Below are 132466 nucleotides of genomic sequence, written 5' to 3' on the forward strand. Positions count from 1 at the left end.
TGGCCAGGGGTATAGGGTGTATGTGGCTCAATATTAGAGTACTAGCAAGCACTCATGAGTCCTAAGTTCAATGCCAAACAAAAACAAGTCCATATGTCAGCTTAACTTCTCTAGTGACAAATTAGTTTTGTTACTTGGTCTTACCTTCCTGTATTTCACCCTTCTTAACTTTTTTTTAAAGATATATTTATTTATTTTATGTATGTGAGTACACTGTAGCTTCAGATACACCAGAAGAGGGCATCTGATCCCATTACAGATGGTTTTGAGCCACCATGTGGTTGCTGGGGATTGAACTCAGGACCTCTGGAAGAGCAGTCAGTGCTCTTAACCGCTGAGCCATCTCTCCAGCCCCTTTAGTTAACTTTTAAAAAACATACAATGTCATCATTTCCAGACAAGTGAGACTAGGGGTACTTAGAGCATTTTTTTTGTAGCAGACACGAGGCCCTGGGTTTGATTTGTACATACAGCAGCTATATTGACTCATTGCTGGGCTAATTATTTGGACCCAGCATCCTCTTAGCCACTTGTTTACTAATTCAAATTACAGATTCAGCATTTCTAGCTTATATAATAAAATATAATAAAAACACTTGCTGCTTTAGCTCTCGGCTCTACTAATTTTCATTTCACGTTACCTTTCATGAAGCGCAGCTTTTTCCTGAACTTGAAACAAATGAAATTCCTTTCTTTTTTCCTTTGTTTTTTGAGATTGCATCTCACTGTAGCCCAAGGTTGGGCTAGAGTTCCCTGGGTCCCTCCACTTGCTTCAGCCACCATGCCCAGTTAAAAGGTCCCAGTTATGTAAGGATATCTAAACTGAAGTCACTTAAGTGCTTGCTATGTACAGAATCTCTGGCCTGTAAAGATGTCACTGCTGCCTCACTGTGTATGAAGATTTTTAGCTGAGACAAGACGTCACTGGAACGGCACTGGTGTTTAAAGAAGAGCAGATGTCTTTCTCTTTCCACAGAGGAAAGGTGAAGAAATTACTGAGCAGGATTGTGGCCCTACCCTCAGCCACCAACTCCCAGGTCCTAGGAACTCAAGTTTCACATTCTGACATTTTGTGGGGAGACAATCTTTTAGTTACTGCATGACAATTCCACAGAGGTGTTTAATATAACTTGATTTTCATACATTTTAAGACTGATGGGGTTAGTTGGGCCATTCTTGCTTAATTCCATAACTGTGTTCAAACTGTGACTATGGAAGAAATAATCTAAAGCTTAACTTAGTTGGATACATGTGTGGCAGTTGAGCTGAGCAGTCGTGGTCTGGCTGAGCTTCTCCCTGTATAGCTTCTCCATGTAGTTTACTAGGAACTTCCTCAAAGCATGGTGATATCCTGTGGCCCATGCCTTTAATCCTAGCTAGGGAGAGGCAGGTGGATCTCTGAGTTTGAAGCCAGCCTAGCCTACAAAGCGACTAGGACAGCCAGGGCTTGTTACATAGAGAAACCTTGTCTTGAAAAACCAGAAGAAGAAAAAGGAATTTTTATGTGAGTTGGGTATGGTAATACATGAAGGTAATCCAAATACTTAAGCCACAGAGGGAAGAAGAACAGTATAGCTCAAGGCCATTCTCTTCTCCAGTTAGCAAGTTTGGGGCTAACCTGGTCTACAAGAGACCCAGTCTTTTTTTTTTTTTTTTTTTTTTTTTAATATTTATTTATTTTATGTATATGAGTACACTGTCTCTGTCTTCATGCACACTAGAAGAGGGCACCAGACATGATTACAGATGGTTGTGAGCCACCATGTGGTTGCTGGGATTTGAACTCAGGACCTCTGGAAGAAGAGTCAGTGCTCTTAACCACTGAGCCATCTCTCCAGCCCAAGAGACCCAGTCTTAAAAATCCAAACATAAGACTTCTTAAATAACAGATGGCATCTACAAGAGTACTCTAAGAAATAACAAGTAGGTTCCAAGTCACCTAATGGCTTAGGATTTGATATGTTTCTGTAAATTCGATAGTTCAAAAAGAAACCGAAAGGGTTCAGATTCAAGCGAAGACTATGACTTATGGCTTAAATACTGTCCCCTGGCGAGTCACCACTGAACAGATTTACCATACATTTGACATTGGTACTGGATTGCTTATACCCTACTTGGGGGACAGGTTCCCAACTCTATGATCTGTCCTGAAGCACATACTATTTGGAAGGCTTGTTGGAAAATGGTAAGAGGCCACAAAACAAGGGACCCTATGCTACAGGCCAGTGGATTTAGTTACTCTCCTAAGTCTTCTACATCTACTGTAATCAGCTGTGGTAAAGCAGCAGGCATAGCTATCTGCTGCTGAGTACTCCAGCAATCTCCAGAGAAGGAGAAAGTGACTACATGTTCTCTCATATACACAGCCAAGTAACCTGGTCACTAAAAGCAGAGCATCTGAGTGAATAGAAGAATGTGGCACATTCCATAGTATTTTATATTTATATGCATTGTATGTACAGAGTTGGAATGCAAAAACAATCCAAAGAACAGTAGACATCTCTCCAAGATCTACGAGCAAACAATTTTTCCTGAATTCTTTATTATAAGAAGGATTAATTATTGAGCCATTTTTAAGGTGAACTACTGAGCATTTACTATGTGCCAAGTACTAGGAATACAGCAGCAAAGAAAATAGAGAGCTACATGTGTTGGCACACAGGTCTGCCACCCCATCTCATCTAATTGGGGAGCAGAGGCAGGAGGATGAATCTAGAGTGGAGGTCAACAATTACCTAGCTAGTTCCAGGTCTAAGACCTTGTTTCATGCCTCCTTCCCTACCTCTTAACAATGGGAAACAGGCAAGAGACACATGCTTCAGATAGAAAACAGGATCATCACAGAAGGAATGTGATGAAAGACCCAGAAAACAGATGAGCACGTGTGCTATCACACTGTTTATACGGGGACCAAACTCAGGGCCTTCTGCATGCTAGGCAAGCACTGTACCAACTGAGCTTCACGCCCAGCCTACAGAAGGGATTCCTGTAAACTGACATCTGGCTTTACTGTGAAGGAGGAGAAGCAATTCATGTGAAGTATGGGCAGAGCACCACAGGCAGAAATATTATCGACTCTAAAGCTCCTAGAGGTAGCCTCAGCAATGAAGGGAATAAGGGGGGTGGGGAACCAGAGGGAAGGAGAGACAGCAGAGGAAGGGAAAGAAGGGGGAGAAAAAGATAATAAGGAAAGGAGACTGGCAAATGTCTGAAGGAAGTAGGACAGCCTATGCAAGGGCTTATTGACCAGGAAAAGAAGCTGAGCTTTTGTTTTAGGACGGGGTCACATATCACCCAGGCCACCCTCAGACTTACTATGTAGTTTCTTTTTTGATCCTCCTGCCTCCACCTCTTGGGGTTACGGGCGTGTGCCATGCATCACTTATAAGGATTGGATTTCCGGCCTTGTGCATGATGAGTAAGTATTCTCCAACTACATCATATCCCCAGACCAAAAAGTTGAGATTTTCCTAAAAATAAGAAGTCATTAAGAGAGATTTTACCAGGAAGGAAGCAATGTTATTTACTATTTATTCAGACAGGTTGACCTCAAACTTGGGATCTTTTGGCTTCTGCATCAAGGGTGCTGGAATACAGGCCTGAATCACCCCACAGCAGGTATAAACTGCATTTTTAAGTATGCACACTACTTGTGTGGGGTATGGACTGTGGAGGAAGAAATGGGAGAGGGACTACCTGTTGGAAGATTACAAAGAAGATTCAGGTAGTAGTAGTTTTTCAACTTCAGCAATGGAAACAGAGCTACAAACCTTGGTAACAAATGGAATTCAGGAGGTCAGTGAGGGCAAGAACTGAGGGACAGCGCTTAGGTCTTGATTTGGGCAGCTCAGTGAGTGTCACCATCACTTAACCTCCTCTGACCTTCGACACATTCAGTCCCTACAGTAGGGCTCTACACAGAAACAGAGAAATGGGATGCATGTATCAAAAGAGAATTTAAGGAACTTAGATCAAACAATTATCCAAAATCTTCAGGGCCGGCCTGCAGGGTAGAGATCCAAGGGACATCTGACCCTGTGGTCTGGAAGCCTAAGTCTTCCTTCCTATGGTCTTAATTCGGATTCATGGCTGGATCAACATATATTACAATGCTTTACTCAACTACTGATTGAAACATTAATCACACCTAACATTCACAGCAACTAGACTGGTGTTTGACTAAAAAGTACTGAATATGCATACCACAGTCTAGTCAAGCTGATACATAAAGTTAACCATTCCAATCACTAAGTTCTATTGCCTTTGACATTTAGTTTTCAGACTAGTTCCTTCCTCTCCTTTGTCTCTGGCTTAATTTGGGCTTTAATTCTTCTCACTTAATTCGTTCGAGTTGGAAATCACATAGCTCAGCGGTAATGCAAGGAATGCAGAGGCTCTTGGTTTCATCCTATTTGACTGTACTTATGTATTAGGTATTTTGCCAAATTATAAATGAATGCTATTTTTTATAGAGCGCTGCCTCTCACTTTAGTGCTGTAGAACATTTCTTGAAAGATCACATTATAAAATGTTTACTTGTAGACGAAAAACACGCAAGAAGCGGAAACTAATAAGAGAATGGCTGATCTGGGTCAATAATATCTTTTCAAGACTTTAAAAATTAAACCAGATGTGGTGGCTCATGCCTTTAATCCCAGTACTTGGGAGGCACCAGCCGGTGGATTTCTGAGTTCATAGCTAGCCTGGTCTACAGAGTGAGTTCCAGGACAGCCAATGCTACACAGAGAAACTTGTCTTAAAAAAAAAAAAAAAAACAACAAACTTTAAAAACTATGAATATATTGGAAAATTAAACAATATCTAAACTAGCTCGTCCCTTAACGTCCTTATAAGGAAGCCCAGTGTCAAGGGAGAAAGAATTATGCTCCTTTTAGGTTCTTTATTATCAGTTTACCTGTTCGATTGTACTTAGTCAGATGAGCACCACAAGACTTCTCTCTACTACAAATGCACCAGAGCACAAGTCACTTGGTTTCTCAAACTCCAACTTCATCAGTGCCTACCGCGGGCAGGAAACTGCAACCTCCGTCGTCGTTAATGCTACCTTTTTACATCTAACCTCATAATGCTTCTTTTTGTTGCAGCCATTGCACTGTGCCGAAATCTGTTTACATAACTATTTTGCTACTGTGTTGAGGACAAACTAGAATATATGCCTTGGCACGGAACTCCGAAATGTTTCCGCCAAAGAATCACCGTGCTAGGCTCCGGGTGACCACGGGAAGGGAAAACCCGGGAGACTTTGGGGTAGGCTTCGATCTCCGTGCCCAAATGCTAGGAGGCCTCGGGAGAAAAGCCCTGCCTACTTCCTTCTCACTGAGCTTCTGCTGGCTCCCAGTCTACCAGCAATAGAAGATCTGCTCGCCAAGCCAGCACCGCCCGACTCAGGCGTGCGCACTTCCTTTTCCTTCTCGCGGGGGTGGGGGAGGTGGGGAGGCCCGGGCTGGTCCGCGTCCCTAGCCCAGCGTCGCCCCGCCCCGCCCCTCCCCGCCGCGCGCGTCGCCCGGGGGGGCGGAGCTTCGGCCAGGCGCCCAGTCAGCCACAGTCCCAGCCTGCCCCGCGCGGGCCAACGAGAGCCAGCCCAGTGACTCACCTCTGCCGCGCTAACTCTTCGCAGCTCTTCCCTTCACACACGCTCACCCCCGGATCGAGATGGCGGCGGCGGCGGCGGCGGCAGCGGGGGACTCAGACTCCTGGGGTGAGCAGAAGTTCCGGCCCGAGTGCGGGCTGTGGAGGCCCTGCTCCCACGCGTGTACTAACGCGACTCGCTCTCTTCCATAGACGCGGACACGTTCTCTATGGAGGACCCGGTGCGGAAGGTCGCGGGCGGCGGCACGGCAGGCGGGGACCGCTGGGAAGGCGAGGACGAGGACGAGGACGTGAAGGTAGGTGCGGGCCAGGGCGCCAGGCTACGCGGGTGGGCGCTGGCTGCGGGCGGGGAGACTCGGGACCCCGGGGCGCCGCCCGGGCCTGCGGGCCGTGGGTCCCGCGTGAGCGTCGGCCCAAAGGTTCCCTGGTTCCTTGGTTCCCTCAGCTGGACGGCCATGTGGGTAGCAGGCGGCAGCTTGTCCGGCCTGACTCTGCGGAGGGTGGTGGCCGCCTGGGCCCCAGCTCTTCACCGAGGGTCTGCTCTCAGGCCTGGAACCTAACTGGCGACAAGAAATGACAGCAGCAGTCCGGTCGGCCCACGTGCTATCTTCGCAATCCAGAACCTGTAGCCGAAACAAGCCGAGCAGATCGGGAACTCAGTTTCAGTGTTTGTCCCATATGGAAAGTCGTGAGACCCGCCTTTCCTAGTTCGTGTCTCCCATGTGTCAGTAACTTAGGTATGATTGTGAAGGCCGGTAGCTTCGTTCGAGCGATTAGATGGAGAAAATAGATTGATTTTTCTAACCTAGAATTGGAGCAGTAAAACAACTTTTAGCTCTCCCTTCCCCCACCCTGTGGTAAGAAGGATGAACTGGGAGCACTGAGATAACCAGCGAGTTAGTGGACAGAACTGTGAACTGTGAAAAACTGAGTTAACAGGTATTCATCTACACAGGGACAGACAGGCCTAGAAAAATACCAGAGTTGGTTGTTGTGGTAAATAAACCAGGGGCCACTGGTTTTGTTTTTCTTTATCATGTAGATTCGAGTCCTATTCACCTTTATTGTTTTTAAAAACTCCTAGGGGCTCATCCTACAGCTTCAGATGTACTGTTTGGATTTTTCTTCTTCATCCTGAAGTTTGTTGTTGAAGTGTATGCCCACTTTACCAGCTGGCCTGAATTTGAGGAATGGAGCGAGCTTTGTATACATTGAAGTCAATAATGACAAGTAGCGTTAATGACTGGCCACTTGCATGCTTTGTTTCCTAGTGTATGTATACACTTGGGCATGATTTGCCACCACATCACAGCAGATTTTCAGGTTTGATTTTTCACTTTCCCTAGGAAGTAGAAGTTAGGACATCCTATAAAGTTAAAGAAGTTAAAATGAAGGGCTGGGAATAGATTCAAAATAAAACAGGAGTGGGGGGGAAACCAGAAGAAGTGGGAATAAGTTCCAGAAAGCTTAAAGTTTAAAGTTTGAAGATGTCTGTAATGATGCCGGATAGCATCTACCTGGGGTTATGGAATCTTAAGTGGTGTCGATCCTGATGTTTATAATTCTTTTTTTTTTCTTCTCTTTTCTTTTTTTTCTGGAGCTGGGGACCGAACCCAGGGCCTTGCGCTTGCTAGGCAAGTGCTCTACCACTGAGCTAAATCCCCAACCCCGATGTTTATAATTCTTAACCACATAACAGTAATTAATAGTAATTCTGGCCCTTCCTGGTGCCATGATCTTTTAACTTGTATTTGACATGTTGTTGGTGACCCCCTCCTAAGCATAAAATTATTAAATTGTTGCTACTTTATAACTGATTTTGCAGCTGTTATAAGTTGAAATGTAAATATCTGATCTCTGAAAGGGTCATTGGAGACCCACAAGTCTAAGTGTAAGAGCTAATTTTTGGGAGACTTAGAAGTAAGTTACCATAAAGACCACAGTTTTTGACTCCTGGGTTTTAGAATCAGACTGGATTATGTTACCTTGGCATTTTCTAGTTACACTTTCTCAATATGTAAATAATCATAATGAGACTTGCATTATATAGTTTGTTGTTTTTTTGACTGTTTTGAGACTGGGTCTGACTATGTAAACCAGGCAGTCTTTGAATCTCACCAATCTGCCTGGCTCTGCTCAGGAGTTCTGTGACTAAAGGAGTACACTACCATCAGAATTACTTTGTCTTTTAAATGAGCATTAAGCAGGGCTACCTAGCACTTGGTAGGTATTCAGAAAATATTAGTTTTCATTGATGTCTTCCTTCTTTTATCCTAATGGAAATAGTTTAGCTGTTAAAATCTAAATATCTGAGGTTTATTTTATGTCACATTTTATCATTTCCTAAAGCCAGGAGGATTGATTTTTTTCTATAGTGTCTATTTACTATGAATTTTGTTTTTATTGGAAGATGGATCATGGTTATCAAGTTTTTGCCCATTCAGAAGTTTGTTAGAATTGAAATTTGTCACCTTGCATAGCAATGAGTTATGTTGCCAAACTTCCGAATCCTGATACTTTAGTGTTTAATCGTTTTGTGGTGGTGTGCAAGGCTTAGTTTTCATGAAGTCAAAAATTGTAGTTCTTAAACAATTTAATATGTGATTAAAAAAAAAATAGATTGTTGGGATGGCAAGTGTAGTTCTAGCACTTTGGGGAAGTTGGAGGAGAATCAGCTGGGCCCAAGAGTTTAAGACCAACTTGGGCCATAGAGAGAGAGTTCTATGGCAAAACTGTAGAAAGTATTCTTTTTATCAAGAATCACGCGCTTGACCTTTATAAGTTACCATTTTAATATAGTGTCTGTTTTAGTTACTCGCCCTAGTTGACTGTTGTTCTTTTTAACCTTTCTGACTTTTCAGTAGCTGTCTTACAGTGGCAAAAATGGACTTAAGCTGTAGATCTCTTAATATTCATGGAGGACAGACTTTTTTCCCAGTAAAAAGGTGAAACCTACTCGATAGAGAGATGACCTAAGAGCAGTCTTCTCTTCTTGAGTGCCAGAGTCAGATTCCTAGCATTTACATCATAGCTGTCTGTGGCTTTAGCTCCAGGACATCCAGTATCTCTGTCCTTGTAGATCTACTGTCATATGCATGTCCACAGATAGGCAGACATACTTCTTTTTGAGAACTAAGGTGTGTACATCTCTATTTGTATTTAGTATTTACTTAGACTTTTTCTTACTATTCTGATACGCAGAGGTAGTGGAAGAAATTCTTACTTTGTGTATATGACTAGAGTGATGTACAGATATAGATGCAGGATTGAGTACCTACTGAAAGCAGGGACAATGCAACTTTAAAACCATTTTACTGGATTCCCTAAAATCATTTCAATTTAACAGGTTGCAAATCAGGTTTATTCAGAAGGTATACAGATTTTTAGAGGAAACTTCTGGCTGTGTTCAGCTATCTCAGGCATTTTGTTTTGTTTTTGTCTGTTTTTATGTTTAGTTATTTTAGGCAGGATATCATTTGGCCCAAGGCTGGCCTCACCATCTTTGCCAACTGAATTCTGTGACCTTGCCTACAGACATTTGAAGGCATGTACAGCTACCCTCAGTTTATGCCTCCCTGTGGATAGAACCCAGGGCAAGCCACCACCTGAACTACATCTGCAGCCCTCAGCTATGTGTCTCTATAGTTGCACTGTAGAATTTATTACACAGGTCTCCGAGAACTGACCCAGGTAAAAACTATGGAGTAAGCAGTTGTGCCTTACTCATTTACTTTAAGGATCTATCCAGATTAATATTGTAAATCTTCCAGGTTAAGGACATCTTTTTTTCACATATTAGTGCTTCTGAGGAATAGGATCTATATTTACTTTATTTTTGTTTATTTTTTATATTTTATTTGCGGGGAGGATCTCCAGTTTGGATCTTCCTGCTTCATCCTTCCAAGTTCTTTACATACATGTGTGTGTGCCACTTCAAGATCTGTATTTTAGAGAAAAATGTGGTTACATTTTCAGGTAACAATTTTGCCAGAAAATAGGCAATTGTTTGTTTTGTTTTCTTTAAAAGAGTGTATCATGTAGCTCAGGATAGTGTTTAATTCACTGTGTACTAAGGGTGGTCTTAAACTGTTTCTTGGCTTCCCAAGTGCTATGCTATGTGCTCTGTGCCTGGTTTATGCATTTCCAATGTTGGAACTCAGGATGGTTTGACTCTCTACCAAGTGAACTGTATCCCTAGTCCTGCCCTTTTTTTGGGAGGTAGGAGGAGCAGTCTGGTTGTATACACTAGGCTGGACTTGAACACTCAAGCTTCTCCTGCCTCAGCCTTCTGAGTGCTGGAATTACAAGTGTGTTGCCACCATGCTAGGCTGAAATTTTTTTTTTTTTTTTTTTTTTTTTTTTTTTCTTTCTTTTTTTTTTTTTTTTTTTTTTTCCTTTTTTAATTCTTTATTAACTTGAGTATTTCTTATTTACATTTTGATTGTTATTCCCTTTCCCGGTTTCAGGGCCAACATCCCCCAACCCCTCCCTAGGCTGAAAATGTTTATCTTGAAGAGAATATTTTTCTAATTTATAGAAAATCACAAACATACAGTGGTTTAATTAGCATTAGCTCTTCCTCTGTAAGTCCCTTCACAACTGAAGATAGTCATCATATATATATGATTTTTTTTTTTTTTTTTTTTTTTTTCTTGAGACAGTCTTACTCTGGCCCAGTCTGGCCTTACAACCCATGGCAATCCTCCTGCCTTAGCCTCCCAAGTACTAGGATTATAGGAGTGAAGGAGCTACCATGTTCGGCCTTCAACAAGATTATAGTGAGGAAAATCCAAATCATTCCAGTACTTTAATAAATTTTATAAAATAGTTTTCACTTAGAAAACTTTATTTTTGTGTGTGGACATACATGCCGCATGGTATGTATCAGTGGACAACCTGGGAATCAGTTATCTCAAGTATGCTTTTTTAAGATTTATTTTTATATATGAGTACACTGTAGCTGTCTTCAGACACACCAGAAGAAGGCGTCAGATCTCATTACAGATGGTTATGAGCCACCATGTGGTTGCTGGGATTTGAACTCAGGACATCTGGAAGAGCAGTCTGAGCATCTTTCCAGCCCTCAAGTATGTTCTTTTTATTGAAAAGTATTTACTTATTCTATGTGTTGTACTGGGCCATTGCAAATAAATTAGTTACTTATTTAGTGTTTGGCTGGAGGCTTTTAAAGATTAATTGTATATTGTCTGTCTGCAAGTGCATATGTGCACCATATGTATGCCTGGTGCTCATGAAGGTTAGAAGAGGGCATCAGATGCTATTGAACTGGAGTTAGAATTGTGAGCCAGGTCTTCTACAAGAGCAGTAAGTGCTCTAAACCACCGATCCATCTTTCCAGCCCCAGTGCTCGGCTTTTTGGCCTTGATATTGCTTAGCCAGGAATTAAAGTAAAATTGGTTGATAATCATTGAACATGAGACAGGTAAGCATTGAGCTGGAACAAAACAGGATTAAATGGAGTAGAATTTACTGAAACAATTATTTTGACTTATGGAAGACGGTAGAACATTTTTCTTTTAAAAACTGAATTTTAATGAGAAGGCTAGCCTTGTCAGTTCTGAAGCTGCTTAGAGCAGAAACTACATAATTTACATAGTACTAAATTTTTTTTTTTCCTGTGAGAAATTGTATGGTATCCTGTGGCCTGGGGATATTGCTCAGTTGGTAGAGTGCTTGCCTAAGATACATGAAACTCTGGGTTCCATTTCTAGCACTATGTAAACTTGGTATGATAGTGGTACTCCTCCTATAATTTCAGCGCTCAGGATAAGAAGAACAAGGTCTACTCATAGGGAGTGTCTTAGGTTTTTATTGCTGTGAAGAGACACTATGACCAAGGTAACTCTTATAAAAGCATACCTTTAATTGGTGCTGGCTGACAGTTTCAGAGGTTCAGTCCATTATCATGGCAGCATGCAGGCAGACCTGGTGCTGGAGAAACCAAGAGTTTTATATTTTGATCCGAAGGCAGCAAGAATCAGAGACTGTCTCTCACAGGCAGCCAGGAGGAGGCTCTTTTCCACACTGGGCAGAACTTGAGCGTAGGTGGAACCCTCAAAGCCCACTCCACAGCAAAGCCACACCTCCAAATAGTGCCACTCCCCATGGGCCAACCATTCAAAATCTGTGGAGGTCAAACCTATTCAAATCACCATAGGGAGTTTGAGGAGGCTCTGGGCTACTATGCCTTTAAAAGGGAAAAAAAAGCGCAGATGCAAATGTTCGATGTCATTTTCCAAGTATAAGCCTGCAACCCTGGCCACTCTTCCCCAGTACCCTTGACCCTGCCGAGTATGACGTGTCTCTGGAGACCCGAAAGGCGCAGGTCGAGCGCATGAGCATAAGGGCCCGGCTTAAACGGGAGTATCTGCTTCAGTACAACGAACCCAAACGCCAAACACACATCGAGGGTCCTGCCTTGATTCGTTGAACCTATGCAAGATCAGCAAATGTTTATCCTAATTTCAGACCCACTCCCAAGAACTCACTTTTAGGAGCGGTGGCAGGTTTAGGGCCTCTCATCTTCTAGTATTATGTTATCAAAACAGACAGAGACAAAAAGGAAAGACTTATCCAGGAAGGAAAAACTGGACAGAAAATTTAGCATCTCCTACTAAGTTCGCAAGGATGCCTCTGTTCTTGCATCAATAAATCTATTAATCAAAAAAAAAAAAAAAGAAAAATCAAAAAGGTTTGCTAGACCAAGTAATTTGAGAACAAAAGGAGAGAAATATATGTTAACTCCTGGGCTATTGCTATGGGTTAAAACAGCTGCTCTTTTGAAGCTCTTTCCATTTGACAATATATAAATTTGTAATGCTTCAGTTGGAAGCATTTTCAACCTTAAATGTATTTCTCTCATCGTATATGAGACTACACTTTCGTATTATGAAAATGGCAGAACCAGCCAACTGTTAGGTACATTAATAGAAAACTTTTTTTAAAATAATATTGAAATTTTTTGTTTTCCTCTTAATACTTGGTTGTGTTTGGTTAAGAAATAAATTTTGAACTTGAAAGCGGCCATCTCTTTGAGAGAAATTATTCTAATGATGTTAGGTGAATATCTGTAGGGCATGAGTACTATATACATGAGTAAATTATAAACAACTTCTCTCTAAAAAAGTTGGCCGTTTTATGAAGCCAGACTGAATGTTTTTGTTATAATCTTACAGTCCAGGCTGACCTAGAACTCCACAGGTGACAGAAGTTGACCGTGAATTCCTGATCCTCCTGTCTCCACACTCTGAGTGCTGGGATTACAGGAATAAACCACTAGCATACCTGAATCAAATTCCTGCAGTGTTTGATGTTTCTTTCAGTAATGGAGTTTGAATCCAAGACCTCATGTATTCTGTGCAAGTCCTACATCAGTCGAGCTATATTCCCCTCTTGTGGGAAAGGTATTTTTAATAGTATATTAATAGGTTGTATCTTGAACCAAATAACACTTAGGTCTTTTTTGAAGTGATAGGTAGGCTTACTGTCTCTATTTTAAGTGTCTTGCAACACTTTTGTCATTTTATCTGGAAAATGTGCCAGCATTTACAAGGTCCTCGTGTTTACAGAATAGTCTGCTCAGTTTGCCTACAGCGGTTGTGCTAGGCATTCTGTACTACATTTACTTTTCAGGACGCACATTTTTAAAAATTTCTGTGGAAAGCTACCTTTCTTGAATAGTGCCAGCTATTTTCTCTTAAGAGAAATAATATGGTAACTTAGTAGTGATGTCAAGGCAGGCTTGTCACATGTGTTTGAGGGTAATGGTAGTAGATATGGCTTGCTTTTCATGGTCCTTTGTGCACTGAGGCAGGTGCCATGACTCTGCCTAGAATTTATTTATAGGAACTGCCTTTTTTTGCTATTAAAACCTATTCTGGCCTGGCGTGATGGCACATGCCACAAATCCCAGCATTCCAGAGGTAAAAGAGGGTCATGAGTTCAAGGCCTGTCTAAACTACACAGCAAGATCCCACCACAAAACAATATCTCAAGAAATAGAATCTGTGATAAGATGGAGAATTTCTAAGTAGCCTCTTGTTTGCATGGATAGGAGCTGGCTTATCTTTTGTTGTGGGAAAACAGAGTGATAAGGATAGAGGATACAGAGTTGGTATAGATGAACTACTAAGAATGTGCTTCTCTGTGGTGATTGTATTCAGTGATAATTTTCTCATGACTTTCTGGTTCCAGACCAAAGCTTAAAACTCAGTTTCTTTAAATTTCCAAACAAAATAAAACCTACCAATGGCAGTTGCATGTATCTGGGCACATTTTACATACTAATATGTACCTTAACTGCTTTTATGGGATTCCCTGAGATCTAGGGGAGCTCGTTCTCTAACTAATAGAACAGATCTTAGCAGGAGGGACTTAGTTTTCAGTTATTTTATATTGCAACGTTCAGAGAGAGTTTGTTCTGTGTCACTTTGGTCCAGAGCAAGTCCCTATGTCTTTTCTTACTGAGATAATATGTTGGCTTCATCTGAGCCACAGTTTTCTTTTCTGAAATTGAGATGCTGCTGCCTTACTTTTAGGAGTGTTATGAGGACCAACCTTAATGTTACAACATGAAAAGGCTCCTAAGCATAATTATGGTGCAAAGTAAATGCTCAATACGTCTGTATACTGTTATTATCTGACCTTTAACTCTGCACTTCCTAGACATACAATGATCCTCCTATCCGAAGCACTGTCCAAACAGCATATTTACAGACCCCCAAACACCTGGTAGTTAACTTCTGTTTTTATCTCTTTGATTCTGTTTGTACTACAGTTTTGATGTAAGAAATAAAGTAGAATAGTAAGGTAATACAAACACTTTATTTTTAATTTTTAACTCTAGTATTGTAGTTATTCAAATAATGACTAATTGTCTATTAAAAGTCTAAATCATGGCTTAAATTGACAAGTGGTTATAAAAATATATTTACTTGGGGGCTGGAGAGTTAGCTCATTGGGTAGGAGCACTGGCTCTTGCAAAGAATCCAGATTAGATTCCTAGTACTTGTGTAGTGATTTAGAACTGTAACTCCAGTTCTAGGAAGTCTGAATCCTCTTCTGGCATCTTAGGGCAATAGGCACACACGTGTTATGCAGATATACATGAAGAAAGAATACCCAAACACAGAAAATAGGATGTTTTTTAAAAATTATACTCAGAGATATTTACTTTGTATATATAGTTATTCCTTCTCTGCTTGTTTTCCATTGCAACTTTAATCAGGTGGAGAGGTTTTTTATTTCTTTGTTGGAAATACAAAGCTTGTCCTAATTGAAGTTTAGTATACATACCTCCATTGATTTAGATCTGTGATCTGTAATGCTATAAAGCTAGAAGCGTGTCTGTGTCATAGTTGCGACATATTAGTCAGTCTTTCCTCACCTACTAGCGTCAGTGTTTCCCTCTGATGGCTCATTTTCAAGTGACATGAATACTCTGCCTGGTGGTTGCCGAGCCTGTTCTACCTATAGATTGAAGCTCAATTTAAATTGAGGGCTGTCTACATCCCTATTAAATTGGATTCTTCTAAATTCTATAGAAAATGGTGTTTGACAGTAGGTTTATATGTAACTCAGTGATTGAGTTAGACATAGAAAAAGCAGAGAATAGGTCTACCTCAGAGTGCCTTGCCCAGCTTAGGGAACCAGAGCTATAAAGGTTTAGTTAGTTCTTGACTCACCTTTTGTACTTAAAAGTATTATGTAATTTGATTCATTGACTGGATGTGTTGTAAGCAACACTGCTTGAAAAAAATGACCTATTGGCTAGAGAGTGGCCCATTTGATAAATGGAAAAACTGCTAAGTAGTGTGGTAGTACACAGATGCCTATGACCCCAGAATGAAGTAAGGGAAGACAAGAGGATCATGAGTTCACGGCCACTCTAGGCCACAGAGGTAGCCAATATCCAAAATAAAAATAAGACTGCAACTGATTTTAAGGCTTAGAAATTTTACCTTGGTTATCTTGTATTTTAATTGAGAAGCTTTTTATGGCATTAGCTAAATGGATCTGAAGAAAGAAGTGTGCTGGAAAACATTAAAAATCCTGAAATGGGGAATGACCACTAGCAGACATTAAACATACCGTAATTCTATAATGAAAGCAGTGTGATACTAAATGGGATGTTAGTTACATCTGCAATCTCTACACTCAGGAGAGAGAGGCAGGAGGATCACTGCAAGTTTTAGGCTAGCCTAGTCTATATAGCAAGTTCCAGGAGGGCCAGGGCTATGTAGTGAGACCCTGTCTTAAAATATACATTAAAAAACTCTCAATGTATTACTGATGAATGAAGACACACTCTTAATGGTAGGATTAGATAGGAAGCCAGAAATTCAATATTCAAAATTTTAGTATATGATAACAGTAGGGTAGACTTTTTCATAACTGATGCTTGGCAGCTTACTAACCATTTTGAAAATTAAGATATTAGATCTATGGTTTTTTTGATCTAGATGGATCAGGGATAGAAATTGAAAAAAAATGAAACCATATAGATTCTAGAATAAACTATGGCAAACTCTTTGATGTGAGATTTTGTAACTTAATGCAAATCCAGAGGTAGCAATGGGCAATGACTCATAGATTTTACTATGTTCAGGGATAGTTTCATTAAGAGAGAAAAAAAGATAGGGGTGCCTATTACTCTTGTTCCTGCTTACTAGTGTACTAGAAATTGAGATAGTACAATTAGAAGAATTAGTCGAGCTGCGGGTGGGAACCTTCATGTCTTAGATCCCATTACTTGGAGGCAAAGACAGGTGAATCAGTGTTGGAGGCCTGCCTAGACTGTATAGTGAAACTCTGTCTCAAAAGCCAAGAAGTAGTACACCTTTTCTGTTGTTTTCAGGTAATGTGGTACAGATTGTACAGTATATTCCTTTATCCAGAATGCTTGAGGCCAGAAGTATTTCTTTTTCCCTTCAGATTATGAGGTGTATATGTGTATGTGTAATAATATATCTTAGAGGTGGGGATTCAAGTAAACATGAAATTCTATTGTTTTAGATATATCTTATACACATAGCAGGAAGATAATTTTATTCACCAATTTTTTTTTTAATATTTGGTTTATTTTGACTAAAGATCTATCAATGGATCAGATTAGAATTTTCTGTTTGTTTGTTTGTTTGTACTGGGAATTGAACGTAGGGGCTTGTGTGTATACCAGGCAGGCATTTTACTACTGAGCCATATTCCCTAACCTTCAGGGTTTTTTTGCACTTAATTTGAAACAGGATTTCGGTAATTTGTTGCCCAGACCATCTTAAACTCACTTTGTAGAGGCAGGTCTTGAATTTGAACTCAATCTATCTCCCAAGTAGTTGGGGTAAATTTAGGCTTGAGGCACTAGGCCCAACTGAATGAAATGGAATATTCTTTTGTTTTTTAAAGATTTGTTTACTGTATATGAGTACACTGTAGGTGTCTTCAGACGCACCAGAAGAAGGCATCTGATCCCATTACAAATGGTTGTGAGTCACCATGTGGTTGCTGGGAATTGAACTCAGGACCTCTGGAAGAGCAGTTAGTGCTCCTAATCACTGAGCCATCTCTCCAGCCCAGAATGGAATATTCTTATAGTAACATGTTGGTACTTAAGAATGTTTTGAATTTTGAAACACTGCAGATTTTGGATTAGAAAGCTTTAAAGAATTGATGAATCTAACTTAAATGTTAAAATTCTGTTCAGAGACTGGGTTTGGTAGCCTGAAATTCTACCAATTGGGAAATGGAGGCAGAAAGATCAGGAGTTCAAGGCCAGCCTGGGCCACACTAGATTCTGCCTTCCTTCTAAATATTAATTTTTAAACCCTAGTAGCCTTTGCTATATATAGAAATAACTAGTTATAGGACATGACTGAGGCAAGGAAACAACAATGTTGGAATTTACAGAATACTAGGACCAAACTCAAAGAGAAACATGTAAAGCTTCTATCACTCCTGATATATAAAAGTAGACTGGAAAATTGGGAAGATAAACCTTGGCTAAGGGCTTTATTACTGTTAAAAAGCCTGTAATACCAAAAATAGCAACAAACTTGTTTCTGTAGAATTAGGTTAACCCTAGAGGTCACAGGGGAAAGAAAGCGTGTAAGAATCACTAATGGAGGGTCTTGTCTTTAGGATAACTGGGATGATGATGATGATGAAAATAAAGAAGAAGCAGAAGTCAAACCAGGTGAGCCACATGCTTATTCTTTATTTTTTCTGCTCTTCCTCTCTGGCTTCTCAACATTCAGATTATATACCTTTCTATTTGACTGCTGGGTCTCGAGGGCAGAAAAAAGAATAGAGAAAATGGTGTTATTTGATCTACCTTGTCTAAAGGAAGTATGAAGAGAGATATTTGGATCCTTGGGGGTCTGACTTGAAAAGGAAGAGTGCCAGAAATGCCCTCATTTCCAGGATATCAGTACATGACTCTGGGAAGGAAGCTAAGGAAGGTTTGGTTTCTTCAAGTGTTCAAGCATCATGTTTGGCTTGGTCATACACTAGAAAGTACTCAATATAGTTGTAAATAAAATTTTTCTTTCAGAAGTAAAAATTTCAGAAAAGAAAAAAATAGCAGAAAAGATAAAAGAGAAAGAACGGCAACAGAAAAAAAGGCAAGAAGAAATTAAAAAGAGGGTAAGTTTTTCCAGTTTCCTTAAAATGCATACAGAATTAATATTGTGTCAGTTGTGGTAAAGTATCTGAACTGGCTGCAAATAATTACCTAGCAACTTTTGAAGGGCTCTGTAAAGACTAAACAGATATATCATATCCCAGCCGGGTGTTTTGGTGCATGCCTTTAATGCCAGCACTCCGAAGGCAGGGATAGGCTAATCTCCATGAGTTTGAGGTCAGCCTGGTCTACAAAGCAAGTCCAGGACAGCCAGGGCTATTACACAGAAAAACAAAACAAAACAAAACAAAACAAAACAAAACAAAAAAACTTGTCTCGATAGATCAAACAAACAGACAAATCCCAGAAGCAGATTGATTGGTGATTTATGCAAAAAACAGAACTTAGAAGCCTTGTGTGAAAATATTTTGTTTCACATTCAGTGAATGTTTTTTGCCTGTGCCTACAGTTTTCTTCTTTCTCTTCATCTTCCTCCTCCTCTTTCGTTTTCCTTTCTTTTTTGCAGTGCTGGGATTGAATTCAGGGTCTTGTTCATATAAATGGGCCCTCCACCACTGATCTGTATCCCCAACCTATCTGTAGCTATTTCTTGTCACAGTTACTGAGCAAAACATAAAAAGTTTGTGTGTCATTTGTGGTTTTATTCTTCGTTATTTGTAGCAGGATCCAGAAATAGTATTAATTATTCTTTTTAAATAGAAGACATTTTCATAATTCAAACATAAAACAATTCCTATAAAACACTCCTAACCCCTTCCTTACTTATTCCTGTCTTGAATGTAAACACTTGAAGATATATTTATATTTCTGTATATATTCTCCCCACCCATCTTTGAGACAGGTTTAGCTGTATAAGTGAGGCTGACCTTGAATTTGATTTCCTCCTGTCTCTTCCCAAGTGCTGAGATTACAGACATGCATCACTAAGTGGCTTTCTTTTCTTGTATGGTTTTCACTTTGCTTTTATTTACTTTATTGTAGAGATGTTTCCATACATAACATGGAAATAATTTTACTCAATCTGTCTTTCTTTCTTTCCTTTCTTTTTTGATAGAGTTTCTCTGGCTATCTGACAGGTAGTCCTGGCTGTCCTAGAAGTCACTCTGTAGATCAGGCTAGCCTCAAACTTCTAAGATCCTCCTTCCTGCCTTTGCTTCCTAAGTGCTGTGATTAAAGGCATGCACCAACATTGCCTGGCCTTCTTTGCTTTTTGTTAAGAAAAAAAAAACAAAAACTATAAATATGATAAGAAAATAATCTAGCATGGTGGTGCTGTAATACCAGTACTTTGTAAGCCTGAATTAGAGGACTATAAAACTCAAGACTAGCCTAGGATATACTGTGAGATACAGTCTCATAAAGCAAATGTGATCGTTTTCATACCTGTAGTATTGGCACTTGGAAGGCAGAAGCAGAAGGATTACTAAAATTTGAGTTCTAGTCTGGTCTATGTAGCACTTCTAGACTAGTCAGGACTACATATTAATACAACTAAGAAACATTATCTTTAAGCCTCTGAATAGGGATCTTTTTCATATGATTGCATAAATATAACCTGATATTCTAAAAATCTCTAGATCTAGATTTCAATGTTAATTTGTATGCGTGCATTTAATGTGTTATACAAACACATACAAACATAGAAATGTATACTTGCAGTTATTCTAAGCAATCTTTTAAATTTGCTCTATTGAAGCAGAGCTTGTACGTGTATCACATGGTGGTTATTGTGCTGACTCCTTATAGTCTTTTGTTTTCTCCTTTTACTCCTCTTACCACCACCTCTATGCCCTTTCTCTTCCCCTTGTTTTACTGATATATGAAAGAGGCTGGACTGCTAGTTGTCTTATAGAGCCTACTCCCTTTTATCTGTATCTGGTTACTTTATAACATAACTCTAAATTGCAACTTATGAGTAAACTTTTGGTGAGATTCAAGTTAGACATTTTAAGCATGTGCGTTCTACTACCTCATATCAGGAGTCATGTTCTTGCCTGCACTGTTTGCTGATTCTGAAGAAGTAACTGGGTTGAGATGAGGACACAGCCTGGTTCCATTATAAACTTACATTTTTCATTACATCAGTTTCTTACCCACCTGTTACATTTTATTGATTATCATTTCTTAGCTATTAAGGATTACAAAATGGAGATATTTCTCATTGACTTGTTTTTTAACAAAATCTCAACCATTTTTATCAATGAAGATTTGGGAGCTAGATGCTGGGGTGGAAGCCTGCTAGAGGCAGAGAAGTACCCAATTGACCTTCCTCCTCAGCAATATCATAGAAGGAATGTCTCCCTCTCAACTGAATGTCCCTCCCTCTACTTCTGTGCATCTCTCTAGCCCTGGCTGTCCTAAAACTTGTTCTGTAGATCAGGCTGGCTTTGAACTTCCACAGATCTGCCTGCCTCTGCCTTCCAAGTGCTGGGACTAAAGTCATGTACAATCACCTGACTTGGAAACTAAAAGAAAAAACAGAAAAGAACACAAAACTTAAGCTTGTGACAAATGCTCAGAGTCAGGCAGTAGTAAGTTCAAGGACAGCCAGGGTTACACAAAGAAACTGTCTTCACAAAAAAAAAAAAAAAGGACATGGGCTGGAGAGATGGCTAAGTGGTTAAGAGCACTGTCTGCTCTTCCAGAAGTCCTGAGTTCAAATCCCAGCAACCACATGGTGGCTTACAACCATCTGTAATGAGATCCGATGCCCTCTTCTGGTGTGTCTGAAGACAGCTGCAGTGTACTTACATATAATAAATCTTTTAAAAAAAAAAAAAAAAGACATGATCAAAACATTGAAGCAGAAAAGTCAATAAGTTCCACATTAGCCTGTGCTCCATATTACAACCCTGTCTTAAAAATAGAAAACCTTAAGCTGAAAATAGACTAAAACAAACTAGCCAGGTGTGGTAGCATAGGCCTGGAATCCTAATACTAGTAGTTAAGAGACAAAGGATCAAGAGTTGTAGGTCATCCTCAGCTACACAGCAAGTTTGAACTACAAGAGAGCCTGTCTCAAGAAAAAAACCAATTAATGAAACAGACAAAATTAAGCAAATAAAAAAGCAAAATAAAATATGAACTATAGATAAAATAACACAAGAAATAATGAAATAAATCCTTCCTGGGTTCAACTCTCACCCTTGTTAGATGTTACTTCCTGTTACCTTGCTCGCCTCTTTATGTCTCCATAATTTGGGGTTGGTGGTGACTAAGACTAGGTTTTTCTGTGTGGTTGTAGCCCTGGCTATCCTGGAACTCATCTATAGACCAGACACCACCTACCTCCTGGTGCTGGGATTAAAGGTGTACACCACTCCCACCCAGCTTCTGTGTTTTAGCTGTACAACTGAAATAAGAACACCTAAAGTGTTTAAATGAGTGGTAAAATCCAGTAACCACCTTGTGTGTGCTTGCTTCTTTATATAGGCGCCGACATAAAATTCATACAGTATGAATTGTTTCCACCATAAGCTTGGCATTTGTAAGTGAAATTTCTGTTTCTTTCTAGTTAGAAGAACCTGAAGAATCTAAAGTGCTAACACCCGAAGAGCAATTAGCAGATAAACTCCGGCTAAAGAAATTACAGGAAGAGTCAGACCTTGAATTAGCAAAAGAAACTTTTGGTAAGATGATGGGTGTAGTGTTGAGCTATCCAGATGAAAAATTCTGCCCATCTTACTACCCATAAAAGATCAAAAACCATGTTTTTAAAGGACACATATATACTAATTGAAGTTTTAAGAAAACATCTTTTAAGTTCTTGTTTATATTTTTGAGATTGACAAGGTACAGAAAAGTTGTCAGATTTTGGGTAATTGCTTAGTGTATCGTAAAGGTTATTGAATTTGACATCTTTGTAACACATGGGACATTGAGACAGGAGGGTCAGAAGTGGAAGCCAGCTAAGTCTATACCAAGGCTGTGCCTCCCAACCTAGTAGATCCAGTAAAATACACTTTCCCTAAAATTTATGAGCTGGATAGATTCTGTAGTCTGTAGCTTCGAAATTAAATGCCGAACTGTCTTTGGGGTCATCCTGCTGTGGCATTTCACAGCTATAATCAGTGAACAAGATAAATGCGTGCATTCTTAGTGTCATAGTTCTATTACTGTGATAAAACATCACACCAAAGCCACTTAGGAAGGAAAGAGTTATTTTTATCTTATAGCTTATTGCCCATCATCCAGAGAAGTCAGGGCAGGAAGTGAAACAGAAGCCATGGAGGATTGCTGCTTACTAGCTTGCTCCTCTTGGCCTGCTCATTCCACTTTCTTACAGCACCCAGGACTCAGGGGTGTCACTGCCTGCAGTGAGCTGTGCTGTCTCACATAAATCAAAAATCAAGAAAATGCACCACAGGCCAATCTGGTAAGGGCATTTTCTCAATTGAAGTTCCCTGTTGTCAGAGGACTCGTAGTTTATCTAGTTGACTGCCAGCACAACTGAGGAAGAGAAATCAAGACCCTACTTTAGTTGTCTAATTTGTCATTACCAGGTATGAAAAAAAATTCTGACTCCCTAATCCCTTCTCTACAATGCAAGAGGCTTGCTTGCTGTAGTTGTTTCCCCCTTTAGAAAGTAGGACCATATTCCTCAGGTGTGACTGTGGGTGTCCTGTATTCATGACAGCCATGTTTATATGCTCAGTGCAGAAAACCTCATATGAGATACCAGATTAAGAAGTAAAAAGTGCACTAGCACAGTAATTGTTTGGTTAATAGGAATTAACTGTCAATTCTTATACTGCAGTGCTGAGTCTGTGGTATTGTTAGATCATTTGAGGCTAGATTAAGTTTTCGCTCAGATTTTAACACTGAGAGAAAACTGCTTTTGGAGTTAGCTGATTATTTTTATAGTATCCATCTATTTTTTTAAAAATAAGATTTATTTATTTTATATATGAATATACTGTAGCTGTGTTCAGACACACCAGAAGAGGGCATCAGATCTCATTACAGATGGCTGTGAGCCACCATGTGGTTGCTGGGGATTGAACTCAGGACCTCTGGAAGAGCAGTCAGTGCTCTTAACCATCTCTCCAACCCTCCATATCTGTCTTTTTTATTTTTTTCCCATCCCAAAAGTTGTTTGTGCTTGTGTACCCTAGATGCCTATGGACATCTTGTAGACTTGGTTCTCTCCTGCCACATGGGTTCAGGTGCTTGAACTTTAGGTGGTCACACTTAGTGGCAGTGAACCATTGAGCTATCTTCCACCCAGTTCGTTCTGTCTTTCTTAATCTTTGAGAGCGTTGTTTTTGGAAAGCTAGTGAATTCTGTGGGTCCCTTTTTTTTTTTTTTTTTTTTAAAAAAACTACAGCTTGTTTTTGAGATAGGGTCTCTGTGTAGCCTAAGTCAGTCTGGATTCCCTGTGTAGACCTGTTTTTCAACTATGTCTTTAAAATATGTAAGGTCTTTTATTATTTTTTTAACAAAGGAATTTGTTAAATTGAAACAAAACAAGTCTCATGACATAGAATTATGTTTTTAACTTTTAATGCAGGAGATTGAATTCAGGGCTTCATACATGTTAGGCAGGCACTACCTGTGCTACATTCCCAGCCCATATGATTTTTTTAATTTATTTGTTGGTTGTTAGTGTCAGTCTGTCTCGGTTTCTCTCTGTCTCTGCCAGGCCTTGAACTCTATTTTGAATTTAGAAGATTTAGAAGGCTCTTCTTGAATTCTGTCTGAGAACTCTAATAGGCCCAGGTTAAAAAGATTCAGAGGGCTGGAGTGGTGGCTCAGAGGGTAATAATAAACCTGATGACAACATGAGTTTGATCCCTAGGACCCTTACTGGTGGAAGGAAAGTTATACTCTTACTTTCACACGCAGTTCAAGTACACATGCACACGCACATGCACCATACCACATTATGGCGCACACTATGGCAATTCAACTTGCTTTACGAACTTTAAAATGTTTGTTGTTATGGGGTCTAAGAGCATGTGTAGAGGTCAGAGGACCGTTTTATGGAGTCAGTTCTCTCCCCATCTTTACATGAGCTCCAGATAAGCGCTTGTAACCCACTGAGCCATTTCACTAGCCTCTCACTGATGAATTTAAAATGTTTGCTTTTTTCCTAACGTTTCAGGACTTCTCTCTCTTACAGGTGTTAATAATACAGTTTATGGAATAGATGCTATGAACCCATCTTCAAGAGATGACTTCACAGAGTTTGGAAAGTTACTAAAAGATAAAATTACACAATATGAAAAATCACTATATTATGCCAGTTTTTTGGAAGCCTTAGTTCGAGATGTCTGTATTTCATGTAAGTGATTCTGATTCTAGCCCTTTTTTGATAAGTCTGTATTGTGGTTGGGTGTGATGGCTATACCTGTAATCCTAGTACTTGAGAAGCACAGGCAGATCTCTGTGAGTTCCAGGACAGCCAGGGCTACACAGAGAAACCCTGTCTTGAAAAACTAAGGGGGTAAGAGACTGTATTATGAACACTATACTTTGAAAAATAAATAGTTTTTTAAAAGTGCTTTAATGCTATGTAATAAAGAGTTGAGATTTCCTTTTTAGCAAATATTTTTGGAATACTCTCCAATGCATGGTGGCAGGCTGCTTTCATTGTTTTGTAGTAGCTTCCCAAAAGATAGTTGGTTTATGCCAAAGCAGGTCACCCCTTTATCCAGTCATCTCCTAAAGAAGCCACAAAGTATCTTTAGAAGGAATAGACTAGCAGCTTCTAGGGGTTTTGAGCTCAGTAAGACCCTCAAGAACTGCCGACTTTACAAATGTAAGCCTAAGGTGCTGTCCAAGTTGCCCAACAGAGCTGGCACGTATGTGCTGACATTGCCACGTCAAGGATATCTGGGGTAGGACTGGCTGAAGATTGAGAAAAGGGTCATTGTGAATTAGTAGTTGATTTTCTTTGAGGAACGATCACTAAGCAGGGGATTCTCAAATGTGATTGATTTACCCACGGGTTATATGTAGTGTGTTTCACTCTTGGGGGTTGGGGCTCTTTCTAAGCAAACACAAACATTTTCTGTGTCTAAGCACTGATTTTTTTTTTTTTTTTCAGTTAAGTACAGGGCAGATTGTCCACTAAATGTATTACAGTTCTTAGGCTAGAAGGCTTGTCATATGTGTTACTAGCTAATGTGAGGATGTGTTACAGGAAGGAGGCCATGGTTCTCCCCTTTTAAGCTGAGGAGAGGAGGTAAGAAGCAGTGGGAATACTAAAGAGTCCATGTTACAGTTCTTATAGCCATTGAGTTCATCATTGGGATTTTGTGAGCTCACTGAGCCTAGCCATAGACTGAACAGTTATTTATGAAGGAGAGTTACCCGACTTTATCGACATACAAATTAATTTTTATACGTTAAAAGGATGCCTATTTTGATTTTATTTTTCAAAATGCTGAAAAATTGAAGTTTAGTAGTATGTCTCTTTCTCTCCCTCTTTTAAAGTGGAAATTGATGACTTGAAAAAGATTACCAACTCATTGACTGTGCTCTGCAGTGAAAAACAGAAGCAGGAAAAGGTAAGTATTTGTATTAGAGAGCCTGTTGAAGCTGGGTTAGAAGAGAGCAGCCCCATGGCTGCCTGATGCTTCCATTCAGACATATGTGTGTTCTTTTCTGAGAAAAATCAAGATTGCTATAGGTTATGCCTTTTAGAGAGGCTTTGACCTCTTTAAATGTTTGCTATGACAGATGAAACACCCATAATAGATAAAGATTCATGACTTTAACTCTTCATTTTTAGCAAAGCAAAGCCAAAAAGAAGAAGAAAGGTGTGGTACCTGGAGGGGGATTAAAGGCCACCATGAAAGACGATCTGGCAGACTATGGTGGATATGATGGAGGATATGTACAAGACTATGAAGACTTCATGTGACATTTTATCTTCTGGTGTCTCCTTTCTGTTGCCCACAATCCCTTCAACATGTAGCACAACCTCCTTTCCTTTCAGTTCTGCCAAATGCTACAATCAGAAGTGCAGTATCTTTGTGCTGGTTATTTAACCCCTTGACACTCAGGTGCTAATGTGCAAATGAGGGAACTTGGATCTTGTTGCCAAGGGGTTAAAATTGGGAACCTCAGTTGCTACTAAATCATAGTTTAAAAACAAAACAAACCTAATAATGTTGTCATTGTTGCTATCCGATTCCATAGCAGCAGTCACTAAATTGGAAACAAAGGTTGCAACATGACAAAAAAAAAAGTGTAGTATTTACCAGCACCATTCAGTAATACAGCCTTAACCATACCTCCTTGAACTACTTCATAACTTGTCAAGAAAAGCAGTTTGCAGCAAGGGCATGTGGGATGCACCTAGTATTAAAATTGCTTTGTCTTAAAATTGAGGTGAGGATATTAAAAACTTGTTGTGAAGAAGAATGTTTATCTCAGAGTGAAGATACTGTGGCTGAAAAGTACTAGTTTGATACTTAAGATTTTAATGACCAAAACCCTCCGACTTTGAAGCTGAAGAAGGTAAACTTCTCCATTATTACAGTGCAAGTGTGGACTCACCAGTGCATTGACTGTCTAGTTACTTATCAGCCTGTTTCTTTTGATGGAGGACTTCAAATGGGGGAGGGAACTCTGTTTCTGTTTGCCTGATTCAAGTGTCTGAGAAACAAATCTTGTTCTTCTAGGCTGCAATGGAAAAACTTTTAACAGGGTTTTGGCATTTCCTTTTCTTTATAAAACATGCTCAGCAAACTGCACCAGTTAACTACAGTTTGGTAAATTGTTATGTTAACAATTATGACATCTGCAATGTTTTATAAAGCAACTAATTTAATAAAATCACTATTGTGAGGACTTAAATTTTGTGTTATATCCCAAGAGATAGTTAAGAGTACAGAATGCCACTCTTGGGTGGAGGTCTCTGTACTCACTAAAGCTAATCAATGCTTGATGTAGTCACAGCTTTGAAGCAAGAGTGTTTGGGCTTTCAATAGTTGTAGAGCAACAGAGGCTGCCTTCCTACTCTTGTTTATTTGGGAAATTATTTTGTTGTTTAGATGCTAAGGCCCAATTAAGTACCTAGGACTATTTATTAGTAGTGATGGAGCCTGTTACTTAGGTTATTGTTATACGAATAAATTGAATTACATCTTAAATAATTTACCCAAACTTGTGCTCCAGCCCCCAGTTATCAGAATCAGAACAAAAATGTTTCTAATTTCTCTTCCATAGGTCATAGTGACCTCAAAGCTCTGTAGACTACTGAGTGGAAAACAGGACCATCTAAGTGACAGTGAGTTAACAGAAGGGAGAGTACATAGCAATAACTCCAGTGAATGCTGTTGAAGGCAGACAAGGGCTACGATTTCCTCAGCAGTGATAATGACACTGAGTTAAAATCTATTTTATTACAGAAAGATCAGTTTCTAACTCATGAAAATGTATCACCCGTTCCTTAACTGTGTAAATAAGATTAAATTGCTTTGAAACTGGAACCTGCAGGCACAGGTGTTCTTTAAGCACTATTGTTTCTCTATGTAGAAGCCATTCTAACAAGACACTTTTGATCTCAATACTAATCTCTCCATTTCCTACAGACACAAACGACTGGTGCAGTGTGGTATATTTCTGGGCTTTTCAACTCAAATGGGGATAAAGGTATCCAAATACTTTATTATGATGGAACATCCCTTAGAGCCGTATAGGTACGAACAATCAAGCACCTTTCAGATCTTCTAACCTGCGAGCATATCTTTAAGACAGCATCCTGTTTGAGGATCCTTCAGAAGCATATTTACAATTTCAAAAAACTTGTGTTCATACGCCAACTTGTAATACAGGTAGATGTCTTCACAATATGAAAGTAACTTCTTCAGGTTTTCTGTGACCCTGTCAGTAGGCTGGTGTTGTTTATATCTACACAAAAAATGTATAAAGTACAAGTTAAATACTGTATTGTCATTGACGGGGATCAGCTCTACCACCACTATCTTCAAAGGTTGGAATTGTGTAGCTTAGGAAATTGTCAAACTAGTATTGGATCTTGAATTAATTTTATTAAAGATAAATATGTGAGTACCCATCTTAATTAAATTTAGTACTATGGTAAAAGGCACTTTTGCTAGGGTTTCTGGCTCATAATATTTTCCTTTTTAAAAAAGAAACAAAAAAACATCTCTTTATGTAGCCCTGACTGTCCTGGGACACACTAGGACTTCTGAGGCAAGTGCTGGGATTACAGTCAACTTTAAATACTTACTTTTTGGAAATGTCTTCAAATATATTGGGTTTTAGTAACTTCTGCTGCTTAAATTCTTCCAAGTAACTAAAGTCTCCTTTAAGAATCACTTGTTGGTAGAGTACTTCAGCCCAATCAGGAACAAAGTCATAGGCCTCAGCTACAATAGAAGCCTTTAAAGGATGAGAGGTGCCATTAGAGCCCGTGCTGTGGAAGACTGAAGGCAAAGTCTAGGAGACAGTCCTGCACACAGTGAATTATGGCCACAGTGCTAAAGACTCTGCCTCAAGTTGTTTAAAGTCATGTTGATTGGCATTTCCCTCCCATAAAACTCCTGCAGTAACTTGATTTTAGTCTTCCTGACCTGCTGAGATGTGAGGAGCAGGGAAAAGCTGATGCTGAGACATTAGTACCTTTTATTTTTTTCGAGATGGGGTTTGCTTGTCTAGCTAGAACTTAGGTTATGGACCAGACTGGCTTTGAACTCTCACAGAGCTCTGCCTGCCTCTGCCTCCATAGTACTGGGACTAAAGAAGTGTGCCACTATGCCTGGCCAGTCCCTTTATTATTTTAAAGGGCTAGAACCTATCTCTAGGAAGACTTGATTCTCAGTGTGAACCTGCATGTACAATTCCATGACACAGCCATGGATGATAAGCAAAGAATGTTTGACCCATAACTGTCAAACATCAAGATTCTCCAACCTTTGCCCAAGTCATGTGCTAGAGATGTACATCAAATAGTGCTAGGAATGCCTTCAATGGTGGAGCACTTGCCTGGCATTTGTGAAGGGCTCAGTTTGATCTGAATCACTAAAAACACATGCACATCCATCGCACATTGCCTCTTCGTGTTACTAATAGCTAAATTGGGAGAAATAGTGCCCTGGTTCTCTCCCTATCCCTGAAATGTCAGTCACTCAACCCCTGAGGCTAAGAGTGAAACACCACAGGATGATGCTGGCAGTACTGGCCAGAGTGTTTTTACCTGGTAGAACCGAGGTAGGGTCATGATACAGTCCATTAGCTTCTGATGGCCCAAGTTGATGAGCATTGTGTTCTGGCCACTGTTGAGAAAGTGAATCTGTAGTGTTATCAACTTGGTGAGCCGGTTACAATGCAGGGCCTGCCGCACACAGGAGTCCTGAGGGATGGGTGGAGGAAAGACAAGAAGGGAGAACTTTATTGTTACTCCCCCTTCTGTTCTCTGACCTTTGCTTGATTCATTACACATTCCTTCTTACTTGAAAAAGCCCAAGCCAAAGTAATTCCTAGTACTGCCAGTGCTAAGGCTGGAGGCCAGACCAGAATAACACTGGTTACCTTTGCGTAACTCTCTGCTGCGTCCAGCATCAAAGTCAGGGCTTTAAGCAGGAGCTGTTTTAGTTGGGCTCCATCCTTGAGGCTTTCCTCTGTAGAATAAAGGACAGGTGCTACAAAGCTTAGTGACTCCGGCCCACTCAGTGATGGCAGGCTAGATGGAACAAACATTCGAGGTGTATTCACAAGCAGGTGTGTTACACTTAGGTGAAGGCTGGTGAGAAATGTATGCCCTTATAGAACGTAACTAGGGTTTGATGGATGACTCCTTAGCATTTTCAGTCCTAGGGTCCAAATGCTTCTATGAACTGCCATTTTTGCCACTCTTACTCCTAAGACCTTACCCCAGGGCTGAGATTCGATCAGCTTCAGTTGGATGCAGGCTGCGGCCTCATGATTCTCTCCTATCTCCCGACACATGCTGAAGCACAGGGCAATCATATTGTGCTTTTCACTGTCTCCAGGGCGGCAGCGTTTGATGTAGTCTAGTAGGGCTGTTTTCAGGGTGCCGGTCTGCCCAGGAGAAAAGGCATATCCATGTTCTCAACCAGGGACCACAGGGGAGGATTAACTGAGTCCATTGGTTTTATAAACTGCTTAAAATACCCAACAAAAGGTAAATGAATAAAGTGAAAATGACAACAAAATCTTAAGCTGTCATGGAAACAGGAACAGGTGTGTCCTTGTTGTTGGGAACATAAACAGTTACCTGACCAACAAGGCGAGCCTCTTAAGAGCACACATCCACCTACAAGTCTGTTTGCTAGGACTCTGTCCTAGAGAAGCTGAATGTAACAGACTTAATAGTATTAATTAAAGTAACCCGGATGCCCCAAATAAAGGCAAAGAACATCTTGTAGCCATTAACTATGTCCCTCCCTCCCCCTCCCCCCAACTGAACCCAGGGCTAAACACATGCCACACAGGATTACCTTGACTTGGGAAATAGCCACAGTAGACATTGTATAAAAGGAGAACCTCAATTTTCTCTTATTTTCAAAACATGCAATTTTGCTAAAAGGTGGATTTATTTTGGGGTACATGTGCAAAGAAAGGTAATATGGCTATCTCTGGATGGTGAACACTGAGGACTTCTGTATTGATTTCTAAGTGTCTTATATGGAGTATGTATTACTTTTATAATCAGGAAAAAGCCATTAAAATAATTTTAGTTGTGAAAGTGCCTCAAAACAATTAAAATTTGAGGGATCCTTAAGATTGGCCTTCTGCCAGGTCTTGCCTGTGCTATCAGCAGGATTATCCTAAAAGGCCTAACAGATTTTTTAAAATTACTTTTTGACAGGAGAAATGAACAAAGACAATAACTCATGCCCCTCCCACCCATGCTTTAGAAACAAAGACTGAGTGATACGCCTCAGGTCACAGCACAGACTGGGAATAGAGAGCTCCAGAGCCTGAAGCCAGGCCTGTGGCCAAGGCTGCTTCCTAGTCACCAGCATTTGCTTCCTACCTTGAGGTGTGTGTGTGTTGGAGGGGGGGGCGGCGCTAAAGTTTTTTCTCATATATATATATATATATATATATATATATATATATATATTTTTTTTTTTTTTTTAAATTTAGTGTATGAGTACACTGTAGCTGTCTTCGGACACACCAGAAGAGGGCATCGGATCCCACTACAGATGGTTGTGAGCCACCATGTGGTTGCTGGGAATTGAACTCAGGACCTCTGGAAGAGCGGTCAGTGCTCTTAACCGCTGCGCCATCTCTCCAGCCCCATATAATATATTTTAATCCTATTCCTTTTCCTCCTTAACTCCTAGAACTTCCCTACCTTCCTACTTTCAGCATGTCTCTCAAGGAGGTATGTCCTTCTCAGAAGAGGCATTTTTTAAACAGATTAGGGGTAAAAGGCTGAGGTGAAGAAGGACAAATATTTTCCTCATTTTTTAGCATAAATATCATCATGACTTAGTCTGAACTCTAACTTAAGTCACTGGTGATAATATGCACCCAGGGGAAGCGACTGATCTCCCTGAAGATCCTAGAGCCCACACAGATTTATCCTTAAAGCAGGTGAGACTGCAGACCTGGAGCTCACTACTGAACACCTACTGGATCTAGCTTCTTCCTCATCAGAACTTCAAAATAATGCTTTTGATGCAGCAAGTCGAATATGTACGTCATCTCATTGTACCGTCCGATGCCAGTGAGGAGGCGTACCTGAGGAAAAGAGCATTTGAGGTGTTGACGTTAAACCACTACCTTCACTAAATATCCCAGAGGGACATGTTAGTGGCAGGCTGCCATGCTTCATCCCTTCCCACTCACCCAACTGGGGCTTCCCTGGATGATTTGGAATGATGCTTTGGGATGTTATTGGCTGTCACTCTTTCTCTGTTGTTTTCAACGGGCTTCCTGCCTACTGCTACGATGCCTTTCTGGGTGCTGCCCACTCATCATTCCTCATTGCAGTGGGCTACATTTTACTTACTGGGGTCAGCATTTGGGGAGGCATAGGAGCTTGAGCCCTTCATTTACAGGTCATGCCTGAACCTTGTTAAGGGGAGAAAGGGTTCTTTCCCTAGAAAGTTGACGTCCCCTTGTACCAAGAAGGTAAATGACAGGAACATCTTGCTTTTTGCTCTTTTGAGACACTGATTTTTAACAAATCAACCAGGAAGAGAGGGCTGGGCTCCCTGGCCAGTAATCCAGTAGATAAGGGATCCAGAGACCCTATCAGCTGGGGGGCCTTGTCTGTTTCTTTTCAAAGCTGCCTCAGGATGATGGTAGGTTTAAGGGGACTACTCACCACCAATCCATACTCCTCATTGGGAGCCAAGTGATTATCTGTAAGCATCCGGGCAGCCTGTAGGACTCTGATGATGCCCTCCATGTGACACGCAAAGGTAAAGCAGTGATGGGCCAGGATCAGGAGCTCTGTAGCTGTGGTAGGACATGAGTAAGACGGACTTGTACCTACCGTTGACCTGCTCGGCAGGGAGGTGAGGGGCCCGCCAGAGAGCGCTCATCGTAAACAAACAGCAAAAACTGGAAGCAGTCTGAAGTTACTACAACAGTACAAGAGTTTTAATTATAAGGACTTACTGCATGACAGCTCCCCATGGGGGACAGATGGAATCTTGTCCAACAACTTCATGCCTACCAATGTACGGTCTTGACACAAAGCAGTTAGCTGAAGAAGTGTCTGGCTTTCCTCTGCTAGGTTGAAAGGCTGCTTTTCTCCTGCACGGAAAGATGTGGAGACAGGCACTGAGTCTACCATGAGAGAACTGCAGAAGGCCCACTCTGCCCAGGCCTGGCAGCAGGAGGCAATCCTATACTCTTTCTAGCTGGCTTTATGGGACAGGGGCATTATTTCAGAGGAAGAACAGAACTGTTATAACTATGATCAATCTAGAACAATATTGATTGTAAAGGATTTTTTAATAATATGCAGTCTTGAAAGGGCAACCATGCAGGTAGTGTATGACTGTGACATTCAAATCTTTCACAGTGAGGACTAAGAATGCTGTCTGAGGTTGGTGAGGTCTGAAGAGCTGGGCACCTGTTCCCTCTGATGGGGTCAGTAGCTCTCGTGTCACCTCTTCAGCCACGAGTTCAGCCACAGTATCTGGTTCAAGGCCCTGGGTGTTGATGAAGACCTGGGCTTGTCTGCATCGGTCAGGCCGCTGAGAAGCCAAGATTGCTCGGAGCATGGCTTCACTGTCCCTGGTGGCAACATCTCCATAGGAACAGCCCAACTCCTAAGAGGAAGAAAACAGGAGCAGAGTCATATTTAGAAGCAAAAAGTGGGAAATGTATGGACAGGCCACTACTGCCTGATTTTAGCAATCCCAGTACCTCAGAAGTGCCTTCTAGTCCTGTTTTTCACCAAGTCAGGTTAGTCACTTGTGGAACACTGATCTTTTCGATTATACAGAGGAGAGGAATAGAATGAAATGCTTATCCTGGAGCTGAAGCCGAAGCTATGCTTCCAGACACCACAGTCGTCTTTGAGACGCACTGCTCAGCCCTGTTTCCCTCACATTCTTGCACTTTCTGTTTCTCAGTCAGCATAGGGCCACACACAAAGCCTGTCTGCTGTGGATATTTTTGGAGTAAGATGATGAAAGAGGAGACAAGGTCTCGCTACACAGCCCAGGCTGGCCGCAAACTCCTGTCTCAGTGTCCCAAGTGCTGGGATTGAAGGACTAATCCAACCACACCTGCTGCCTTGTCTTTGTGTGCATCACGTTATGTGTAATGTTCACTCAAGTTATAAAGTAAAATTGTAGGCATGAAGTCTAGAAGGAAGTCATGTTCAATCCATTATAGAGAAGAGCCAGGAACCCATAGAAGTTCACTATCTTGCCCTACCTTTCTGGGCAGACTGCACTGGAGTGGCATTTTCCCCCAACGTCCCTCCTCCCTCAGACAGTACTTCTTTGGGGATCCCCTCTGGCATATACCTTGGCAAGTTCATACAGACAGAGGACCTGCCGACAGTAATCCTTCCCATGGAGGCACCTGCTTATGAGAGTTTGGAGATTCCTGGCCACTTCATCAGTAGGTGGTACCATCGCAAATGACAGACTGTCCAAACTCGAAGCTGAAAGCAAACACATGTCTGAAGGGAGCTCTAGGGTGGCCTCTCCCCATGACTTCATCACTTTGAAAAGCTCCCTTTACTGAATTCCCATGATGCATCTGGTCCTAAGGCCACTTCTGACAGAGCCCCACTTAAAACTTTCATCACCACCCTTAAGGAAACCCATCATCTCAGGCTTGAAGCTTTCTGCATGCCATAGAGATTAGTACCAAGATGTGTCGGCTCAGTGCAGAGTGTTTGCCTAGCATTTCTAAAAGGCCTTAGGTTCAGCACCAGCACTGTAAAAATCCCAAGTAAAGCCTTAGTCTGAAATGAGAGAAATGTTTCTTTACTTCTTGGTAAAAGGTCTACCAGGAAAAAAGTAGAATGTGTAACACTTTGTTCTTCTCTTTTTGTCTCTGAGCATCTCATTCTTAGCCCTAGTGGGCCTGGAACTCATTTTGTAGCCCAGGCTGGCTTAAAGTTCAACATGATTTTCCTGCTTCAGCTTCTCAAGTACTTGTGAGCCACCATCCCAGACCTATTTGTGCAACACAGGATTTTACTATCAATAAAGCACTGTTAAACTATGGTACATCTACTCAGAATAATCTTTCCCCATTAGAGAGCCTATTGGTGCATGCTGATGGGAAACATGTATGTGCTTGCTGGGCATGCAGAAAATAACATATACCATACACCAGGCAAGCAAAAGAAAGCATTCTGGGAGTTTTGAGAAGACGGCATTGAGTTTACTTTTCACATTCTGTGTGAGTGTACTCTCATTTGTCACGCTGAGCAGATTTAGTTCACACAGCTGAGTGCTTGCTTGGTATGCATGAAGCCCTGAGCTCTAGTCCCAGCTTCACATAGGGAGGCGTGGTGGCATAAGCCTGTAACCCCAGCACTCTGTAAATTCAAAAGCACTGCCAGTCATACAGTGAATTCCAGACCAGTCTAGGATACAAATAAACAGAAAAAAACAGCTTAAGTGTAAAACCATAGACTTTAAAAGCAAAGCAGGGTATGGGAGGGCACTCTTGGAATCCCAGCACTTAGAAGTAGGAAGATCAAGTCCTCTAGTTGGGGGCCGACAAGGGCTATGTCTCAAAACACAAAGAACAAAACCAAATTAGATGGTGGTGAAGAAAGGAAAGGAAATACACAGCTCAGATCACATTGTTCCCATCCGTCCTCCCTATGAGCACAGTTCTAGTAAGATGGACTAGCTCACTCCACTCTGTTCTGCCACTCAGCTCCTGCCGTATGAAACCTAGCCATGCAGTGGCTGCATGAGGAACCTGAGAAGTAGAACCACAAGCAAACTGAAGATGACCAGAACTGGTATCTCCCTAGCTAAGAATCTAGAAACCTAGAACTGAGGTGGAGGAGAGATCCGTCAAGTGTGTGTGTACACAAGACCATTCAAGCAAACTAGTGCCAGTTTGAAGTTAGGAAGTGCCCTTCTGTGCCCACTCTCCCCTGCCCTGGCATCCGAGCCATCTCTTGGCAGTGATGGTAGAGGCTATATAGCATCGAGAGTGGGTCAGGTTGGGAGGAGGTAAATCCATATTGCTTTCTGTAGAGAGGTTTAATTTCTAATAACCCCCATGGCAGCTGGCAGCTCAGAACTGACCCTAACTCCTATTCCAGGGCCTCAACACTATCTTTTGGCCAATGAGGACACTGGATATACATGGCACACAGATATACATGTGGTCTACCTAGTGAGTTCCAGGACAGGCAGAGCTACATAGATCCTCTTGTCAAAAAGGATGCAAAGCAGAAAAACACACATAGTATGCACTCATTGATAAGTGGATATTAGCCCAAAAGCTCGAACTACCCAAGATACAATCCACAGACCACATGGAGCTCAAGAAGGAGGATGACCAAAGTGTGGGTGTGTCACTTCTTAAAAGAGGGAACAAAAATATTCATAGGAGGGGATATGGAGACAAAAGTTTGGAGCAGAGACTGAAGGAACGGCTATTCAGAGCCTGCCCCACATGTGTACCCTATATATACAGCCACCAAGACTAGATAAGATTGATGAAGCTAAAAAGTGCATGCTGAAAGGGACCGGATATAGCTGTCTCCTGAGAGACACAGCCAGAGCATATCAAATACAGAAGCAAATGCTAGCAGCAAACCACTGAACTGAAAATGGGACCTCCATTGGAGGAGTTAGAGAAAGGATTGAAAGAGCTGAAGGGACTTACAACCCCATAAGAACAATGCCAACCAACCAGAGCTCCCAGGGATTAAACCACTACCCAAAGACTATACATGCACTGACCCATGGCTCCAGCTGCATATGTAGCAGAGGATGGCCTTGTTGGGTACCAATGGAAGGAGAAGCCCTTGGTCCTGCCAAGGTTTAATCGCCAGTATAGGGGAATGTTGGGGGGGGGACACAGAAGGGAGGATGTATGGGGAGGGGAACACCCTTATAGAAGAAGGGGAGGAAGATGGGATAGGGGGCTTATGTCTGGGAAACCGAGAAAGGGAATAACATTTGAAATGTAAATAAAAAAATATCCAATTAAAAAAAAAAGGTGAAGGCTCGAAGAAATGGCTCAGCAGTTAAGAACATTGGCTGCTCTTCCAAGACCCCAGTTTAAGTCCCGGAATCCACACGGTGATTCACATCTGTCTAATCTATTTCCACTGGATCCAATACTCTCTTCTGGCATCCTCTGGGGCACCAGGCACATGTGTGGTGCACAGATATATATATATATACAGTGAAAAGCAGAAAATAAAAGGTTTCCTCTACCAAACTACCAAACTCATCCAAAAGATAACCTTTATAGTTGGGGAAAAAAGGAATTCATAATTTTAAATATTCTAAAATAAGCATCCAGATTCAGATGGCTATATTGGTAAATTCTACTAAGAATTCGAGTTAATAACATTAAGCCAGCCATGATGGCTCATGCCTCAGTCAATCCAAGCACTTGAGAGCAGGAGGACCAGGGCTCCACCATCATCAAGTACACAGAGAGTTAAAGGTCAGCCCAGGCTACATGAGATCTTGGAAGGGATTGGGGTGTGTGTGTACGTGAGAAAGATGTTTTCCAGAAATAAAAGACAGTATAATTTCCAATTCATGATACCAGTATTATCCCAATTTTTAAAAGGGAAAAACAGACAAAAACTACTTTTTTTTTTTCTATTCTTTTTTTCGGAGCTGGGCAAGCGCTCTACCACTGAGCCAAATCCCCAACCCCCAAAACTACTTTTTAAGAATTAAATTACAGCTGGGTGTGGTGGCGCATGTCTTTAATGCTATCAGGGAGGCAGAGGCAGTGGGATCTTTGAGTTCAAGGTCAACCTGGTCTACAGAGTGAGTTCTAGAGCAACCAAGGATACACAGAGAAACCCTGTTTCAAAAAAAAAAATCAATAAATTATTAAGATATTCCTTAAGAACATAAATATAAACAAAAGAGCTAAATCAATTACAGCTATATTAATCAAAAAGGATAGTGTCAAGAAGAGTTTACCCTGGAAATGCAAAATTGGGTCAATGTTTTTAAAGAATTATTAAACATGTCTAATCACGTTAATAGTTTAAAGAAGGACATGACATGATAAAACCAACAGGTGCCGAAACACACACAATGTCAAACTGCACTGTGATGATCAAAATAGGTCCCTAAATTAAGAGCAAAGTGAGCGTCTTCCCATGGGGACTCTCGGATGGAGGGAAAGGCCGAGTGCACTCCTCCCAAGCCCAGTAGCAGCGCAGCTTTAGCCCAGTCAGCATGAGAAAGCAGAGGCAAGAGCTCTCTATTGTCGATGTAGAGGACCCAGCTCGAGGAGGTCAGATGATACACTGAGCACAGAAGCCCTTGTGTGCTGGCATATCTGACTATAAGCCTTTCCACAGGTTCGACTTTAACTCTGGGTGGGGTGTGCACGAGTATGTGTGTGCGCAGGCAGAGAAGCAGCTGCTGGGTCCCTTGGAGCCACAGGTAAGGGGGTTGTGAACTACCTGATTGGACAGATGCTGGGAACCAAGCTGGTTCCCTGCAAGGTGCATGCGTTTTAGATCAACTTTTCCTTTTCTTCCTAGACCTGGCTGTGCTGGAGCTTGCTATGTAGATCAAACTGGCCTTCAATTCACAGAAATCCACCTGCCTCTGCCTCCTAAGGGTGAGATTAAAGATAGGGCTCGCATTGACTGGGTGTTTATAGTTTTGTTTTTGTTGTGAGGTAGTTTGATTATGTAGCTTTTGGCTGGCCTCAAACTAGTGCTAGCTTGTACCAGCCAGATGAGATGGACTCCTCTCCCTCACCTCTAAGCTAGTCCAGAAGCAGGTGTTACTTTGTTGGCTGCGTACGGGCTACCTGAGGAGAGGCACTGTCTCGTTAATGCAGTGTAAGTGTGACATCCCAAGGGGCCTCTGTCTTGGAGCCATCACCAGCACTATGTGGCAAAGAGGACAGTGTGGCCTCTCCTTTACTTACTGCTATGGACTTTCCGAAGAGGGACGCCAGGGCTCTCCAGGTCCTCAGGTAGTGTGGCATTTGAGAGGAGGGCACGGATCTCTAAGTGCAGATCTTCCATGCTGGCCTCTGCGGAGGCCAAGGCTCTGCAGTGCAGCAGCAGTACTAGATCCTGACTATAGACACGGAAATACCGGCACACTCTGCTCGCCTCATGCACACAGCCACCGTCCAGCAGCTGCCCAATCAAAGTGTTCAGTGACTCCTGCTCTCTGTGTTCCAGTCTGTTCTCACACATCTCCTTGGATGGAAGACCATTAAGGTCTAAGTATTTGGATGTGTTCAAAGCAGCAAGCTTGGAGAAGGAGAACTCACTGGCTGAGCTATCGGAAGAAAGTTCAGCAGCGGCCAACTTGTGTTGAGAGAGGCTGGGCTTGGACTCCTCTTCAGCCCCTCCACATGCGTGCTGGGCGATGCGGCAGAGCCAAATCTGTTTCTCCAGCTCCTCCAGTTCCTCCACGGGAACTGGCTCTTCCTGGGCAAGCCAGTGGCCCGCCAGAGTGAGCAGCAGACGGCGCTCCTCAGGGCTGCCCTGCTCAGCGGGGTGCTCACTCGCCTCCGGGGCTCGGCTGGAGAAGAAGGAAGAGGCTGCTCTGTTTGAAACAGAGTTTTTCTTAAAATTTTCATGGCATTTTTTCCAGAAGTCAAGTCTTGCTTGTTTCAGGGACCACTGCTGGGTGTGTGTTAGCATTTGCATTTCCTGCGTTAACTGAAATCGAACAGAGCAGACTTCAGCCTTGCCTGGGTCAGAAGCATCATCACAGACGTTAATGCTGCCTAAACACAAGCCGGCTGTAGGCAGATGTAATTACAGTGCAGACGAACCTGGGCTGCAGAGGGTGCTGGATGCAACTACATGAAAGCTGGTATGAAAACGACTCTCAGTACACCTGAGAGTCAGAGAGCCACCTTACAGTTACCCCATTCAAAAGCAAACAGCTGGGGCCTACTCTACAGCAGTGGCTCTCAAATGCTGGGGCCCTTTACTACAGTTCCTCCTGTTACGGCAACTGTCCCCCAACCACAAATTATTTTCCTGCTACTTCATAACTATAACTTTGCTACTGTTATGAACTGTAATGTAAATATCAGGTATGCGACCTCCAATGGGGCACGACCCACAGGCTGAGAACCACTGTTCTACCGACTATGCTTATGTCAAAATATATGCTCGTCAACATATCAAAAGCATACTCTGAAGCAGTGTGTGGAAAGGGCCCACTGCCTGTGGACTGCATCCCATTGGTTCTGTTAGGAGTCTGAGTAACTTAAAAAACATACCTGTTCAATCACCAAGCCGTCCACAGGCAGGGATGCTAATTCTGCCACTCTCCTGGCCACAGCAAACTGTCCATCTGCCTTTAGCTTCTCCAAAATAGATCTACACTCACGCTGCAAACTCTCAGTGCTGTAGCTGGAAATGACCGCAGGGCTGATGGTGATAGGTGTGTCCTTCAGTACTTGGCTGAGCTGATACAGCTTCTGCACGTCTGGCCCTGTGCAGGAGAGAGGGTGCAGTTACACAGCAGTGCTGTGGTGTGACAGAGTGGCAGGGGACACCAGTGTGCCTAAAAGAGAAACCTGGGCCTTTCTTTTCCTTCCTTCCTTTTTTTAAGACAGGGTAGCTCAGAGGCCAGGCTGGTCTTGAACTCATCATAGCTAAGGGAAGCCCTGAACTCCTGACTCTTCTGTCTCTACCTTCCAAGTGCTAAGATTATGAGTGCATGCCGTGTATCCTGTAAAAACAAATCCATTTTGACTGACCACAGAAGCCGAAAGGGAAGTTCCTTACATACTCAAAATGCTAAATGCCATTTGGACACGTATGTATGTATATAAATGTACCTGTGTATATATATGAATATATTATGGCATTTAGCATGTTCAGTATATATATATATGTGAATATGTAGTATGTGGTATGTGTGTGTAGGTATGCATATGTGTGTGAGTGAGTGTGTGTATATACTTTAGTCAAAGTTGGGCTGAACTTGCTCACCCTGCTCTAAGAACTTGTAGAGGTAAGATTAGCACATGAAATTCACCTCTACTATACACATGTGGCTTTTATTAGACAGGATCTTACTGTGTAGTCCAGACGGGCCTGCATCTCGTGACAATCTTCCTGCCTCAGCCTTCTGGGCACTGGGATTATAGGTGTGAGCTACCCTGCTGTTAAGTGTCTCAGAATGGAGCTCTTCAATATCATAGCAATCTGCTAACCTTGGAGACAATGACTCAGGCGCTCTCTCTCTCTCTCTCTCTTCCTGTGTGTGTGTGTGTGTGTGTGTGTGTGTGTGTGTGTGTGTGTGTGTGCGTGCACGTGCACGCACGTGCGCACCACGCATGTTTTGCTTCTCTCATTTGTTCTTCCGTCCATCAAGTTTGTTTGGTCATTCTCTCACTCAGTACAAGATCATCTGGATAGAGACGTGCACGCAGGCCAGTCCTCAGGCGTGGCTGCCGCACACTCCACTCAAAGTTAGTTCCATCTGATATTTACTGAACACAGGGAGACCCAGCTATACTTTCCCTGGTATCTCTTTGATGCTTAGCACTGCAAAACAGACAAACACAGCAAGGATTCTCCGCCAATCCTTTGTGTGGCTGGTTTTGCTCCTCCTTCTAATTAGTATTATGTGAGGCCCATGCATGTCTAGTTACAAGGGAAGAGCATGAGAAACATCCCATGTAGGCTTTTCTGTGTTACTAGCAGAATGGCACTCTGATTTAGGTAGTTCAGAGATTGGACACAGCACACAACAGCCACATAGCATCACAGGCCAACATGAGTGGGGGTTTTTTGGTTTGCATTTCTTTTTTGAGGCACAGTATTGCTATGGAGCCTACACTGGCCTTAGAGCTTGCTGCCTAAGCCTCTCAGGTAACAAGAATTACAGAAGTAAAACACCTACCTTAAAAAGGCATATCTGTGCTTGTAGCATTTAAGTTACAGTTTGTTTTTCTGTGCGATCCAGAGCAAGCTGGGAGAAAAAGGGTTATTTTGGCCTACACCCCCAGGTAACCTTCCAGCCCTGAAGGAGATGGGGCAGGAACTGAGGCGGAAAGCTGGAGGATACTGCTTCCTTGCTTTCTCCTTGGCCTCGGAGTCCTCTCCTGGCTCTCTTAGCCCAGGGCCGTCTGCCCACAGTGGGCTGGACCTCCCACATCAATCAACAGCCAAGACATCCTCACAGCCACGACCACAGGCCGATTTGATGCAGGCAATTGCTCTGAGACTCCTTCTTCCCAGACGGCACACTAACCAGCACACTGCCACAGCCAGTGCCATCCCATAATGCTGCTTCTTAGAAACACCCTTTTTACTTTCAGTCATAAAATGTGGAGCCTACGCTGCACTCTGTCAGTGCTCTGTGCAGATCTGAGCCCTTCAGCTGAGCGTCTGTGAGGTTCACTGTGACATTTAACTGTGGTAAGCAGAACAGCAGAACTGGATGGGGCGACAACTTCCAAGTCCTGAACAAGTACGACAGAGGAGGACGGCATCAGTTTGATATAACTGCCAACAGTCAGAGAGTGCCAGTGTCTGGGGAGCCCACGGAAAGACAGGCAGACAAACTGTTTCTAAAATGTTCACAGTTAATTATTATTTCTGAAACAGGGTTTGTGGCCATGATCAATAAGGACATATTAGAGTTACCTGCCAGACGGGATGATACTGACGTGTACAGAGGCTCACAAGTGGGTGCGTGCATGCGTGTGCCTGTGTGACCACATGTCAACTTCTTAGAAGGACTACTCAACTACTAAAAACAGTAACTTCATGAAATTCTCAGGTAAATGGATAGAACTAGAAAATATCCTGAGTGAGGTAACCCAATCACAAAAGAACACACATGGTATGCATTCACTGATAAGTGAATATTAGCTCAAAAGCTCGGAATATGCAAGATACAACTCACAGACCACATGACTCAAGAAGAAGAAAGACAAAAGTGTGGAAGCTTGAGTACTTAGAAGGGGAAACAAGATACTCACAGGAGGAAATATGGAGACAAAGTGTGGAGCAGAGGCTGAAGGACAGGCCATCCAGAGCCTGCCCCATCTGGGGATCCATCCCACATGCAGTCACCAAACCCAGTCACTACTGCAGATGCTAAGAAGTGCTTGCTGACAGGAGCCTGATAGAGCTGTCTCCTGAGAGGCTCTGCAAGAGCCTGACAAATACAGAGGCAGAGGCTCACGTCCAACCATTGACTTGAGAACAGGGTTCCCCAATGGAGGAGTTAGAGAATGGACTGAGGTAACTGAGGGACTTTGCAACCCTATAGGAAGAACAACATCAACCAATCAGACCCCACAGAGCTCCCAGGAACTAAACCACGAACCAAAGAGTGCACATGGACAGACCCATGGCTCCATCTGCATATGTAGCAGAGAATGGGCCTTGTCAGACATCAGTGGGAGGAGAGGCCCTTGGTCCTGGGAAGGCTCGATGCCCCAGTGTAGGGGATGCCGGGGCAGAGAGGACGGAGGGAGTGGGTGGGGGAGCACCCTCGTGAGGGCAGGGGTTGTGGGTGTGTGATGGCGATTTCTAGAGGGGAAATTGGGAAAGGGGATAGCATTTGAATAAAAGAAAAAGAAAAGACTGCTTGCAACACAGTAGCTGCTACCATTACAGATGACCTCTTCACGGTCAGTTTATGGATGTCAGGGTTCTGCTCTCTATCCGTGCATTCTGATATTCTGACTGTTCTCCAAAAATAAGTCCAAGACATGAAGAGCTAACAACTTGGCAGCAGCCTCACAGCCTCTTACCATCGGAGAAGAGCTGCTCCATCCCGACAAACAGTTGGAGGACTTTCTGCAGCTCATACTGCGTCTCGCACTGCTGTGGCATAAGTTTCAAAAGGAAGCACGCCTGCTCCCTCATCCACGTGGCAGGTATGACAGGAAGGACCCGCGTAGCCACTGTGTCAAGCTAGGGAAAACAACAACAAAGGCTCAGAGAGAACAGTTTGCAGGAATGAAAAGCAGAACCCCAAATCTGGGACCAAGAAAGTCAAAACTTTCTTAAGGCTTCATAGTCCTCTCATGGGCCTATCACAAAAGCAGCATCTGAGCCTCTGACAGAATGGCAGAAGGCGCTGAGGAGGCGCTGGTACAGGGGGCCATGTGCCAAGCACTGGGAACACCGGCTCTGGGATTAAATCCCTCCTCCTATCAAATTCACTCCCCTGTGTGCTACTGTGAAACCAACCAATCATATTTCACTTGGCAGCTTCCCAGAAGGGGTCTGGGCTGATATTTGAGCCCAGAAGATTTAAATTCATAGTCTGAAGATTTCTTAGAAAGACTTTATTGTCTCTGCTGAGTAAGATGAGAATTCCAAGTTCCAGGTCAGCTTGTGGTACAGAGCAACACAATGTCTCTCAAACTCTCACTGAGTAGACCTTTTCTTTCTTTTTAAAAATACTAAAAATATTCCTACTTTATTTACTCTGTGAGAGATATGTGGTGTGGGTCACGTGACAGCTTTAGGGTGCTGGTCCCTCCCTCTACTTTCCACCTGCGTTCTGGGGGTGGAACTCAGGTTGTCAAGCTTTTGAGGCAAGCCTGCTGAGCCATCTTAATGGTTCAAAACAACAACAAAAGTGTCTTCTCACGGTAAATAGAGAGGTGTCTTAGTGAAGACACCCTTCTTCTTCACTGTCAAGAGCCATCACACATGTGACAAAATGTGTCCATGGAGTGCCCCTCTCTCCTTGGCGTCCACAGCAGGGACCATTGGTATTGGCCCTGCTAAGTTTGGCTATACCCCCAGGACACATAACAGTAGCACATGACCTGACACTGTTGTTTGCAGCAACTACAAGTCACAATGCCACCCGCCTGGCTTCTCTGAAATGACACAGCGACTCACTGTCAGCCATGTGGCACAGCCATTGTGTGCTGCTTCCCCACGCCACCCACCAGCAAAAGGCGTGCCAACCACCATCAGATGGGAGAGGAGGGCGCTCCAACTCCAGCCTACCATTTCAAGGCTTTTCTGGAACTCCACAAGCTTAACTTTGGCTTTTCCGTAGTTCTTGAAGAACACACACAGTTCATACATTTCCATAATCAACAGAAGTGGGGAATCCTTTGAAGAATGGTAAAATCAGAAAATCCAGAACATAAATTCTATTAATAACGGCAGAATCAAATTAAGTTTCATGTGTTATTTCCTTTTGGGGAAAAAAATTAACAAATCCATTTCTTGTTACTCTACAAACCTTCCACTAGGCGGCGCTGTGGCCCCAACAAACGTTCCTGGAGGCAAAAAAAGCACCAGTAAGCTGCCCTCTTACTGGTCTCTGTGCTATCAACTAGATGGTTTCTGGTGGGGCTGTTAGGCCAGAAAAGAAGATTTTTGGAATAGAAATGATGACTATAATCTGTAAGCGTGCCTACATACTAATAAAGCACTTGAATCTGTGTGGTTTGAGTTATGTGAGCTTTAGTTACTACTTATTAGTCAGTAGAATAGGGTAATGCCACTTCATAACACACACACACAAACTGTTGTGAGAACTTAATAAAGCAATTCATATAAAGTACTGTGCTAAATAAATGCAGTATATCGCAAAGGGGCTTGAGCTTGATACCAAATATTAAACTACACACACACACACACACACACACACACACACACACACTGTTCTATTACCATTAGCATCTCTTGTTGACTTAAAAAAAATCCAGGTCTGATAATAAGGAATGCTATGTTGACACGTTCTGGAATGTCTGAAGTGTGTGTGCGAGCTCGTGAGCGTGAATGCATATATGTGTGTGTGTAAAATACCTTAATGAAAAGCCGGAAGCCTCGGATGAGAGTGTGGATCTCCCGTCTTGTCAATACAGTTCTCCAGATAATGGACAGGTCCTCGAGGCTCCAATGATGGTCCTCTACAGAGATCTGAATGTGTTCCATTGCTTCAGCTGCAACCTTGTCCTCCACAGAGGTGACAATCCAAACACAGAGACAGGGGACAGCACTGGCACCCTACCATTGGATAAGAGTTTCAAAATGAAGGAACTACAGATTACACAGATGCACAAAAGGCACAGATAGGCACCCCCTGCTTAGAAGAGGTCACTCTGTCCAGAAAGCTTCCAAATAGGACACAACCTGATGAACAAGCAAGGGACTTGCACGAACTGCCCTGAAGAATGTGGCGGTCCAAGGCCACACTAGCTGGAATTAGCTTGTGAGAATCCCTTCCCCAACAAGATGCTAAGGAAGAGGAGGATGCCTGCCCATGAGAGCACCCTCCCAAGGGCCAGCCAGGGACCAAGTCCCCACCACAGGCTTCACTGGCGTCAGGAGACACCTTAGTGGACAGACAGCCTGAGGTCTGGAAGCATAGACATTTTCAGTGACCTTGGACGCAAGTGTAGGAACTTCACAATTGTCCCCAGTAGCTACGACAGGCCTCTCCCAGCCTGCTGCTTGCTTCCTTTCCCCTCTTCCTTTTCTTCTTGCTCTCTGCTTTAACTCTGTGTATGAGCCCATGTGTTTGATGCTCATGGAGGCCTGGAGACAATCATGGATCCCCTAGAGCCAGAATAACAAGCGCTTCCGAGCACTGACCTCTGGTTTTCCATAAGAGTGATAAGCACTCTTAACTACTCTCCAGCCCCGGCTGATTTACTTACTCGTGTGTGTGCGTGCCCACACACGTCATGGGGCATGTGTGGAGGTCAGTTACTTCCTTCCATCATGTGAGTCCCAGGAATCAAACTGAGGTGGTCAGGTTTGGTGGCAAAGGGCTGTGCCTGTAGCCATCTTACTTGTCCTTGTTTGTTCTTTTTTGGCATTTTAAAGACTGGCATTTTAAAGACTCACTTGATTTCTAGTTACGTGTCTGAGTGTCGGGGTGGGCGTGTGCATGTGAGTGCTGGTGCTCATGAAGCCCAGAAGCCACTGAAACTTGAGTTAAAAGTGGCTGTGAGCCACCAAATATGGGTGCGGGGAACCCAACTCAGGTCCTGTGAGAGCAGTGGATGCTCCTAACTACTCAGCCATCCGAGACAGGGTCTCAGCTTACGGCCTGGGTGAGTCTCCAGCCTGCCATCGTCCTGACTGGGCCATCAAGCGGGGGGGGGGGCACAAGCGCCCTGTGCAGTGCCCGCTCCTCCGCCTGTCCTGCTGCTTCTGGCTCCTTAGGCGTCTCATGCCCCTCACCTGCATACACGAGGCCAGGACACTGAGGATGGGAACCCGATGTCTCACTGCTTCAGCCAGGAGCCAGCACCAGGAGGCTGACTCATCCGAGCACCGGTGGAGAATTTCAAAGAAATCACTTGTTTCTTTGTTTTTCTGGAGTTCCTGGAGGCAGTTGTCGTCCTGAGAGATGGACCCTGATGACAGTTTCTCAGAAGCCAGCTTCAAGTGACTCTGAAGGACAGGACTGAAATACTGAAGCAGGGTTTCCACCTGGAATGACGATTAGAACACACTCAATGCTTCTTTTCACAGAGTGAGTTTTTACAACCTTTTCCGACTTGTTTGTTATAACATCCAGCTATCTGGCCCAGGGTGGCCTAGAACTTGCAATCCCGCCTCCTCAGTCTCCACAGACTGAAATTACAGACCTTAGTTGGTTGTTTTTAAGGGAATTTGAGTGAATGTCCATGTTCAGCCTAGAATCCTGGAAAGTTGTCCACATCTATTCCAATGATTACCCACTTGCCTGACACTAGGCTAAAGACTCAGCAAATGTGGGTCTCGAGCAGACAATCATGGAGAACGCAGTCCTGGAAGTGTGGTTTACCTCTTCTGGGTGGTAGTTATGGAGTTGGCTGTGAACCAGAAACTGCAGCCAATCATTTGCTTTGGCACATTCTCTAAGGTAGGACACGCTCAGTTTCATATCATGGAGCATGCAGAACTGTAACACTAATGACCACTGGCTGCTGGATTCGCTGGACAACCTATAATTAAAATTAGGAATGGAAAGCAGAAGGAAAAATCATTAAAATATAGCTGTAAGGCAGACAGGCAGAGGCAGGGGATATCTAGAAGTTCAAGGCCAGCCTGGTCTATAGAGGGAGTTCCAGGCCAGGCAGGGCTACATAGTGAGTCCCTGCCTCAAACAATTGAAATAAGTAACTAATGTCTAGCTTTAGCGGGAGCAGAGAGATGACTCGGGGTGAGAGAGTTTACTGCTCCTGCATGCAACCAGATTTGGTTCCCAGCACCCACTTTAGCAGCTTACAACACCCTGCAATTCTAATTCCAGGGAATCAGCATCTTTGGCTTCCATGGGCACCGGGACACATATGTGTGCACCTGTACACACACATATATACACACACAATGCATGTGCATGCACACATACACCTATAATATAGATCTAGTTTTAAAATTTGGAGATCAGCAAAAATTAAATAAATTAACCAGAGCATACCCTCTTTAAAAAAAAAAAAAAAAAAGAAGCAAGCCTGCCCAGTGGTAGCCTTCAATCCCAGCACTCAAGCAGAGACAAGTAGGTCTTTGTGAGTTGGAGGCCAGCCTGGTCTACTATACAATGAGTTCCAAGGGCAGCCAGGGCTACCCAGAGAAACCCTGTCTTAAAAAACCAATACAGCAGCAACAACAACAAAATCCCAAAACAAAACAAACAAACAAAACCCTTTCAACAAGAGTAGGAAGGATCACCGAGTGAGGCTGTGATACAAAAAGTGTAAAAACCATAAACACAGTGTTTAAACATATATGATATTTATTACACTACTTAAAAACAACTAGCCAGACATGGTGGCTCACGCCTTTAATCCCAGCACTCAGGAGGCAGCGGCAGGTGGGTCTGAGTTTGAGGCCAGCCTGGTCTAACAGAGCGAGTTCCAGGACAGCCACGACTACACAGGGAGACCCTGTCTTGAACACCAAACCAAAACAAAAACCCCTGCACCTTCCTCAGGCTGGAGAGTGCGTAGCTCACTGTTCTTGCAGAGAACACTTTCAGTCCCGAGCACCCACGTGGCTCACAACCCTTTGTAACTTTAGTTCCAAAGAATCTGGCCTCTTAGGACGCTGCACTTCTGTGGCACACAGATACACCTTCAGACAAAACACTCAGACACATAAAGTAAAATAAATCTTAAAACCCACCATGTCTCTTGCCTACAAGGCAGAACAGACTTCCGTCTCATCTGGAAGGAATCCAGAGGGAATCCAATGGGTAGCTACTTTCTGTCTGCCCTATGCTGGCTCAGTAAGACCACGGGCTGGAGGGGCTGATGAAAAAGCAGGCTATTTGAAGGAAGAGCAGCCCAACACAGGTTGGTTGGCACAGTTAGGCTTACTAAAGGCTGGGGTTGTGACTCACGAACCTGTTAAAGCCCTGCTGCTCAATGCTGTCCCACACGCCTTCCTCCAAGAGCACGAGCAGCTCCTCTGTGGTTGCCCTGTCACCGTCAGCAAGCTTACACAGCTTCTCAGCTGTAGGAAACACACACAGATGAAAGGCTTAGGTGGGCAGAGCTGCATAGCTCTGTAGCTCGAGCTGAGCAAGATGGACTGTGTAGGCTCAGGTCAGCCTAAGCAGGACAGAACACAGTGGGACCCTATCTCTAAATAACCAAAGACCGAAGAAAAAGCCCAGTGAGATCAAAGTCAGCAAGAGGGAGCATGGGCTGTAAAATCCCCGTGTAACTCATGCTGCTCTCATCCTTAGTGACTATCCTGCCTCCACACCACTATGACCAACTGTAATAGATTTTGTGTGTGTATAATGTGTATATGGGTGCATGAAGTATGCACGTGAGACATGTAATGTATGTATTTGGTGTGTATGTGTGTATGATGTGTATGTGGTATGTATGTGTGTAATGTGTATATGGGTGCGTGTAGTGTGTATGTGTGACATGTAATGTGTGTATGTGGTGTGTAAATGTGTATGTGTATGTGTGGTGTGCATGTGTAATATGTATATGGCTACATGTAATGTATATGTGTGACATGTAATGTGTGTGTGTGGTGTGCATGTATGTGTTCAATAGAAAAAGCCAGACCTGGGTATTTTTGTTAAAAGTAATGAGGCTCAGGGTCATTCAAACCCAACTAAAGTGACTTCTAAGAAAGTGAGATAAATAATACGAACTGTGCATGAAAAGGGGAACTTTCATTTCTGCCTCAGTACTCCAGCCTGCCCCTCATTCCTGTGGACAAACACGTGGCGGAGTGCAAAGGAGCTGTACCCAGAGACTCTCTGATGAAGCTGGGGTGCGCGTCTTCATTTCTACGCCTGGAGCCCAGAACTACGTTTGCCATTTTCAGGTCAACTCTGAGCTTGAGGCTGCTGAGGCCAAGCAATTCTAAGAAGCAGACACAGGCGGCCCCTACCGAAGGGTTGTGGAAGGAGGAGAGCCCTAAGGTATAGGCCTCCTTGCCTACTTGCTGGATCCTAAAAAATAAAGAAATCAAAATTATATCAGCCATAAGCACTATTTCTCGCACTGGCTGGGGACATGGCTCAGTGGGTAAAGAGACCAAGCCCGGCGACATGGTTTGATCTCTCAGACTCACACAGTGGGGAGAAACATCACACAAGCATTGTCCTCTAGGCTAGAGAGACGTGGGCTCAGCAGTCAACAGTGCGCACTGACCTTGTCGGAGACTCGTGCCCACACCAGGCAGCCCTCAATCACCTCTAACTCTAGCCTCAGTGGCCGACATCTCCTCAGGATTCCTACATGCACATGCATTCCTCAGACATAAAAATAAAATCGTTCTTAAAAAGCTGTCCTTTGACTTCCTTAGGAAACTTGATATACACACACACTGACATCACACAGACAAAAACCATATACAGCATACCACACAGGCAAACACATCATGTATAACACACACACACAGGCACACACAGGCACACAAACCATGTACACAGATACACCATATACACCACATATAGAACCCACATACATTATATACGCACAACACAAACCATATACACCATACATCACACACACACACACACACACACACACACACAGTTTTAAGAACTGCTTCTCACCGGGACAAAGGACTGGAACTATGTTAATAACAGGGAGCTTTCTATTTGGTCTTTTGCCCCCTCCTCTCCTTCTGTGTTCATTTGGTTTCCAATGAAACCTTTTATTTTGGGGCACTATAACCCTGTTTTCTTAGATTTACAAGTTCTTTAATTTTTTTTTTTTTTGGTTCTTTTTTTCGGAGCTGGGGACCGAACCCAGGACCTTGTGCTTCCTAGCCAAGTGCTCTACCACTGAGCTAAATCCCCAGCCCCCAAAAGCAGCATTTTTTTTTTTTTTCCAGAGCTGGGGACTGAACCCAGGGCCCTGTGCTTGCTAGGCAAGCGCTCTACCACTGAGCTAAATCCCCAGCCCCTTTTAATTTTTTTAATTGGGAAAATTTAACAAGCATAAAATACGCTACACGTTGGGAATGGCAATACCACAGTTACAGAAATTTTTATTTTTCTTAAGGCAAGTTAGGTATGGACTTGTGGGATAGCTCACTGGTTAAGAGCACTGGTTCCTCTTCCAGAGGTCCTGAGTTCAATTCCCAGCAACCACAACCATCTCTAAAGGGATCTGATGCCCTCTGTGACATGCAGGTGTACATGCAGACAGAACACTCATACATTAAAAAGAGAAAGGAAGGAAGGAAGGAAAGAAGGGAGAGAGAGAGAGAGAAAAGGAAGTTTTTCTCTGGGGAGATGTGGAAGGCCAACAGTAACACTTCCAGTTGACATTACACAGACACTCAAAGACAGACCAGAGTGCCAAGGTCCTTTTTTTTGCTAATTTGGCCACTGTGATCAATATCCCAGATAAATCAAGTTCTAATCACAGGAATTAGGACCATGATGCCATACAAGGCACAAGGATATGCTGTTAGCAGCCTTCCAAGAATGAAGAAGAAGAAAAAAGTCTTAGAAGCAGAATCCTCGCAAAGATGTCACTGCCAAAAAGGATCATGGAAAGACAACACTATCCCGGGTCCCCTGCCCAGCCATCACACATTGTTTAGATAACAAAATGTTCCTCAACATCCAGCTGGACTGATCACACTGGATTTTGCCAGTCAGCATCTGGTGCTCTAGAGCAGAGGTTCTCAGCCTTCCCAATGCTGTGACCCTTTAATACAGCTCCTCACGTTGTAATATCCCAATCGTAAATTATTTTGTTGCCACTTTGTAACTGTAATTTTGCTACTGCTATGAATTGTACTGTAAATATTAGAGATAGATTTGCCAAAGGGATAGCAACCCAGTTTAAGAAACACTGCTCTAAAGGCAAATACAAGCCCCTGGTCCCAGCAGGCCAGCACCACTGCCATCTGTGACTTCACGGACACAGCAGTATTAATGCTTGTGCAGATATGGCCATAATCAGTATCTAATACAGGTGCCTGGTTTCCAAAGCTGTTTCCACAGAATGGCTGAGGTGCAGCTAGAAAACTCGCCTTAGCCAGCGGGGAAATCTGCCTGGAGGATGGCTGTCTTGTCTGTGGCTATGTCAGGAGGATCTAACCAGCCGTGTTTCAAGTGAAGAGACGGCAGATACAGCAATGGCTGTGGTGCCAGGAGCCCCAGGTCAGTGTATTTGGTCAGTCAGGTGGAGGGTGGAGAAGCAAACGTGTGCCATGGAGTGAGCATGGTAATCAGAAGACCATCTGCAGTCACCTCTCCTCTTCTGCCGTGCAGATCCTAGGGATCAAACTTAGGTCGTGAGGCTTGGTGGCAAGCTCCTCTGCCTACTGAGCTGTATTGCTGGCCCTAAATTTACCTTCTCTTAAAGCAGTTACTCATAATCCAAAGTACTATTGCCTCTATCTCTACCCAGAAGACATGAAGAACTTTCAAAAGCTCTGGAACTTGTGATCTAAGACAAGTATGGCATGAACACAAGCTACCAAGAAAATCAATACTATCTTTCTGAGATCAATACTACCTTTAATTTTTGTTTGATATATATGAGTGTTTGTCTTAATGAATGTCTGTGCATTATGTGTTTAGTCACATGGAGACCAGAAAATGCCATGAGAGCCCCTGGAACTGTAGTCACAACTGTGAGCGGCCATGTAGGTGCTTGGAGTCAAACCCAGTTCCTCTGGAAGAGTAGCCAGTGCTCTAACTGCTGAGCCATCTCTACGGCTCTGATGTTGACATCTGAAAGCACAGTTCAGAAGACTCAGATGTATATTTTATACATGTACAAAGTTTTCTAGAAAGCTCTACAAGACATTGCCAATCCTTTAATATGAAGAATTTGAGGCTGGACTTGTGTCTCTAGCTTTCAGCTTTCTGAACGACTGAACCATGAGACTGTACAACTAAGGCAAAGTTTAAGATGCATCTCTGTGTTGCTATAACAGAAACACACTTAGCTGCCAATTACATCAAACACTTCTCCCCATTCTGTATGCAGTGGGGTAAAGACAGCTCGTGGATACCAAGTGCACACCTGCAGAATCGCTCTGCCCTGCCCCTGGAGACCGAGCAGCTGCCGTGTGCTCTGAACACGCTCTTTCCATTAGCAAATACTATACACAACAAAGCCAAAAACTGGAAAGAAGAAAGAAAAGGGGCACAATGGAGACCACAAAGTCACCATTCCAATACAATCTTCTGTTTCCGCCTGCCTCAGTAACCTCTGGGGCTGCGTGAAGTCTGAACCTCAGACCCGTCTATTGCTTAGCCCTCCTCAGAGAAGCCCTCCTGGCACTCGACGTCAGTTTATCACTGAGATGCATAACTGACCAACCTGCAGAGAGTGAGAGACTTCAGAGCGCTCAGGCCCCAACTAGGACATCTATGTCACAGCCCTCTTTTGAGAACCACGGGTGATGGATGACTTCAGGAGAACAGGTTTTCCAGATACAGCAGGGCAGGAACACATACAAACTCACAGACCAGCATAAACTCAAGCTTGGAGGAGGGGAGTCCAGCTGAAGGAGCTATGCCATGTGACTGCTGCATTTCCTTCAGCTGAGGGGGCTCAGTCAACACTAAGTGCACTCAGCTGAGGGAGGGAACACAGACAGCATATGAATATGAAGCTGGGTGAGTAGGAAGGTAGGGATCGGGGAGGAACTGAGGTAAGGGGTGAGTGATCTAAACACAGCACGTGAAACTCTCACAGAACACATTTAAAACAAAGCAAGGCGGGCTGGAGAGATGGCTCAGCGGTTAAGAGCACCGACTGCTCTTCCAGAGGTCCTGAGTTCAATTCCCAGCAACCACATGGTGGCTCACAACCATCTGTAAAAAGATCCGATGCCCTCTTCTGGTGTGACTGAAGATAGCTACAGTGTACTCATATATAATAAGTGAATAAATCTTTAAACAAACAAACAAACAAATCCATCAGTGAAACAGGCACACGCTTTTTGAATAGGCTCCCATCACTTACAGCTGCTTGGGAGTCTTACTCTTGATTAACTCCTGGACCAGAAAGGTGCCGAAGGCGAAGGATGGGCGTCCGTGTTGTAAGTAGTACGCGTAGCTCAGCTGCTCCACCACGGCGTATTTACTCACCAGGTCAGGACTGGAGAAGTGTGGGAGCTGACCGGCCGCATCTAGGGGAAGGGGAAGCCTCTCAGTCCCGCACGTTCAAACCGCACGTGCAATGCTTAGCTCTTCCACAGCAAAACTGCCTGCTATAGTCACTCTATACACTGTATGAGGCATATATAGGACTTTCAATGTATAAAACATACACAAGATTCATTTCTATTGCTTAGGCTATGGCTCAGTGCTAAAGCACTTGGTTAGAAAAGTCATTTTTAGGTAGTCAGTAAGTTTGATACACACCTACTATATGTCAAACATTGAGGTACTCCCATGAGCACACATAGAATGAATTTTAACATTACAAGCAAGGAAAGAGGCTTCATATATGATATTGAACACTAGGAACTCAGAAAAATCCTTATGTCCTACAGAGGATGGCAGTGTGTATGGACCTGGTATCCAGTGAATGAGAGCCTTAAAACACTTTGTCTTGGGCTGGAGCGATGGCTCAGTGGTTAAGAGCACTGACTGCTCTTCCAGAGGTCCTGAGTTCAAGTCCCAGTAACCACAGGGTGGCTGACAACCATCTGTAATGAGATCTGATGCCTTCTTCTGGTGTGTCTGAAGACAGCTACCGTGTACTCACACACATAAAATAAATAAATCTTTAAAAAACAAAAACCACCTTATCTCAGGGCAGAGGCTGGAGCTCGGTTGTAAAGTGCGTGTCTCACATGCAGAAAGCCTTGGATTTCATTCCCAGGACCACATGAGTCAGGTGTGATGGAAAACTCATGTGAGCCCAGCAGTAGGGAGGCACAGGCAGGAGGATTAGATATCCAAGGTCAGTCTAAATGAAATGGCAGGTTCAAGACCAGCCAGGGCTGTACAAGACCCTGTCTTCCTTCTTCACAGCACAGGACACTACTATTCACCTTATTTTAAAGGAAACTGATGAAAAGGGTAAACAAGTGCTCAAGGTCAGGCAGCCATTACAAGGTGGGGCCATCATTCATTGGCTGTCACCACCAACACTCAATACTTGGGACGCTAGAGGCAAGCTGGGCTTCTGAAAAGGAAGAGCCACAGAGAGGCTCAGATCTGCTCCCCAGCATACACCGTGCTAGGAGCTGAATAACCAATTCTCACTTACATGTTCTCAATTACTCTCCAGCAAAGTGTCTTTTATTACAATAGAAAGCACTGGAAAGGGGTTGGGGATTTAGCTCAGTGGTAGAGCACTTGCCTAGCAAAGCCGCAAGGCCCTGGGTTCCGGTCCCCAGCTCCAAAAAAAAAAAAAAAAGAAGAAAAAAAAAAAAAGCACTGGAAAAAAGGGGTTGACTGTGTATATAAAAACTTCTACTCTCAGTATCACCTAATGCTTCCAAAGCAAAACCACTCAGGACTTACCTCCGATAGCTAGAGTGTTGGCAGACTGCCAGCCAAACAGTCTGCTGGGATCAAAGGGTGGCAAGGACTGAAAAAGAGGAAAAACGATCAGACTCCGAACATTACTGACCCTAAAACAAATAGACGAAACAAAGGCAGACCTCCAGGGGTGACTCACTGCTTACACCTTTGGTAGAATGTTTGCATACAAGACCCTAATTTGATCCCCAGAACCAAACACAATTAAATGTTCTTGCTCTGAACATAAACTCTTTGAACATAGTGTCTTCTCACCCCCAAAAAGACGAGAGCACGAGGCATCTCCACAGGAGATCACTCAAGGCTGACCTCTTCCCTGCACATAATAGGCTCACGTGGACACCTGCACGCCCAGGCAGACACTGCCACGTGAACACAGAAGTGTGCACACAGAGCTACCTGGGCACAGGCATGATGGTAAGCGCCCACAGGCCCAGCGTCCAGGAGGCTGAGACAAGAGGATCACTTATGCACAAGACCTAAGAGGTCAGTCTGGAACATAGCAAGACACTGCTTTAAAATAAACAAACAACTAGGTGCGTTGCACACTCATCATCTCGGCACTGAGGCAGTAGAGGAGGAGGATCAGGAGTTCAAAGCCATCCTAGACTACATAGTGAGTTTGTGGGCTGTGTAAAACAAAACAAAATAAAATTATTTAAGTCAATTTGAAAAATGAATAAAGAATGATGTGAAATGGTTTGTGTTTGAACTTGATTCAAATGCTATACAAACAAGGGACTGCCTACACTTTTGATCCTAGCACTTGAGACACTGAGACAGGAGGATCACTACGTTGAGCCAAATCTGGGCTAAGCACTATCGCACTGAAGCATCTAATTCATTCAGATGCTATGCACAGTGTTATCTGCATGGCACAGACCACAAGACCAGAATGTGAAGCCACCATGAGGTCATTTTCTTCAGGAATTTTTCTTTTAAGATTTTGAGTATGCGAATGTTGTGTCTGTGTGTATGTCTGCACACCGCTTGTGTGTCTAGAATCTGTGGAGCCCAGAAGAGGGCAGCAGATCCCTTGGAATTGGAGTTACAGGTGGTTGTGAGTTGCCATGAGGATGCTAAGAATCAAACCCAGGTTCTCTGGAAAAACATCCAGTGCTCTTAACCACTACATCATAGCCCATTCTTTGGGAATCTTCACAGAAAACTGACCTCGAGAGCCCACTGAGTGGTGTGACAGACTTGCCCTGTAGCACGGTTGCTAATTTCACAGCACTGCAGAAACAAGCAGCCCTGGTTCATCTGTGAACCACACTTTCAAGCAGATTAGTCCATCCCGAGAATTTGGATTTCATATCTCCAAAGAACAACTCAACTTCTGTTGGACTGAAGATACATGAACATGGATGTAATAAAGAAAGCCTGCTGAACTGAGATATGGGCGAAGATGCTTCTAATCTGGACCCTGAATAGGCTTCAAAGGGCCTGAAAATCCCTCTGAAACAGAAGCAAACCACAGGTTTCCTTCCGGGCATAGGCACATAGCGCCATTCTTCTTCGCCACGATTCCTTATTCTGTGTTCACTGCTCTCTGTTTTTCTCCCTTGTGGCCAATACACGTAAGAACCAGTTCTCTAAACGCAGTACCTGGATGAGGTGGTAGAGTGTAATATCAGAGGGCAGAATACTAGGAGCAGTGCACTGTGGGAAGAGTGCGGCTTTGAGCTTTGGGTAAGGCGTTAAGGCCATCTTCAGTAGCTGGGGGTCCACTTTCTTCAAACAGTTCTCGCTGTCTTCATGCTGAATGACCTATGCAAGGAGACACATGACACTGGGGAGGATCTTGGACAGTACACACTTTGAGATTTAAAGACTGTCACTTCAGAAGATGCCTCTGAAGCAGCACTGGGAAAGTGGCCCCTGCTCCAGGATGGAGTGGCTGCCTGCCTCTGGGCTACATCAAGCCTTAGCTCCCTGCAGGGTTAGGAAGAGAACCAGATCTGTTGTTTTCAAGCCCTATGCCATTTGAAAAAATAGCCATCAATAGTAAAATGCTTATAACATTTATATTTCACGTTCATTAATATCATAAGATATTCACATATTAATATCACACATGGACACATATATTACATTATCATGGGGGTGCATGCATAAAATCTCAGTACTTGGGAGCCAGGACACTCACTAAGAATGCACAACCAGTATGGGTTAGACAGGGAGTTTATAGGCCAACTTGGACTATACAGTGAACCTGCCTCAGAAACAAAACAAAACAAAACAAAACAAAACAAATCAAATCAAATAGCCAAGTGTGGTGGCCCATGCCTTTAATCCCAACATTCTGCAGGCAGAAGCCAGCTGATTTCTGTGAGGTCAGCCTGGTCTGCATACGAAATTTCAGGGCAGCCAGAGTTATATAGTAAGACCCTCTCTCAAAAAACGAAATTAAAAAACCAATAAATAAGTAAATACTATTTATATAAATAAATATAAAAATAAAAAACAAACAAATAAGTAAATGAAACTATCAACTGTAAGTGAAGGGAGAGGATTCCTAGCCCTTTCTTCTGACCTGCTGTGTTCTAAGGCTAGTCTGACAGGTGACAGCCCTTACCCACTAAGGCGCTTGGTCGTGTGACTGCACTGCAGCAATCTAAGGGCTAATTACCACCAGGAAAGAACTGCTGAGAGAGATGTTAGCAGTGTTCTCCCTCTATCCAGTCACCGTGTCTCCAAAATGCAGGGAGGCGCACCCCCACGTGGTCCCTCAAGGGAGTTTATAGGGAAAGCTAAAACTTATGCTTTAAACTTTCTAGAAGGGTAAATAGCTAAGATGTGCCACAAGCCACAGACCTAAAATACACTTACTGCCGGAAGTAACCAGACTCTGACTCCACCCTGGAGTTAGAGACTTACACAAAGGGACAGCAACTCTCTGGCATGCACTAATTCCACTCTAGCTCAGGACACACAGCTGTGAAATTCACTTGTTTCATACTAAACCAATGTAATGGCACACTTGATATCAGTCACACTTTTAACACCAACTGAGACTTACACAAGCCGGATTATCTGTGATGAGTTTAAAACCAACCCTATTTCTCCACAATAATGTCAAGTGTTGCCCGTACCTGGCTGACGCCCCCAGGAGCATACATGGTGGTAGCAAGAGCCAAGAGGGTGTGTCCTTCCAACAGCATGCTGCTCACACTGGCTTGATTGGTGGGAATGGAAATCTGAGCATTTGCAAGGCTGGCCTGAAAGATCAGTTTGGGATCTGAAAGTAAAAGGGATAACCACTAGATCAAGACATATAATCCTATGAAAGAGATGTTTAAGTCTATCCACAGTAAGAAGGCTTCCTCAGTTTGAAAGCATTGAAAAGACATGGTGTGTAAGCGTGTGTGTGTGTGTGTGTGTGGGGGGGGTTGTTCACCTTCATAAAAACAAAGAAAATGTAAAGGTAATAAAGAATCAGGAGATAAAAATCAACAAGTGATTTCAAAAACAAAACAGAAACATCCAGTGTCACTGTTTTTGGTCAGTGTATATTGAACACGGGGCAAAGTTACAAGCTCACTGAACAGCACTGTGGCCTGACAATGAAACCCTTCAACAGCCTTTGACTAGTAATTTTATATGTAGAAACCTGCAGAGACGAAAGCGTTTATCTGAAACAAAGGCAACAGGTTTATGGTAAGATATATTCAAAACCATTATTTATAATAAGAAAAAATGCAAATATGAGCTCATTTGATGTAAATGAGAACATAGTAAGTCAAGTGGAGCCTGTTTACTAAGTGACACTTTGTGCCAACATTGAAATGATCACTGTGTCTAAAGATGCAGGGGAAGTCTTATTACACAAAGGCAGTTACAAAACACAGACATTTTCTGTACTCCTACACAAAGCAGGGGTTAAGGCTACCTGCTGGAGAACAAGGTAAGAATAGTTAGGGAAAAAAGAAAGAAACTGAGAGAAATATGACTGGGTCACCAACAGCCACTTGAGGGCAGTCATCTTCCTGTAAGGCCAGGCTAGATCTATGCTGGTGTTACCTAGTTCAGAGTTGCTGGTGGCTTCCTTCTTTTTGTTTGAGACAGGGTCTCACTATACAGCCCTACAGGAATAGAACGCACTGTAGATCAAGCTGGCCTTGAACTCACAGAGATCTGCTTGCCTCTGTCTCCCACTGCAAGGATTAAAGGTGTGTGCACCACCCACAATTCCAGCAAAACCGGGCACTATATAAAAGCCTGGTTGTTAGTGAATTGCCTGATGTATATATGGTGCTTGCCCTGTACCTTTCCCTAGAATTTGGAAAACACTACTAACTAGAATGCTTGAGGGTAAAGTCATTCCTATCTGATTCTAACCCAAGCAGCTATTTTAGCAGCTCCAAGGACGTAACAGTTTCTTTTCCTTCTAATTTGAAGGTCCAGACTGAAAGATTTATGAGTTCCTAGAACCCACCAAAAGTTAACGGAGAGAACCAACTACACAGAATTGTCTTCCGACTTCCACACACATACATGGCTGAGGCATATGAGAGGCCCTAGCACCACAGAAGGACAAATGGAAGAAAAGAAAGGAGGAAAGAGAAGGAAATTGAAAAGAAAGGAAGGAGGGAGAGGGAAGACAGAGGAAGGGGGGGTGGAGAAGGAAGGAAAAGAGTCCTAGCTGGTATTCCTTGAGAAAGGAGTCGATCTACCACAGCAGGAGCTGAGCCTGGGACAGCTGTGGACTGAGAGTGGAGAGCGCAGTCCAAGGTGAAGAGGACGTGAAGGAGACTTAACCTCAGAAGCGCTCAGCTCCAATTACTGCTTTTCTTGGCAGGCCAGAGGCTAAGATTCCTTGGTTTTCTATTTCATTAATAAAATGTGAGCCCAGATCACAGTCAAATACTTGACTACAGCCAAAGGATTTACTTAAAGAGTTCCCAAGTTACATACCATTCAACAGATTCAGTTTATCTTGAGAAAGTTTGTGTATTTAATACTGAACGGAATACCTGTCAAGTTACTGGAAACTTGCCGACACTGAACCAAAAATTCAAGCCAAGGGTGAGCTTCATGTAGTTCTTTCTTTTCCAAAAAAGGACAATTTCCAGGGCTAAGTCTATATTTAAAAACAAACAAACACACACCTTTGGGATTAGCGCACGGGGCACGACTGTTCTGAGCACATTTGATCAGGTGAGAGCTAGCTCTAGAAAAGCATATGTATCCCAGGCCAGCCTGGGCTACACAGAAAACCTGTCTCAAAAACACTGAAAATGAGCTGTGCCTCAGTAGTAGAGCGCCTGCCTGGTAGGGCAGGCCTTGGGCTGGATTCCAGCAATGCAAAAACCCCCTAAAATCCAGCCCTGTAATCAGTGCTCAGGAAGCTAAGGAAGGAGGGTTGCTGTGAGTTTAACAGAGCTACAGAGTAAGACAGACACCTGCCATTCCCCGCCATAAGCACATGCACGCATGCTCTCTCTCGCTCTCTCTCTTTCAATATATTAAAAACTGTATCTAATACTGCTATTACTGATTGAACTAGCAATGGCCACAGACAATCCTACAGGCTGGTCTTGGGTGGACACATGCTGTTCTATGTATATTAATCTGTATAAACCTGAGTTTTTAATTAATCTATTTTACAGTGGCTGTAGAATTACAGTGTTTTGTTTTGTTTTGTTCTATTCTTTTAGAACTCTCTTAAGAGAATCAAGACTTCTAAGTGAAGTCTAAAATCTGTCTTTTATGCTCTCTAACAGACACATGCTCTCCAATCGTTTTTTCCCTGCAATGCTGGTGAATGAACCCATGGGCTTGCACATGACAAAGGCTTTGCCATTGGCAGCCATCCCCAGGCACAGTATTTTATTCTAATCTCCAGTAATTTCAAAGGCAGGTAGATGCTATATGAAATCATTATCAGTAAAACCCACACCTGCCTTTAGTTGAATGTAACCCCGAGACAGGTGTTAGAGTGGGGAAAACCACTTTAAAAGGATCAGTTTCTCAATCTTAATGTTTTCTCAAAGCGGCTCAGGAGACAAACATGGCAGCTGATCCCTCTAATACCAGAATTTAGGAGGCAAAGGCAGGCCTCTGTGATCTTTGGCCAACTTTGTCTACACAGTGAGTTCTGGGGCTACATGGTGAGACCTTGTCTTTAAAACAAAAACACAGCAGTTCATGTAGGCAGGCGTAGGGCGCACACCCGTAAGCCCAGCTCTTAAGTAAGAACAGGAGAGTTCAAGTTTGGTTTGAGACCCTGTTTTAAGCCTCCACTCACCCCCAGAACACAGCTCTCAGTACTCACTTGTAATAGTCAAGATAGACGTAGAGAAGATGCTGCAGGCCATGCTCTAAACAGTAGAGGATGACTTGGGAATCAAAGTTGCACCCTGCCGAGGATCTGTAGCTCTGCACGGGGAGAGCATCCTGCATTACACCCCCAATCCGGCTCAGTCTCAGGAGGAGAAGTTCAAAGTCTTCCAGCTCAGATGCAAGAAAAATGCCACGTCTGTGGGGCAGGTTTGATAGATGAGAAATTAAAGACACACGAAGTTCAAATCAGACACACTTCCCCCCAAACTGCTAAGAAGCCACAGCACTTAAGCGCACCAACTACTAACGATGGAAAACTGCACTTAGAATATCACTTTTCTATATTTACTACTCTCTATGTCATAACTGCCACACAGGAGCCTGAAAACATATGGAAGCTTCAAAGAAACGCGGTGTGAGGGTCAGGGAGATGGCCTGGGGTGAGGCGTGGGCTGCTCTTGCGGGGGTTCTTGGGTTCAATTCCTAATGCCCACATGCTGTGCGGCTCACAACCATCTGTAACTCTGGTTCCAGAGGATCTGATGCCCCCTTCTGGCCTCCATGGACATCAGAAACACATGTAGTTTACATATATACGTGTGGGCAGAACACTCTTGTACATGAAATACAAATAAATTAATCTTCTTATCCCTATAGATGTTTTGAAAATAGATACAGCATGTAACCGACACAGTCACAGCTGTGTTTGGAAGCTGCTGGTATATTCCTTCCCACCGTGTGCTCTACAGCAACCCTATCTGCCGGGCGTTTGTGCTAACTATTTAACTTTATTCACAGTTTATAACTATACTCAACTTCAAATAATCAAACAGGGTTTGATTTTGTCGGCTTTGAACTTTATACTAAGACAATGAAGCACTGAGAATGTATATTATCCTCTCCCCTCTTTGTTACTCGACAGTGGTCGTTCATCCACGGTGACACCCACAGCAATACCCTTCATGCCTTATTTTGTTGAACCTTTGTGGGTCATTTCAGCTGTTCCTAGATTTTAGAAAATTAATTCATGATTCCATGATTACAAATGAGAAAGATCTGGGTGGTGTTGCATGCGTTTATAATCCCAGCACTCTGGAGGCAGAGGCAGGTGGATCTCTGTGAGTTCAAGGCTAACCTAGTCTACAAAGTGAGTTTCTTCAAGACAGCCAGGGCTACATAGAGAAACCCTGACTCAAAAAATAAAACAAAACCAAACAAAAAAAGAGAAAGAAATCTTTTCCTATACTTACTGGCTGTGTTTATACAAGAGTTACTACTGCTGAGATGAAACACCATCATTAAAGCAAGTTGGGAAGGAAACAGTATTTGGTTTAATGTTCACATCTTAGTCCATCACTGAGGGAAGTCAGGCTGAGAAAGCCATTAGAAGCAAGCCAGTAAGCAGCAGTCCTCCATGGCCACTCCTGTCTCCAGGTTCCTGCCCTGTTTGAGTTCTTGTCCTGATTTCCTTTGACGATGAACAGTGCTGTGGAAGTGCAAGCCAAACAAACCCTTTCCTCTAACTTCCGTTTAGTCACAGTGCTTCACCACGGCAATAGAAATCCTAAATGGTGAGTACAGCTTGTGTATTGCTGACATAGACTAGCCGCACACTGGCCATTTGTGCTTCCTCTGGGGTGAAATATCCCATCTCCTCCTTGCTGCATTCCTGGATGCCCATCTGTCCCATTGTATTCGCCCAGTCAGGATTGAAGGGCTGGAGGGTCAGAGATACTGCTCTGCAATAGGCTACTGCAAGTTGGCTGGCCCCTCCCGCTCAGGATCCCGACAGACAGTTCTCTTGGTTTCAGTAACTCCTTCCCTGCTGCCTGGGACATGTGGGATGCAAGCCTCCTCCCAAGGTCACGGAGCTACAGCTTCTTCCAAGCTCTTAGCGTTCACTTCAGACAGACATGTAGGTTTCACGTCTACACAGACATGATTCAGCGCCCAAGGTTACCTCTCCCCAGGTGTCTGCTCCCCAAAAAGACCACTTCCTCATGCTCTGCGGGACCGCTCTTGTTGGATACAAACCCATCACAGTGTCCAGGTCTATTTCTGCTCTTGCTCTTCTGTCTTTCCTACTGTTTGGATCACTGCAGCTTTTGGTAAACCTTGCTGTTTTTCCTATGGATTCATGACTCACATTTTCATACGTGCATTTAAAATCAGATTGTTCTAATCCACACAGAAACCCAAACCAAGACTGCTGGGATTGCTACTGAGCCCACACGATGCCCAAAGAGCACTTTAAGAGGGACTGGCCACTGGCTTTTCTTGTTCCAAATCTAAAGAGAACATTTGCATTTTTGTCACCATTTGTATAATGTTGGCCAGAATGATTATTTTTAGATTTCAGTGATTTAGGGTAAGGAATTTTTCATGTATGCTTACATTGCTGATTTTTATGAATCTATAGAATGGTATGATTTCTCCTTTAAAATATTTACATAATAGAAAATATTTATATAACAGATATCATGACACCTCTCCTCTGGTTGGTTATTTGGTATTTTGTTTTGTTTTTAAAGATAGGGTCTCTCTACATGCCCTGGCTCTGCCTTGAAACTCACTATGTAAACCAGGCTGGCCTCAAACTCAAACTCAGAGATCTGCCTGCCTCTGCCTCCAGAGTGCTGGAATTAAAGGCATGTGCCACCATACCCAGCATCAATTAATTTCTCAACTTCTATTAAACCAGATAAATTAGTTTTTTTTTTTTCTTTTTTTCGGAGCTGGGGACCGAACCCAGGGCCTTGCGCTTTAGGCAAGCGCTCTACCACTGAGCTAAATCCCCAACCCTGATAAATTAGTTTTTAAACAACCAAATACTGAGGCAAATATTTTGATTATACAATTTCTACAATACCTTATTTTTAGAAAGTAAGAAGAGCAGGAACTCAATGAGAAGAACAGAGACCAGAGAACCAGATATTAAAGGGCCTGACCCCGTAAGTGAGAGCCTTAGGTAATGCTCTTCCCTCCCCTGGATCTGGCTCTGCACCTGCGAGCTGTGAGGTTGGCAGAGCATAAGCACACCCCAGCAGGTCCAAACAGAGAGTAAGAGTGAGGAAACAGGCTGCTGTGCACACCTAACTCTCCTCCTGGGAGGTACAGGTCAGACGGCGCCACATAAAACTACTCAGCCCCCGCTGAGCTGCACGACCAGCATGTGCAGTTAGATCTTGAATTTGTTTAGAAACAAGCAACCCTGCCACTCTGCGCTCTTGCTCTCTCTCTCTCTCTCTCTCTCTCTCTCTCTCTCTCTCTCTCTCTCTCTCTCTCTCTCCACTGTCCTCTGCAGGTCAAGACCATATAGCAGAGGTGACTGACTGCACCAGAGTGGAGACAGCTGATCCTGGGGTAACCAAGTCTTGCCTCCAGCCATGTGCTCCTTAAACGTCTAATGATAGTTCTACATCCGAGAATACCACAGAGCAAGTTCCAGGCCAAACAAAACAACAGAAGGCATGAGAAGTTGTAGGGAGAGCCTCCATCTGCAATTTGAGAATCTGTTCACCACGCCATGACATTACAAACAGATGATTTCAAAACCACAGCCCAGATCAAGCCCCTCTGGATGTCTGTGATGAAGCAGCACTGCACTGGACTGCTGGCAGCGTAGAGGGACAAGCACAGGTGTGCCATCATACTGGCACAGGTGTGCGGCCTCCCCTCCACGTGGGGTTTTGATTCTCCCACCTGCTCTGACCCCGCAGCTACAGTACCTGGCCAGCTGGTCTAAGATCTCGTTCCTCATGTGCCTGCTGCAGCAAGTGTTCTGCTCGATGACGGCAGCACTCAGAGGAGGCCACTTGCTCTGCTGAGGTGACACAGTTTCCTGGGCCTGAAATTCTTCCATCCACAAGCTGATGCTTGACCAGTCATGGCGAGCTGTGAGGTGTCTCCACAGGGCTTCTGGGGAATGTGCTTTATATTCTACATGAAGAACAAAACACCTTTAAACCAGCAGTGAATTATGGTTCCTGAGTACTTGTATTTATACCATGTGTGATTTATTCAGGCCCTCTACTTTTTAGTTTTCTTATTTTGCTTTGTTCATTGTATAATCAGTACTAGAGACAGGAAGAGTGACGCGTTCCTCTCTACCAGGAGTTAGAATGAAGTGGGCATGGGAGCTGTCAACTCTCTTCTCTGCTACATAAGAACTCACCCTGTGACGTGAACAACAGTTTGAAGCTACAGGACTTATCACTGCTTGGCCTGTCAGCTCTGCTCCAGAGCCCTGTGTGCTACTAATCCCCACTTTACAGGAAAACAGACTGTCACTGTGACACTGAATGACAACCGTTAGCTTTGACTATATCCACTCCTTTAACCCCATGACGTATTCTCAGCACCACACTGTAAATCCACTACAAAAACTTTATAAGCAAGAGGTCTTAATGCAATGACTGGATTTTAAAGAACCTGAACGCCCCCCAAAAGGATCCTAAAGAGGAGACCCCTAAATACTAAGGCATTAATGCCTAACTTAATCCCCACTTAATGCGCTCCTATTTCTGGCCGTTTTATACTTGCCTTCTGAACTTATTCTGGGGAGAAGGATACACTCCTGTGTTTGCCGATCCCACCAGTGAGCCCAATTCAGTGCAATTCTATGGTCCTGTTTGGTAAACTCATCTTTTGTATCACATTTGAGGAATGTGTCCAAGACAGATTTGTGTTTGAAACAGTCCTGTTCCTTTATCCAATACCTAAAACAGTGACATTATATATATTTTTAATTCTGAAGGAAAAAGCCATTTCCTTCATCTGCTGGAGGTGGAGTATAGCTCTGATTACAAGTGGTGGAGTGACAGGAAATTTCAGACGTCCTTCTTTAGCATATGAATTTTACCTTCCTGTGTACTGGGTGCTTAGTTCCACAGTTCCTACAAATGGAGGGTTACCCATGATCCTCTCCATGATCACCCAAGGGACTAGCGAGCCTACCTGGGAAAAGCCTGCATCAGTGCATTTTCCTGGAAGTGTCCTGAGTAAAGCCTTTCAGCTTGATGGACAAAGTCCACAGTTCTTCTTTCTTTTTCAGAAAAACATTCCTTTTCTTTTAAAATTTCAACCTTGAATAAAAGCAATTAGAGCAATGACCACAGAAAAATCAAGAACATTTGTAGAACAAAATGCATGAGATTAAGAGCCATTTGATAATTGCACTGTGGGTTAGAGGATGAAGGACAGTGTTCATTTAGCAGTGCCTCAGGCCCTGGGCTGATCTACAGCACCACAGAGAAAGACAGAGGAGGGAAGGACAAGGGAAAGGAGAAGAGGAGGAGAGGGGGAGAAAGAAAGGGGGAAGGGAAGAAAGGGGATGAGAGGAGGGAGGGGAGGGAGGAAGGGAAGGGAAGGGAAGGGAAGGGAAGGGAAGGAAGGGAGGGGGAGGAAGAAAGGAAAAAAAAGAGAGGGAGGGAGGAGGAGAATTGTATTCAGCACTACATTTTTTCTTCCGTCAGTGAGAGGACAACTTTCTGGAGTTGCTTTCTCTCCCTCCACTACGTGGGTCCCAGGGATGGAACTCAGGCTGTAAGGACTGGCCGTAGGAGCCTTTATCTGCCGAGCCACCTTTCCACTCTTGTAATCTGCACTTTTACATTAATAATATATATTCACATAAACCTTCCTTTATTATAATGTCAAGTGCCAAAATAATCATAATCATTAAAAGGATTGTGTCAGACATGGTAACACAGGTAATCCCAGCACTGGACAGGCAGAGGCCAGGTCTACATAGTGAGTTTCACGACAACCAGGGCTCTGTTATACAGAAAAACCCTGTCTTGAAAAATCAAACCAAACAAACAAGCAAATAAGGACTGTCAAGTTTATTTACATTTTTCCTAGATAATAAAATTATTCATTTTAAAGTTAAAAAAATTTGCCAAAGTGGTCTAATGATAATATAACCCACAGCCAGGCTTGCTTATAATTCCAGAAATCTGAGACACCAGGATCAGGAGTGGGAGGCCAGCTTGGACTACGTACCAAGATACTGTCTCAAAATGAAAAATGGAAGCTACACGAGTGTCACCTTGACTTACCAAAAAGTCCCGTATATTTGTATCAGTAGTATAAAAGCATATCTTAAGCAGCTCATCTTCCACACTGAAGCCCTAAAATGGAAAATTTAAAAACTTAAATTTGTAATGGACCTATTTGAACATATAAATATGCTAAATGCAAAAGTGCTCTACTGCAGACAAGTGTCCTGCCAGAATGCCACCCCACTTCTGTTCTCGGGAACATCTATTTCCTACACAGTTACATGTATTGATTGCTTGTCCCCAAAGCCCTTACTACTTTTTCAGAGCAAAGGCAACACACAGAACAATGTAAGGTAACCGGGCGACGGAGCCCGAGCCAGCCAACTGCTGTGCTGGTGTACTTGAAGGCAAAGGCTGCTTTCAGAGCTACCCAGAGCAGGACTCCTGCTGCACAGACGTGGGCCAGCCCTCAGCTTAGCCCAGGAGCCCTGCTTCCAGACTTCCCTGCTCGAGTGTGCAAACCCAGGGAGCACGGAGCCCCAGCCACGGAGCATAATCCACCAGAAAGTTCAAAGAGTCCCTGGAGAATATAGGATGTCCTCTGGCAAACTGAGGCCCTTTGTGATGCCTTCTATGAAACCGAAGCCCTATGCATGAAGTCTTCTATGGAAGGCATTATCCTGGGGTGTGGTAATGCATGTGTGTAGTTTAAGCACTTGAGAGGCTAAGACAGGAGAACAGTGAGTTCAAGGCCAGCCTGGCCTACATAGTGAGACCATGTCTACAAACAAAAACAAGAGACGCCAGGTGTGGTAGCTCATGCCTGTAATCCCAACGCACTGAAGCTGAGGCAGGAGCATCACAAATGAATCAAGGCTAGCATGACCTATAAGGTGAGTTCTAGGTCATCCTGTCCTACAGAGAGCTTCAGAGGCAAACAGGTTATCACTACTCACCATGTTCCTCAAGAGCCTGGAGGCCTCCTCCACGCTGTTCTTTTTTAAACTGTCAAATGCCAAATCTAGGCCTATCCTAACCAGTTCCTCAAGTCGTTGAGCGGAATGACCAGTAATCCTGAAGAAAGTTTGTGCCTCTGGTATTCTGTTATTTAAAATGGCATCAGCAATAACTTCCTAGAAAGAGAAGAAAAATGTTTAAGTTCCTTTTACTTTTTATTATGACGATTATCAACACAGAATGTACACATGCATTAGATACCCACTAAGGGCCTTTGATTGAAAGATCTACTTCTTCAGGCTAACTGAAGCCCACCTTGAGCAGCTTAGGGCCTCACAACCATGGGAGACACAAAGGAAGCATGGTTACAGCCCTCGAGGATGAAAGCTGTAGCAACATCCTGATGGGAATGTATCAGAATAAGGAGGAGGACCACGACAGCGGTGGGAGCTCGAGCCATGGGACCGACAACTGGTAAGTGATCAGAAGACAGGGATTCCAAAAGGAGGGAACACCCTTATGTAGAGATGCATGGAAAATACCAGGGCAAGCCTTCAGAGACTCTACACCACTCAGTGTAACAGGAGAAGGCACCGGCTAGAACCTGAAAGCAAAGATGATTCCATAAGAGCCTGTGCGTTCTATCCTGAATCTCACATGGAACCATTTTTCTTATCATCAGACACTTTAGGAAGCAGAGAAGGGACTGGAAATAACTGAGGGTCAAGATAATGTGGTGTGTGAGGTCACGTGGGCAGAGGGAGGGTAAGGGGAGGGGGGATCAGTGATTTTGAGAAAGGACTGAGGACTGTTGATGGTGTTCTAGAAATTGTAAAGGGAGGAACACAGGAAGAGGCCTGTAAGACAGAACATAGCCAAAAATTCAGCAAGAAAAGTAAACCTCTGGGCAGAGCTGAGTAAGAGCTCGGGAAGGCAGCACCCAGTGCTTCCCTGCCCATCTGCACTGCAGCAGCAGTCACAGACATGGCCAAATCTGTGTCATCCTTTTAATCTGCTGATCAACGAGACTGCATCAAGGCATTGGCTTTGCCTCTACAGCCCCACGGTCCATGCAGGGAGAGGGACTCTCCCTGGCCCCGCAGTCACACAGACAGTAGCACATTTTAAACTAATTACCTCTGTGAAAAGAGAAGCAAACAGGTGGACGCATGGAGGATTTAAATGGCAAACGTGTTTTATAATGACCAGGACTCAAGTCAAGTGTACGTCCTGGTGATGATGCCATAGAAGATTCCATGAGACCTGACTGCCAGAAATAACTGTTTATCCAGAAGTCAAAACAATGCATGAGGCCGAAGCGCCCTGGAGAGGATGCAGCATGGGCAGGCCTACAACCCTAGCAGTGGGGAGGCCGAGGTGGAGGACCATGAGTTGTGTTGTGCCCACCCTAGGTTATAAAACGTGTTCGGGAAGCCTCAGATAGTGAGACCTATCTCCAAATACATAAAAAAGATAAAACAAAGTTCCAGCCAGGCCACCAAGGCAGGACTACTGGGAGCGTGACTTTCCACAAGACTGATCCTGTGGCAGACAGGGTATTACATCAGCAGGATCTAGAGAGAGAGATCTGAAGCCAGGCCCAAGAGCTCACAGGAGTAAAACCTGAGACCCTGGCCAAAGACTCCACACCAACGTGCAGACTCTAAACCCCATTTCTTAGGTATTTTCTTGGGCTCTCTGAACCTGGCAGAGATCTGATGCATGCTCATTTACCTCAGAGCGGAGTTCCTCCCAAACCTGGCCTTCTTTCACTGTGAGGACCTCTTCATTTTCATCAGATTCATCTATGGCATCTCCTGGCTTCCAAGGAAACTTTATCATAAAAGTCCGAAGTTCATTGATGTAGCTGGTCAAAATGGCTGCTCCTTTCTGTAAATGCTCATCTAGCTCTGTGGAAAGCATCCGGGTGTCAGTTTGCATGTGCATGGCATGTGTGCATGTGGTGTATGAGTGTGTGTGTGTGTGTGTGTGTGTGTGTGTGTGTGTGTGTGTATTGTGTGTGCACATGTAAACAGAGATGGAAAGAAAAGGGAAGGAAAACATAACATGATTTGTTGAAAGGAATTTTGGAAATTGTCAAATTTCAAAACAAGTATTTTCTTTTTTCTTTCTTTTTTTAAAAAAGATTTTATTTATTTATTTTATGTATGTAAATACACTGTGGAACACCAGAAGAGGGCATTGGATCCCATTACAGATGGTTGGGAGCCACCATGTGGTTGCTGGGAATTGAACTCAGGACCTCTGGAAGAGCAGTCAGTGCTCTTAACCGCTGAGCCATCTCTCCAGCCCCGAAACAAGTATTTTCAAACAATAAACCTTCCCTTCCTACAAGTAACTGTGTTTAGCACAGTCCTCTTCATTTTTCCTCCACACCTTATCCCTAGAACTTTCTGCCAGTACTCCTAGAGTCAAACCATCTTCTTCACTTGACTTTCTTCACAGCAGTATGTCCTATAAGCTCTTCTTCTGTTCTGACCAATGGCACGCACAGCCCTCAGTGTTCTGACCAATGGCATGCACAGCCCTCAGTGTTCTGACCAATGGCACGCAAGCCTTCACTATTGTTCTTACCTTCAGTGTGATCAAAAAGCTCCCTCATTTGCTTGTTAAGGAAAGACAGTGTGAGGTGAAGCAGCTGCTCTGCAAAGTGCTTGCTTTGGGTTTCAGAGTCGCTTTCTCTAATAGCTGAGCAGAGTAAATCCAGGGCTGGGGTCATCTCTTTCACCTCTGAGAAAGAAGGAAGAAATTAACAAGGAACACCCGACTGCCTTCCCTACTTGACACATACAGAAAGTTAGTTACGGTATTCTTAAATATATAAACAGGCCTAGTGTTGTATTTCACAAGCTCTCGTGCCTTTCTGAGGGCTTTGCAAACCTCAATGACTATACTCACAAATAACATGTACTGTATTACCACCATTATTTTGCACACTTGGTGCTTTATAAACTCATCTTTTTTTCTTTTCAACAACCTAATAAATTTTTACTGCCTTTCCATAGATGAAAGGAGACTGAGGTACATAGAAGTCGTTTAACCAAGCTAATTATGAAAGTACATAAAATGGCAGAGCCAAAATCTGAACATAAGCCTGTGTGAATCCAGAGCCACTCCTACATGCATGTAGAGGATAGGAGTGTAACATGCTCTGAATCACTGAATCACCTCTTTGCACTTGAGGGCCCTCATAGGACAATGCCTGCTGGCCTCAGCATCTTTGCAGGTGCATGTGTGAAGGACTTATGGGAAACGTGGGTCTGGGACAGTAAGTGAGGCTTACACACCTCCTTTCAGACCCACTTCTACCTTTCAGTAAAAGCAGTGCAGGTGGGAGAAGAGGGTTAGGAAAAGCTATCCAATTGCGGATGGAACACCGCTCAATACCACAAATGAAGGCCTCTCCTATGAACTACACTCTGTGTGTGTGTGTGTGTGTGTGTGTGTGTTTGGCGAAAAGGTTTCTCTGTATAGCCTAGGCTGTCTTAGAACTCAGTCTGTAGACCAGGCTGGCCTCAAACTCACAAGATCTGCCTGCCTCTGCCTCCCGAGTGCTGGGATTAAAGGCATGTGCCACCACTGCCCAGCTAAATAAATAAATTATATATATATACATATACACACACATATATTAAATTGAGAAATATTAAAGAAAAACCCAAGCGGGAGGAAAACCAGCCTTACTATCGGGACAAAAGCAGGTTAGGAGTGTAGCTCAGTGGCAGGGCACCTGCCTAGCACATGCAAACCCCAAGGCTTGATCCTCAGCACAATGAAAAGAAAATAGAGGGGGAGGGGGTAAAGGGAGACGGGAAGAGGGAGGGGAAGATAGAAGGGGAGGAAAACTTTTATATGATTTGACACCCCCCCCCCCCCGAGACTAGGTCTCATTATCTAGCCCTGCAGGCTGGCCTGAACTCACTGTGTAGACCAGGCTGTCCTTGAACACACAGCAATCTGCCTGCTTCTGCCTCCCAAGTGCTGGGATTAAAGCCTTGTGCCGGATTTTGTTTATTTTGAGACAGGGTCTTATTATACAATCCCAGCTTCCTTCAAGTTTATCAGGCAGCACAAACTAGCTTTGAACTCGAGGTCCTCCCTCCCCACCTTAGGAAGGCTGGGATTACAGGCATACAACACCATGCCTGGCTGTGAGAAGGCCTTGCTTTATTTTATGTGTCTGAGTGTTTTCCCTCAGGTCCTTCAGGTATGTGTGTGCACCATGTGTGTGCCTGGTGCCTAAGGAAACAAAGACATAGATCCTAGGAACTGGAGCTATAGATGTCTGTGAGCCACTCTGTGGGTGCTGGGGATTGAACCTAGGTCCTCTGGAGGAGTACTGAGCACTCTTAACTACTGTGCCATCTCTACGGCTCCTCTTTCTTTTTAATCAGAGGCCAGAGGTGTTTCATCTCTTGGAGCTGGAGTTACGAGTGTTGTGAGCCGCCTGACATGGGTGCTGGGACTGCACTCAGGTTCGCTGGGAGAAAATGCACTGCACCGGCAGAGCCACCTCTCTGGCCGGAGCTAATAGTAAGAAGAAAAACTTAATTCAGATTCTCACAAGAACACCAGTAAAGTGACTGCCATTTTCTCCATGTAACTAGAGTGCAAATTCATAAAACTTGTCTGAGGACAGTTTATTAAGGCAATTTTAGCTGCATATTACCTCGAAGTATGGGGATGGCAATACTCTTAGAGCTAAAAATTCCACATCTAGAATTTATCCCAAGTAAATGACTATACATAAGTGTATACACACACACGCACACACACAATGACTATACATAAGTGTATACACACACACACACACACACACACACACACACATTGTAAGAACAGTCATTTGAAATGCCTAAAACGGTAAGTATGCGTGCAACATTTTACTTACGCCTCAGGTAGAGCTGGGAGGAGAAGTGCTGCTGCTGATCAGGAGCAGATTCTGAAGATGGAGTAAGATTTTCCTTGCTCTTCAGGAAGAAATCTACCGTGTCCAGCTGACGATTTTCTATGCCAGCCTAAACACGGGGAGGAAAGAAGCCAAGGAGAGTTCCCCTGTGTGGGCTGGGAGCACAGATTCTTTAAAATTCAAAATCTAAAACGGATATTTCTGGAACTACGAGCCACAGAAACAACTCCTTATTAATGATCCCTCCAAGGTGTTGGGTGCTGCAGGTCCTTTCTGGAGAGGGGCTACTAGCTGCTCCTGTCCACCACAGCTATCAACTCACCCAAAGGTGGTGGTGGTGGCAATCCTTAGCCCCAACCCCACCCATCTCTTCAACTGACATACGGTTTAATGTAAAAATAGAGGAGGAAATTAGTTGTATTTTCAGAAGAATAAGAATGTTTGTCAGATAGTTTCAAGGAGAGTGAGCATTCTTAGAGCAGCTGAACCTCTTACTCTGCTCTAATTATAAAGTGGTATAATGAGCAGATGTAGAATAGAATAGAACACAATCATGTAGGAATGACTTCCAGACGCAGATCAGCTGCTGAGCCCATCCACTGAGTTTGGTCATCCTGGAGTGGGTGTGTGGCCAGTGCCCAATGGTGCCTCTGCTTGCTTTACAGTCCTGTACCCCAGGCTCTTAGGGTCACAAAAACCTGTCATGGCAGCCCTCTGTGGCAGCCCTCTATTTAACAATGGAAGACACACTTGTATATTCAAGAGAGGAGGTAGATGTGGCAACATTTGATACCAGCACTGGGGAGGGTCGGGTGGTGGGGAGGGTCAGGAATTGGGGAGGGTCAAGCACAGGAGAAGATCTGGCACAAGAGAGGGTCAGGCACTGGGGAGGGTCAGGTAGGAGGATTGTGAGTTCCAGGCCAGCTTGGGCTATGGAGGATCCTGCCTCAACAAACAAAATCATAAGAGATAAGAGCTAGAGATCTGTGAATCATCTTTCCTACTCTTGATTCCCCCTCATTTTCTCAGTTTATTTGCTCTCATTTGAGGGACTTTGCCTCTAAAAGTTTAATGCTCTCCAGAAACCTTGAATATACTTTTTTGTGATCAGGGGATGGATGTGGACTTCTACATGTACATGCAACACAAATGCCATAAATTGGGTGAGGTGTGAAAAACAAAAATATTTAAAAGGTTGGAAAAGGGGCTGGAGGTGGCTCAGGGATTGAGGCTGCAGAGAGAACTGCAAAGGACCCAGGTTTGGTTTCCAAGGCAAGGCGTCTCACGACTGCCTGGAACTACAGCTTCAGGGATAGGATATCTTTGTTTGGCCTTCAAGGACAACCACTCTTATGGATGTGTGCACATGCGTGCACACTTGTGCATGCATGCACACGCAAAATTAGAAGTAAAAAGTATTTTTAAAAAAATTGGGGGAAAAAGGCCTATTATGTTGGTGTGCTTAAATACTGATATATTCATAAGTATTCTTTTATCAACATTTTATAAATTTGTTGGCAAGCATGGGTGATTTCAGTATACTTTCATAGTTGTACTGACCTTAAATTCAGAGAGATATGTGAGAAAAGATTCTAAAATAAACTGAGTTATTAAATGTAACATTTATGTTTGTGTCTCCACACACATTATTCATATAACTACACAAATCATACACACACGCATGCACGCGCACACACACGCACACACACACATGCACACACGGACACACACACACACACACACGCACACACACACGCACACACACACACACATACACACACGCACACACACACACACACGCACACACACACACACACACACACACACACACACACACACACACACACACACCCCACTTGCACTCAGCTCTCAGGAAGTAGAAGTAGCTGGGACACACGGCAAGTCTGAGACAGCCTGGGGCACTCTTGTCTGAAAACAAACACAGCAAGCCTTCCAGTGCTGCACCGGATGTGGAGGTTTTCACTCCCTTTCCTTTCTTTATCTGTATTCTGTGGGTACTGGGTCAGCCACTCTTTGTCTATTTCCTAATCTACTAAAGAGAGACAGAGAATAAAATTTACTCAGTCATGGGTAGTTCGTGTGATTGTTTTAGCAATAAATTAGACTATACATATGGAAGAGTGCGTGTGAACTATAAATTGATATATAAACTCAGATCCTATCTTCTAGACCGGGATGGAATGGGGACAGAAATGAAAATTGTCTCTACTCCGTTCTCCGCAGCCAGCTTCTCATCAGATTAGCTTACTGCTGTCTCCACTTCTGTCGCATCGCCTTTCCTAAATAATGTTTGCTGTACTGCATATCTTTAGAGCCAATAAGAGTAACAAGGAGATGAGCAGTCAGCCCTGGACAGATGAATGGAGAAGATGGCGAGAGCACATGAACCCTCTCTGTCCCCCGTTAGCACAGGGTGCACCAGCAAGTGAAGACGGATTCCAGTTACCTCTAGAGCGTGGATGGGGATTGAGCACCGACCCCAACCGTTGAGATGACAAAGGGAGTCCACAGTGCTGGCACTGCCATGGATCATCAGTCTATTCAGAAACTCCTCTTGAGTTAAACCAAACAAAATCAGAGACAGGCCATTCTCTAGGGGAAAAATAAAAGTTAGTTTTAATAAATTAGTAGGGATTACATAAATTAGATCTTAGGATTTTGACTTAGAAATTAATTTCTAATCACCTAATATTTCCATACCATACCTAAAATACATATATTGAGCTGGATATAGTCGTTTATTCCAGCACTTGGGAGGGAGAGGCAGGTGAACCTCTGCATGTGCACATGCACACACACTGTGATAGAACACATGACCAAATTTAGGAGAGAAAAGGGTTTATTTCACATTAAAATTTACCATCCTTCATTTCATGAAAGGAAGCCAGGGCAGAACCTGGAGGCAGGAACTGAAGCAGAGACCATGGAAGAGTGCAGCTTACTGGCTTGCTCCCCAGGACTTATTCGGTCTGCTTTTTTTTTTTTTTTTTTAATTTATTTATTTAATGTATGTGAATACACTGACACTGTCTTCAGTCACACCAGAAGAGGGCATCAGATCCCATTACAGATGGTTGTGAGCCACCGTGTGGTTGCTGGAAATTGAACTCAGGACCTCTGGAAGAGCGGTCAGTGCTCTTAACTGCTGAGCCATCTCTCTACCCCCAGCCTGCTTTTTAAAAAAATTTTCTTTAGTTTATTTCATGTGCGTGATGTTTTGCCTGTATGTATGTTTTGCACAGCATGCGCAGGCCTGTTGGGAGTCTGTGAAACTGGAGTTACAGATGGTTGTGAAGCACCTGGGTCTTCTGCAAGAACAAGTGCTCTTAAATGCTGGGCTATCGCTCCACCCCCCAGTCTACTTTTTGTACAACCCAGCACCACCTTCCCAGGAAAGGTACCACCCACAGTGGGCTGGGCCCACCAAATCAATCAATCAATCAATCAATCATTGAGAAAATGCCTCTAACCAGGTTGCCTATCAGCAATTCTGTAGGGCATCTTCTCAGTGGAGGTTCCTCTCCCAGATAACTCTAGCTTGTGCCAAGCTGATAAGAACCAGGACATACCCTGAGTTGTTAAGGTGTTAGTGGGCTGATGATTGTCAATGTTTGGACACATTTATTTATTACTGTGTGCGTATGTGCATGTGTGTCGGGGTCAGAGGACAACTTACAGGGGTCAGCTCCTGCTTCCATCTTGTCCACTTACATTATCAGGTTTGGTGGCAGTTGCTTCACCCAACAGGCTATCTTGCCTGCTAATGAGTTTTATATTCAAAACACTGATCACAAGTCTCATTTTTATAAGGACAATGCATCAGGGACACAGATGTACCTTAGTGATAGAATACTGGCTTCGCATGCATGGGGCACTGGGTTAGAGTCCCAGCATGACAAAAACTAGACTTAAAAAATACCCCTAAAATGCACGCTATGAAATGACTCTACACTTGGCATTTATACTCCATATTATCTTGCACATTTAATACTGGAAAACCTTAATAATTTATAGAATTGTCAGATTTCTGATTTAGTAAAATAAAACAAGTAACCAGCATGCCTCTGGATACACAAAACTTCAGACTTATATTAACACTGAGACTATACCTCAATGGCAGAGCACTTGTCTGGCATTTACAATACCCTGTGTTCATGCCATAACACAGGAGGAAGGAAGGAGGAAGGAGGATGGAAGGAAGGAAGGAGGGAAGGAAGGAAGGAGGAAGGAGTCACCATTTCCTGATCATGGTGGTTCATACTTTGGGAGGCTGAGCAGAAAGATCATGAACTGTTCCTGGCTGGCCAGTGCTAGACAGAGAGACCCTGTCCAAAATGAAACAAACAAAAACCAAGGCAGGTACAGTAGCACATTCCTGTAGTCTCAGCATTAGAAAGACAGAGGCAGGATTGCCACAAGTTGAAGACCAGTATGGTCTACATCACAGGTTCCTGACTGGCTAAGGTTAAATAGTGAGAGTCTGTCTCTAAAAGGCAAAATACACAAGGACACAAAACTAGTCACAAGCAGTTGAGTCCCTCCCCCACTCAACCACTGGAGGAAGTTCTAGCACCTATGCTGAATGGGTGCACCTTGAATATAAACTGCCCTGTGCCTGCAGCGCAGGGCCAGGAGAGGTCAGGGGAAGTGCACATAAAGTCTAGGCAATCAACACACAGCAGCCCAGCAGAGAGAACCCCAAAATGGAAATACAACCGCTTACTAGAGAACTACAACCCAGAAACACAACAGCCTACTGAAGAGAAACCCAAATTTTATTCAACACCTAAGTTTCTATGCAGAGATGCAGGTTCAGGGTGCCAGACCAGTAACAACTACAAATCCAGATTTTTTATAACTCTCTCCCACTTTTGCATTTTGTATTTATGATGTTCTCTTTTTAAAAGCCTAGGCTAGGTGTGTGGTAACGCAGGCCTGTAGTTCTAAGAGTTGGAAGATACAGATAGTAGGACTAGGTGGTGAAGACCAGCATTATTTCCACAGCAAGTATGAGGTCAGCTGGGGCTATGTAGGACCTGGTTTGAAAACCAAATAAAACAAAACCCTAGTCAGTTCCGACCAAGATAATATGCAGCATATACATGGTCCATGCTCAGCTGGCTTATAACCTCTGTTTGTGTAGACTAAAGTCAAATGAGGTTTTTCCAAGTTAAAAATTCAGCCTGTATTACTCTTACTATCTTATCTGGTATCTTAACTTAGGTGAAGAGAACTTATTTCAGTTAAACACAGGGCTCAGTGGTTAAGAGCACTTGTTGCTCTTTCTGAGGAGCCAGGTTTGATGCCCAGCACCACGAGGCAGTTCACAAGCCGTCCGTAACTCTATATCCAGGGGATCGGAAGCTCTTCTGGCCTCTGCAGGCTCCAGACATGCATGCAAACAAAACCCTACACAAAAAATAAACCAAGACACATAAGACGATGTCACAACGAATAACACCAACTTCCTCCCAGAATAAGTACACTTGGCAGTAAGACTAGGCACGTGCTGGCACCAAGGCAGCAGAAGTGAACTATGTTAAGAAGTCACATTTTGGGCTGGCAAGATGGCTCAATGGGGAAAACGACCTCCAAGACCAAAGTCCCTGAGTTCAGTCCCTAGGATCCACATGGTGGCAAGAGAGAATCAATTTTCACAAGTTGTCCTTGACCTCTGCAAGAGTGCTTTGGCATTCTTTGGGCACACACATGCACCCACGCACACAGGCACACACACTCCAGGATTCGTGAGAAACAAGTAGGTATAATTTTAAAAAGCAGTCACACCTCTCCAAAGAGTATCTCAATTGGATATAGCATGCTTACCTGTCAAAGCAAGGCACAGCTGCTGGTCTCCGCTGATGTCTATAGGAGTACACTTCTGGCTGAGAGAAAAACACTGCATGCTCTGGGTCTCCAAGTCCCAGAGGATGATGGTGCAGCTGGTCGTTCCTACTGCCTGAATAAACAGGGCCGTAAATCCTGTCACAGACAGACATGTGAGCTCTGTGGGCTGCTCTTGTTCACTCAGGTGCATTGTCCTCCACGGCCTTGGCTCACTGGTCTTGCTGTGCTCCTTCTGAGGAAAAGCATACTGGCTACTCGGGACATCCCCTGGAATGAAAACATGGTTTGGCACAATGGGGGAGTGGTTACCAGATTCCAGGGACTCCAAACGCAAAGCACCCTGGAACCACGGAGTACAGCAGGAAACCTCTGGTTCTGAGCTCCTCACAGACTCATTCAGTGATGCCAGCTGGGCTCTCCAGGACCTGGAAGATGGGGCAGCACTTAGCACCCATTACGGTAAGGGCAACAAGTCAAACACAAGCTGGGGCAAGACACTCTTCTAGGAACGTGAGGTGGGAGGGCCATTCTTCATTCAAGGCGACCTGCTCTACAAAGCAAGCTGCAGGCAGCCTAGGAGTCCATAGTAAGACCTTGTCAACAAACATACACATAGAAAAGGAGATCCTAAAAGTAAGCATTTATACCTATCAACTTGGAATGACACCTTGGTCAGTTTCATGTTGTGGGCAGAATTAACAAGGTCATCTTCATCTATTCCTGTAGGCCCTTCAATAGGGAGATCTTGCAGAGTTCCTTCACACAGCAGGTGCCCTGGGTGTAGCCTACATTGAAAAGGAAAAATAGCCATATCAGAAAAAGGACAAACACCCCCAAATCTGCACCACAAGTACTTCTGGGTTTGTGTATATGTGCATATTATTTTGTTTCAGTATTTCTTATCCTTTTTTAAAAGTTTGTTTTGAAAGTTTTTTGAAGGAAAGACCATGCAGTGGGTGGGTAGGGAAGTGGGGGTGGATCTGGGAGGAGTTAAGAAGGGAAATGTGATCAAAATATATTGTATGAAAATTTTTAATAAAAGTGAACATGGATACAGAGAAGAATGGCACAAGTATTATATCTTCAAAACTACAGTCTCTCTAACATCCCTTGTAGAACAGTGATGAAGTAAGCATCAAAAATGTGACTCTATGGGCTGGAGAGATGGCTCAGTGGTTAAGAGCACAGACTGCTCCCAAGAGAACTGGGTTCAACTCCCAGCAGCTAGGGGTAGAGACAGAGTGGAGAAAAGCACACAGCAAGAGGAAGCACTAAGGAGTAGATGGCTGCCACTTGTCGGTTACCTGGAGACAGATCCAATACTGAAAGAAGCTGTAAATCAGAACAGGAAGACAAGGAGGGAAAGGTCCCTGGGGAGGAATGAGACCTCATCATAGATGGGACTCAAAAAGCTAAGGGAGGTCTCAGTGGACATTCCACAGCTGTCTTAGTAGACACTCTACGGCCGTCTCACTTAAAATGCAGGAGGTGAGGCCATTCAGGAAAAGGGAAGGGTAGAGAGAGACGAGCAGGTCTTAGGAAAATCGAGGAACATCTTCATGAGGCTAGGTATGGTGGTATACACTTACAATCTAGCCCTGGGAGGCAGGTGCAGGCATACCTGGAGTTCGAGGCTAGTCTAGACTACACAGCAAACCTTTGTCTCAAAAAACACCACAGAAAGGGGGTTGGCAAGGAGTGCTTTTGCAGATTTCTCACAAATGCAAAACTGCTTGGGTGTAGGTGCTGAGAAGGCAGAACCAGCATTTCATTCAGAGCTGGTAGTTTGGCAGGCCAAGGGCTCCCAGGGAGCAAGATCGTACCCTTTAGAGTGCTTGCAAGAAACTGACTAAAACAATGGACCACGAATTGCAAGCCTGGGAAGTGGGAAGTGGGAAGTGGGGACAGGGGAGTGGGAAGCACAGAAGGTTACCGAGTTGGAAATCCCAGTGAGGTCAGAGGGCAGGTAACTGAGTGAGGCATCTACAGAGTTTGGGAAGTTGTGTTGCTCCATGTGGTGTAATGATCAGGAAGTCGTTTCAGATGCTGACAAACCCCAGAGTGTGACTGTGAGAATGGACAGCCAAGATAAGAACAGAAGGAAAGGGCTGGAGAGATGGCTCAGCGGTTAAGAGCACCGACTGCTCTTCCAGAGGTCCTGAGTTCAAATCCTAGCAACCACATGGTGGCTCACAACCATCTGTAATGGGATCCAATCCCCTCTTCTGGTGTGTCTGAAGACAGCTACAGTGTATTTATATATAATAAATGAATAAATCTTTAAAAAAAAAAAAAAGAACAGAAGGAAAGGTCAAAGAACAAGACCAAGTCACTCAGGAGGCTGAGCTGGAAATAGCACTTGAGCCCGGCTCAGGTCCAGACTGAACAACACAGCAAGGTCCCATCCCTGAAGAGAGAAAGACAGACTGAAAAAACAAACTGTCAGGTGAATTCTCAAAGAGCATTTACAAACTTTATTTAAAAGAAAAAAAGAGCGAAACAGGAAACGATTTAAAAGTACACAGTTGAGTACTAAATTTTGTCTCAGGAGAAGTGCCTTAAAAGTTGGAAGAGAAGAAAATCATGAACTAAGACAAGAACAGGCGGGGTAAACCAAGCCCCCTGCTCAAAGACTTAAAACCAAGGCCAGGCAGGTGGCCAAAGGAGGCTGTTATGAGTTTGAGAGCAGCCTGGAAGTCATAGTGAGGCCTTGTATTAAACAAATGAAAAAGAAAACGAGATCCCACCATTTAGCCTAGGGGAAATTCCATTAAAGTCTACTTGTTTTCAGAACAAAGTCAGACATAAACACATAAGTAGTCGTTTAAAAAACCTGGGGAGGAGTTTGCAACTGCATAATAATCTGCTGTACACCATAAGAACAACAATACCAACCAACCAGAGCCCCCAGAGCTCCCAGGGCCTAAACCACCATCCCAAGAGCACACAGGGATGGACCTATGGCTCCAGCTGCATGTGTAGCAGAGGATGGCCTTGTTGGGCTTCAATAGAAGAGACCCTTGGTCCTGTCAAGACTTGATGCCCCAGTGTAGGGGAATGTCAGGGTGGGGAGGTGGGAGGGAGTGGGTAGGTAGGTGGGTGGCTAGAAGAACATCGTTATAGAAGCAGGGGAAGGGGTTATGGGATAGCAGGTTTCTGGATGGGAAACCAGGAAAGGTGATAACATTTGAAATTAAAAAAACCCCAAACAAACAAACAAACAAACAATCTGGAGCTTGGAGTCTCTTAGCGGTAGACTGCTGGCTTACTGACCGTGACTGAGGCTCTGACCTTGATCCCTATCCTCAAGAGAAAACATTATAGCTGTGAAGACACCTGACAGGTATATAAAAATAAACTTACCCTTTTTTAGTGAGCCAAGCAATAAGCAATAAAACTCATTAGAAGCATTCCCAACCACTCGGGAATTTATCTTATTTGTATGAAGGTGGAACTGAAAGACTAAATGGTTATGAACGGCCGTCTATAGTGTCAGCTCAAAAAAGCTGAAAGGCCTATTTCCATGTCACTGAATTATATGAGAAGATTATAAGCCAAGAGCAGCAAGCAAGCTAATGAAAACACTACACAAGCAAGCGGTCGTGTTGCTGAGGTTCTTAGGCAGCCCCAGGTTCAGTTCCTCAGAGGGAAACACCCGTAGGAAACCCCATGTGGGAAAGCTGCATATATCTTGTCAGACTTCTTTAAGAGGAACATGAGCCCAGTGCAGCCAGGCTCCCAAGCCACAAACCCAGCAAATCCAACAACAGGTGAATTCCATTCTCTTCTACTCTTAAATGGGACAAGAAGTAGGGGTGCTATATAAAAAGTGAGGCTTTTAAAACTGTAAATTTTCTGTAAAAACTGTAAAAGTTCTGAAATTTATGTGACATAACTTCAACATAATACCACATAAGTCAAAACCAAACCTTTGATATACAAGCCAAAATGTGAAGGCAGCCGCAGTCAATTATACACAATCTTGCATAGTAACAATCTTACCATAGGAGTCATAATTAGATCTAAGTTTCTAAAGAGGCTTAGAAACAGTTAGTGACTATATTTTAAACCTCTTATGGATCTGTTTACCTGAAGTGAGAAATTTTAGTTATCTGCCCACCTGAAATACAAGTGAAGGTTAAGAGCAACTGCAGTACTGGACGAGCTGACAAGTAGCAAAACATCTAAGTCCCGAGACACTTTCAGTGACATAAAGGAAGAAATGCTGGCAGGCTCCTGCTGCTCAGAATCTTCTCGGAGAAGAGCCAAGTCCACGCGGGCTACATGCACGCCCTTTACAGTGTCAAAAATATCTGGGTGAGTGTTAAAGAAGTGCCAGAAGTCACAAACACACCGCACCCGTTAAGTCATAAGGTTGTCCTGACTGTTACCACCTTGTAGTAGGAGGCTGGAAACTGAGGCATTTTCCAATGCAGTAACCAGATGACTAAGAGCCCGCAGCTTCACCAGCTGATGCACACTTCTTCCAATCTGCTGCATACCATGCTGTTCCAGATCTTGAGATTATTTCCCAGGGTAAACCCAATTTAGCACTACACATTAGCCAATACCCAAATATTGTCTCAACATGCAACCAACATTAAAAGCTGAGATAACTCATTTTCTTGTAAGACACCAAAATCTAAGTTACATTTAGAAATCAACTAAATTTGGATGCTAATTTTTCTTTCTTTTCCTTCTCCCCTTCTCCCCCTTCTCTTTCTTTCTTTCTTTCTTTCTTTCTTTTTTTTTTTTTTGAGACAAGTTCTCTGTATAACCCTTCCTGAACTCCATCTGTAGACCAGGCTGGCCTCAAACCCACAGAGGTCTTCCTGCCTGTCCCCTGAGCACTGGGATTAAAGGCATGTACCACCACTGTGCTTGAATACTAAAGTTTCATCAGAAACATCTGACCCATATTTAGACCCCACAGAGTGACAGTTGAAATGCTGAGAGAAACTGAGCGGGGGATGAAACTAAGAAGGCTGTTTATCTTGCTTGACGAACTCCCCAATATCATACATTCTGAGCATAATGGCTCAAGCTTGTCATCCCAGGACTTGGGAGGTAAAGGAAAGGTCAGGTATTCAAGGCCATCCTTGGCTAAATATTGTGTACAAGTCCAGTCTTGGTTACATAAGATCTGTTTTTTTTTTTAAGTCTGAAAAGTTAAGTTTATTCTAAATATACTTAAACTCTCTAATAACTGAACAAAGTATCAGATTTTAAACCTAATTAAATAAAATTAAGTATCCATATGCCTAGATAATTTCAAATGTTCAGCAGCCTCACATGCATGACATCTACTGGAGTAGACAGGAAAGCTCTGTAATTTGGCAACAAAAATTAACTCAGTTTAGTATTTATTATATTTTTATGCAAAAACTATATTTAAAAAAGAAAAATCACTACTTTATGGAAGCTGACTTGGGATTGAGTTAGAGGCTAGCCTGGGCTACAGATTTGAATTCTCAGTTACAGAGACCCTGTTTCAAAAGCTCAGAACAAAAGGATGTGGTGGCATAGGCCTTTAATATCAACATTCAAGAGGTAGAGGCAAAGGGTGAGTTAAAAGGCAATTTGGTCTACACAGTGAGTTCGAGACTAGCAAGGGCTACAAAGTAAGATCCTGCCTCAAAAACAGATAGATAATTAGACATACAGGCAGACAGACCGACAGACAGACAAATACATGACCAGGGAGTGCAGTTCAGTGGTAGAACATTTGAATGGCACATAGGAGGCCTGTGGTCCAACACCCAAAACCATAGAGAAAGGAAAGATCATCCCTTTACTTCAGAAATAAAGGTCTTGGGGTTGGGGATTTAGCTCAGTGGTAGGGCGCTTGCCTAGGAAGCGCAAGGCCCTGGGTTCGGTCCCCAGCTCCGAAAAAAAGAACCAAAAAAAAAAAAAAAAAAAGAAATAAAGGTCTCAAAACCATATAAGAGGTCAGTTTGCAAACCTTCAAAATAATTTTACTGCTAGATACAAAGTATAGTATATTCAAAAACTGTTAATGCGAAACACTCACTAAAATGGTGAAATTATATGGACTGGTAATGCATACTCGTAATTCTAGTATTTGGGTATTTGAGGCCTTAGAAAATGATAGAATCATTGCTGGACAAAATAAGGAAGTCATGTTCATGTGGAAAAGACATGGGTCACATCATAAGCAATGATGCATTTAACAGGCACTTAGGTATAGTTTGAATAAATAAAGAATACAAATCTGGGTAAGATTATTCTGAGAGTAAGACTTTCTATACATTGAAAAACATAAGTAACATAGTTGAGCATTTTATGAGATTGTTTTCCCCTGAAAATTCTTACTAAGATCTAACCACTCTCCCTTCTCTCCAGTTCCCTCAACTGAAAGTGTGAACGGCTCACCTTTCTACATAGTCTTTCCCCCTACACACTAATCAGCATTCACAGTCAAGGATACAGATCCAGCCTAATGTACTCAGAAGGAAAAGAAACCTCTTGCAGAGCTGCACGTCAATTATCGTGTCCACTGCCTGCGCAGGCAAGGGCAGTGAGAGGCAGCCCAGCACTCCAATCCCAGATTCTCTCCCCGGAAACACGACGCGTACGACGAGACACTCATTGATGAGCAGTAAGGACGTGCTGTTGTCAAATGACAGAATCCTCAAAGACTTGAAGGAAATGCCTATGAAGCAAAAGGATATTATCTTAGTCATCGGTCGCAAGTCACAGTTGGTGAATGTGAGCTTATGAACACAGGAACACAGGCGAAACATAAAGGGAAACTACACAGCTCCAACGCAGGGCAGTCACTCTGCGCATCTGTGGACATCAGGCATATGGGGTAGGTGGAGGTGAACAGACATGGCATGCAGTGTCCCAGGGTCTTTTTATGTAAGGCTCACGTTTCAAAGCACCCCAGAAGGAAGATTCAAGAAAGCCAAGTTTCCCATGGCTCACGTATATTGTTTTTCCTTACAGAAAAAGAAGGAGCCTTATAGTCAAGGGTAGAAAGGATGTTACTGTAAGAAAATCGGAGGTCTAGGAGCTTAGATATCTGTTCCTTCCGGCACGATAGTCAACAGCTATGCAACCAGTCTAGGTCCGCACGGTCCAATTACAATACCCGACTCATCGTCCATTAGACAGATATGACTCAATGAGACTAGCAGCCAAAGAAACACGAAGTCAATTTAATATACATATTATTTAATTATTTAATTCCTTACATATAAAAATATCATTCCAATATGGAATTCATAAAAAAGTTATTAATGAGCTACTTTATGTTCCTTATACTAAGGCTTCAAAACCTGGTGTGTAGAACTAGACTGGAGGTGCAGGTCTACAGGTCCAGCTATTCGAGAGGCAGGAGGAGTTTAAATCCAGGGACAGCCTAGGTAACTTGGTGACACCCTTTTTTTTTTCCTTTTTGGCAGTCTTACTATGTGTCCTAGGCTAGCATCTAACTGAGATCATCCGGCTCCTGCCTTGCAAGTGCCAGGATTACAGGCGTCTATTATCTCCTCACTTGCCTGCGACATTCAAAGCACATTTTTAGGCTGAGGATATAGCTAGGGCACCAAGGGCTTGCCTAGCATTTGTGAGGCCCTAGATTTGATTCCCAGCCCTTCAAAAGTTAAAAGTACAATTTTATTCATACTAAGTAATTTCAAATGCTCAACACCCCAACCTGGCTAGCGGCTCTAGTATTGAGTAGTGTAGCCCACCCTCTCAGATTCCACTTCTATGAGAACTTCTCATAAAAGACCATCAATAGCTGGTCATGGTGGATTTCACACTCCTGAAATCCAATGCATGTGAGGCTGATGGAGGAGGACCACATGTTTGAGAGTGGCCTATACTACACAGTCACAAGAAAGGAAGCAAAGGTCCCAGACTTGAACATGACACTTACTGACACCTTGATCTTCAGTGAGCTTCTGCAGGGTCCTCCCACAACAGCTGTGTAGTAAGGCTGCGTCACATCTTCCGTCTCTCAAGTCAAACTCATATATGAGCAGCCCACAATCTTCTCGAGCAACAAGCACTCTGGGCTTGTCTGCTGCTGTGCTGTTCTGAGACTCCTCCCACAGGAACCTAAGGAAAGAGATCAGATTTATTATGTTTCTATTCCCACAATCCCACTTACCACGATAGCAGGGACCAAAGGGCTGAACAAGAACAACTTAGGTCCCTGCCAGCACCAATTCTACGATCCAGTCTAAGAGGATAAAAACCATGTCATGACTCTCTTCCTTCCCTTCCCATCTCCTCACTTCTTCCCACTCTGCCCCTCTACACTAAGAGTGGGCATATGAAGAGAGCAAGAAACTGTTACCTTCAGCTTTTTAAAAGTCGTTTTTAAATTTACTTACTCTTCGCAGCCCTGGTTGTCCTGGTTCTTGCTATGTAGACAGCCATGCTCACTTCAAATCACAGAGATCCACCTGCCTCTGCCTCCTGAGTGCTGGGATTAAAGGACTGTGCCACCATGCTCAGTTGCATAGTTGTTCCTTATAGAGCAAATCTATCACTTACTATAATCAATGAGATGAGCTGGAGAGGGCTCAGTGGTTAAGAGCAGTGCCTCACAACTATCAATAACGGCAGTTCCAGGGCATCTGACACCCTTCCCTGGTCTCTGCTGGTCTGGTACCACACACATGATACACATACATACATAAATGCAGGCAAACAAACACAGAATATAAATAATGTTTTAAATCGGCTTTGGATGAACTGAATCATTTCAGATTTAAAAAATTACTTATATTTGCAATCTTCGAATACCCTAGAATGTCATGGTATAGGACAACCCTGCCCAATAGAGCTTTGTGACGATACAAATGTTCTGTTTCAGTGCTGCTCCAGACAGCCAACGACCAGTGGGTAGATATGGCCACAAGGCCCTTCTACTGTGGGGACTGCAGCAAGGAAACTGCTGCAGTAAAAACAGTCCATTTTAGCCACCTGTGGCCAATGACTATCATACTAGACAGCACAGTCACCCACGTTGGCTAACGTGGACATTACATGACATTTTAAAATAAACCTAAGGCCTGCAGAGATGGTTTAGGGGCTAAAGAGCTAGCTCCACAGGTTTGAGAATGGCACTTTGGATACTCAGAACCCATATAAGAACCAGTCAGGGGGTTGGGGATTTAGCTCAGTGGTAGAGCGCTTGCCAGCAAGCTCAAGGCCCTGTTCGGTCCCCAGCTCGAAAAAAAAAAAGAACCAAAAAAAAAAAAAAAAAAAAAAAAAAAACCCAGCCAGGCTTGGTGGCCTGGCGACCGATAATACCAACACCCAGGAGGAAGAGACAAAAGATCCGGGGACAAGCTAGCTGTCTAGACCAGGTGAAGACTGAGAGCTCCTGGTTTCAGATAGAGACTCTGACTCCAGAAATTCCGTGGAGGGTCAGCAATAGTTCAGCAGGGAAAGGCGCGTGCATGTGCCTTGCCGCCTGAGTTGGGTCTCTGGAGTGCATGTGAAGGTAGACACAGAGAACCAACCCCACAGATTGTTTTCTGCTCTCCACAATCTGTGCTGGGCCATGTCTGTGAGCAGGTACACTCCCCTCCCCAAACGTTAATAGTAATAAATACAATTTAAAAATTACTGTGGAGAAAAACCTAGAAGATGCTCAATATCAGCGTCAGGCCTCTGCATGTGCACATGCACACATTCACACACGTGTAAAAACTAAAATTAAAAGGCCCAAGCCAAGTGCAGCAACAGCTACTCAGAAAGCCGAGGAAGGGTCTCTTGAGCTCATGAATTGGACAGTAAGACTCTATCACTAATACACATGAGCCAGATCTGGTGACTCAATAGTAATCACTTTCTTTAGTGGCTGAGGCAGGAGGATTGAATTTGGGACCAGCCTGGACTACAGAGAAATACCTTATCTTAAGATCAGTCAATAGGGCCCAACTCTGAAAACACTATAGTTAAAAGAGATGAGGCTACCAATCTAATAGTTTCAACTTCTTTAAAACAAAACAAAACAAAACAAAAAACCCCTTGCTGACCTTATTAGAAAGACTCACAGTTCCCATTTCTGCCTTTTATATACCAAGAATAATGTACAGGCACTCTAAACACATCAGATATGAGAACACAAGTAAGCTGGGGATGGGGTGCATGCTTATAGTAATATTATTAATATTAATATTATTATTGCAAGGGTTGGGGCGCACAGCCATCCTTGGTTCTAGACCAGCCTGAGCTCCATGAGACCTTACCTCAAGGAGGGGAAAGGATGGGTTAAAATATTTGCTGATTTAGCAAACTAGTCTTATGTATGTAGAGCTGTTGCAGAACCTGGAGATTCCAAAGTGGGATACCTGTTGGCTATATAGTCTCATACAGACTGATCCTAAAATACTTCCCAGTGTTAAAAAGGTCAACATATACTCGGGGAACTTCTAAACTTTATGATGCAATTTGTGTTATGAAAAGTGGAAAGCAGGATATTATCTAACTGTTTCTCTACTTTCTCAGTCCATGGAAGCATCATGTCTAGGAAACAGCAGACATACAAGATGCGGAGATACAAGCCCGTTATCTCAGCATTAGAAGGGGTAAGACAGGAGGATTGTGAATTGCAAGCCAATCAGGCTATATCTTAAGAATATGATTCAAATATGGGAAAAGTAGGGCTTTTCCTACTTTTTCAGTGACCTCAAAGCACTTGCATAAGTGAGTGGACAAGTTTAAAGAGGACCAGGGGCAGGGGCGGCTGTGTTTGCAAGAAAACATTAGAGACAAAAAAAAAAAAAAAAAAATTAAAAAAAAAAAAAATAAATAAAAATAAAAAAAATTAAAAATGGGTATTTAGAATGATTTAGTTTTTTTGTTTTGTTTGTTTGTTTTTAATCAAAGTAGTCAGCCTGGTAATACAGGCAGAGGCAGGCAGATCTCTGTAGGTTCCAAGCCAGCGTAGTCTATATTTCGAGTTCTAGAATAGACAGGGCTACATAGTGACAAGGAGGAGGTGGTAGAGGAAGACAGAATTAGAACTCCTTTCGGTGACAATCTGTATTGAATTAAGGAAACAGGACCTGTGCTGAGACCCATCCAGGGTTTGCAGGGGCTATCTAGAAGACATCTTCTCTGTCCACCCAGGAAGTGAGGTAGTGAGTTGTGACACGATGAGCATTTCACCTCGGTGGGAAAGGTTCCGAGAGGAACGGTGCTCGATCCTGAGGAGTTTTTCCCCAGGAGTCCACCGTCTCCCACCAACCCACCGTGAGAGGAACGCCCAGGATTCCCCTCGGAGCAGCTCAAATTTCAGACTCCTCCCACACTCTGCAGCTGTCCCGCAGCACTTACTGCCTAAAGGGGCCTTGGAGGCAGCAGCTGCTTCCACCCCTACTGCCCGGCGCCAAGGAAAGCACTTGGAGACTGCCCGCAGCCGTCAGGCTCCCCAGGGCCTCCAGCTCTCGGTGCAGCTGCGCCCGCGGTCCCAGCTGCGCCGTCTCCTCGGCAGGGATCCGCACCAGCAGCATGGGTAGAACCCGCTCCATGGCCCCGGCACAGCCGGGGGAGGCAGCACTTCCGGGCCCTGGCTTGGCAGCCATCTTGGCCCGGACGTTCCTTCCGGTAGAGGCGCCCGAATGCGTCACGGACCTGCGCAGTGTTTTGGACCTTGTGACTCTCACGTGAACCGAGAGGCGGTCCTGCGCCAGTTATTTTCTTAGCCTGGGGTGGGGGCGTCTCTAAATTGAATCCTGCAAAACCACACCTTCTCCTACTCAGCTCATTTCAATATTTGCCGAGGCCTTTCAGCTGCCTGGGCTGACCTTGTTACCAAAGATTTTTGAGGCTGGTACCTCGTACTCCACTGAAACCATGTTGCTGATTACTCTTCACTTTTTGTGCTGCTTGGTTACAGGCCCTCTGGTAGTGCGGTTTTCTTGGTAGCAAGTAAACTACCAGTTTTAAAACTATAAAGAACTAGAACTATAAAGAACCCTCCACCCTTAAACACACACACACACACACACACACACACACACACACCCAGCTGCTTGGGACCAGGGTTTAAAAAACAAACAAACAAACAAACAAACAAACAAACAAACCAGACAATGGACTCATCTTCCCCTATCAGGTAGTTTTGAAGAGCAGTTTACCAAGCTCTTCCTCCTCCTAACTACAAAACTGATTTTCAGACCCTTCGAGGTGATTTTTCTTGTATCCTTGGGTACCCAGCCGCAGGACTTGGGGGTGCCAACTTCTCAGACCAATAGACCTCCTTTTGAGGTCAATCTATTCTTTGTGGTCCTCCACCAAGGACTTCCTTAAAATCGTGAAGGTTAACATGGTTATATATGTCAAACGATATCCTTTGTAACAGATGGATGCACGCAGAGGGGAGATGGTGAAGTCGTTCACCTTTCTATCTCTTCTGAATTTCTCAGGGAAGTAGAGTCCGATACAGAAAAGAGAAGGCAGAGAGAGCTGAGAGGTACTGAAAAGGCATTTGGTCAAGCTACTTATTTGATAAAGGCTCCCTAGTGGCCTTAGACGCCTGATCCTCCCTTCACTGGCCTTCCAGGTAATAGGAATACAGGATTATGCCTCCCCACCTAGTAACGGTGCCTCTGTAACATAGTCAATGCTACAAGCTGAACATTTTGGCTGAATGGCAACCTGTTAACCTGCCTTCCTGGTTCATTCAGTCTAAAGTCTAAAGCCTCTCTCTACTCGTCACTCTCAAATCACACCATGTTTCCCCATAGTATTTATGACTAACTGATATTTTAGGTCAATTCCTGACCAATCTCTATGTAAACCTGGAGGTAGCAGAGACTTGTTCACTACTGTTATCTTCCTGCCTGAAACCCAGCCTGGCTCATGAAAGGTACTGTAGTGTTCCTTGATGAAGCGGGACTTTCACTTGACAAAGCCATGTGTTTTCCTACGCCAAGGGAGATGCTTACATCCAAACCTCTCAGCCTTAGCTGAACTGTTTGGTTTACATAAAGTCTGACAACACTGAAGCAACATCCCAGATCAGACTTTTATTTAATACAACAAGGCCTTTCCCCTTATTAGGAAGGATATTCTTGACATATTCACGAAAGTAGGCTTCATTTGTAATTCCAAACTTACAAACAAGTTTCAACATACCATTTGATATTCCTTTAATTATACCCAAAGTAGTCATGCCTTCATTTTAGGCAAATCACCTAGATTTTAGGAAAGGATATGACAATGTGGCAGGGTTCTCCAGCACAACAAAGTATAGGAAATGGCCCCGACGGTTTCACTGTAGACAGGTGATGGAGTTTTATTTCTGATATTTTAATTTCTCAGGTATACGTTCCAGAACTAATACATCAGTAGATATAGGCAAGCCTACAAAGAACAAGAGCTAATTGCAAACAATGCCATTTTACAGGCACCTATGGTTTAATTCATGCTTGGCTCATTCTAATAGCCGGTAAGTTCTGAGGACAGAGATGGTCTCTGATTTCTCTCAGAGCCTCAGAATAGTCTCTCAACTATTGTTTGAATGAATGAATTATTCAACTTTTCAAATTACAACTCTGAAATAGCACCTACAGATGACCAAACGCTGGGAATAAATACAAAGTTGTGGCTCAACAGGCCACAGGACCCTAATGAGTCTGGACCGGGTTACTCAGTAAATACCTGAGTGTCTAGAGCAACTTCTAGATTTTTTTATTACATTGGAGGTCAAAGGATAACTTTTGGGAGTTACTTGCCTCTTTCCATCATATGAGTCTACCTGCTGAGCCATCTCACTGGCCCAAGAGCTTTGTTTTTGCTTGTTTGGTTTGGGTTGGGCTTTTTTGAGACAGAGTCTCATTTCTCACTATGTAGTCCTGGCTGGCTTGCAACTTACCTCTGACCCTAAGTGCTAAGATCAAAGGCAGACCGTGTCTGAAGCTCATTATTTTCCATGGTCAGAGTTCATAGGAGATTTGGTACACAGACCTGGACTGGGCTTGACGAGGGTGAGACTTTGTTTCTATGAGCACTTACTCCATTCTGGCTTCCAGCTGCTGAACTAATTGTTGGTCCATGTGGTGGCAGAACAGGGGGAGGAGATTCCTGGGGAAGGCTAGAGGTTCCGCCAAGGATGCTGCAGGTAACTGAGCAATCTCCCAGGCAACCAGAATCACCAAGTCTGTCCTAAGGGACAGAAAAGAGAAGCCTAGCAGACCCTCTATATTTGTGCAGGAAACTGACACCCAGGCCAAGTCTGTTATTACTCTTCCACCACTGCAGGCACGGATCCTCTCCCAGACAGCAACTGAGAGGTAACATCTATACATTTGGTACACACCTGATGATGCCTATCCATCCTCCTTCCTATTTGATTTTAATTCTAAGGAGTTAATAGTACTAATCCCATATGAAGAAACAGACTAAGAAGTGAAGTGTGTCAAAGTTATATTGCAATAGACAGGTCTGTTTGACTCTAAATGTATTTTCTTTAATTACTATGAGTCTGTCCCCTATGGGAAGCCAACATTACAACATAGGAACCTGTGTAGGGCAGGAGAAGATACAGTTTTGCCCACCTTCCTCTCTGGTACTTGAATATGTTCTTCCTGAACTCTTTCATAGGGCTTCTACACACCCAAGGCATTGGGATGTGTTGATAAGGCCTTTATGATCTTACCAAGCTACGCAGTCACTGCTGGATTGCAGGGAAGAATCCAGGGACACCAGCTGCTCTCCATGACTCAGCAAGGCATACAGCAGGGATATCCCAAACTACGAGGGAAAGACAGTTCAGGACAGAATGAGTCCTCCAGGCATCCTGTGCTCCTCTAGCTCTGCTGTCACTCTCCACCTTAAAGGACAGGTTCCAAGGTACAGATGGAGAGCAATACACAAGAGCTGCCAGATCTTACAGCTAAACGAAGAACTCTTACACACCCAAAGGACCACTGCTCTGAACTTCCCAGGAATTCTATGAGAGCTGACAAGATGAAGGAATCGGTCAGTGAATGAGGAGCCTGGTCTCTGGCACGGGTGGTCTGCGGGCCCTCCTTTCAGAAGTACCACTTTAAGCACACAAGAGCGCACAAGAGAATGCCCTAGACTGTCAAATCCAGAGTGGCGTGCTTAAAAACCTGCTATTGTGGGCCGGGGTGGAGTTCAGTGGTATGGGAAGTGCTGAGTAGCCACAGGCCTCAGCCCAGAGAAAAGACTGTCTTTCCTTTAGTAAGGACCTACTCTTATAGACACATGGGATGTCTCTCTCTTCTTTTTCTTCTGAAGGGTACACAATAAGAAGTTTGGAGACTTCCAGTGTGGAAGCTCACACCACCTGCAGCCACAGGGAGTCCAACAGAAAAGATGGGCCTCCCCCACAGGTCTTAGGTAGTCCACGCTACCCCTGAACTCACCATAAAGACCTTGAAATTCTGATAGCCTTGCTTCTACTTTCCCTTACAAGTAGGAACCACCACACTCAGTTTGGGAGGTGCTGGAGATCAAACCCAGGACTCCCTGCATGCCTCACAAGCACTCCATCCCCCAAGTCCTATATTGCATGCCATTCCCTCCATGGCATTCACCACAAGCCTCACCACATGTTCATGAGCAACAGTGTCAGACAGTATGGGAAGAAAGAAGAGAAAGGGTGAAGGAAGGGAGGCACAAAGGGAAGGAAGGAGGAGAGAGAGAGAAAGAGAAAGAGGGCATGGGGGAAAGAAGACGCCCCCACTACCACACAAGGATCTGGTATTTAATAAGCTCTCTCCAGACAATCCTGTGCTCACACGGAGATTGCTCGCTTTTGAGACAGGTTTAGAGTAGCCTAACACTTGCAATGCAACTGAAGCTGATCTTTAACTCATGATCCCTCTGCCTCAGCCTCCTAAGTACTAGGAGTGCACCATGACCATTTTTCACTAGACATGGAGAAGTGCTGCCAAGGATAAGATTTGTGTAGAGATGAGAGCATTCTCTTAATTCTTTCTTTCTAGTGGTGCCATTTGGAAGACATCTATAGGAGGCTGGTTATGGTGACACATTGCCAACATGTATATGTTAAATGCTAAAGATTAGCACTTCAAGATTGTCCTTGGTTACATGGAGATTTCTAGGCCAGGCTGAACTAAATGAGACCCCATCTCAAGAAAATCAAAACAAACAAAAGCCATCTGTGGAAAGAAAGGTGTCCCAAGTATATTACCTGATTCTGAAGTACCACAGAGACTGGCCGCTCTGAGGAGTCAGGTGATAGCAACATTAGACCTTGCAGGGCATGGAGGAGCTGAGGGAAGGTCAAATGTCTGATATATTTCCTCAGAGGTTTGAATAGCATGTGTAGACTCTGAAAGAAGATCATCAGTAAGTACCTCTCCCAACTCTGCTAGAACACTCCATTCTCTTCATATTTTGCCTCCACTCCCTTTTCCTGTCTGACCAGCTTTAGGCATCTTCTTGGTCAGGTTCCTTGCCAGGGCTAACGCTGTTCATAACTCTCTTCCTTACACTGGCTTTCTATAGGATATAGATCTGAGACCCACCCCCCATTAGAGGACACTCACCTCCTCTCAGACTCATAGTACAGCCATTCATCTCAAGTCTTCCTTTGCTCATCATACCTGAAGATGACCTGCTGCCCCTATGGTTGTTGGTTCTGTAACGTCCTTATTTAGGGGTGGGCAGCACTACGTTACATCTTACTGGCATCGCTAGGAAGGGAGGGAATGGAGGGGTGGACAGATCCCAAACCCATCCAGATCCATCCTTTTTGCTATTTATTGCCACAGCACCTGGTCAGCCATGTCTCTCTGGATCAGGAGGGGCAGATGGTACGTGATATACAGGAGGAGGCTAACAGCTTGATCCTGGAGCAGGAAGGGGAGCAGCCGAGCCACGAAAATTTTCCCTTTCCTCACAGACAGCACTTGCAGAAGGTTATCTGCTGCCTCCCTATAAGGGAGAGAGGAGTTTTGAGAGTTGTGCCAGGAAAGGAGGCTTTATGCCAGCAGCGAGGCCAATGCCTGCTGGTCCTTCTCTCTGAGGCCGAGGCAGGACTCTGTTTTACTCACTCCAGGTTGTTCTGCTCCTGAGTCTTTAAGGCCTGAAAGAGCTTCTCAACCTGGTTGCTCTGTTCCCTCAAGTGGTAGTGTTGTGGGAACCCATCGTTCTGGCCCTCCTCTATTTTTAGTAACTGAAGGAACATCTGGAAATTTGACAATGGCGGGGGCCATTAATTAATCGAGTAATATTCCGTTCTTGAGAATTTGGTCAAGGGCATCTCCCTGTGAGTTTAGCTCACCTTCTCGATCTGGGATAATACCCGAAGTCTCTGGCTGCTCTCGGCTCCTGTATCCTAGGCACAGAGAGGTCCTGGCTATCAAGGCAGCTAGAGAAGGCTAGACACGATCTGACCACATTGCTTCCTCACTCTTACGTCATGATTTAAACCCAAACACGAATGTGTTCTAGACAATGGGGGGAGGGGAGTGGTGTGCAGAAAACATTCTGGGATGCTCTCATACTCCTACCTGCTCTTGAGTTCCGTGAGATACAGCATCAATAGCTCGGCGAGGGCTAAAACATGTTGATACAGCCACCTGGCCCAGGGAACCCTCGATTCGTACCACTGTATAAAAAGAGCCAGAAGGCACATGCTTTCCTGATAGGCCCACCCACCCAGATTATCCAGCCCAAACCAGCAGCCTGGCCATACCTGACTCATAAACTTCAGACTTCTGGATGTAAGGCGTGACCAACTTGAGAGACTCAGCCCTGTTCCTCTGCCCAAGCAGCTCGTGCCTCTTCTCTAGCTTCTGATAGTACTTCTGAGAGTCCAGGGAACAGGCAAAGTGTGTAAGGCAATTATTTCTAAAGCTCAAAAAAGTGTACAGAGGTGGACATGCCTACATTCCCAGAGTAGGTTAAGGAAACGTCTTGAAGGATGGAGACCAATCCAGGGTATTTAGAAGACAGTAAATAACCCCATTTGACCCAAGTGTAGGAAACTAGAAGGGACAGAGCTTGGGATGCTAACTTTAGAAAGATGGATTCTGCCTTGGAGTAACTGTGCCAGCAACTAAACAGATGTGGCCTCCATGGGTTGAAGAGGGGGTCAGTGAAGGCTGGGCCTGGGGGCCAGAGCCCACCTGGTAGTAGTAATCATCCAGGCGGGGGTTCTCGCTCTGCAGTTGAACCATCTGCACTCTGATCACCCAGTCCTTCTCTTTTCGGGTCATGAGGTTAGCATAGGCGTCTGACTCACGAGACCGAGGCTTCTGGCCTGGGACACGTCTAGCCAGGAGAAACATCCTTTTAGGCCAGCCCTGTCATAGTGACTTCCCAAGGAGAGGTGGACAGGCAGTGGAGTGTTCTTGGAAGGACTTGTACAGGTGCAGTGTTGGGCAATTGTGACAGAATATTGTTTATGCAGTGGTTTTGGCGAAGAGGGCTAGACACAGGAAATATCCGGCATACATACAGACTGATTCCCCTCGGCCCTGCGTCCCATCCAGGCTTTACCTTGCTGTCTGACTCCGCCGCTGCTGCTGCTGCTGTAGGATCTTCTGATGCTGAGGGTGGAGCTGGGTCAGATGACTGGGAAGTCTTAAAAGGAAACCAGGAGAATGAAAATTGTCTGCTCTGCACCCCAACCCCCTCACCCATTCAGACTGGGTAAGTGCCAGGAAGTCTACAGCAGCCCTAATGCATCTGTACTCCCCCAATCAAAAAGCAGAAAACTCTGCAGTCCTCATTTCCCCACCCCATCCCAAGATACGATTTTCTGTAATCTAGGCACAATAGACAACCTTTGGCTTGATTAGCGGGTCTCAGTTCTGTCAAGGTTAGCTGACCTCACTCCTTTAATTTCCCAAAGTCGGCTGTTTCTTCGTCTGTGAGGGAGCAGAGACCCCACTATGCTTCTGATTTTTTGTTAGCGAATCTCTGTAAGCGTTTCTCTGTGGCAACTGGTAAAGGCAGGTCCTTGGCCACTATGTCTTATGAACTACAAGAGGAACTCAGCTTGCCCTGATAATGTAGCCTGTCATTGGTACCTGAGTTTAGGGGGCCACGGGGTCAGAGGGCTGCAGAACAGAAAAGGATCTGGTGAGGGCTGTTGAGGTCCAAAATGATGGGCTGGAGAACTGGCTCTCGGGAACACGGACTGAAAAGGAATTGGCAATAGATAGGTCCAGGGGACAGGGGACACTTCACAGAGAGGAGAGAATGCTGCCTGGCTCAGGCTATTTTCTGTCTCTGGATTTCTGACTGGCCTCTTTCCCTGCAATAACTTCAGCCAATGTTTTGCTTTGTTGGGGAACCCTCGAGGCAGCTCTGGAGACCTTCCAGTGGGGGTGGAGAGGACATGCTTTTGTGTTCTGATGTCAGCCACTGAGGGCAGGCCCCTGCCTTTCCTCTCCTCAAACACAACATTGCTCAATTACCTCATAGTTCTCCCTACAGGATTTCCTGTTCTTTGTTTTTTTTCACACTCTTACGTAATTCATGGATGGCAGGTGTCTTCCTGCCCTAAATCAGTGCTGATCATCTGCTGAGATATTTTACAATGCTGGACCAAGGATGTCCCCTCTAGTATGCGAAGCAGTTCTAGTAGCTCGTATTAAGTCTGTCCTGCACCACCTGACACACACCAAGCTCTCCACGATGTGGCTTCCCACCCCATACCAATGCTTCTCTTGGGGTTCTTCATCTCCAGGGTAAAAAGAAGGGGAGACAACATAGCGGGAGCAAGGGACACTCAATACTTTGGGGGTAGAATGTTCTGCATCACTCAGTCGCCTCCTCACTGGATGGAGACTAGAGCAGACTCACCTGACACAGAAAATGCAGGGAGGCTGGTGTCATCCCCAAGGCACCAGAGGCCTTGACTGTGGGGGAACTGTGCAGCCCTCTCTGGAACAGAAAGGAAGAACTGCCAGATTCAAGCGGGGGTGGGGGGAAGGGGTGGGGCAGGGGCCCTCCCCCACCACACTGTCTTCTCCTTTTGTTTCCACAGGAACAAGCTTAGAACATCAAAAGTCAATCATTTCAACAGCCTGACCCTTCTCTCTTATCCTCAAGGCTAAAAAGGCCAGGATCCTCCTTCCTGAGAAGATGACTAACAGTTTAGGAGTAGTTTGCAGGAGGGTTAAGTCACCTCATTTATACCAGGAAGGCCTTGTCTTTCTCGACTGGCCACGTGAATTTAAGGGAGAATGGTAGGAATGGCTACTGAGACACAGGGGCTGAGATAAAAGTGACTCACCAATAGTAGTGCTACTATCTACAGGAGACACAGGACTCTGTGGCCCTGCTGGTATTGTGTGTCCACACACGCTAAATACCATGCATGGCCATGACATGTACGTGGATAACTTCTGATGTTGGTCTACAGGGCTCTTTCCACCTTTGCGTTCCCTCATCAGCCTGGAACTTTGCACATACCCTGGGCAAGCTGGCCTTAAGTTTCTAAGGACCTTTCTGTCTCTGCCTCTCATCTTACGGCTGAGGTTACAGGCACACAGTGCTGAATCCAGGGTACCACACATGTTCTGGGGATCTGAACTCAGGTCCTGACATTTACAAGGCAAGGGCTTTATCAACCAGGCCATCACCCTAGTCTTGTGGAATTTTGCTTTGGGCCGTGTGTGTCTGTCCTGTCTATCTGTCCATACATCTGTCCAGTCCAGTCTGGCCCCATCTTTCCCGTCTGTTGTCCACCTGCCCTGTCTGTTTATCTGACTGTCTGCCCCTTCTGCCTTGATCATTTGTCCTGTCTGTCTATCTGTCTGTGAATGGCTCTCTATCTAATCCAGACTGACTGACCAGTCAGGATCCATATGTTTCTACCTCAGGAGTCTAAGTGTTAGGACTGTGGGTGTGCAGCACTATACCTGGCTTAGGATCTGATTTTAGGTAAAAGACAACGCAGAAACTTAACCTGGGAGACAGAAGGAAAGAGGGAAGAAAAAAGCCCTGACTCAGTGTCATACCTGGGATAAAACATGTTAATTCAAAATGGGTCTTAACAAAGAAGTAGAGGCAGCGAGGAGTACTGAGAGGCAGTCTGCTAAGGTCTAAGCTTGGGGCCACTCTCTCTACCCCTACCTGCTGTGGTACTTGGGTATTTTGGATGGCGCTCACTATGGCTGGATCCCAGAGATCATTCCCTTCCTCCTTCACTTCTGGGGCCCAGTCTGAACACACAAATTTCTCCTCGTTCTCCTTCTCTTCTTCCTCCAGTCGGAAGGCACATTCTAAGCCTTCTTCAGGAGCCAAGGGAACAGAGAATTTGCTTGGCCTGTGCTGTAAGTGCAGACCTAGGGAGAAGATGGAGACATTGGTGAGAGGCTGACTGACACTCAACAGAGACTCTGGGGGTTGGGGATTTAGCTCAGTGGTAGAGCGCTTGCCTAGGAAGTGCAAGGCGCTGGGTTCGGTCCCCAGCTCCGGAAAAAAAGAACCAAAACAAAACAAAACAAAACAAAACAAAAAAAAAAACAACAACAACAAAAAAAAAAAAACCAGAGACTCTGTTCAGAAGCTATCTCTAGAACCATTTTAAATACTGGCTCTGTGCTGTTCTTAGCCCCACTGCTCCTGGGACACTCCCAAATGACCCGCACAGCCCCTGGCAGGCACCAAACCCCTTCACTTCGCACATAACATTTCAGTGGTCTGAATGGATACCATAGGCTTCTTTCTCCACCTGCCCCTCCTAATCCAACAAGCCCTTCCATTGCCTCTTTAAATGAACCAGTCTCAGCTGTACCAGCTCAGTGAAGTTTAACCCCATGTGCTGGATACTTCACATTGTACGCCTGCTGGAGAGCCAGAGAGAGCAGTCAGGAGCATTGCTGATCGTTTCCCACAGGGGCAACGGAAATAAAAGCCCAGAAAAAGTCTATCTCGGTAGCAAGTGGAAGAGCTTTCACGAGTGAGCCCGGTTTCCTAGCCACGACGAGGTGCGTCCCTTTGGCTTGTGAACCTCTGGACATTTTCTGTCGAGCCCAGCCCACTTGGTAATACCTTCAAGGCATTTCATCCTGGCAGCCTGTGGGCTTCCTTGCCAGTTGTGTCCTCCACTGATAGAAAAGCCTCTGGAAGGAGAACCTGGGAGAGGGTAGAGACCAAGAGACATTCTCTCCCTCAGCCAATAAAGATGGGACAGCCCCCTAAAACATCCACGTTCTCCTTTCAGCATGGTGAGCAGAGAATATTGACCCCCAAGAAGTGAGAAGTCTGGGCTCTCAGATCAGCACAACCCCCAACCCTCTCATCCCACAAGATCAGCTCCAAGGAGGACAAAAGTGAGGGATTAGGCTAAGCATCAAGAATACAGGCAGACACTTTCTTTGCACAGTGACACCCTGCTGTGGGCACCCACCACCCGACTGCTGTTGTCCTTCCCACAGCTTAACCATGTCAGCCTGGGCCAGGGTCTGCTTGCTTCTCCTAGCTTTTGAAGGCTCAGCTCTGCCTCTTGCTCACCTGTTAAAGGGCCGGTATGCTTCACTGCTGAGGTGGTGAAGGAGTATGAGAACTCTAATAAAGAAAATCCTTAGTCAGGTGTGGAAGCACAGGCCGGTGATGCCAGCACTTGTGAGATGGAGACAAGAGGCTCGGGAGTTCAAGGTAGCCTCAGCTACCTAGGAAACTTGCTGTCTCAAACAACAACAAAACAAGGACAAGAAAACTCTTAACTGAGTATAGTGGTCCACACCTGTAATCCCAGCACTTGGGATTCTGGGAAAGGAAGAATGACTTGGGTTTAAGACTAACCTGGGCTACATAGTGAATTCCAAATTGGATTGGCCTTGTCTCAAAAGATTAAAAAAATAAAATAAAATAAAAGCAAACCAAAGGAAATCCTTTTTGATTGGGGAAGAGAAATAAACTGTCCATTTAAGCATCCAACTCTGCGAGTACAATTTATTGGGGCTGATATTTTGGGGCAATTACTTTAAAAAGGTATCCTTTCAGAAAGCTTTCGGAATTCTGTGAAGACCTTTGCTTCCATTGGATGCCTTGGTTTTAATCCAACCTAATTAGAGAGGAAAGTTCTGGATACATCCTGGAGAGGTTGCCTCTGGGAAAGGCACCTGGCAATGCTTGACCGCACTGGGTTGCATCAACCCACACAGCTGTCACTGATGCTTGGCCCTGCAAGTTCCGAAGCCAGACCTCAAGGGTGAGCACACCTTAGCACAGGACAATACAAACTTACATCTTCTTGGCTACTTTAACTGTAACTGCTGGGCTGTAGGGAGGCCACGCACACTGCCCGGCTATTTGTTCTTTCCAGGGACAGTAAAGCTATCCTAGCAAGTAATATATGCGGCTCACTGGGACTCGAAAGCAAAATGAGATCACAAAGAAAGTAGTTTGACCTGGAATATGACTTCATATGCTTTATTAAATTGTCTCACTCTGATGCAGGAATTCTTTGGATGCAAACAAACAAGCACAGGTTGAGGTTCTGCCTTATCCAGGACGTCTCAGACGCTCCCTTCGTGGCTCCAGCATGTGTCCTCCTTATGTGAGCTCACTGGTCCTTACAGCTTTTTATTCTTCGTAGCTACAGCACTGTCATTATTTATTATTCATTGCTATTATCAATTATATTGCTCTTTCTATAATTTGTTTCTCTCTCTCTCTCTCTCTCTCTCTCTCTCTCTCTCTCTCTCCCTGTGTGTGTGTGTGTGTGTGTGTGTGTGTGTGTGTTATGCATACATGTGTTCAGATGCATGTGCTCATGTGGAGGCCAAAGGAGGAAGTTGGGTGTCATCGTCTCTCATTCTCTGATCCTTTAAGACAAGGTCTCGCACTGAGCCAGAAGTTAGCCATTTCTGCTAAGCTGGCTGGCCAGTGAGCGCTAGGGACCTTTCTCTTTCGGCCTCAGGCAGCCATGCCCAAATTTTATTTAGTGTTGAACTCAGATCCTCTTACTTTCCCACACGATGTTCTTACCACGGAGCCCTTTCTTCAGCCCCAACACTTTTTATTATCACTATTTAATTGCTATGTTTGCAAAAGCCCTGGGCAAGTGAATCTTTTGTTTTTGAGACAGGGTCTTGCTATGGGTTTGACTTTGACCTGTAATTCCCTGTGTAGCCCAGGATGATCTTAAACTCGGGATTCTCATGCCTTAGCCTTCCAAATACTTGAATTCCAGGCATATACCACCACCACGTTGGCCTGGAAGTTTGGCTTTCTGCAGACACATGATAGAAATCTTGAAACTCATCTTGCTCTACCTACAACATCAACTAGAACACCATGACATGCACAGGGGACAATGCTGCTATCACAGGGACAGGCAGTTCTCATGACATCTGCCAGCTGATCTCAATCTGGAAGAGGTGTTTTTTCCCAGGTTGACAGAGAACTCTCAGGTCACAGTAGTAGCTAAAATCATAGACTATCATGGTTTCCTTAAAGCCTTCTTCCTCCAAATGTTAAGTTCTTAAAAAAAAAGAACAAACATGAATGATTAAATTAACCTATTTTCCGTTTAATATATTAGATTCAAACCCAGGGTCTTGTGCATGTTAGGTAACTACTCTACCACTGAACTGCTCCCCACCTTCATGTCTGTGATTTGGGGGAGTGTATACGGGTTTCATGCATCTGTAAAGACCACAAGTCTAACATTCTACACTTTAATTTTGGAGACAGAGTCTCTCACAGAACCTGCAGCTTGCTTTTGGGGCTAGCCTGCCTGGTCAGCAGGCATCCAGGATGTGCCTGTCTCCACGTCTCTACACCCTCAGCCCTGGTTTACAGACATGCACTGCAGTGCTCAGCTTTTATGTATGTGTGTGGATCTGAACTCAGGTCTTCATCCTTTAGCCACAAGCACTTTCCTGACTGAGCCATCTCCCCAGCTCCCACCCCACTTACATCTAATTCTAACAGCTAAATGAAGTCAGAATACTAGACAGAGCTCATGAGGCCTGTTCCCACAGAAAGCAGTGAGCAAAGACAGGAGTTGAGTCTTGTGCTGCACTTTGCAGAGGCAGCAACGTTGAGAAGGCAGGTTAACACCTGTGGTAGTTTGAGAGTTTTCTTTTTTTCTTATTATATATAAGTATACTGTAACTGTCTTCAGACACACCAGAAGAGAGCATCAGATCTCATTACAGATGGTTGTAAGCCACCATGTGGTTGCTGGGATTTGAACTCAGGACCTCTGGAAGAGCAGTCAGTGCTCTTAACCGCTGAGCCATCTCTCCAGCCCAAGAGAGTTTTCTAATTTTATGGTTGGGGTCACTACAACATGAGGTGCTGTTTTAAAGGGTTGTAGCATTAGGAAGGTTGAGATCCACTGCCCTGGGAGAATCTGAATCTTAAAGCACACAGGGTGGTTCCTTCAAGGGAAGAAAGACAAAACCTGTTCTCTGCACAGAAGGCTGGAACAGTGCTTACTGGCCTGGTAACCTTTGCGTTGTTTCTGTGGCTGGAGATTTGCCAGTAGTGGATCCCTCCCAGACTTTTATCATAAATTGTTTTTCTCATAACCTACCTTTATGAACTTTACAAAGTGCTCTACGTATTCATGTTCAGTTTGTATTTAGTTTACTTTGTTCAGGTAGACTTTCATACTCACTGTTGTGCCCTTCACTAAATTGTGCTGTGCTCAAATAGATCTAAATCAACAATTCAGGGTCAGACTTCCGAAGTTTGAACCATCACCTGCTACTGAGTCCTGTTGAACTGAACTGCCTTCTGGCCACCTCCAGCTTGTCTTGTTGCTGTCTAAGAGGTTGCAGAGAGGCCCACCAAGTACGTCACTGAGGACAGGCTTTGAACTGTCAAAAGACTTGTGCCATTCCCAGCGGCTTTCTGCCTCTTGCTCATGGTTTGAGATGTGAGCTTCCGGCTGTTTCTGCCTTGGTGCAGTCACTCCATCACTCGGTCATCGTGGACTCTAACCCTCTAAAATCATAAGCCCAGTTATGGTTTCTAGGTTTCCTTGGTCATGGTGCTTTATTCCAGCAATATAAAGGCACCTTGAGCTATCAGAGTATACAAGGAGAAGGTGGATGTTGGGGGGAGGTAGAGGCAAGTGGTTCTGTTTAGAGCTGTGTCTTGCCTTGGTCAGGCGGTCACCCACACCCCTTGTGCTCTTTCCTCATCCTCTGGATGTTTGGGTCAGGTGCTATCTGAAATGTGAGTCTGTAGTTATCTTTTTGGCTGGTACTAACCTTGTAACTTCTCCAGGAACATTCAGACTGGGAAGTGGCTATCTCAGAGCAAACCGTTAACACTGTGTAGATGCTAGCCTGGAGATAACATGTATATACAGATAGTAGAGTAGAGACAGAATGCAAGTGGGATCTAAGAACATTCATGTCACACTATAACGAATTAAGGTCGGCTGCCTGCCAATTGTTAAACTCTAAATCTCTGATCTGTTTCAAGTTTTAGGCAAACTTCATTGTAGCTTGGATTTTTAAAAAGACTCCTTTCCATATGTTTTCCTCATTTCATGAAAGCCTGAGAGGTATAAAATTTTACATTTCACCAAGAGCTGGAGTTACCACATTGAGTGGTTAGTCTTAGCTGGTGTTGATGAGTTCCAGGCTCTACAAGAGACCCTGCCTGTAATATGGAGAAAGATCCATGAAAGTATCTTACCCTAGCCTCAGGACTCTCTAGTGGTGCACTCATGTGTATGTGTACCTGTCTGCACACAGTCAACTGCACAGACATACACATGTGAGGTGAGGGAGAGAACAACACTCTTGTAGTTGTTGATCCCATATTTCCTGACTGTGTGGCACAAAAGGAACCTGCTCCCCTGAAGAGCTGGGGGGAGGGGTAGCTAGAAGGAGCTGTTTTTGTTTTAACTGAAGCATAACCATAATGGTCAGTTCATCCAGGACATGCCTCAAGGGACCATCCCTAGGAAGTAAGGTTGCACCATCCATTTCAACAGAGCTCTGAAATAAACCAGAGTACAGAAAGGGATTTTTACCGTGGAGGGCACACACGCCATAAGCCAGGGAAGACTATAGAACAGAAAAGACTTTTAAACCAGAAGCCAGACAAGCCTTACCCAAGGAATCAATTAGAAAGTGTCATAATTCAACTGGTCAGAGGAAAACCATGTCAAGTGTCAGAGTATAGGAAGGGAAAGTCCCCGAGGGCAATCATTGGGTAACTTCACAACCTGAAACTTCAGAAACCCTAAATCCAGGTACTGATCAGGACTCTCTGCTAACTCAGTGACTTACTGGGGAGTCCCAGAGCCCTCCCAGAAGTCTCCAGAATATGTAACCTGAAGACTGGGGCTCACAACACCCGATACCACAGAAGTCAATGAGCAGACTCAGGACTTAAATCTGTAAGTCAGGATTTGTTCAGAATCAGCAGTCTGAGAAGGCAGTAGGTTAACACCTTAAAAACTGTCCTATCTCTTATCTCCAGGCAGCAGAGTCCACAGAGAGAAGGTGGGTGGGGGCACAGAGGCAGCCAAGCATTCTAGAGTTTGCTCATGCCCTGGTCAGGTGGCTGGCAACATTTCTGAGACTTGGGATGTCTGTACCTATCTTGATGTTGTCCCTCGAGCTCTCCTCTCATTCTGTGGATGTTTGAGCTTTGAATATCAAGTACACTCCCCAAGTTTCCACCATACCAGGGGTATCTGGACTTGGGGGTGGTTAGCTCGGCAAACAGTCCATTAACAGCGAGTGTATTAAGATACAGAGAACAAGTGTGTCTTTAAAATACAGAAAATGAAAGTGCTCCTATGTACCCCACCCTGTTTCTCGTCATTACAAATATTCTCGAAATAAAAAACACTTTTTGTGCTGTATCACAGTGTCTTTCTGGGCGTGGTAGTGCTGGAGAGGCAGAGGCAGGTAGAACTCTGTGAATTTGAGGTCAGTTTGATCTACATAGCAAGTTTTAGGTCAGCCAAGGCTACATGGTGAGACCATGTCTCAGAAAAAGAAAGAGGAAGAGGAGAAGGAGGAGGAGAAGGAGGAAGAGGAGGAGAAGGAGGAGGAGGAGGAGGAGGAGGAGGAGGAGGAGGAGGAAAGAGAAAGAGGAAGAGGGGGAGGGGAGGAGGAGGTGGAAGAAGAAGAAGAAGAAGAAGAAGAAGAAGAAGAAGAAGAAGAAGAAGAAGAAGAAGAAGAAGAACAACAACAACAACAACAACAACAACAACAACAACAGAGTTACCGGAGCCAAATGTGGCTTTTGCAACTTGCACTTAGAAGATGAAGTCTAGAAGATCAGTTCAAAGCCAGTCTGTACTACATGAGTCTCTCTCTCTCTCTCTCTCTCTCTCTCTCTCTCTCTCTCTCTCTCTCTCTCACACACACACACACACACACACACACACACACACACACACACGTCCATTTCCAGGAGCCAAGGATTTTGGCTAATAGTACCATAGATAGGCCATAGATAGGGAATTCACAAACAGAAATGCAGAGTATACAGAAGCTGCTAGACTCAGTCATCTTAAAGATTGGCAACAAGACAATTTTGAATGGCAATAACCATCTCAGGGAAAGACGTAAGGAGATAAGTAGATCTCTTAGTTTAAGGTGGGAGATATCTGGAAGACAGATTCATGACCCATAGGATGGGCTGTAATAAGGAGAAACTGGGAAACCTCTGATGAAGGGTTGAGGGAGAAGCACGAACTGTGTGTGGTGCAGAGGACAACGGTCCCAGCACCGAGGTGGCTCAAGCAGGAAGACTGAGCATTCCTGGCCTTTCATAGTGAGAACCCATCTTTTCAGAAACAAAAGTATGGTGTATTCATATAATATTATGAAAATAGGAAGACACAGTGCATATGTATACTGGCATAGAAACAGATATAGTATCCATGACATATGGTTACATGAAAGCACTTTGCAGAGAAATATATGCAAGAGGATTAGATTTCTGTTAACATGTATCCGTACACACATCTTATGGTTGTGGATTTTATAACTAGAGAAAAGGGGTGTGGAGATGTGGTTTAGTGGTAGAGCTAGCACACATGGGACTCCCAACACCCCCACATGAAGAAGAAAAATCTCAAAGACCAGCAGTGAAGAAAAACAAATAAGAAATCCTGTCTCATCCAGCATGGTGGTGCACACCCTTAGTCCCAGCACTCAGGAGGCAGAGGCAGGTGGATCTTTGTGAGTTTGAGGGCAGCCTGTTCTACAGAGTGAGTTCCAGGACAGGGCTATATAGAAAAACCTAACCTTAAAAAAAAATAAAAATAAAAATCCCAGGACTGGAGAGATGGCTCGGCGGTCAAGAGCACTGACTGCTCTTTCAGAGGTCCTGAGTTCAAATCCCAGTAATGAGATCTGATGCCCTCTTCTGGTGTGGCTGAAGACAGTTATAGTGTACTTATATATAATAAATAAAAAAATTATAAAAAAAAAAATCCTGTCTGTGCTCCTCTGCTGGCACTGCATCACAGTCCAAAGGGGAAAGTTCACACTCTCCCTCGGTTCAAAGGTCCTCAGCTGGCTCCTCCTTACTCGCTCCCAGTAGAGTTAGTTGCTGTCCTGGTATCAGGACCTATTTACAGGTCTATAAACTACAGTCCCAGAGTTCCTCTGGGGAAAATTTCCCCAGTGCCTAGCAGGTAGCAGAACCTAGTAAGGAACTGTTGAACTGAGTGATTGCCATGAGCACTGGCATTAGATGAACAGGTTGGGGCGGATTGCGGAAGTATCTGGTACAAACCATGAAGAAAAAAGACAAGGCTGTGGAAACCTTCGTCCTGGTTTAGAGGTCCCGTCTTATAACTTTCAGCCTCCTTTTAGCCCCGTAAACCTCACGTAGGCACAAATGGTCTGCTCCATTGGGAATGTGACGTCTCTGAAATAATGCACATCAGGCGCGTCCCATCGCCAGGGCAGGTCCTTCTCATGCTGAGTCCACATAACCAGAGCTGACCCAGATCACACGAGAGTGGTGGGAGAAGCGGAGGAACCACACTTCTTACAAAAAATCCCAACCCCCATCAGGCATGAAGCAGGTGATTCGCTGTTTTCAACAGAGTACCCAAAATGCCTTGTGAAGCCAGAGCCCGCCTGGTCAAAAGGCAAACTAGACTTTGGAAAGGCAAACATTCATGCTGAACTAAGTTCTTGGTAACTAGATCCTCCTGGAAAGGAGGGGCTGGATTAGCTTCTATTCTAAAAACTCATTCATTCAAAACAATTCCTTATACTTGTAGACCGGAAGTCTACCACAAGAGGAGGAGCCAAAACCAAGGTGTTGGTGGGCAGCAATGCTCTCCGGAGACTCTAGGGGGATCTGTTCCCAACTTTTCGGCCTTCCTCAGTCTTCCCTCATTTATTGATTCATGCCCTCTTTCTTTGTCTTAATAATGCCAATTGCGTCTCCCTGATCATGCTTCTATAACTGTTTCCCTACTGATCGTCGTCACAAAATAGTTCCCCGATTAAAAAACATCTTAGATTTATTTAGAGTATGTCTATGAATGTTTTGTCTGCATGTATATATGCATACCAGGTGTGTCTGGTGCTGGCTGAGATCAGGAGGGGGCATCAGAACCCCTGCAAGTGGAGTTGCAGATGGCTGTGAGCCACCATGTGGTTGCTGGGAATTGAACTCAGAACCTCTGGAAGAGCAGTCAGTTCTTTTAACCACTGAGCCACCTCTCCAGCCCGGTTCATTATATCTTACACTCCCAGGAAACAGTGCATCACGAGGAAACTCAAAGCAAACTGAAGCAGAAGCCATAGAGGACTATAGCTTTTCTACTTTGCTTCTCATGGCTAACGCAGCTTACTTTCTTACATAACAACCTGCCCTAGATGACACTGCCTCCCTGACCTGGGCCAAACCCAACCAAACCAGTCATTAACCAAGAAAAAGACCCTCGAACTTGCCTGCAGATGATCTGTTGAAGCATTTTTCTCAGTTGAGGTCTCGCTTCCCAAATAACTCTAGCTCGTGCCGAGATGACTAGAAAGTGTCGCAGATAGCTATGAAGTGAAAACAGTGGTAGTAGTGGTGTGGCTATAGTAAGGAGGTACTAAAGAGTACCAAAGCACTGTGGGCAGAAATGAAAACTGAGGAAGCATGGAGAAGGAGAAAAACTCTGTTGCTACAATGAGGGACTGGGAGCCCTGGTCACTAGAAAAGAGTTCCAGCCCGCTGCAAGCCTTAAAGATTGAGGCTCCCCATACCAAAGGCTTAAGAACTGTAACATGTTGCTGGGGGCTCCTGGGAGCTGCTGCTGTCGCTGCTGTTGCAAACCAAAGGTTTCATGAGATGCTAAGTACGAAGGCGGCCTTTGACCATCAAAAACCAGAGCATTGAGCTTTCAACATGAGAACCCTGAGCTCTCAGCCACACAATGCTAGAGCCACAAGTCTCTAGCTCTCAGAGCTTGGAGGTGTATGTCTCTGAACCTGGCGGCCTAGCCCATTAGTCTTTGACATTCAATGGCCTGGGATTACCAACACTGGAAATGCTATTCCTTGCCTTTGCCTGAGCAGAGGCAAGCTCCAGCCAGCTTACAGATAACAGAACAACATGGAAACTATCTAATTTTAGTAAGTGAAAATATGCAAATTCAGTGAGCATAGATGAGACTACCCCAGTTTTGCAGAACTTCTTCCCCCTATATATGTACTATTCCTGTTTTGATTTTTGACCTATAAATAAAAATGCCTACCTTCAAGGAAGTTCTGCAGTTTGGGTCAGCAGTTTTACGTTTGTTCGTGTATATATGAGTCATCTGGGATGCTGGTAAAAGGGGATTTTGTTACAGTCTGTCTGAGATGGACCCAAGAGCCTGCAGGCCTAACTGCTCCCAGGTATGGATGGTGCTGATCTTGGATCATGCTTTGAACGGCAAGGGACTGAGGACAAAATCTGTAGATCTTGACACAATTGACCGCTGAGAGGTCCACTCACATGAACTTTACCTGTTCTTGTCTCCATTTTGATAACTTCCTTGTCTTTCTGTTCAAGCACTTTGTTCTTTCTAAGATCTAGCAATGATGTAAGTATCTATGCTTTCAGAGTTCACTAAGAGTTCTGCTGAGCAGTGGTGGTGGAAGCCTTTAACCCAACACTCGAGAGGCAGAGGCAGGCAGATCTCTGAGTTTGAGACCAGCCTGGACTACACAGCAAGCTCTAGGACAGCCAGGGTTACCCAGAGAAACCATGTTTTGTAACACCAATAAAAATACAAATTTAAATTAAAAAGGAGTTCTTTTTGTTTGTATGTGTGTGTCTGTACTTGTGCCTGCAAAGACCAGAATGGGATGTCAGATCCCTTGGACCTGAAGTTATAGGTGTGTGTGAGTTGTCCAGTGTGGGTGCTGGGATGCTCTGTCTCTCCAGCCCCAGGGTTTACCTTCTGTAACCACGATAATTAATATACCATAGATATAAAAAATTATATAGTGAATAATAATACATGAGCACATCTATTAAAACACCATCAAGCTCTAAATAATTAGTAGTTTGCACCACTGACAATTCCTTCTACTTCTGATGCTCCTTCTGTCCCCTGGAAACTACTCACCTGCTTTCTGTCACTCCAGACTATTGTATCTTTTGTAAGTTCTATGTAAACTGACTCATATGGAGTATATTCTTTTGTGTGGCTTCTGCCAGAATTGTTATTCAATCCATGTTCTTGTATCACTAGTTGATTTCTTGTTTGTTCTCGACAGTATTCCACTGACAGGTCTACCTCACAATGAGTCTATCCATTTACCTGTTTGGATTATTTCTAGTTTACAGCTTTTATGATCAAAGCTGCTGTGAACATTTATGTGCAAACCATTATATAAAATATGCATTTGTTGTCTCTGTGGAGAACACTGAGTACAGAGAAAAGATCTAATGGTTTATTATGTTTAATTAAAAATACTTTTTAAAGACTTACTTATTTTGCTTTATTGGTATGAATGTTTTGGCTACTTGTACATATGTGCACCATGTACATACCTGTTGGATCCTCTGAAACTGGGGTTACAGATGGTTTAGGCTACTATATGGGTGCTGGAAATTGAACCCCGGTCTTCTGCAAGAGCAACAAGTGCTGTTAACCACTGGTTCATCTCACTAGCCCCAAACATTTTGCTTTAAATAAAACTATCATATTGTTTTTCAAAGTATTTATATTATTTACATTGCTACCAGAAGAGCATAATATCCTGGTTCTTCTGAAAGAATTCTTATTTACTACTTTGTAAGTGTTGACAGCAAAAAACCCCTTTAGGCAATCATATAGGCAAGAAAAGAAGAAGGAAAAACAAAAAAGCTACTAGTTTACCAACTAATTATTCTCTTGGGAGACAATACTATCAAATTGTCATATTTGTAAATTACCAAAGTCAGTCAGTCCCCTTAGACACACAGGGCTCTTGTCTTTCCTTTTAAAATTTATTTGTTTGTTGACTGTGTATGCTTGAGTGGGTGCTTGTGTTCATGTGTGTTTGCATGTGTGTGTGTGTGTGTGTGTGTGTGTGTGTGTGTGACGTTGTCAAATGTCAACTTGGCAGAAGTTGCTTTTCTCCTTTCACTCTTTGGGTTCTGGGGACTGAATTCTGGCTGTCAGGCTTGACACTAGTCTCACCAGCACTCTCGACAGTTAAACAATAGTTTTTCTTTCGTTTTTCATTACCCAAGTAAGCCATAAATGGAAGTCCAAGAAAACAGGAATCCTCACATCCAGAGAGCGGAGAGAACTTCCTCGCCCCGGCTCTTGTTTGAGACAAGGCCTTGCTCCATCTTCAGACTGTTTTTGGACTTCTGGTCTGAGGCAGACCTTCTCTTAGCCTCCCCAGTGCCAGGGACTGGAGTGTGTGCCACCTCTCAGTTTCCCCACTGTGACTTATTTCACCGACAGAACAAAGAAAATTACCTAAATTTATTAAGGGTACCCGAGGACCTTCTCCATCCAAAGCTCTCAGAGGAGAAACCTGTGAGAAGCAAGCTCAGAGATTCTCTAAGCTGTCTTTTGGACAGGAGGGTTTTTGCACACGGAACCCTGAAACTGCCCTTGTGTTCCTGGACTGAGGTTATAAACCAAAGGTTGAGTTCTGCCAGTCAATGCTCTTAATGGTCCTGGCTTTACTTTTCCAGAATGAAAACTTCAGGTCCTAGGTCTTTTTCTTACTGGGATATTGTTAGCAATTGAACGAATGAAGGCGATCCCAGCCAGAAATCTCCAAGATGAACCACCAGATACACCAAACTTAAGAGCACACCCTAGATCGTAGAACACGGAGCGTCCAGCCCCGGCTGTTTCAAATTATCACGGGACTTTATAAGAACATGAAACTGAAAATGGGAAAGTCCCTCTGTAACCTAGTTCGGCATCACCGGCTAGGAGACTGGTGACGGCCACCGGATCTGAGTTCGGATTGGCTGCTAGATCGGGGACTATATAAGAGTGCGCGCCCAGGCTGGCTCTCATTTCTGTCGTCCCGCTGACCGGACCGGCACGATGGCTCGCTCGGTGACCGTGATCTTTCTGGTGCTTGTCTCTCTGGCCGTCGTGCTTGCCATTCAGAGTGAGTGCCTCTTCCCCCTCTCTTGGCGTTAAGATTTGATTTCTCCTTAGTTTTCCTTCCCGACGGGATTGTCCAGGGCTGCGTCTCTCGGGAAAGCAGTGGGCGTTCTGCCGCCCGGCGGCTCTTACTGCTCCGATGCTACTGAGTGGATGCGGCTGTTTGCGAGTATGCGGACAGTCAGCTCTGGAGGTGGGGAAGGCGTCTCTTTTGCTCCTCTGTCTTCCGGAGCCCCTAGGCTCCCTGAGCGCAGCAGGAGGGTGGGGCTGCTCCGAAAGTGCGGGGTGGAGGGCTAAGGGCGAGTGGAAGCTAGGCTGCGACTCCGGGAAGTCAGACCCCGCTGCGCAGCTTCTTTTGCACTTGTAGAGCGCCTAAGTTCCAACCGAGCCGGAAGAGAAATGGGTGTGGGTCCCAGACTCTGCGATGTTTCCAAAGCTTTCTGTATTATTTATGTTGCTTTTAGTGATAACCATAAAGGCCGCTGGGTATGATAGCTTATTGCTCAGGACCTTGTGTGCCTCATAAGTTTGAAAGTATGTCTACGATGTAAACGTTAAGGTTCCTCATGTGTTAAGACAGGGAACTAGAGGAAGCATCGAGATTTAAAGTAACTTATTCACACAATAGACTAATGGCAGTCGGGGCCCGAATTGAGGCTGACCTATGCCATCTGTGGTAATGCAGGCTTTGGGCTGTAACTTCCATTTGTTTCTGGAAGTGCTCAGGCCTTCCTGGGTGGTAGCCTGTGAAGTAGCCTGGGATGCCTTGGGCCCCTAGTACCACACACACCACTTCCTTTTTGGCACGCTGCCTGGTTCTTTCCGCGATCGAGCCTCTGCTTTCAGTTTTGAAAAAACCTTAGACTTTGTCTCTAGTCAGGGAGGTTTGAACTCGGTGAGGATTATTTCCGTTTGGTTACCAAGATTCTTGAGAGTAAGTAGTAACTCCCTTAGTCGTGGAGGTAGAAATATGGCAGAGCCCAGATTTAAACCCAGGCCAACACTAGTCTTAGTTGTGGAAGAGATGGTTCTTGCCCAGAGGATTCCAGGCAGGATGGACCTGGGCTCTGACCTCTGTGGCATTTAGCATGTTCTTGTTACCAAAACCTCAAATGCAAGGGAATCTGTGGTTTATTTTACTTCAACTTTACAGGGAAAAAAGAATTCAAAGCTTGAGACCTTCACCCTAGCTGGCCACAGTTCTTAGTCTTCCTCTCCCTACTTCCTTCCATGGGCAGATAAGTGGCTGCTCTTCCGACCATGCACACTGAATAGATATGTCTGAGAGTATATTATGGCTGGGCATAGTGGTGCACACCTTTAATCTCAGAATTTTGGAGGCTGAGGCAGGTCGATCTCTGTGAGTTCAAGACCAGCCTTGAAACACCAAAGAAAAAAAAAGAAGAAAGAAAGTATATTACAAGCCAAGTGCGATGAGTCATGCCTGTGATCTCTGAACCCGGGAAGCTTAGACAGGCGTTTGAGGCCAGTCTGGGAGACAGAGGCAGACTTTATCTCAAATAAATAATAAACAAGTATGTAAGTAAATGGAGGGGGAAACAAAGAGCCCGTGCAATGGCTCATAAGCTATGGTGCACACGCACATGCACACGCGCACACTTTCTCAGGAAAACATTATTATTATTATTATTATTATTATTTTCTTTTTAGAAACAGATATATTCATTAGCAATAGCTTGGTATCAACTCTGCATATTCTACACAGTAGTGCTTCTTGCCACGTTAGATGGGAAGCCGAAAGAGAACTCGACGGTGGCAGCCTTATGGCTCAGCAGTTAAAAGTACTTGTCGTATAACCTGGCCACTGAGTTCACAGAACCCATGATGGAAGGAGGAGACTGTCTCTAACAACGGAAAGAGTTTATGGTATTTTCTTTCCATGTCCCTATAGTGTGCGGTCGTTATTCCCAACAGCAGTCATTTGGAAGAGCAAACTAGAAATCCATCTCCCCTCACATACATTGCTCCCCTTCTAGCGGAGTGCACTCTCATCGGTCGTGACCCTGCTTCTCCCTGCTGTCCTTTATCCATCCCAACCACATCGCTTAAAGCTTTGCTAGTGCCTGTGGTATTTACGTTTTGTTTGGTTTCTAGCTCATGAAACCAGAAGTTTGTTTTTGGAATGCAAACTCTGGGCTGGAACAGAGAAATTTGTTTGCTAGGACTGCACCCGGGGTTGGCTTGCGTAGGAACCTAAGTAGGGAGGAGCCAAGGCTAACACCTGTCGCCTGAGGGTAACTGCCCAGCTTTCCCCGCTGTATCAGACATATGCTGGGAAGTCTAGGGAGGAGCGATACGCAAAATGAAAGGGGATGAAAACAAGAAAGAAAGGGGGAGGAGATGACGCAGCACACAAGAACCGTGCTTGGGCTTTGATGTGAGTGCTACAGAGGGTGTGCAGAACGAGGTATGACATTTGAAAAGTAGGTGGGCTATGGGACTTAGTAAGGGAAGGGGTGGGCACAGCTCTTAAGAACATCCAGTGAAAGCTTCTTGAAAATCCAGCACAGCCTCCAGTGACAGAAGACAGTGCTAAACGCCAGGTAGGAAAAACAGAAGGTGTGCTTAGGATTTTGAGGCAAAGACGCTAAGCTCTCAGAATGTAGGCGGGTAGCCTTTTGGGGAAGCAGATCACTTGTCCAGAGTAGAAATAGTGCAGGGAGGAACAGAGGAACAGTTGTAAGACGGTGCGGGGTGCACACTGAGCTACACCTGTCATTTGTCTTTTCTTGTGGCCCTCAGAAACTCCCCAAATTCAAGTGTACTCTCGCCATCCACCGGAGAACGGGAAGCCCAACTTCCTCAACTGCTACGTGTCTCAGTTCCACCCACCTCAGATAGAAATTGAGCTACTGAAGAATGGAAAGAAGATACCAAATATTGAGATGTCGGATCTGTCCTTCAGCAAGGACTGGTCTTTCTACATCCTGGCTCACACCGAATTCACACCCACCGCGACCGATGTTTATGCTTGCAGAGTTAAACACGTCACTCTGAAGGAGCCCAAAACCGTCACCTGGGGTGAGCTTTCAAGTTCTTCCTTACCTTCTGTAAGCTCCATCTGTCTTGAGTCACAGCTTAAAACTGCTTTGCCATTTTAAAAACCTGCATTCTGAGACTGTTAGCGAATACCCCCAAAAGGCCGATCTGTAGTGCCAGCATTGATGCTGGGAACCAGTATTTTCCTGCTATGAGCACAGGGAGCAGCAGCTCTACCCACTGTCCCAGATCTCTTTCCTCTTCTGTGCTTTCTCCAGCTTTCCTGGCAGCCTGATGCACACTAAGTGCCGGAGAGCATGCCAAGTAGGACAGGCCTTGGCCTGCAACCCCTGCCTTCAGTACCTACAATTCTGGACTGTTCCAGTGCCTTGGCTAGTTTATAGACAGGAATGGATCTCTGGGTTGTTCTCAACAAGTACTCCAGGCTACCAGCAAAAACCTAGTCTACCAGTCTTGTCACTCACAACACTGGGATGTTTGTTAATACTTAGTAGTATAAAAGTAATGTTTTGTCTCCATTTCTTTTTTTGTAGACCGAGACATGTAATCAAGCTCTATGGAGGTAGGTTTCTTGACTTTGAGTAGTGGGCCTTTGTGGGGAGGTGGCTGGAGCTGGGGGTAGAGCACATGCCTAGCGTGTATAAGGCCTTGAGTTCTGGGCCCAGCACTGCAGGAAGAGAATTGTTTGATTCACTATCCTAGGAGCTGTTTATAGACAGCTCAAACATGATAAACACCACTGTATGAAAGACATTAATCAGGGTAGCTTGTCAGTAGCTACAGAAGAATCCTTTGGGGTCAGATTCCTTTATCCTGTGGATTGGCAGGAAGGAGGCCACATCACTAGCCCCTCTAAAGGGAGAATGGCACCTTTGTGTAGGCAGCAAGGCAGGTGGGAGGCCGAGATCACCCGCACAGCCTGCATGGGTGTGGCCGACCTGTTTGTACCCTGGCAGCCCTGCTGAGAAGGCCCTGGACAAGGGACATGCTCTTCACCCAGCAGAACCAGGTGACAGAGTCCCACAGGTGCCCTTGGCCCTTTCAGTTTCGAGTTGGTAGGCACTAGGTTTACCTTCTAGAGGCTTCCAGACATTCGGGGAAAGAGGTGGACAGTGTTGTGACTCCATGTAAGGCACAGTCACTGAGGTGTCAGAAGGACAGCATGAGAGGGAATGTGGGCATCTCTGTCAGATGGTGTCTGGTGGTAGAAAATCCAGCTTTTTAGTGAAATCCAGGGACCCTGGGGCCAAAAGCTCACTCGAATCTTGTATTATATTTATTTCTTGGAAAGGGGAATTGATGAAGGGGGGATGGGTGATCTGCCCAAACAGGCAGTTACCAAATGGTGGAGCCAGGACTCAGCTCCTTTAAGAAGGTGGCTGTCATACAAACTCACTTGATGGTGAGGTCTGTAATGCAAGTAACATATGTTCCACTAACTTTCTCCTTCCCCTTTTTTTTCAGCTCTGAAGAATCATCTGGACCAGTTTAACTCCAGATCCGGTTTCTAATATGTTATACAATTTATCCACAAAGTAAAGAATAGCAATGAGCACACCATCTTCTTCACATCTTACCTTAAATATTTTATGCATATTTTAAAAAAAATTGGAGACTAATATCCTAGATTTCCAGAATAATAAAGCTTCAATGAGTGTTTTGATCAGAATAATAAATATGGTTAAGAACAAGAGTTGATCATATGTCAAACCCTCTGTACTTTTATTAGTTGGACGTGGTTACTCATCTTTGGTTTATCACAGCATAAGTGATTTGTTTAAAAAACTTAAGAAACTTGAGATATTTTCTTTTTGGTAAGGTGAAGAGGCCTAGCTGAAGTCTGTCACTGTGCTTAGCAGCCTAGCAGTTCCATCCCCCACCCTCATGGCTACTTCTGCTTTGTTATTTTTACTAAAAATAAAAAACTAAAAAAAAAAAAACCAAAAACCTAAAAACATTTGTGCCAGAGTGAAGTGAAGTGGTTTCTAGGTAGCCTTAAATGTCTGCAAGCCTGTGTGCAGTTTTCATCACCCCAAGAGCCAGTGGGTGTCTTAGAAGGTTCTTGTAGAAGCAGGCTCCTCAAACAAGGGTCCAGAGGAAAGGAGTCCAGAGGAAGGACTCCAAGGCAGAACAGTAGGAGGTGCTCGATGAAGGGCAGGGGAGGAAACTGAGGGGAGTAGGGATTTCAGACGTGCTGGCCCCACAGGGAGCTCTAGAGCAAAGATCACCTCTTAACGTTTGTCTTGGTGATGTGCACAGCCTGTTGCTGGCTCTACAGGAGCTGTATGCTAGGATGAAAGCCCAGGTATTTTGGGGTATGATTATGGTTATCCGTGGCAAATTGTGTAAAGGCTGGGGTCTGGTTCTTACTGCAGGGCGTGGGAGGAGCATCAGGACTACTGTGTTTCCTGGTAAATTCTGTTGGGCCTACAGCACACGCAGTCTGAAAACCCCACTCCTCGTTCAGCGTTTCAGCTAATGTTAAAGAGGGAATGCTAATTTGAAACTAAGTTTGAATCCTAATCTTACAAAAGTTACTATAACATTTCTGACTTGAGCTTCTAATTTTGATAGTTTAATTGTGTCCCCAAAGCTCCTTTTGTGGCTGGAGGTTTAGTCCCCGGAGTGGTGATGAGAAGTTGTGGGACCCATATGAGGAAGTCTAGTGGGAAGTCCTGTCAAGGGACAAGGAGCCTTCTGAGTTCTGAAAGGGTTGGTATAAAGGCAGCAAACCTGGCGTCTTCTGCCCTTCTGTTGCTCCAGCATGTAAAGTACTCACTCCTGATGGAGTCCTCCATCGCTGTTGGTGGGAAAGAGGAACCTATGGCATAGAGCCTGTGCTTATCACTAACAGTTTGAAATTTCCAAACCCTTTAGTTAAATAAATCTCTTCTTCCTAAGTAGCTTGTATCAAGTATTTTGTTATGACAATTAATTACTGATTAATAGTAACCGTAGAAGTCATGGGATGATGAGTCTTGCATCACAAAGCTTATTTATTTATTCCACGCAATTGTTAGCATTGTGAATTTAGATTTATTCCTTTACTTTTGTGTGTGCTACGTATACATATGTACACCACATGCATGCTTGCTGCCTGTGAAGTTCAGGAGAGATCATCTGGAAGAAGTCAGATCCCCTGGAACTAGAGTTATGGATGGCTGTGAGCCCCCATGTGGGTGCTGGGAACTCAACTTGGATCCTCTGGAGGAGCAGCCAGTACTTTTAACTGCTAAGCTTTCCAATTATTTTTGTGTGTGTGTATGCTTGTGTGTAAGGGTATGCATGTAGGAGTGAATGTATGTTCATATATGTGTGCATGTATATGTGAGTTGTTGGGGGGACAGGTGGGGGGTACGTGTGTGTGAGTGTGCATGAATGTGTAAGGATCGGAGGACAGGCTGCTGCTGGATGTCTTCCCCAGTTGCTATCATTCATTCTCTACCTTACATTTTGAGACAGTCACAGTGACCCTCAAGCTTGGAGATTTAGCTGGCCATCCAGCCTCGGGGACCTTCTAGTTATCACCTTCTCAGCACTGGGGTTATAGGCACACCTACGTATAGGTTATACGTAGCACCACAACCAGCCTTTCTGGGAGTGATGAGGATTGAACCCAGGTCCTTAGCCCCTAGGACTGAGGCATCTCCTAGGCCCCAGTACATGATATTTATGAGCTGTAGATGGGCCCAGGAGCCAACAACCTCCTAGGATGAAGTTCCTTGGGGTCCTAGGTGTAGTGTTTGATTTTCAAGTCTCCTCCTCTGTGGTTAGTGAAGTTTCAGCAGGGCTGACGACGGTTGTGTCACTACTGGGCTTAAGCTGCATAGGGAAACTCCATGGGACACTCCTCCACAACCTAGAAAAAGGCAAAGGTTCAAGGCACAGAGACATCAAAAGAACAAGGCTGCACTGGCAGCCTAGGAACTCGGCAGAAGGAAAGAAGACTAGGATCACACCTCCAAAGACTGCTCCTGCAGCAGCCAAGAGCCCAAGAAGAACCTGGGTGAGGGACCTGGGAGAAAGAGCCCCACCCCCACCCCACCCCCCCCTTGGAAAGGACCTCAGGGTAGGCTGCAGAGTGGAACTTCGTTAGTACCTACAGTGCTAAGAGGGATATTTCCAATTTCCTGTCCCCAAGTCCTGGTTAAACCTTGAACTGTAACCTTGTGTGTGTGTGTGTGTGTGTGTGTGTGTGTGTGTGTGTGTGTGTGTGTGTGTGTGTGTGTATTTGTGTCTTTGTGTCTTCTTTAGCACCACACTGCCAGATTGCCAGATTGCTTTGAGCCCCAACAATGGCTCTGACACGAATGTAGTATTGTTGGCTCTGTGATACTTTTCTGAAATGGTGACAATCTATATAAAATTCCCCAAACAAACAAACAAAAATCCCCAACTACACCCTTTGAGTTGCTTTGCATTTATCCAGCTATATTAGCCTAGTATAGCAAGTGTTCAACAAAATTTCAAGAAATAAATCAACAGGATAGTAAATTCTGGTTCTAAAGAAATGTGTAGGCTGCAACCTCTAACCTTCAGTTTCTGGACACTAAAAGTAATGTCACCATTGGAGCAACCAGAAAATGTCCTACTAACTTTCAAAGCCTTACTAGGAGACTGACGACAGTAGGATTGCTGATCTATATTCTGCAGTTAGATGTAGAGAACCATCACCCTTCCCCTTTGTTGTAAAGGGCTTTGGCTAAAGAGGAAACTAAGAGGCAGTGGGGGTGTCCCTTCTGCTCACAGCCTGGTGATATGGCAACCTTCCTGAGTGGGCAGACCTGCCTTTTGGGAGGCCATGGCAACAGGGATGGGGTCAAACAGCAGGAGTGGAATTCCAGGTGGTGTTTGTACCTTATCAACCGGCATTGTGGCCTCCACTCTGCAACCTGGGTGTTCCTGTGACAGCCTTCTCCATGTTTCAATATCTATGCAGCCTTGTGAGGCCCTCATGTCTCACCAGTGTAGCCAGCTCAGCACATATTCAGGTGCATGCTTCTCGTTCTCCTACCCATGAGCTACCCTGCAGTAGATGAGAAGGACATAATACCTAGATCCAACATGGGCTGCTGGAGCCTGGGTGGAGACCAGGTGATGGTGGGCTCTGCTTTCTGGGGCTGCTGAGCCCCACTGGTGGGCCTCTCTTTCCCCGGCTGGAGTAAGAAAGTATACTGTAGCCATGGCCTATGATCATGAGCCGCAGGGCAGGGTGGAGAGGGCCCATCATTATTGCCTGGATCAATGGGGTGATGCTTGTGATGGAGTACAAGTATCCACACCTGCTACAGTATCCACACCTGCTACAGTATCCACACCTGCTACAGTATCCACACCTGCTACAGTATCCACACCTAGGCTTCCAATTGTCTACCAGATCCCATGGTTTATACCCAGACTGCTTTTGTAACACTATTGTGCAGTATTCCTGCCACTGTGTTTGAGATATAATTCACAACCACACAGTAGGTACATTTAAATGCCCTCCCCACTAAAACCCTGCTCCATTTAGCAGGCTTCTTATAGTCCTCCTAAACCCTCTAGTCCTAGACAACTATTATATTTCAGTCTTTTGAATGTTCCTAGTCTTGATATTCCCTTTATTTTATTTCAAGTTGTGTCTATTTACTTGTGTGGGGGCATGTGTGCATGGGGCAGTAACAGGACATCCTGCTGGGGCCAATGCTTCTCCCATCATGCAGGATCTGGCATGGAACCCAGATGGTCAGTGAGTGGTATAGATAAGGGTCAAACTTCATCTCACTCTCTAGAACAAAATTTCAGATAAGACTCTTCAAAACCCCTCTTAGAGAACCCTGGGCCAGTAAAACAGCAAATACACTACATAGTTTTTCTTATTAGAAACTCAGACACATAAAGAGCTTTCTAACAGATTTATGTTCCGTATACAAGTGTTTGCCTGCGTGTGCTTATGTGTATGCATGCAGTGCCCTCAGACGCTAGAAGAGAACATAGGATCTCTTATGGAGTTAGAGCAGGTTGTAAATGGCCACGTGAGAACCCAGGTCCTCAGGAAGAACAGCCAGTAAGTACCCTTACCTGCCAAACCATCTTTCCAGGCCCTAAAGATTTTTTTTTAAAGACAGGGTTTTGTGTAGCTCAGGCTGGCTTTGCACTTCGTGTTCTTCAGTCTCTGCCTCCTGAGTGGTAGGATTTCAGGTCTGAGTGTCAGTCACTTCTCTCCTTCCACTGTGTAGGACCCAGGGTTCCAACTCAGATCACTAGGCTTAACGGCAAATGCTTTACCTGCTAAGACATCCTGCCTGTTTTATGTTAGCCATAAACACAAACAAAATGCTATCTAGACTATTTTGCTAGTGTTTAAACAAGCTGTATCCTCTTCGAGTAAGTGTATTTGGATTCACTGTCTTCCTACTGCTACCAGGACATGAAATAGAGGAGAGACACAGTTCAAAATCCATAACTAAGGGCGGGAGAGATGGCTCAGTGGTTAAGAACACTGACTGCTCTTCCAAAAGCCCTGAGTTCAATTCTTAGCCACAAGGTGGCTCACAAGCATCTGTAATGGGATCAGATACCCTCTTCTGGTGTGTCTGAAGACAGTGGCAGTGTACTCGCACACATAAGATAAATAAATAAATAAATATTTAAAAAATTCATAACTAAAATTTTTGAATCTGCATTTCCCATAACAAACTCTCTCTCTCTCTCTCTCTCTCTCTCTCTCTCTCTCTCTCTCTCACACACACACACACACACACACATCTTATACTATTATCGATCTTAAATCTTTAGCTTTAAATTACATTCATTTTTCAAGTGTTTGTGTGAATGTGCTCACATGCACAGAGGCCAGAGGATGATGTAGAATATTGTTCCTCAGGAGCCATTCGACATTTCTGTTGCTATTTTTACATTATTTAATTATCTGCTTTTTTTGAGTGTGTATACATGGATGCACAGGCCACAGCATGCATGTGTGGGGCAGAGGACGACTTGAGAGAGTCACTTCTCTCTTACCGTGTGGGTTCTGGGGATCAAACTCGCCTTGTCTTTATGTCCCACACTAGGGAGACAGAGAGGGAAGAAGGTGAGTCCAAGCCCAGGCTGGATGACATAAATGAGAGCCTGTCTCCAAAAACCAAGCAAAAGAATCTCACTGAGCTGTCCTTGCCCTGCTGTAGCACAGTGAGCGTGGAGGTGGAGAGGAACGGAACCAGAATCAGAGTTCAAACACTGCATACAGCCTGAGCTCTAAATTCTTATGTAAATCAGCTGGGGACCGATCAGCAGCTGTGAGGTGCAGGGGCCTGGACGTCGGCTTTAGACTTTGGTGCAAATCCAAAACCATAATAAATACAAGAATGCATTTATACTTTGGCAGCCCTGTGGATGAGTTCCAGACAAGCCTGAGAGTTCCTGCATCTAAAAAATAATTGCTAACTCTTGGCATGGCCTTGGATGTGTAACTGGTAGAGCTCTGGGAGAGTAAAGCATCTGGCTTTACCTGTGAGCATCTTCAGCCGGGAGTACTTGACTTAACTCACAAGATTCCAATAAGTCACACGTTACCTGGCTGTATCGAGGGTCCAGTGTGCATGGAAGGCACTCAAGAGTCACATGGGTGGAACTCAGTCATGGAGATGGAGGGCTAAGTTCGGTGGCAGAGTGCCTGCTTAGTTTGTCCAGTCCTGGGCTTAATCAATCCTCAGAAACACACAGAATGGGGCCATATCTTCTGTTGTTGTTTCCTGTGAATATCTCTTAAATAATAATGAAACATTACTAAATGGTCTGGTGGAAAAAAGCTATCAACCACCATCAGTGTTATTGTATTTACATGGGTGGTGCTTAGGGCCAATAAACCCTTTGGCTGGATTTCCCATGTCACTGTGTGGGAACCATGAGTAGTAAGACTTAAGGCTACTTTAACAATGTAAGAAATTGTTACCTGCACTGTTGGGGCAGTGACTCTTAAACCAACACACTCTGCCTCTCCCGCTTTGGGGACAGAGTCTCACTATGTAGCTATGGCTGGCCTGAACTCACGGTGTAGACCAGGCTGCCTTGGATCTCACAGAAATCTACCTGTTGGGGTTAAAGTCATGTGCCAACATGCCTAACCATAAAGTAATGCTTTACTCTCCCAGAGCTCTATCAGTTACACATCCAAGGCCATACCAAGAGTTGGCATTTTTCTTTAGATGCAGGAATTCTCAGGCTTGTCTGGAATTCATCCATGGGGCTGCCAGAATAGAAATGCATTCTTGTATTTATACATGTTGAAATTTAATTCCCATTGTAAGGCATAAGAAGGTAAAACTATCTGGCAATGGTGTTCAGAAGTAAGGTCTTTCAGTCATTAAGAATAACCATGATTGATTCCTGGTGGCTTAATAAGAGGGAGAATACACACACACACACACACACACACACACACACACACACACACACACACACACACACACAGAGAGAGAGAGAGAGAGAGAGAGAGAGAGAGAGAGAGAGAGAGAATTGACCAATAAGCCTTTTTCCCCCACCATCAATTATCAGATGGTCAGAACGTTTAAGTCACATAGATAAGGAGAGACCCCAGGACAGGGTGGAGCAGGTAGACAAAAGAGCTTGAGAGTCACAACTTTATCAGTCTGGGTTAAATCAAGCAAATTCAATTTTGTCTAGAACAAGGCAAAGTTTGTTTATTAATGGGCTAGGCAGGTCAGCACATTTCCTGATTACATCTTGGAGTAGAGGTCAGTCCTTTCTGACTACTTCTATCAGAGGTGCAGTATATGGTATGAGGGCAAGTACCATGTACAGTGGCTTGAAAGGCCAGCCTGAAAAATTGCTATGTACCCTGGAACTTAATGAGTGGTTTTATGTTCTTTGACCTGCCAGGACAGAGAGGAACTACTTCCCTTTGGTTGTATAGGTTGTGTGTGTTCTGACATTGGGTCAGCTAGTCAACCTAGCATGCTGATGGCTTCCAGGCTGCGGAAAGCATTTCACCTCGAAGCCTTCTTCTTTTACAGGGGACCATGTAGCCCTCACAAAGCAACCTATAGCTTAGGATGGGAGGTGTGACTTCTGTTGTGCTCTCTCCTTTAATAAAATGTTCAGGGCCGCATTTTCCTGCCTTACAGTGCTCATAGCAGCACTGTCTCTGCAGGGAAGCCCAGTTGTACCAGTAAAGCATTGACCAGACCTTCAATGTCTGCCTCCCATTGCATTCTGGTTGTTTGTTTGAGGCAGGGTTTCACTGTCACTCAGCGTGACCACAAATTCACCCTGTACCTCTGGCTGGCCTGGAGTTAGTGGTGATTCTCCTGCCTCAGCCTTCTGAGCTCTGGGACTACAGCATCTGTCACCACTGTACTCTTAGGATGTTGCCCAGGTCCCAGACCTTGATTGCTTGGCTTGGTCCTGGGCATGTAAGGTAAATGGGTCACATGTCCAATCTTTTGACATTGTGACATGACACTTGTCATCTACATGTTGAGCAATTTATAGTCTTCTTGGCATATGTGACCTGTCTGCTGTAATTAATCACTTAACCCCTACTATTAAAATGCCTATACTGGAATAGTTAAGAACTTTTATTAAGTAAGCTTCAGTGGCATTAGCATCCTAATGATGTCTCTGGGCCAGTAGTGTCCTCTTCGTGGTAGTACGGAGCAGAGCAGCACCCACTGTCCCAGATTCCTTTGTGTAGCTCCCTCTGACTCTCCTACCAGCCTGATGCACACTGAGCACCAAGGAACAAGCCAGGGAGGCCTTGGCCTGCACGCAATCCCTGCACCCGTGCGCCTACAACCTTGACCCGCTCCAGTGCTCTGGCCGGGTTTAACCCTGAGGCTCATCAGAAGGTGTGGGTCCCACTGGGCAGTAGGATTTGGGGAAGGGGCACAGTTTTCTTACGTGTACATGCATACGCACAGGGAGGAAGCATGCATGTGCAGGTGAGAGGACACCCTTGGGTGTTGGCTCATACTTTCCACCAAGGTTGAAAAGGCTCTCTCTTTCTGTAGGTTACCTGGCCTTCAAGCTCTGTGGAGTCTCCAGCTCCACTTCCCATCTCATGGTAGGAACACTGGGATTACAAATGAGCTGCTCCATGTGGGTTGTGGGGAGTCGAACTTATGTCCTTACCCTTGCAGGGCAGGCCCTCTTCACACAAAGCCATCGCCCTGGACACTGCTTTTTAAAACAGGGTCCCGTGTAGCCTATTGCACAGCTTGGCCTTAACTCACTGTGATCCTCCTGTCTCCATGTCCTAAGGGCTGGTTATAGGCATGAACCACCATGCCTAGCTTTTCACTGGTTAGTTCAAACCAACCAACCAACCAACCAACTAACCAACCAACCAACCATCCAACCAACCAACAGATGTTAGACGTTAGGGTTGGCAGGTTTTTTGTTTCTGTCTTCTTTTAAGGAGTTTTGAGACACAGTCTCACTTTGTACTCAAGGCTAGCCACGAACTGTGGGTTTTTTTTTCCCTATCTTTCACTCTGGTGCTGGTTTTATAGGTTCTACGCTACCATGGCAAGCAGCCCATAGCATTTTATGCCAGCAGAGCATAGTGTTTTAAAAGTCAGCCTTGTACATCTTCCCTGCATCTTTAATTTCATAGTTCAGTGCCACGGTATCACGGAGGTAGATTCTGATTTGAGAAAGTGTGGAGTTTTGTTGTTACTGTACTGCCCAGCATCATGATAATCCTTGAGTTACAGAAGACATTAATGAGGCAGCACTGGAGAGAAGAGCCTTCCCCCCCCCCCCGTAGTTTTCATCAGATGAACAGCTCCTGGGGTTTACACCCTTTCTTCTGTGGAGGCCCCAGATCTGGCTCCAGCAGACGCTGTCCAGGGAGGGCAGAGAGGCAGGCAGTGTGGTGTTACCATGCACCCTGGCTTTCCTGCTAGGAGACTGCCTTTTGTGAATGAACCACTCTCTTTTTTTTGCTAACAAGCCAGAAGAGCAGCTGCTGCCAATCGTCCACTGGAGAGAAGGCTGGGGTAGGCCAGGGATTAGGGCGTTTGTCTAGCACATGCAAGGTGGTAAGCTCAAGCTTAGCACTAAACACAGAAACAGAACACGCATGCAGGGCATTGAATCCCAGCGCTTGGGAGGCAGAGGTAGGTGAAACCTCTGTGAGTTTGAGGCCAGCTTGATCAACATCGTGATTTCTAGGACAGCTAGGGCTACACAGAAAAACCCTGTCTCAAAAACCAAAACACAAAACAGCAATAAACTCTACCCAAACCAACCAACCAACCAAAAAACAAACCAACAACGACGATGACAACAACAACAACAACAACAACGACTCTGAAATATAATAAAACAACAGACGGAGAATGTGCAGATCATCCACAGGGCCCCTTACTCATTCTCTCACTCACTTAGCCAGCGTTTACTACATATTGATAGCGTGGTAGGCCTGGGGCCTAAGAAGACAGTTCTTCCTCAGCAGAAGCTCACAGTTTCTGGGGGATGAGATTTGAGAAGGGAGAGGTTTAATGAAAGAGGTCACGCAGTATAACCAGAGCGATGATGGAAGCAGGCGCTATGTGCTGCTGCATAGAGACAGCTCAGACTTCTCAGTTACTCTCTTGGCAGACACCATGCCCTTAGCAGAAGGGACAGCCTGTGCAAAGCCAGAGAAGTAAGGCCTATGTGGGCAGTCCCTAGCTCTGGCGTGCTGTGGTGCAGGCTAAGGCAGGATAGCAGACAGACACTAACCACTCAAGGCAATATTCTGAGTTAGAATTACTGTAAGCAAAACATCAAACCTGCTGGGTCCAAGACTTGGGCATGGTCTGGGTGCAAATCTCTAAGCTAAAAGTGCTAGAGAAAGCTGTGTGAACAGCATCTTGCCCTGTTCCCTTAGGGCCCAACTCCAGACCCTGCTACTTGTCAGATCTGCTTCAGTAGATGCCAAGAGGCCAGTGAGAGCGAAATGGCTGCCCACGAAAGCCTCGGTGTCTGGAGATGGCCGGTCCGGCTAGGAGCAAGCCCTGCCTCTGGGGTCAGGCGTACAGCTGATGTTGCTGTTTGTTTCCCCTTTCCTCAAGCAGCCTAACTGGAAGTGAGATCTGCACATCTTAAAATTATATTACCAGGGCTGGAGAGATGGCTCAGCCATTAAGAGCATTTATGGTGCTTGCAGAGGACCAGTTTGGCTCCCAGCACCTACACCAGGTAGTTTACTACTTGTAACTCCAGCTGCAGGGAACTTGATCCAACTCTCTGGCCATTGTGGGCACCTCCACATGTGACACATACGCACACAAGCGTGAGCATGCATACTCACACACACAAGATTAAACATTAAAAAATTAGATTACCACCTGAAATTTAAAAGAACCCCATCCCAAATAAACTAATAAAAGGGGTCGGCAGGCCATTCCAATTCAGTCAGAGCTTGTCTATCTCTTAAGCGAATATGATCAAAGCAACTGACAAACTGTCACGGAACCTGCCCGATCTCTCTCTTTGGTCTTGCCTGTCTTCTTCAGCTCCTGAACTCTCTTCCTCCTCCTCCTCTCATGGGCTCTGAGTCCCTTGCTAGCATACTAACAGGCCCAGAACTCTTGGTCTGCTGCCATCCTGGGCTTACTGAGCGAAGCCAAGTTGCCTGACTCTGCCCCCTGGTGGCCTGATGACCCAGCTTCATGGAGGTAAGTTATTCTCTAAGAACCCAGCAAGTCTTCCAGACACAGGGTGGAAAACAGGAATGGGGTATTGACTGTGGATCAAGAAGAGAAATCAAGGAGATATTTAACATACAGCCTTTACCTTCTATACTCTCTCTATGCCTCTGGATAAACAGAAATTAGAGATGTGGGTAAGAAAGTAAGAAAGCCCACCATAACTTTTTGAAAATAATTAAGATAAACATCATACAAAAGTTTACCTCTTTATTAATATAACTTTATTATCTTTAGATGAAAAATTATTAGTTATAACAGTTTTTCATACTATAGGTATTGGTATGTTATATTTACAACAGAGGTACAGTTAAACATTTTTTAAAATTACATTTAAAAATTATTTTGTGTACGTGTGTGGGCGTGCACATGTGTGGAAGTCAGAGGACAATCTGCAGGAGTGGGCTTACTTCTTCCGCTATGTGGATTCAGGGACTGAATTTGGGTCATCTGGCTTAGAGGCAAGCGTCTTTACCTGTCAGCCATCTCACCAGCCCAGTTAAACGTTTTAAATAAACACCTTAAAACTAAAGTAAATGGGCTGGAGAGATGGCTCAGTGGTTAAGAGCACTGACTGCTCTTCCAAAGGTCCTGAGTTCAAATCCCAGCTACCACATGGTGGCTCACAACCATCTGTGATGAGATCTGATGCCCTCTACTGGTGTGTCTGAAGACAGCTACAGTGTACTCATATAAATAAATATATATTATATGCAAATAAATTAATGCTGAGTGGTTGAGGTACAGATTTAGGATTTACTTATGTAGATAGAGGCTGAACATGAAGTCATGAAGTCACTCACTTGTTAAGAAGAGAGTATAGAGCTAGAAGAAGGCCAGAGAAGATACTGAGGATAGAAAGAGGAATGAAAATTACTCATGGCAAAAAACCAAAAAACAATAAACAAAACAAAAACCAGGGTAATAGTGCAATCAGGGCAAGGATAGAATTTCAGGAGTGTAGAGACCAAGAGCATGCTTAAGGGACAAAGGTTCAGACATGCCACAGTGAGGTAATGTGTTAGGCATAAGGATCAATGGACAATGTGTTAGGCACAATGAATCAAAGGACACTGAAGTAGTTAATGCTTGTTTTCTCTATAATTGTTGTGTTGCTGTTTTTTAAGACAAAGTTTTGCTGTGCAGCTCTGGCTGTCCTGGAATTTGATCTGTAGACCAGGATGGGCTTGAACTCATAGAGATCTGCCTACCTCTGCTTCCTGAGTGCTGGTATTAAAGGTGTTCGCCACCACCACTAGGCTATAATTGCTTTTTTAGAGTGTGTGTGTGACTGTCCATGGAGAACAGAAGATTTTGATCCCTTGGAGCTGGAATCACAGGGATTTGTGAGTTCTGGGATCTGAATTCTAGTCCTCTAAGGTAGCAGTAAGTGCTCTTAACCATGGAGCGGTCTTTCCAGCCCTGTTCTCTGTAACTCTGTCAATGAACCGACTCTACCTGCCTCCTCTCCATTTCTTTTGCTTCTTGTTTAAAATGTATATGCCAGATCCTGCTTCTGCTGTCCGTCCGTCCTTCTGTCCTTCCTTCCTTCCTTCCTTCCTTCCTTCCTTCCTTCTGACAGGGTCTCTCTCTCTCTCAGCTTTTGCTGTCTTAGAATTTGATATGTGGACCAGACTGGCCTCCATCTCACCATGTTTCTTTAATGACTTCTTGTGTTCTACACTGTGTCACGGTAATCTTCAGCAGTTGTTGCTGTAGTTTGTTTTCAGATTCATGAGAGACTCTGGTTTGTGTAGTCATCTTTTGCATTAGGTAGCAGTTGCTGGACAGCCTGAGAAATGACTCAGAAGTCTGTGGTCGGAGAAAGGAAGTGGAAGCCACCTGGCATGTGCAGGCCTGACCCTGTAGCATAAACTGTGGGGACGGCAGTTATCGTAAACTAACACATTTGGTAGAAGTTGAACATAAATCGTAATTTAAAAAGTCAACTCTACAAAGAATGACATAGAATTGTTTATTTTGTATATAAACATTGGCTTTGAGTCTCCTTTCCTATGGGCTGCAAAGAAACTCAATTCATACATATTCTTTGAGAAATGGCCCCACAGAGAGTATGATTATACAGACACGTGTGAGTGTCCAGGTGCATACGTGTGTGTGCTCACACAGAGGCTAGAAGGATGTTGGATGTCCTGCTTTCATTACTTGTCAAGGTGGTGTAGTACGCTGAAATCCACCCCGCTTCACCACCACTCTCTCCTAAACACATATACATGTGTACACACACATGCATATCTTTCCCTCAATGTATAGAAATGTTGGAAAAATGCTAGTGAAAAATTAAGTTTTTGTTTTTGAATGGAGAAATAATAAAAGCAATGGTTTCCCCTTCAAAAGAACCTCTCTTTCTTTGTAATCAAAACTGTGAGGTGCGACCCACGAGTGCTGGCAAATGCCTGTAACCGTAGCACTTGGAGGGAACAGG

At 44.2% G+C, this 132466-nt stretch overlaps 4 protein-coding genes and 1 pseudogene across 4 annotated transcripts; 3 read left to right on the forward strand and 2 right to left on the reverse strand.

The window, feature by feature from the left end:
- Window positions 1-5569: 5569 nt before the first annotated feature.
- Window positions 5570-28288, forward strand: Eif3j (eukaryotic translation initiation factor 3 subunit J). Its single transcript, XM_032904087.1, has 8 exons — window positions 5570-5719; window positions 5803-5906; window positions 17764-17818; window positions 18176-18267; window positions 21780-21894; window positions 24387-24548; window positions 25703-25776; window positions 26001-28288. Exons 1-8 carry the CDS (start codon window positions 5674-5676, stop codon window positions 26130-26132), a joined length of 780 nt encoding a protein of 259 aa, XP_032759978.1. The 5' UTR covers window positions 5570-5673; the 3' UTR covers window positions 26133-28288.
- Window positions 11857-15566, forward strand: LOC116901878 (annotated as a pseudogene).
- On the reverse strand, window positions 25311-91414 carry Spg11 (SPG11 vesicle trafficking associated, spatacsin). The gene is made up of 40 exons (XM_032904086.1): window positions 91135-91414; window positions 87716-87897; window positions 86258-86482; window positions 83930-84122; window positions 80457-80594; window positions 79789-80234; window positions 76409-76554; window positions 73924-74050; window positions 71607-71762; window positions 70746-70921; window positions 69011-69187; window positions 68112-68183; window positions 67009-67136; window positions 66595-66770; window positions 65781-65991; window positions 62045-62248; window positions 60744-60850; window positions 58863-59008; window positions 57376-57537; window positions 55750-55816; window positions 54239-54404; window positions 50042-50247; window positions 49175-49283; window positions 47614-47773; window positions 47025-47276; window positions 45642-45842; window positions 44832-44939; window positions 43616-43778; window positions 40118-40332; window positions 38798-39545; window positions 34204-34343; window positions 33300-33498; window positions 32840-32977; window positions 32544-32677; window positions 31847-31954; window positions 30112-30280; window positions 29771-29859; window positions 29436-29591; window positions 28470-28621; window positions 25311-28126 (listed from the first exon to the last, which is right to left on the reverse strand). The coding sequence occupies exons 1-40, from the start codon at window positions 91380-91382 to the stop codon at window positions 27946-27948; spliced, it is 7281 nt and encodes a 2426-aa protein (XP_032759977.1). The 5' UTR covers window positions 91383-91414; the 3' UTR covers window positions 25311-27945.
- Window positions 91415-93841: 2427 nt separating this feature from the next.
- On the reverse strand, window positions 93842-101821 carry Patl2 (PAT1 homolog 2). Its single transcript, XM_032902320.1, is given in 15 exon segments — window positions 93842-93874; window positions 93876-93966; window positions 94460-94554; window positions 95984-96124; window positions 96570-96729; window positions 96849-96982; window positions 97079-97132; window positions 97308-97405; window positions 97493-97604; window positions 97926-98070; window positions 98299-98382; window positions 98832-98941; window positions 99610-99690; window positions 100885-101096; window positions 101806-101821. Coding segments are annotated over 15 exon segments (1566 nt in total).
- Window positions 101822-114197: 12376 nt separating this feature from the next.
- B2m (beta-2-microglobulin) lies at window positions 114198-120225 on the forward strand. The gene is made up of 3 exons (XM_032904088.1): window positions 114198-114308; window positions 117068-117346; window positions 117859-120225. Exons 1-3 carry the CDS (start codon window positions 114242-114244, stop codon window positions 117870-117872), a joined length of 360 nt encoding a protein of 119 aa, XP_032759979.1. The 5' UTR covers window positions 114198-114241; the 3' UTR covers window positions 117873-120225.
- The last annotated feature ends 12241 nt before the right edge of the window (window positions 120226-132466 follow it).

The sequence above is a fragment of the Rattus rattus genome, chromosome 5, assembly GCF_011064425.1.
Source record: "Rattus rattus isolate New Zealand chromosome 5, Rrattus_CSIRO_v1, whole genome shotgun sequence".
Taxonomy (NCBI): domain Eukaryota; kingdom Metazoa; phylum Chordata; class Mammalia; order Rodentia; family Muridae; genus Rattus; species Rattus rattus.

Coding starts and splice junctions, on each gene's coding strand:
- Eif3j (XM_032904087.1), top strand. CDS start 5,674: ATGGCGGCGGCGGCGGCGGCGGCAGCGGGGGACTCAGACTCCTGGG. Junction 5,720..5,802: donor GGGGGACTCAGACTCCTGGG/GTGAGCAGAAGT, acceptor TCTCTTCCATAG/ACGCGGACACGTTCTCTATG. Junction 5,907..17,763: donor ACGAGGACGAGGACGTGAAG/GTAGGTGCGGGC, acceptor TCTTGTCTTTAG/GATAACTGGGATGATGATGA.
- Spg11 (XM_032904086.1), bottom strand. CDS start 91,382: ATGGCTGCCAAGCCAGGGCCCGGAAGTGCTGCCTCCCCCGGCTGTGCC. Junction 57,538..58,862: donor CTCCTGGGGGCGTCAGCCAG/GTACGGGCAACA, acceptor CTCCTTGCATAG/GTCATTCAGCATGAAGACAG. Junction 31,955..32,543: donor ATGAGGAGTATGGATTGGTG/GTGAGTAGTCCC, acceptor TCTTTTCCTCAG/GTACGCCTCCTCACTGGCAT.
- B2m (XM_032904088.1), top strand. CDS start 114,242: ATGGCTCGCTCGGTGACCGTGATCTTTCTGGTGCTTGTCTCTCTGGCC. Junction 114,309..117,067: donor CGTCGTGCTTGCCATTCAGA/GTGAGTGCCTCT, acceptor TGTGGCCCTCAG/AAACTCCCCAAATTCAAGTG.